At 46.3% G+C, this 144,179-nt stretch overlaps 1 protein-coding gene across 1 annotated transcript; it reads left to right on the top strand.

Moving 5' to 3' along the window:
- The first annotated feature begins 46,600 nt into the window (after positions 1-46,600).
- On the top strand, positions 46,601-90,581 carry LOC144608631 (POU domain class 2-associating factor 2-like). The gene is made up of 6 exons (XM_078426604.1): positions 46,601-46,683; positions 56,257-56,366; positions 59,849-59,961; positions 80,589-80,634; positions 83,366-83,673; positions 90,144-90,581. The coding sequence occupies exons 1-6, from the start codon at positions 46,601-46,603 to the stop codon at positions 90,579-90,581; spliced, it is 1,098 nt and encodes a 365-aa protein (XP_078282730.1).
- Positions 90,582-144,179: the final 53,598 nt, after the last annotated feature.

Below are 144,179 nucleotides of genomic sequence, written 5' to 3'. Positions count from 1 at the left end.
ATTTATGCAGTCTTGCCTTAATTAATCAGTTTGTCTCAGGTGACTTTGAAACTTACATCGCAAGATGTATACAAAAGACATCTCACCACAGAGATAAAACTCAAAGGCCCCTGTCACTGATTCCTTACTTCCTTTATTGAACAAGGGAGTAACATTCACCACCAAGAGAGTACCATTGTCTCTCCCCTCAAAAGATATGAACAAATACAAAGCTACCAAGATACAATGGTCCAGTGTTCCACCTTCTCCACAGCCAACAATGAACCATTGTGGGCTCCACCATTCCTTGATCATCGTTGCTGGCTTTAACTTGTCCTTTTGCAGAACATTCATACATTTGTTCTTTGTACCTTTTCATATCTTCAGTTTTCCTCTCCCCTGACTCTCAGTCTGAAGAAGGGTCTCGACCCGAAACGTCACCGATTCCTTTTCTCCACAGATGCTGCCTGGCCCGCTGGGCTACTCCTTCTATCTTCGGTGTAAACCAGCATCTGTGGAGTAAACCAGATGCGGTGCACATGAGTGCCAGCATCTGACTGACTCGCAGATTCTGTGGAAAGTGAACATATTGTTTCAAATTTTTAATGTACAATTTCCAGCGTCTGAAATTTGTTCTGACTTTCAGGGTCAGCTTGATGTGGGGTCTCTCAGTTGCATGGTATTACCTAATGGGGGGGAACAGTCTGTGCTGCTGGGCCTGCCCAAGTCAGTCGTTGCAAAATTACTTCCACAATATAGTAATTGCCCCTTTCTGTGGAGAAAGACAGATGGTTCTAGAGATGGCTTTGTCGTCTAGTTTAATTTTCCTATATTAATGACTTCTTGGAAAGAATCCCTCAAGTGACCTCATCTAAGTTATTCATTTCTCCGGATCTGGATAGGCCACCCCCAATTCCTCTTGAAGTAGTCACAGAGTGACACAGTGTGGAAACAGGCCCTTTGGCCCAACTTTGGCCCCACACTGACCATCATGTCCCATCTGCACTCGTCCCACCTGCCTGCATTTGGCCCAAATCCCTCAGAGCCTAATGTATCTATGTACCTGTCCAAATGTTTTTTAAACTTTGTGGCAGTACCTGCCTCAACTACCTCCCCAGGCAGCTCATTTGGGGAAATACCTACAACCTTTTGTGTAAAAAAGCTGCCTCTCAGGTTTGTATTAAATCTCCCCCTCTTCGCCTTAAACCTTTGTCCTAAATGAATAACTTTCTTGACCATTGCATATATAAAAAACATTATTGGTGAATGTGGTGTCATGTATAGTCCAGACTGGGTAAGGTTGGCTGATTTGCTACCTTGAAAGATGATGTTGGTATTGTTACTTAGGAAAATAACTGCAGATGCTGGTACAAATGGAAGATATCACAAAATGCTGGAGTAACTCAGCGGGTCAGGCAGCATCTAGGAGAGAAGGAATGGGTGACGTTTCGGGTTGAGACCTTTACTTTATTATTATCACGTGTACCAAAGGTTCAGTGGAAAAGCTATCCAGACAAGTTATATTATACATGAGTGCAATCAAACCATGCACACATCCAACAGGGAATGCAAATGAAAACAGAAACAAAGTGCAGAATATAGATACAGTAATGTGGTAAATTGGGAGATTGCGACTAGAGTCATAGATTCATTCAATGTGAAAACAGACTCTTCAGCCCAACTTGCCCACACCGACCAAAATGCTCCATCTATGGTAGTCCCATCTGCCTGAGTTTGGTCCATATCACACATTATTCACATTATTCTCTTTATCATGTGTCTGCACACTGTCGATGGCTCGATTGGAATCATGTTCCTTCTTACACATTTGGTGTAATCATGTATCGTCTTTCCGCTGACTGGTTAGCACGCAACAAAAGCTGTTCACTGTACCTCGGTGCGAGTGACAATAAACCTAACTAACTAACTAACGAAACTCCAAACGTTTTTTTAGATGTTGTAATATTGCCTGCATCTCAGGAAGATCAATGCGAGGAAGGCGGCTGGTCCGGACGCCATGAGCTCCAGGCTTCTCAAGTCCTGTGCAGACCAGCTGTGCGGGATAGTGGAGCACGTCTTCAATCTGAGCCTGAAACTGGGGAGAGTTCCACAGCTGTGGGAAACATCCTGCGTGGTACCGGTACCAAAGACGCCACACCCGAAGGAACTCAACAGCTACAGGCCGGTGGCACTGACATCACACCTGATGAAGACACTGGAGCGTCTGGTCCTCGCCCATCTCCGCCCCCTGGTGAGACCATCAATGGATCCGCTACAGCTCGCCTACCAGACTCACATTGGGGCGGAGGACGCCATCGTCTACCTGCAGAACAGAGCTCTCTCACACCTGGAGAGGCCGGATAGCACTGTGAGGATCATGCTCTTTGATTTCTCCAGTGCGTTCAACACCACCCAGCCGGGGCTTCTGGGGGGCAAGCTGGAGCGCACAGGAGTGGATCACAACCTCACATCCTGGATTCTGGACTACCTCACCAACCGCCCACAGTACGTGAGGACAAAGGACCTGGTCTCGGACAGGGTGGTCTGCAGCACTGGGGTTCCACAGGGAACAGTGCTAGCTCCATTCTTGTTCACCCTGTACACTGCGGACTTCAGGCTCAGCTCTGCAGACTCCTATCTACAGAGGTTCTCTGACGACTCTGCCATCGTCGGCCTCATCACGGGCGACGAGGACAGGGCATACAGAGAACTGATCAAGGAGTTTGTGGACTGGTGCCAGCGGAACTGCCTCCGGATCAACGCGGCGAAAACCAGGGAGATGGTGGTAGATTTCCGCAGGTGCAGCCAGGTCCCCCCGACACCGGTGAACATCCAGGGAATGGACATCGAGAGGGTGGATTCTTATAAGTACCTGGGTGTTTACCTCAACAATTAACTGGACTGGACTGAAAACACCGATGCGTTATACAGAAAGGCCCAGAGCAGACTCTATCTGCTAAGGAGACTCAGGTCCTTTGGAATGCAGGGGGCTCTCCTAAGGACCTTCTACAACATGGTGGTTGCATCGGCCATCTTTTATGGAGTGGTCTGCTGGAGCAGCAGCATCTCAGCGGTGGAAGGGAAGAGACTCGACAAGCTGGTCAGGAAGGCCGGCTCTGTCCTGGGTTGCCCCCTCGACTCAGTGCAGGAGGTGGGAGAGAGGAGGATGATGGCAAAGCTAACATCGCTGCTGGGACAACGACTCCCACCCCATGCAGGACACTGTCACTGCACTGAGTAGCTCCTTCAGTGACAGACTCCTTCATCCCAAGTGCGTGAAGGAGAGATGTAGGAGGTCCTTCCTTCCCGCTGCTGTGAGACTGCACAACCAGCACTGCTCCCAGCAGACGAGTCAACAATAACAGCTAAGAACACACAGAAAACTGATGACAATTTATGTATCTTTTATTTATAATGAATGATCTCGTGCTCTCTTGCTATCCACTTTGCTGCTGTAACACTGTAAATTTCCCCGGTGTGGGACGAATAAAGGAATAGATTATCTTGCATTCAGTGGTCTGAAAGCTGTGAGGAAGAGGCTGCTCCTGGATCTGATCGTACACGTTTTCAATCTTGACTGCGGGTCGACTTTGGCGAATCAGACAGATATTTTCAACGACGGTATAACCAGCTGTAACTCATTTGTGTCTGATGGATGTAAATGATCCCAGGTTAAAAAAGAGCCAATGTTTTTGGCCTCGGATAACCCGCGATTATCTGTTCATAACTGCACTGCTGTCTGATTTGAGTTGGCTGTGGGCAACTTGTCTCGAATGTTCTCTGCGTTATAAGGCTGACGGCACGTCAAACAACATTAATTAGTTGCACAGCGCATTTGTCCACCCATAGAATCTAAAGCCTTTTATTTATGTTACTTCTTTGATGTATCTTAAAATGATATTACTGATGGCAGGCGGCAATTGATCTTTCTCCATTGTTACTTTTGGATTTTCATACATATAAGATGTCCTGTGCAATTGCCCAAAAGCTGCAAACTGTAAACCTTAACTGTAAAAACTGTGACTGTAAACACATTGAAGAGATATACTGATATTACCAAGAATTAACTGATAAGGCATGTACTTACACTGGTTACTTTGCTTATGTCACCTGAAATATATACTCCCTAAACAGCGAACATTGCAAGAAGCAGAACAGGAGTTAACGTTAGGGCTGAACAGACCAAGCATAACAATTTGGCAATAGATTTTGTCGACACGTTGAATAATGCACAATTTAATTTCAGTTTACATGACTTGACCGAGTTCTATCTTGACATGCATCATCAAATTCTGTGATCCATCCCATTTTTTGCATTGCATATCTTGTCCTTATCACATACTCACTGAATCAGGATTTTGTTTAAAACCACGAAGTTTTAAAAAAAAAGTTCCACCTCATTATTAGGCTTTGCTCCCATCTTTAATCAGTTCAGTCAGTTTAGTTTACTGTCATGTGTACCGAGTTACTGTGAAAGACCTTTGTTGCGTGCTTTCAGCAGAAAGACAATACACGATTACATTCGAGCCATTCACAGTGTACAGGGTCATGATAAGGGAGTGACGTTTAGTGCAAGGTAACACCAGGAGATCTTATCGAAACGTATAAGATTATTAAGGGGTTGGACACGTTAGAGGCAGGAAACATGTTCCCAATGTTGGGGGAGTCCAGAACAAGGGGCCACAGTTTAAGAATAAGGGGTAGGCCATTTAGAACTGAGACGAGGAAAAACTTTTTCAGTCAGAGAGTTGTGAATCTGTGGAATTCTCTGCCTCAGAAGGCAGTGGAGGCCAATTCTCTGAATGCATTCAAGAGAGAGCTAGACAGAGCTCTTAAGGATAGCGGAGTCAGGGGGTATGGGGAGAAGGCAGGAACGGGGTACTGATTGAGAATGATCAGCCATGATCACATTGAATGGCGGTGCTGGCTCGAAGGGCCGAACCGCCTACTCCTGCACCTATTGTCTATTGTCTATTGTCTATAAATTCCAATCAAAGATAGTCTGAGGGTCACCATTGAGGTAGATCGTAGGTCAGGACTGTTCTCTAGTTGCGTAGGATTAATTATTCTCCTATTCGTCCTCTTCACAAATTCTGGCACATGTAGAACCGGGACTTTGATATTGTGGATGAGCTTGAAAATATTACCAGGTGTCACCTGATTCTAGGGAACAACTGAAACATACTCAAACTCATTTCTCAACTCACGTTTATCACCCTGTTCAAATGAAGAAGTCACTTCATCAGCTTCCCGGAGCAGGAGATTCCTGCTCATGATGCCTGCGCCATTTTGTATTTGAAACCATATCTGTGACCACTGAGCGATATGTCCAAGTGTGTAGATCCACTTTAGAAAAAAGGGTCCTATTGTAGTATTTCAAACGCAGATAAGTATAATCCCATTAGTTTTTGATCCTCGCAATACCTAATGAGAAGACCAGATCTTTGACATTTAGACCATTCTTAGTTTATGTTCCATGATCCTAAGGCAGACTTGATTTGTCCTTGAAAATTAAAGGCTTTTGCACATGCCACCCCTGCCTAGATAACTGGTATACTTATCTCAGAGCCAGTGGTCTTTGTTCAAATCTTACTCAAGAGACAGTTTCTTCCCCTCTGAAGTCCTTCAGTGTTCAGAAGGACTCTGAATGGTCTTTCCATAAGCCAGAGTACAGTACAATCACCTTACCCCCACAATGGACATTGGTCTGTGTCTATGGAATGGATACACTACAATGCTGAGAACTCCATTCTGCACCGTGATTCTTCCCCATTGCTCTACTTATTGTACTTGAGCATGCATGGTATATCTGAACTTCTGTGAAAAGGAGGATATATGTGGGGACATAAGCACATATGTGAGGGGGTCCTAAACATAGAGCCACAGCAGTACACAGCATGGACATAGGTCCTTCAACCTAACTCATGCTGATCTAGGAACCTTCCAAATAGGAACCTTACTGTCACATGTATCAAGGTGTTGTGAAAAGCTTTTGTTGCGTGCTAACCTGCCAGTGGAAATTCTATAAATGATCACAATCGAGATACATGATAAAGGGAGTAACGTTTACTGCATGATAAATTCCAATAAAATGTGGGCATTTGGCTCACGTCTCACTGTGCCTGTCCAAGTGCCTGGGGGTAGGGTACTGACATGGATAGAAAATTGGTTGACAGACAGAAAGCAAAGAGTGGGGATAAATGGGTCCCTTTCGGAATGGCAGGCAGTGACCAGTGGGGTACCGCAAGGTTCGGTGCTGGGACCCCAGCTATTTACGATATACATTAATGACTTAGACGAAGGGATTAAAAGTACCATTAGCAAATTTGCAGATGATACTAAGTTGGGGGGTAGTGTGAATTGTGAGGAAGATGCAATAACGCTGCAGGGTGACTTGGACAGGTTGTGTGAGTGGGCGGATACATGGCAGATGCAGTTTAATGTAGGTAAGTGTGAGGTTATTCACTTTGGAAGTAAGAATAGAAAGGCAGATTATTATCTGAATGGTGTCAAGTTAGGAGGAGGGGGAGTTCAACGAGATCTGGGTGTCCTAGTGCATCAGTCAATGAAAGGAAGCATGCAGGTTCAGCAGGCAGTGAAGAAAGCCAATGGAATGTTGGCCTTCGTAACAAGAGGAGTTGAGTATAGGAGCAAAGAGGTCCTTCTACAGTTGTACCGGGCCCTGGTGAGACCGCACCTGGAGTACTGTGTGCAGTTTTGGTCTCCAAATTTGAGGAAGGATATTCTTGCTATGGAGGGCGTGCAGCGTAGGTTCACTAGGTTAATTCCCGGAATGGCGGGACTGTCGTATGTTGAAAGGCTGGAGCGATTGGGCTTGTATACACTGGAATTTAGAAGGATGAGGGGGGATCTTATTGAAACATATAAGATAATTAGGGGATTGGACACATTAGAGGCAGATAACATGTTCCCAATGTTGGGGGAGTCCAGAACAAGGGGCCACAGTTTGAGAATAAGGGGTAGGCCATTTAGAACGGAGATGAGGAAGAACTTTTTCAGTCAGAGGGTGGTGAAGGTGTGGAATTCTCTGCCTCAGAAGGCAGTGGAGGCCAGTTCGTTGGATGCTTTCAAGAGAGAGCTGGATAGAGCTCTTAAGGATAGCGGAGTGAGGGGGTATGGGGAGAAGGCAGGAACGGGGTACTGATTGAGAGTGATCAGCCATGATCGCATTGAATGGCGGTGCTGGCTCGAAGGGCTGAATGGCCTACTCCTGCACCTATTGTCTATTGTCTATTGTCTATTGTCTATTGTTTTAATTGCTGATTGTACCTGCCTCTCCCATGTCCTCTGGCAGCTTCTTCCCTACACCCACCACTTTCTGTGAAAATCTGATACTGGTAACCACTGAGGTATTGCTATGGGGTATTTATTCACAAAATGCTGGAGTAACTCAGCAGGTCAGGCAGCATCTCAGGAGAGAAGGAATGGGTGATGTTTCGGGTCGAGACCCATCTTCTTCAAAGAAGGGTCTCGACCTGAAAAGTCACCCATTCCTTCTCTCCTGAGATGCTGCCTGACCTGCTGAGTTACTCCAGCATTTTGTGAATAAATACCTTCGATTTGTACCAGCATCTGCAGTTATTTTCTTATATTGCTATGGGGTGATCATGATCTTTGCAGTGTGACAAATCCAGCAAAAATGAAGGAAGCAGGAGCATTGGCCATGATACGTGGTCTTCTTTATCCTCACTGAAGCTTTTGCCTCCAACAGTCAGGAAGGACTATCATTGTGAAGGACATCACAAACTCAGCTGCCCACAGAAAATAGTCTCCAAGTTATTTTGCTTCACAACGACATGCAGACCATGATATTAACCAACTGGTTAATTTCTCAACCTTTGGAACATAGAGCTGAGAACAGTACAGCACAGGAACGGGCCCTTCGACCCACTCTGTTTGTGCTGACCCATCCAGCCGTTCCCTCCACTCATTGTACAGAAGCCTGAAGTCCCACACCACCCGGTCTACTTTCCTACACTCTTGAACCAACCTGCACAACCCTAATCCCACTGTAGCAACAGAACGTTCCTCACCACCTGTTATAGACAATAGACAATAGGTGCAGGAGTAGGCCATTCGGCCCTTCCAGCCAGCACCGCCATTCACCGTGATCATGGCTGATCATCCACAACCTGTACCCTGTCCCTGCCTCCGCCCCATATCCCTTGACTCCACTATCATTAAGAGCGCTATCTAACTCTCTCTTGAAAGCATCCAGGGAATTGGCCTCCACTGCCTTCTGAGGCAGAAAGTTCCAGCTTCCCAACTCTCTGAGTGAAAAAGCTTTTCCTCATCTCCGTTCTAAATGGCCTACCCCTTATTCTTAAACTGTTGCCCCTAGTTCGGGACTCCCCCAACATCGGGAACATGTTTCCTGCCTCTAGCGTGTCCAATCCCTTAATAAACCTTATATATTTCAATAAGATCCCCTCTCATCCTTCAAAATTCCAGAGTATACAAGCCCAGGCACTCCAGTCTTTCAACATACGACAGGATGCCACCATGGATTATTTTTCTTCTAATTATATTTGATAGGAGAATGGGGTTGAGAGGAAAAGATAGATCAGCCGTGATTGAATGGCGGAGTAGACTTGATTGGTCAATGAATGGCAAAGTAGACTCGATGGGTCAAATGGCCTCATTTTGTTTCTTGAACTTACTAACCTTTTTGGAGTAACTTCTTTGTTTTTGCAGTCTTCTCTTTTACAGAGATACCATCTTTCTTGATTTGTGAAAAAATACATCCAGGCTTTTGTAGACACCAAAGTGAAAAGAAAACAAATGCAATTGGCACTGGTCTGAACGATCTGTGGCAAATGGTGTTGATCTGTGTTGTGCACAATAGGTATCAGGTGTGTTGGTGTTTATCAGCTGGCATGCTGAGGTGTATTGGAGTCAAGCTACTTATAAGTGAAAACAGGTTATTACTGAACCAACTCAAGAGCCAGTTTTGTATCAGTTAGTAATGGCATTCTAAGGAAGAACAAAACTCCTAATGTCTTTATTTGATTTGAGGACAATCTCCGTTTGGAGTCATCCAAACACCCTCACCTACCAACACGTTTTGTGTGGCACAGTGCCACAGATGGTAGAAACCACAGAAACTATTGAGCGCCCTCAATGGATGTGGGAGATGGAAGCTGTGTGGGGTGACTGCTGCTGTGTGGCATGTCTTTCTTGAGTCATTCAAATTATAGGATGAACATCCTCTGAGAATTGGAATGATCAGCGGTAGAGAAGCTGCCTCGCACCGACCGCCAGAGACCCGGGTTTGATCCTAAGTACGGGTGCTTTCTGTGTGGAGTTTGTACTTTTGTCCTGTGACCATGTGGGTTTTTCTGGGTGCTCCGGTTTTCTCCCACACTCCAAAGACGTAGAGGTTTGTCGGATAATTGGCTTTGGTAAAATTGTAAATTGTTCCTCGTGTGTGGGACAGTGCTAGTATACGGCGTGGACCCGGTGAGCCGAAGGGCCTGTTTCCATGCTGTATCTCTGAAGTCTAAAGTCTCAAGAAATCAATTGGATTTTGGAACAACATAAAAGCATCAAGGTTATCATTGATGATATTGGTTATTTATTCCAGATTTAGTTAATTATTTGAATTTAAATCTTTTGTTTTGGTTTTGAGATTTAAACTTTAGTTTAGTTTAATTTTTTAATTTAGAGATACAGCGCAGAAACAGGCCCTTCGGCCCACCGAGTCCACGCCGACCAGCGATCCCCGCACATTAACACTATCCAACACACACTGGGAACAATTTACATTTATACCAAGCCAATTAACCTACACCCCTGTACGCCTTTGGAATGTGGGAGGAAACCAAAGATCTTGGAGAAAACCCACGCAGGTCACGGGGAGAACATATAAACTCCGTACAGACAGCAGCCATACTTGGGATTGAACCCGGGTCTCTGGTGCTGCAAGCGCTGTAAGGCAGCGAATCTAGTGCTGCGCCACCGTGCCACCCTCAACTATTGATGAAGGATTCTGTCTGTTGTCTAGTTGTGATTTGAATTCTTGTCTTCAAATTATGCGCAGGTCTCTGAATGACAAACTGGTAACATAACCCTATGTTACTGCATTAGTTATTGAGCTGAAAATCATGTTTGGCAAATCTGCTAGCAAATAGGACAGATAAAGGGGAATCAATAGACGTAGAGTATTTTTGGAAGTCTTTTGCCTGGGTGCCACACAAGAGGTTATTAAATGTAACTAGTGCACACTTGGTTAAGGGTGATGTAATGCATAGACGGATGCTTGGTTATTTAGATAGATAACAAAGAGTAGAAACTAATGGGTCATTTTCACAAAGACACAAGATACTGCCCATCTTGAATCTTGAGTAAGAAACAACTCAGTGAGGAAGAACTCAGTGAGTCAGGCAGCATCTGTGGAGGGAAATGGACAGATAACGTTTCAGGTTGGGACCTGTCTTCAGAGAATCCCGACCCGAGGCATTGCCTGTACATTTCCCCCCACAGATGCTGCCTGACCCAATGGGTTCCTCCAGCACTGGGTGATTTTCAAGTTGGTAGGCTCTAAGAAGGGTGGCCATTGTTGTAGTGGCTTTGCTTTTCCCAATGTATATCAATGATTCAGATGAGGGGAGCGAAGTAATATATCCAGGTTTGCTGATGATACAATGCTGGATGTCAAGATGGGTATGAGGGAGGATTCAGACAACACTCAGGGGAACGTGGACAGACGGTGAGGTGGATGTAGTAAGGATTCGGGAGGGTGTAGAAAGATTGAATGAAATGGTGAGGAGATGCTGGTTGAAATATAATGTGGGAAAATATGAAGTCATTTATATTTGTAAAATACAGGGTACCTTTCAAACAATGAGAGATGGGAGCGTGTTGGCTTACGATACGATATAATGTGATACGATATAACTTTATTTATCATAGGAGGGAAATTGTGATTTCAGTGATTTCAGATGACTGAGCGATCTGGGCATCCTAGTACACAATCAGTGAAAATAACCTCATAGGTTCAGCTAAACACAAAAGTGCTGGTGGAACTCAGCAGGTCGGGCAGCATCTGTGGAGGGGTGGATAGGTGACATTTTGGGTGGGGACCCTTATTCGGATTCCTTCAAGTACAGCAAGCAAGTTGGAAGGAAAATGGTATGTAGACAATTACTGGAAGATAATTTGTGCATTTATGTACTTATGAACAGATATTTCTGCAATTGAGAAAGAGATTCGTCAGATTGTCTGAAGAAGGCTTGCGAGCCAAAGAATCACCCATTGCTTCTCTCCAGAGATGCTGCCTGACCCGCTGAGTTACTCCAGCATTTTGTGTCTATCTTCCGTGTAAACCAGCATCTGCAGTGCCTATGTGCTCACCAGATTGATTTATGGGTTGGACGAAGAGTAGAGTTAACCTCGTACCAGAGACGAACAAACCGCAGCTGCACTCTCAAGGGTTAAGATGAACGGGAGCTGATCTCCTGGAAGCCTACCACATTTTTCTTACAGGGGTTGGTAGGATAGATGCAAGAGTAATATTTCCCTTGGCCCTGGTCTCTAAAGCCAGGAGTCAACAGTCTATTAATAAGGGGTCAATCATTCGGGAACGAGATGAGAAATGACTTCTTCAGCCAAAGGGCAGTAAATCTTTGGAAGTCGCAACTCAACCTGGCTCAGGGCTACGTCGCTGTGTTTATTCAGCGGGATGATTATGTTTTTACTTGCTGCAGCTTAACAAGTCCATTAATGCAATAAGATTAATAAGTGCAAAAAAAATGCAAAAAAATATACACTCAGAACGTTCATTAAAAAACTACAGTGCAGGAATAGGCCCTGCGGCCCACGACGTCTGTTCCAAATATGTTGCCAAGATAAACTAATTTCATCTGCCTGCACATGATCCATTGTCCTTCATTTCTCTGCATATCCACGTGTATTCTATATTGAATACTCGTGGGTGTATTGAAGAGGCTGAGGGATGTTTAGATTTTCTATAAATCAGAGGAATTCGGTTCGTACAGAAAAAAAAACTGTGGTAAAAATCGAGGATGATATTGAATGGCAGATCAGGTGTGATCAGGGATATAAGGATCTTCTCCCCTCTTTTGTTCTAATGTTCTTATTAAAGCAAATGGTTTCAGTTTACAATGCTGAAACTGGAAAGCAGCTGGGAATTTGGTGATCGGAAAAGTACACTTAACGATTGTTCAATTAATATCCCCTTCATGTTAACCCATTAGACGTCACCTTTAAGTTCACTCTTCGATCTGGATCGCTTGGTGATTGGCGTTTTCAACAGCCAAATATTTACATGGGTTTGGACAGGCTTTCATGAGGCTGCCTTTTCTTTGGCTGAGAAACAAACTCGATAGCATTTGAGGAATGAGATGTGGAGTTATCAGCGACACATCTGTGGATATTTTAGCACAGTCATGAAACCTTTTCACCAGAAAAATAAAGGATCAATTTTCAGATGTGAAAATTAGGGAGAATTTTTGCGATACTGACTTAGACAGCAACGACAAGCAAGCACCATGTCAACTATTCTCTTCCGTCATTCTGAGGATTTGCAACGTGTACTGAGGTAGATGGGAGGCCAGGGTTGTAGAGAATTGATAGGAATGCGTGGAACTAGTTTAACACCCATGGATTCAGTGTCATAAAGTCATATCGCAACGCACAACCTCCAGATTCAGGGACAGTTTTGTCCCGGCTGTTATCAGGCAACTGAATCATCCTACCACAACTAGAGAGCAGTGCTGAACTACTATCTACCTCATTGGTGACTGTTGGACTATCTTTGATCGGACCTTAGTGACTTTATCTTGCACTAAACATTATATCATGTATCTTTACACTGTAAACGGCCTGATTAGTAGCATGTATCGACTTTCCGCTGACTGGTTAACACACAACAAAAGCTTTTCACTGTACCTCGGTACAGGTGACAATAAACTAAACTAAACTGAACCAAACTGAACTGGGGACAGGCCCTTTGGCCTATCAAGCCTGCATCGACTAATCAGCACCCATAAAAAGGAACATAGAACATTGAACAATGTAACGCAGGGACAGGGCCTTTTTCCCACAATGACCTTGCTGAACATGAGGCCAAGTTAACCTAATCTCCTCTGCCTGCACGTGATTGATATCCCTCCATTCCCTGCACATCCGTGTGCCTACCTGAAAGCCTCTTAAATGCCACTATCGTATCTGCCTCCACCACCACCCCTGGCAGTGCGTTCCAGGCACCCACCACCCTCTGTGTAAAAAACCTGCCAGGCACATCTACCTTTAAACTTTGCCACTGTCACCCTAAGGTTGTGCCCTTTAGTCTTTGTCATTTCCAGCAAGGCAAAAGGTTCTGACTGTCTACCCTATCTAAGCCTCTTATATTACCATAAACTTCTCAGATCTCCATAGACAAGCTAATTCCATTATTTATTTTCCACGCATTCTCATCAAATCCATGCAGCCCTGACATCCCATCTACCTCAGTAAACAGTGACAATGATAAACTAAACTAAACTAAATTTGGGCTTCGCCATTCACCAACAAGCTCGGACCTATTTACAGTGGCCAGTTAACGTACCAATCCAAAGTTAGGCACAAAGTGCAGGAGCAACTCAGCGGGTCAGACCGCATCTCTGGAGGAAACAGGATGGGTGATGTTTCGGGTCGGAGCCCTTCTTTAGCTTGAAACTAGAGGGGGTGGGGGGTGGGGGATGGGGGAGGGGACGGGGGGGACGGGGGGACGGGGACGGGGGTACTGGAGGTAGGAAACTGGAAAAGCATCTGCAGTTCCTCCCTACACAGTTTACTAATCCACGTGTGTCTTTGGGATGTGGTAAGAAACTGGAGGAAACACAGACAGTCGCTAAGAGCATGTTCAAACTCTACACACAGACTTGGTGATCAGGACTGATCTTGGATTGTGGAGCAAGGAGTAGCAGCTTTACTCTTTGCGTACAGCTCTCATTGTTGCTCTGAATGAGAGCAACCAAAAGAACACAGATTATGAATACACCTGTGCAGAAACGAACTGTAGATGCTGGTTCCTCGCTTTTCCTACCTCCAGTCCCCCCATCCCCCCCCCCCCCAGCGTCCCCGTCCCCCCGCGGGGCCTTCCATCGCCCGGTTCGGCTGCGAGACGTCTCAGCGCCCGGTGCGACTCGGCCGCGGGGACTTCCATCCCCTTACGGGGACTGTGCGGGTCGGTCGGGGACGAGCTGTCTGTCCGTGGGCGAGGGGAAGAGAGTGGAAGTTTTGTTGCCTCCATCACAGTGAGGGGGTGTTTGGAGTCACTGTGATGGACGTTTGTGTTGGGGTCATGTGTCTTGTGTTCTTTTTTGTGTGTGACTGCTATGTAGTTTCGTTCGGTGCCTTGGTACCGAATGACAAATAAAGCTCCGTTGATCTGTTGAGATGCTAGTGTATACCGCAGATAGACACAAAGTACTGGAGTAACTCAGCAACTCTGGAAAAAAAAAGATGGGTGACATTTCAGGCCGGGACCGTTCTTCAAAGATGGGTCCCAATTTGAAACGTCACCTGTCCTTTTTCTCCAGAGATGCTGCCTGACCCTTTGAATTACTCCAGTACTTTTGTCTATCAGGAATAAACCTTACATTTCTATAGTGCCTTTTACATCCTCAACCCATCCTCGGGCCATTTATACCCATGAGGTACCTGTGAGCTAATATAATGTAGGGCACATGGGCATTTACACACGGCAAAATCCCATTAGCAGCCATAAACAAATTGCTGGAGGTCATAATGCAGTCACAACCCAAAATGTTGTGGCGGCACGGTAGCGCAGCGGTAGAGTTGCTGCTTTACAGCGAATGCAGCGCCGGAGACTCAAGTTCGATCCTGACTATGGGTGCTGCACTGTAAGGAGTTTGTACGTTCTCCCCGTGACCTGCGTGGGTTTTCTCCGAGATCTTCGGTTTCCTCCCACACTCCAAAGACGTACAGGTATGTAGGTTAATTGGCTGGGTAAATGTAAAAATTGTCCCTAGTGGGTGCAGGATGGTGTTAATGTATGGGGATCACTGGGCGGCACAGACTTGGAGGGCCGAAAAAAGGCCTGTTTCCGGCTGTATATATATGATGATAATGCAGTCACAACCCAAAATGTTGATTGTCCCTTTGTACCCACACATGCTGTTGAGTTCCTCACAGAGTTTTTTATTGCTCTAGATTTCAACATCTGCAGTCTCGGTGTCTCCAAAAAAACCCCTGCTATCTCTCAATAATGTATTAAAAAATATATTGCCTAAGGATTCTAATTAGTGAGTACACATAAGCTATCCTAATGCTTCTTTGGAATTGTGGCACAGGGTCCATTATACAGGTAACTGAACCATCCTACCACAACCAGAGAGCAGCGCTGAACTAATATCTACCTCATTGGTGACCCTCGGACTATCCTTGGTAATCCAAAATGCTGGAGTAACTCAGCAGTTCAGGCAGCATCGAGGAGAGAGGGAATGGGTGACGTTTCGGGTTGAGACCCTTCCTCAGTCTGAAGAAGGGTCTCGACCCGAAATGTCACCCATTCCCTCTCTCCTAGATGCTGCCTGACCTGCTGAGTTACTCCAGCATTTTGTGATACCTTCGGTTTGTACCAGCATCTGCAGTTATTTTCCTACTCGGACTATCCTTGATCGGACTTTGCTGGCTTAACCTTGCACTAAACATTATTCCCTTATCAGATAGAGCTCTTAAGGATAGTGGAGTCAGGGGGTATGGGGAGAAGGCAGGAACAGGGTACTGATTGAGAATGATCAGCCATGATCACATTGAATGGCGGTGCTGGCTCAAAGGGCCGAATGGCCTCCTCCTGCACCTATTGTCTATTGTCTATTGCCTATCATGTATCTACACACTGTAATAGGTTGATTGTACTCATGTATTGTCTTTCCACTGACTGGATGGCACGCAACAAAAGCTTTTCACTGCACCTCGGTACACGTGATAATAAACTAAACAAAAAAAAACTTTCGTTGAGAGGGGCTACATTGCCTGACTTCAAATTCAAAATTGGATCAGATATTACAAGTGACTGACAGATACAACTTCACATCTGATTCACATCTGTTGAACAGGAATACTTGTTAACACAGGAAATATTCCTTTATAACCTGGAAGAAAAACAAATATTTTTGAAACTAATGTACAAACTAACTCTCCAAAACAGAAACCAAAGGACTAATTGTGCGTTTGACTACCTTCCAACCATCTATAATGGTAATGCAAATTTCAGAAAATCAACTGATAGCAAGAATATTTGCATTTAAACAAATTGCAGTAGGTCAAACTACTCACTGTATTGTATTGGTTTAAATGGGAAATAAATTTCTGCAGACCCACAGTGCATTTTGCACGCTGCGATGTACTCGAAGTTCTGATAAAGTTGCTGGAAATTTTCACAAGCAGAATTGCTTCTTAAACAAAAGACAAAAAAAGGAGCCAAATATCTTTTTGATCTTGCTTTGCAAGAATCCCAATATTTGGTCAGCACCATGGAAACTAGTAAGTATTATTAAACTTATTTTCGATAACGTGCAATAATGCTTGTTAACTGGAGGCATAAGGAACTGCAGATGCTGGAACCTAGAGCAAAACACAAAGTGCTGGAGGAACTCAGATGCTGCCCGACCTGCTGGGTTCCTCTAGTACTTTGTTTTAGGGTTGCTAAATGTTTGGAAGTGCAGACTTTGCTGGCTAATAACAAAAATGAGTTGCTTTTCCATACCTGCTATGATTAATTCAGAATGTATTTAACTTTAATAGCCCACGCTTTTTGTCATTCACTCTAAAAAAGATAGATTAATCAAGGTACCTGGTGTTTATATATCCTCATTTCCTCTTAGCGAAAATGACCCAGAACGAATCTTTAAAACCCCATCCTGAAAGAAAGGAAGTTATAGGCTATGGTCTTCATCTGAGTTGACTAAATGGTCCAATCTAAACCAATGCTGAAAACGATGACGAAAACCCAACTTGCTTGACTTGTGGCAGCCATTTTGTCTTTACACAACCGTAGATCTTAGCTATGGGCAAAATGGATCTGAAGACCCCAAACATTGCCTGGCCATTCCCTCCAGAGATGCTGCTTGACCTGCTGAGTTACGCCAGTTTTAAGTTTTGTGTTTCACTCAGGATTCCAGCATCTGCTTTATTTGTGTCTCCTTTGGTATAAACTGTTGGGTTGAGTTCTGGAGCTACCTCTCATTTTGCCCAGGTGACCATGTGGGTGATTCAAAGACATCAGTGGGTACTGACTGGTAGGTCGCGGAATGGGTAATCCGTGGAAAATAGGGAGTGGTGGAAAGTTGGGAATGAAACTGAAGCAAGCAAACATAACATAATATTTCATATTCAGTAAATGAAAAACTGTTATGAATTATAACAACAGATATTAAAAACACATGGGCAGGTAAATTATCTCTGTGTACCCAAGGCTAGATTCTCATACATTTATCTTCTGGATCTCGTTGGTGTATGGGTAAAATAACTGTGTTTCAAACTTCTGTAACAGATAGTCTGTTTATTGAAGAAAATTATTTCACTTGCTGTGTTCAAAATTCATCTGCATGATTGATCTCAGGCAATTGTTGTGCTCTAGGATGAGTAGATGGAAAAGTCATGTGCACATGGCAACTAGCTCAAGGTTATTTATTTGGTATAAAATGTGCAATTGTTGAGTGTTGGTCCATAGTCACTCAGTCCATAGTCACTCATAATCCATAGTCCAAAACAGCTGGACAATCTCAGACACCTGTGGTTATATAATGAGAACGTGTATCAGAATTAGTTTACCATTAATCCAAAGCCGTTGAGCTCAGTTTATCTGGTTAATATTTAGCAATGACATTTCTAACCCTTTTGCACTTTTAATGCAATGTTGGTGAATTCGGGTTCTTTTTTTCTGATCTAAATATCTTTGAGTTGGGAGTGCTGCAGTCTTATTCGTTCAGTCGTGGTTAAAAAAATAAAGCAAGAATTAATTGAAGATAGACACAAAGTGATGGAGAAACTCGGCGGGTCAGGCAGCATCTCTGGAGAACATGGATAGGTGACGTTTTGGGTCGGGACTGTTCAGAGTGATTGTAGGAGGAGAGGGGGAAGCAATTGTCTTCCATCAAAATTAAGTGCTTCTTTAGCGCGTTTGGGGAATCCAGGCGCTATTTAGTTTGCTCCAACTATGTATTTGAGAACAGCTCACACTGAATCCCGGGATTTGTTTTCCAATTCGGTTTGCTTATTCTAGCTCTGTGGTCACCGACTATACCAGATTAATACAGAATGACTAAAAGGGCACAAAGTGCAGGAGTAACTCCACGGGCTAGGCAGCATCTCTGGAGAACGTGGATAGGTGAGGTTCAGAAGGGTCGGTACCCTTCTTCAGAAGACTCCCTCCTGACCCGTTTGAAGAAGTCCCGATCCGAATCCATGTTCTCCAGAGATGCTGCCTGGCCCGTTGAGATGCTCCAGCACTTTGGATGTTTTTGTGTATTAACTATCATCTGCAGTCCCTCCCCACCCCCCTCCCCCCCCCCCCCCTACTCTATAGAATGACTAAACCTTTGTGCTAAAGCAGGGGAAACGATTCTCCCCTCAGTTCTCATTCCTTGGTCACTTCATGTCCAAAGGTGGGGTCAATGATAACGCCATAGACTGTGGAGTGAGGTGTCATGATCATATTGAATGGCGGTGCAGGCTCGAAGGGCCGAATGGCACCTATTTTCTATGTTTTCTATGTCAGAGTTGTTGAAAACAATCTTTCCTCCTTGCAATATTATTGGTAATTATAAGTAATTATAAGAAGATACAAATACCACTTCAGACTGAAGAAGAGTCTCGACCTGAAACGTTACATATTCCTTGTCTCCAGAGATGCTGCCTGACCCGCTGAGTTACTCCAGCATTTTGTGTCCATCTTCAGTTTTAAATCAGCATCTGCTGCAGTTCCTTCCTACACGTGTGATGATCTTGTCTGCAGATCAGATTTATTTACCCCGTTGGTAGATGGAAAATATGCAGAAAATCCCGGTTGATTTGGGGACAATTTTACAAGTTTAACACAATTCAAGTAGCGAATTGATACACACAAGCGGTCTGATGTGCTTTATAAACCAATACTCGAGAGATGGACATCTGTGAAAGTAGCATCTAAATGCTGTGCAGTCCATAATGTGCGGCCGGGGTGATTTTGAAAAATAAATCAAAATCGGATTATGTTGAAAAAAAACACTGATTTAGTTTCGAAGCTCCCAAATAAATTCGGAGAAGATGGTTGTTCGGAATTATTTACAACTAATGCGCCAACGAAATTTACGCGGAAACTCCAAACGGAGCTGTTTAAAGGGCAAGAAAAAAATAAAGGATTTTGTTTCAGACTTGAGTATAAATATTGAAGGCATATGTCTCTAAAGGGTAGATATATCCAAATTAGTTATTCAGTCTTGGTATTAACCCAGATTAAAGTAATTTACGGTGCAATAAACTTCTCAAATCCAATTTCTTTATAATTTAATTATATAATGTCTAAAGTTACTCGATTATGTAAAGATGGGGCTTCAGAAAACGCATGGATTTGAGAAGTTTATTGCGCCTAGTAAATGACTTTAATCTGGGTTAACACTTTAGGATGTGTAGAGTTAGACTGCTCAGAAAATGGTCTACTCGTCCTCCTCATCTGAGGTGAAACATTAAGTAAAAAACAAGTTTAACATTTTCACTTGAAATATAAAGTGCAGGTGTATTTCCACGATAAATACGTCGGATTGGATCAGAATAGCTGGAGTGGATAGATACAAAAAGCTGGAGTAACTCGGTGGGACAGGCAGCATCTCTGGAGAGATGGAATGGGTGACGTTTGGGGTCGAGATGCTTCTCCAGACTGAGCTAGAGTAATCAATTTATGATCAAAGGCAGAAAAAACTAAATGAACTCAGCGGGTGGAAGGAATGGATAGACGACGTTTGAGGTGGGGACCCTTCTTCAGACTGAGAGAGGTTAGGCAGATTGGCTCGCTGAGTTACTCCAGCACTTTGGGTGCTTTTTTGTGCTGAAGGGATTCCCGCATCTGCAGTTTCTTGTGCCTTCACGTTTAAGGAAACAACTGGAAAAGGAACAAAGTGGTGGAGGATTAGCAGAAGCAAAGGGAAGGCCATTAAATTGCACAAGAAACTTTCTCCTAAATCTCCCAAAGTTCCTGAATCTTCATAATGATCCAAATGGGCAATAAGTTGCATTTCTTTAATAAATAGACTTTTATTGAAAACAAAAACAGCAAATGGTGCAAACATTTGGCAGGCGAGGCAGCATCTGCGGAAAGAGAAACAGAGTTAATGTTTCAGGTCCATCACTCCTCATCAGAAGTTGGAAAGAGAGAAAAACAAGTTAGTTTTCTTGTTCATAAGTGATAGGAGCAGAATTAGGCCATTCAGCCCATCAGGTCTACTGTGCCATTCAATCATGGCTGATCTATCTTTCCCTCTCAACCCATTCCCCTGCCTTCCCCCCATAACCCTTGACACCCGCACTAATCAGGAATCTGTCAAGTTGCAGTAAACGTGGGGGTGGGGAGTGGATGGGGCACAGGGGACATTTTCTTACGGAGTAAGATCAGGTTGTGGGTAAAGGGGGAAGTTTAAGGGTGATTAAGGAGACAGAAGAAGCTGCAGATACTGGAACCTGGAGCAAAACTCTAAGTGCTGGAGGAACTCAGCGAGTCAGGCAGCATGCAAGGGCCAGTGAGTCTCCAGATAGGGCTAAGCAGTGTGAGATGTTTCCAGATTAATTTTCAGTGGTTCATCATAACGTGGCCACTTAATATAGGCAGCTGCATCTTGACCAGGTTTCCTTGCATCGAGACTTGCTTGTTGCTTGTCTCTGTACTCTACTCTGCCTTTATTTTCCCCTCGAGAAAGACATTCTGAACTTTCTCTTTTCCAGTGCAAAAATAAATATTCTTGATCTAAAACTACAGTACATGTAGAATTTAACACCTGGAGTCATAAAGTCATAGAGCGTGGAATCAGGCCTTTGGCCCAACTTGCCCACACCGATCACTGCGTTTGTCCCATATTCCCCTAATCCTCTCCTATCCATATACCTGTCCAAATGTTTCTTAACACCTGGAGTCTATTCCTCTCGTGATTTTGTACACATCTCTAAGATCAGCCCTCATTCTCCTGTGCTCCAACATCTTTTTTCATCCTTTGGATGTGACTTTTATTTGTGACATTGCATTCTTATCCATCCAGTCATAGCCAGAGAATAAACAGAGTACTCTTCCTTTTCCCCCATCATTGCTCTGGTGGCCCTCGAGTTCTGACCTGTAGAATCTTCTAATTCTCATGTAGCTTTGATTTGTACCCTACAATGTCTAGCTCTATCTCACCACCAACTCACCATCTCTACATATTAAAATTGATTGATGTTCTCCAGATAAATATAGCATTGTTCAGTAAATATTATCCTATTGAGAACGTGGATAAGTGACGTTTTGGGACCCTACTTCGGACTGATTGTGGGGGATGGGAGAAGGTCTTCTCTTCTACCTTTCATCCCCCCCCCCCCCCCTCGCCCCACAATCAGTCTGAAGAAGAGTCCCAAAACGTCTCCTATCAAATGTTCTCCAGGGATGATACTTGACCTGCTGAGTTACTCCAGAACTTTGTGTCTTTTTTTTTTGGTCAACCAGCACCTGTTTCTAAATCTTTGTTTTTACATTTTATTCAGTTCCTGTCTGTAATAGAGTCACAGAGTGATAAAGCATAGAAACAGGCCCTTCGGCCCAACTTTCCCCCACCGGCCTACAAGTCCCATCTACACTTGGCCCATATCCCTCTAAACCTGTGCTAACTCTAAACCTAATGCTGCTCCAAAAGTACAGGATTTTGATTTCCCTCTCCCTTATATCTTAATCTCACTGTCCGTGCTGGCTGCCGTCTGAGGTTGAAGCAGACTGTTTGCAACCATCTTCGTGTAGCTGGGCACAATAGCCTCCGATCACCCTATCTCCAACACTTCCTATTTTCATCTCCTCTCTACATTTAGTGGTGCATTTAGTAGAGTGGCTGCCTCACGGCTTCAGTGATCTGGGTTCAATGCTGACCTCCAGTGCGGTCTGTGTGGAATTTGCATGTTCTCTCTGCCCGTGTGGTTCTCCTCCAGGTGCACGGTTCCCTCCCACGTCCCAAAGTCCTGCAGACTGGTAGGTTAATTGGCCACTGCAAATTGCACCCCCCCATATTAAGGTGGGTGCTAGAGGGGGACACCAGGGGGGGAGGTGATGGGGATGTGGGGAGAATAAAATAGGATTTGTGTGGAATTAGTGTCAGCAATTGGTGGATGGTTGGTATGGGAACACTATGGATAAAGGTTTGTTTCTGACCTGCATAACTCTCGAACATTGCTCAATCCCACTCTGCCTTTGCACACCTGCCATGAATCCATTGTCTACGTCTTTGTTACTTCTCAATGACTATTGCAAGCGGCCCCATTTATTGCCCTCCCCCCATGCCTGCTGGCCTTCAGTGGTTCACAATGCCCCAGCCATTGCTGGAAGATTCATAACACTGGGTTTCAGAGCATTCCAGTGTCTAGAGCTTCCTTTTCAAAGTGCCGTGAGGAAGAGTATACAATGCCATTCCGACATCTCTCCAGGATCTTTGAAATGCCAAAATTCCTGCCCTGATTTTAAGCTATCCATCATGAAAAGCCCCCAGATTTTCCACCTGAAATGTTATTGTTCTTTCCACCATTAAAAGTCTGATTCACTCAGTATCTCCTTATCGGTAGTGGTGCCTTTTGTCATGTCCTCTGGGATGTTTTATCTTCAAAGTATATTGTTGTTTCTAACATCATTATTTGAAACCACTTTGAAAATACAACGTATCTGAAGAAGAGTCTTGACCCAAAATGTCACCTGTTCTTTTTCTCCAGAGATGCTGTCTAAACTGCTGAGTTATTCCAGCTTTTTGTGTCTCTCCTAGGTATAAACCAGCATTTGCAGTTTCTTCTTATACATATTGAATGAAAGACAGTTTATAGAGTCTTTATAGAGGTCTATAAAGTATAGACTTAAAAGAGTCATAGAGTGATATAGTATGGAAAGAGGCCCTTCAGCCCAACTTGCCCACACCAACCAACATGTTCCATCTACACTAGTCCCACTTGCCTGTGTTTGACCCATATCCTTCTAAACCTAAACCTGTCCTATCAATAATCTTTATTCTGATGAAAGCAATTGCGTATGTAGTATTATTCAGCAGTGCAAACAATATCCGCCCCAATTCCCTCTCCTAGGCAGATAGGATAGAGCCAATTATCCAATTAAAGTAGAAAATACCGGAAATACTCAACAGGTCAGGAAGCATCTGTGGAGCGAAAGAGAGAGAGTGAATGAGAGAGAGTGACACTCAGATCCTGGGGGGACTGGGGGGACAGGGCTTTCTCCATCGCTGCTCCCACCCTCTGGAACTCACTACCCCAAACCGTTAGAGACTCCCCCACACTCACCACATTCAAAACATCGCTGAAGTCTCACCTGTTCAGTACTGCCTTCAACCACTGAAGGTCACCTCACCTTCTGTCTCCTTTCTCTGTTCATTTATTTATTTACTTATTTATCTATTTATTCATTTCCCTATGTTCTCAAAATCTCTGTAAAGCGTCTTTGAGTATATGAAAGGCGCTATATAAATAAAATGTATTATTATTATTATTATTAATGTTTCCATTAGTTGACCTTTCCTCAGAGGTTGGGGAAATTAGAAGTTGAACAAGAGATAAGGTGCAGAGTGGAGGCAATGATGATAATAGGGTCGGTCGGTGATATGTGGTGGTCAGGAGAGATGGAATGAAATGGAACACAGCTGGTCAGGCAGCATCTGACAGCTGTGCATGTGAATTAATCCATAATGTAAAAGCAAAGTGCTTTAAACACAATATTTCTTTCATGCATTTGTAGATGAGGATTTTAATGAAAATGTCAGAGTTTGTGGACATGTTTTGGATCAATAACCCTTCCTCAATTGTGACACTGGATCAATGTGCAATTGCACAACTAGATATGGTTTGAAATAAAGGCTTCAGGATGATGCTAAATTCTTTTCATGACTTTTCAAAGATTTCAGCTGATTAATAGAGTCACGAGGCATTGGTAGTCCGATGTTTTTTTAGTTTAGTTTAGTTTAGTTTACTTTAGAGACACAACGCGGAAACGGGCCATTCAGCCCACCGAGTCTGCGCTGACCAGCGATCCCCACATACTGACACTACCCTACACACATTAGGGGCAATTTACAATGATACCAAGCCAATTTACCTACAAACCTGGCGGTCTTTGGAGTGTACGCTTATTGGGTGCACTTGAGTTAAGTTGGGTGATGCATCCTGGGTGTTGGCTGCTTGCTCCAAACCTCGGCTAGAGCAGCGACGATGTGTGGTTCGGATGCAAGCCTGGGCGATGTCATATGAAGGACAGGCTGTTGCCCATGCAGCACATCCCCCCTTTCCACATCGCTGATCGATCCAAAGAAACAGCAGAGCTGTTACAGTTTGGCACCTGCACCCTCACAGGAGCTGCCAGAACGAGGTTGAGGACAACGACGAACTGCCTTAGGGACTCCGACTCCAGAAGTTTCCTCCTGGAGCCTTTTCCATGACTGAACATGGCCACGAAGTGTACGCTTATTGGGTGCACTTGAATACATTCCCTGTCATTTACTCTTTGGCTTTTGATTCTTTACGTCCCTCATATCTCACACCATCCAGCCCAATCCTCTCCCTGTCCACCTTCTATTTTTACTTTGCATTTCTGTGCTTCGTATGGACTGTAGAAGGATTGCACTTATGAATGGAACCAGGAACACAAAAGGCGCTGCTCTGATAAGATGTGATGCTGAGTTCAATCAGTTAGGTAACCCTTCATGAGATAAAATACCCACAATATATCACCAAATTGTTCTAAAAATCACAGTTAGCTCAGCTATGCCTTTCAGATAAATGACACCAGATTCAGGAGCTGCTTCTTCTCCGCTGTTATCAGATATTTGAATGAACCTCTCATAAACTAAGAATGTATTCCCAATCTCCCAATCTACCCTGTTGCGGCCTTTGCACTTTAAAAAATTTGCATTTTTATAAGTTCATATGTCAAGTCAAGTCAAGTTTATTTGTCACATACACATACACGATGTGCAGTGAAATGAAAGTGGCAATGCCTGCGGATTGTGCACCAAAAGAATTACAGTTACAGCATATAAATAAAGTTAATAAGTTACTATAGTGTAGACAAAAATTTAGTCTCTGGAGTTATAAAAGTTGACAGTCCTGATGGCCTGTGGGAAGAAGCTCTGTCTCATCCTCTCCGTTTTCACAGCGTGACAGCGGAGGCGTTTGCCTGATCGTAGCATCTGGAACAGTCCGTTGCTGGGGTGGCAGGGGTCCCTCATGATCTTGCTTGCTCTGGATCTGCACCTCCTGATGTATAGGTCCTGCAGGGGGATGAGTGTAGTTCCCATGGTGCGTTCTGCCGAACGCACTACTCTCTGCAGGGCCATCCTGTCCTGGGCAGAGCTGTTCCTAAACCAGACAGTAATGTTGCCGGACAGGATGCTCTCTACAGCCCCAGAGTAGAAGCAAAGAAGGATCCTCAGAGACACTCTGAATTTCCTCAGTTGTCTAAGGTGGTAAAGGCGCTGCTTTGCCTTACCCACCAGTGCGGCAATGTGCGTTGCCCATGTCCGATCCTCTGCGATGCGGACTCCCAAGTATTTAAAACTGCTCACCCTATCCACAGTAGACCCATTTATCTCCAGTGGCGTGTACGTCCTTGGATGTTTAGCCCTTCTGAAGTCCACAATCAGCTCCTTCGTTTTAGTGACATTCAAGAGGAGGCTATTGTCCTGACACCAGAGTGCCAGATCAGCCACCTAGCATAGGAGCAGAAGTAGGTCAGTTGGCACATCGAATGTACTCCGCCATTCAGTTATAGCTGATCTATCTCTCCCTCCCTCTCAACCCCATTTTCCTGCCTTCTACCCATAACCCCTGACACCCTTGCCAATCAAGTAGCTGTCAATCTCCGCCTAAAAAAATACCCTTTCTCTTTAGATAGACACAAAATGATGGAGTAACTTAGCAGGACAGACAGCATCTCTGGAGAGAAGGAATGGGTGACGTTTCGGGTCGAGACCCTTCTTTAGACCCAGAGTCTGAAGAAGGGTCTCAACCCGAAACGTCACCCATTCCTTCACTCCAGAGATGCTGCCTGACCCGCTGAGTTACTCCAGCATTTTGTGAATATCTTCGGTGTAAACCAAAATCTACAGTCTCTTCCTACACCCTTTTTCTTTAGCTGTAACACTCCATTCTGCACTTTGTTTCCTTCCTCTTCCCACGTGAGTTGTTGTACTAAAGTATGGTCTGATTGAAATTGTGTTTTGATAATTTACCTGGATAGTACGCAAAACCAAGTGTTTCACTGTAGCTTAATGCACAATAAACCAACAACTACCAATCCAATTAACATGTAGCAGGTTAAAAGGCCAATACTAAATGTGCTCAGACCATTTAATTTTGTCAAGGTGGCCATAATACAGAAACAAACAGCTTCTGGTTTTCTCTTATAAAACATACTCCAGACTTAACCATGGTAAATTAAAAGAGATTATATATTTTACACAGACAGTGTAAATCCAATAGATACTTGTGTTGCAACTCAAGAGAGAGCTGGATAGAGCTCTTAAGGATAGCGGAGTCAGGGGGTATGGGGAGAAGGCAGGAACGGGGTACTGATTGAGAATGATCAGCCATGATCACATTGAATGGCGGTGCTGGCTTGAAGGGCCGAATGGCCTCCTCCTGCACCTATTGCCTATTGTCTATTGTCATAAGATGAAAATATCTCAGAAGCCATACATTTCAAACGGAGACAGACGGGGTTTGCTCGGCAGGTGTGGAGGGGGAAACAGATCAACGTTTCGGATCACGAACCCTTCATCGATTGCACCACTGTGGTTCAATGGTCAGTGGAACAGCCAGGTCCGAAGTTGAATCAAATACATCAGGGTGGTGCCAAACTCTTTCCTGGACTTTTTGAATGATTTCAGCTGATTAATGGACCTAGTCAAGTCAAGTCAAGTCAATTTTAATGGTATAGCACATTTAAAAACAACCCACGTTGACCAAAGTGCTGCACATCTGATTAGGTACTAAGGGGGAAAAAAAAGAAACATACAGTGGCAGGCAGCCAAACACAACGGCGTGGCCATCTTGAACAAAATGTGGCAATAAGACAGGAGAACAGAAGTCGCTCACTGAAGTCTTACAATCTGCATTGCATGGGCCTGAAGGATAGAGTTCCAACCAACTTTTAGCAGGGAGATAGATGTATATTTGATGTCAAAGTCATCCCTGGACCATGGTGAGAGATTACTTTGACATCTTTGACGGTGGAACATTCAGCGATGGCAGCCTCGCTAACTGTCTGTCTGGCTTTTTGTCTTTTTTGAAATTTTTAGAAGTATGTGTTAATGTTCTCTGGTTTGTTTTATGTGGGTGGTGGGGGAGGGTGTCAGCAGAAACTTTTTTTCAATCTCTTACCTCGCTGGAGATGCGATTGTTTTCCGGATCGTATATCTCCGGTCGCTCTGCGGCCTAACATCGTGGAGCTGGCGGCCTTGCTCGAGACTGTCTTTGAGCCCCACCGCGGGGACATGGGCTTACCATCGGAGCCTGCGATCCCTTGCCTGGGATCTAGGCCCCAACCGCAGCCTGCGGATTTTAACATCCAGGAGCTTGTAGTCTCGGGTAGAGACTGATTTCAGGAAGCTCCAAGTCGCAGAAGGTTCGACTAGCCCCGACCGCTGAGATCCCCCCTGATGAGGGAGCTTGATCCCCCCTATGCGGAGAGCCTGACTGCCGACTACGGGAGCCAAGGTCGTCCCGTCAACAGAAGGTTCGAGGCCCCCGACGACAAAGAAGGGAAGAGATTTCACTTTTTTTTCGCCTTCCATCACAGTGGAGGAGTCACTGTGCTGGATGTTTATGTTAAAATGTATTTTGTGTGTCTTGTTGCTTTTTATTGGTATGACTGAACGGCAAATCAAATTCCTCGTTTGCTGCAAAACATACTTGGCTAATAAAGTATGATTATGTTTGGGATTATGGTAACGATCTTTTCCAACGAGCCAATATAGACAGGTACAGCCAAATAGGCTCCTATTCAATTGATAATTACACCTTTCTAAATCCAGTGTAAATTAGTGACAGGAGCAGAATGAGGAGGAACCCACGAGGCTTTTGCTCCTTGCTATGGTTTGGTGGCAGCTAATGGGAAGTAGGAATGCTTGGTGGAAGGCCAGTCTTTCTGGGACTTTACCAAGGTCACGTTTGGCTTTCAGTGGCTGTGTTCACACATAAAGAACATTTCAATCTGATTCATTGATTAACCTTGGGAGCCTATTTTTACAAAACAGGTACTATCGCAATGTTTAAGTAACAAAGCTTTTCACTGTTCCTCTGTACACGTGACATTAAACTAAAGTGAGCTGAACATTTTGACAGGTACATGGATAAGATAGGTTTAGAGGGATATGGGCCAAAAGTAGGTAGGTGGGACTAGTGTAGATGGGGCGTGTTAGTCGATGTGGGTGGGTTGGGCCGAAGGGCCTGCTTACACACTGTATGACTCTATGAGTTTAAGCAGCTGATTGCATATCTCACAAAAGCCGGAAGCTGTTCCAGCCAGTAATAAATTTATTTACTGGAACATGGACGCTTCTGCTACGAGGCCATGGATAGGAGTGGGCAATATGTATCAATGTTTTAGAAGGTTTGGAAGTCAATTAAATTTGTAGTCAGAGTTATGGCATAATGTAGCACAAAAACAGGTCCTTCAGCCCAACTTGCTCATGCCAACCAAGATAGACAATAGACAATAGACAATAGACAATAGGTGCAGGAGTAGGCCATTCGGCCCTTCGAGCCAGCACTGCCATTCAATGTGATCATGGCTGATCATTCTCAATCAGTACCCCGTTCCTGCATTCTCCCCATACCCCCTGACTCCGCTATCCTTAAGAGCTCTATCTAGCTCTCTCTTGAATGCATTCAGAGAATTGGCCTCTACTGCCTTCTGAGGAAGAGAATTCCACAGATTCACAACTCTCTGACTGAAAAAGTTTTTCCTCGGTGACGCAGCGGTAGAGTTGCTGCCTTACAGCGAATGCAGCGCCGGAGACTCAGGTTCGATCCTGACTACGGGTGCTGTACTGTAAGGAGTTTATACGTTCTCCCCGTGACCTGCGTGGGTTTTCTCCGAGATCTTCGGTTTCCTCCCACACTCCAAAGACGTACAGGTATGTAGGTTAATTGACTGGGTAAATGTAAAAAAATTGTTCCTAGTGTGTGTAGGATACTGTCAATGTGCGGGGATCACTGGGCGGTGCGGACTTGGTGGGCCGAAAAGGCCTGTTTCCGCGCTGTATATGAAATATGAAAATAAAATAAAATATAAATAGCCTACCCCTTATTCTTAAACTGTGGCCCCTTGTTCTGGACTCCCCCAACATTGGGAACATGTTTCCTGCCTCTAACGTGTCCAACCCCTTAATAATCTTATACGTTTCGATAAGATCCCCTCTCATCCTTCTAAATTCCAGTGTATACAAGCCTAGTCGCTCCAGTCTTTCAACATATGACAGTCCCGCCATTCCGAGAATTAGCCTAGTAAACCTACGCTGCACGCCCTCAATAGCAAGAATACCCTTCCTCAAATTTGGAGACCAAAACTGCACACAGTACTCCAGGTGCGGTCTCACTAGGGCCCTGTACAACTGCAGAAGGACCTCTTTGCTCCGATACTCAAATCCTCTTCATATCATATCATATATATACAGCCGGAAACAGGCCTTTTCGGCCCTCCAAGTCCGTGCCGCCCAGTGATCCCCGTACATTAACATTACCCTACACCCACTAGGGACAATTTTTACATTTACCCAGCCAATTAACCTACATACCTGTACGTCTTTGGAGTGTGGGAGGAAACCGAAGATCTCGGAGAAAACCCACGCAGGTCACGGGGAGAACGTACAAACTCCTTACAGTGCAGCACCCGTAGTCAGGATCGAACCTGAGTCTCCGGCGCTGCATTCGCTGTAAAGCAGCAACTCTACCGCTGCGCTACCGTGCCAACATTCCATTGGCTTTCTTCACTGCCTGCTGTACTTGCATGCTTCCTTTCAGTGACTGATGCACTACGACACCCAGATCTCTTTGTACGTCCCCTTTTCCTAACTTGACACCATTCAGATAATACTCTGCCTTCCTATTCTTACCACCAAAGTGGATAAACTCACACTTATCTACATTAAACTGCATCTGCCATGCATCCGCCCACTCACACAACCTGTCCAAGTCACCCTGCAACCTCATAGCATCTTCCTCACAGTTCACACTACCACCCAGCTTTGTATCATCTGCAAATTTGCTAATGGTACTTTTAATCCCTTCATCCAAGTCATTAATGTATATTGTAAATAGCTGCGGTCCCAGCACCGAGCCTTGCGGTACCCCACTAGTTACTGCCTGCCATTCTGAAAGGGACCCATTTATCCCCACTCTTTGCTTTCTGTCTGTCAACCAATTTTCTATCCATGTCAGTACCCTACCTCCAATACCATGTGCTCTAATTTTGCCCACTAATCTCCTATGTGAAACCTTGTCGAAGGCTTTCTGAAAGTCAAGGTACACCACATCCACCGGCTCTCCCCTGTCAATTTTCCTAGTTACATCCTCAAAGAATTCCAGAAGATTAGTCAAGCATGATTTCCCCTTCGTAAATCCATGCTGACTCGGAACGATCCTGTTACTACTATCCAAATGCTCCGCAATTTAGTCTTTTTTGACTCCAGCATCTTCCACACCACTGATGTAAGACTAACTGGTCTATAATTTCCCATTTTCTCTCTCCCTCCTTTCTTAAAAAGTGGGACAACATTAGCTACCCTCCAATCCACAGGAACAGATCCTGAATCTATAGAACATTGGAAAATGATCACCAATGCGTCCACAATTTCTAGCGCCACCTCCTTAAGTACCCTGGGATGCAGGCCATCAGGCCCTGGGGATTTATCAGCCTTCAGTCCCATCAGTCTACCCAACACCATTTCCTGCCTAATGTGGATTTCCTTCAGTTCCTCCGTTATCCTAGGATCTCTTGCCACAAGAACATCTGGGAGATTGCTTGTATCTTCCTTAGTGAAGACAGATCCAAAGTACCGGTTCAACTCGTCTGCCATTTCCTTGTTCAATACAATAGACAATAGACAATAGACAATAGGTGCAGGAGTAGGCCATTCAGCCCTTCGAGCCAGCACCGCCATTCAATGCGATCATGGCTGATCACTCTCAATCAGTACCCCGTTCCTGCCTTCTCCCCATACCCCCTCACTCCGCTATCCTTAAGAGCTCTATCCAGCTCTCTCTTGAAAGCATCCAACGAACTGGCCTCCACTGCCTTCTGAGGCAGAGAATTCCACACCTTCACCACTCTCTGACTGAAAAAGTTCTTCCTCATCTCCGTTCTAAATGGCCTACCCCTTATTCTTAAACTGTGGCCCCTTGTTCTGGACTCCCCCAACATTGGGAACATGTTTCCTGCCTCTAATGTGTCCAATCCCCTAATTCCCCATAATAAATTCCCCCGCTTCTGTCTTCAAGGGAGCCATATTTGCCTTGACTATTTTTTTTCTTTTTACATACCTAAAAAAGCTTTTACTATTCTCCTTTATATTATTGGCTAGTTTACCCTCGTACCTCATCTTTTCTCCCCATATGATGCCCATCTACGCGAGTCTCACCTGCCCGCGTTTGGCTCATATCCCTCTAAACCTGTCTAAATGTCTTTTAAATGTCATTATAGTACCTATGTCAACACCCACCACCTTCCATGTGGAAAGAAAATGGCAATCAAAACTGTAGGTGTTAGAAATGTGAAATAAGAATAGATAATTCACACCGAGGGTGGTGGGTGTATGGAACAAGCTGCCAGAAGAGGTAGTTGAGGCTGTTTAAGAAACAGTTGGACAGGTACAAGGATAGGTCAGGTTTGGAGGGTTATGGACCAAGTGCAGGCAAGTGGGACAAGGGTAGCTGGGACATTGTTGGCCGGTGTGGGCGAGTTGGGCCGAAGGGCCTGTTTCCACACTGTATCAATCTATGACTCTATGATGCTATAATGTAAGAAATACTGAGCGGGTCAGGCAGCGTCCGTGTAGAGAACAATAGAATTATGTTGCAGCTTAGTTCTAATAAAGAGTCTTTGACGAAACGTCAATTCTGTTTCTCTTTCCACTGATGCTGCCTGACCTGCTGTGTGTTTCCAGCATTTTTATTTTGTATCAATAGTGATACTGAACAGATGAATTACCTGCAGCAGAGATGATTAATATCGAAGACACATGGAACTGCAGATGGTAGTTTACAAAAAGTAAAGTCAGTGGATCAGGCAGAATCTGTGGAGGACATGGATAGGTGACGTTTCAGGACAGGTTAAAAGTTTGGTGGTAAACCTGGTTTACAATCAGATGTGTAAATATTCAGAACTATTGGAAAAGATGACTTAAATTGCAGGTAAATATTATACTTGCTTGACATGCAGTGCTGTGTGTGTACAGGTGTAAAATGTAGAATAGTACAACACAGGAACAGGCTCTTTGGCCCACGATGTTATGGGGAGAAAGCAGGAGAATGGGATTGAGAGGGAAAGGAAGATCAACCATGATTGAATGGCGGAGTCGACTTGATGGGCCGAATGGCTTGATTCGGCTCCTATAATTTATGAACTTATGAACCTATGAAAGCGTTGCCCACCCATTCCCACCACAGATGCTGCCCGACCTGCTGAGTTACTCCAGCACATTGTGCTTTGCAGACTTTGCTTGTTGTCTACTGAAATGAATCATTGTCAGGCTGGTATCTGAGGGACTGACTGGCAGCGCAGTGCATTTACTAGGTTTGGAGTAATATTATATCCTCTTCCATGTAATATAATATCCACTTCCATGTCCATAAGAAGAATAGTGACTCAGGAATAAGGCATACACACCGACTGAATGAAAACAAAGAAGCATTATGTCCAAATTTGCAAGATAAAGCCGCCCCGCGCAGATTTTACATTGTATTAGTTGTTTAGTTTGCTCTTCTCAGCATAATAAGCGCACTTATTCTCAGTAAATCCATTTCCCCAGAAAAATACTTCCTTTTGTTTCTCTAATGTGTTCTGCAACAAGTACCTTAACAAGACCGCCTGATATTTGAATAAAGTCCTTAACAAACAATCTCCAGCTGCGGGCGGTGACCAACTGCAATAGCTCAGTGTGCTCTGACTTTAGAGGATGTTTTGTACCTCTGCCACCCTTCACAACTTGCTGAGGCCAACTTCACAGAACAAAGGTTCCCAACAACGTGTTTTTCCTGATCTATTTCCCCCTTTGACTCGTGAGAGATCACTATCGGCCTGAAGAAGGGTCTCGACCCCAAACGTCACCCATTCCTTCTCTCCAGAGATGCTGCCTGTCCCGCTGAGTTACTCCAGCATTTTGTGTCCCCCTTTGACTACATCTGTTGTTGCCATATGAAACATCTATTTTGCAGGGTGACAATAGACAATAGACAATAGGTGCTGGAGGAGGCCATTCGGCCCTTCGAGCCAGCACCGCCATCCAATGTGATCATGGCTGATCATTCTCAATCAGTACCCCGTTCCTGCCTTCTCCCCATACCCCCTGACTCCGCTATCCTTTAGAGCTCTATCTAGCTCTCTCTTGAATGCATTCAGAGAATTGGCCTCCACTGCCTTCTGAGGCAGAGAATTCCACAGATTCACAACTCTCTGACTGAAAAAGTTTTTCCTCATCTCAGTTCTAAATGGCCCTTATTCTTAAACTGTGGCCCCTTGTTCTGGACTCCCCCAACATTGGGAACATGTTTCCTGCCTCCAACGTGTCCAACCCCTTAATAATCTTATACGTTTCGATAAGATCTCCTCTCATCCTTCTAAATTCCAGTGTATACAAGCCTAGTCGCTCCAGTCTTTCAACATATGACAGTCCCGCCATTCCGGGAATTAACCTAGTAAACCTACGCTGCACGCCCTCAATAGCAAGAATATCCTTCCTCAAATTTGGAGTGCTCCCGGAAAGAGTGATTACTGCATTAGCTGCTAAAATAAATTACCAGCTATAGTTTGCATATGATTCATTGATGATTCCCACAATATTGTGGCATTTGTTTGTACTTTGGTTTCAGTATTGAATGACTGATCAGAAATTTAATACAATTAAATATTAGGCAGCCCTCTCATCTCTGGTTCCTACTGTAAACCATTCCAAAGCTATCCATTCCAATCTTTCAGCTGGTCTCTTAACTAGTTTAGTTTAGTTTTGTTTATTGTCACGACTACCGAGTGCAAAGCTTTTGTTGCGTGCTAACCAGTCAGTGGAGAGACAATACACGATTACAATCGAGCCTTTTTAGTGTATAGATACATGATAAGGGAATAACGTTTAGTGCAAGGTAAAGCCGGTAAAGTCCGATCAAAGATCGTCCGAGGGTCACCAATGAGGTAGACAGTAATTCCGCACTGCTCTCTGGTTATGTAACTTGCTCACAAACTCATCATCCCATCTGGTCCTGAGCTCAGCTTCTTTGCCCCAGCACGGTGGTGCAGCGGTAGAGTTGCCACCTCGCAGCGCCAGAGACCCGATTCATAAGGTCATAAGATCATGTGAAAGAAGTAGAATTTGGCCATTCGGCCCATCAAATCTTCGCCATTCAATCAGTCACTGAGAGGAAGCATGCAGGTACAGCAGGCAGTGAAGAAAGCCAATGGAATGTTGGCCTTCATAACAAGAGGAGTTGAGTATAGGAGCAAAGAGGTCCTTCTGCAGTTGTACAGGGCCCTAGTGAGACCGCACCTGGAGTACTGTGTGCAGTTTTGGTCTCCAAATTTGAGGAAGGATATTCTTGCTTTTGAGGGCGTGCAGCGTAGGTTTACTAGGTTAATTCCCGGAATGGCGGGACTGTCATATGTTGAAAGACTGGAGCGACTAGGCTTATATACACTGGAATTTAGAAGGATGAGAGGAGATCTTATCGAAACGTATAAGATTATTAAGGGGTTGGACACGTTAGAGGCAGGAAACATGTTCCCAATGTTGGGGGAGTCCAGAACAAGAGGCCACAGTTTAAGAATAAGGGGTAGGCCATTTAGAACTGAGATGAGGAAAAACTTTTTCAGTCAGAGAGTTGTGAATCTGTGGAATTCTCTGCCTCAGAAGGCAGTGGAGGCCAATTCTCTGAATGCATTCAAGAGAGAGCTAGATAGAGCTCTTAAGGATAGCAGAGTCAGGGGGTATGGGGAGAAGGTAGGAACAGGGTACTGATTGAGAATGATCAGCCATGATCACATTGAATGGTGGTGCTGGCTCAAAGGGCCGAATGGCCTCCTCCTGCACCTATTGTCAATTGTCTATGGCTGATGTATCTCTCCCTCCTAACCCCATTCTCCTGCCTCCTCCCCATAACCTCTGATACCCGCACTAATCAAGAATTTATCTATCTCTGCCTTAAATATATCCATTGACGGCCTCCACAACATTCTGTGGCAAAGAATTCCATAGATTCACCACCCTCCATTCCATCCCGACTACAGGTGCTGTCTGTACGGTGTTTGTACGTTCTCCCTGTGACTGCGTGGGTTTTCTCCGGGATCTCCAGTTTCCTACCACACTCCAAAGATGTACAGGTTTGTAGGTTAATTGGCTTGGTATCATTGTAAATTGTCCCTAGTGTGTGTAGGATAGCGTAGGTGTGCGGTGATCCCTTGTCAGCGCGGACTCGGTGGGCCGATGGGGCCATTGCCGCGCTGTAATGTGGCTACGATATTCGGCTATGGGAAGGGATCTGCTGGCTCCGGCTGGGCCGGAGTTCCAGAACCCCGGCCACAGGCGGCAAATTCGACCCACCGATCGGCGAGGAAGTCCCGATGAGGTCAAGATCGCCCGCCTCACCCTGCCGAGGCACCACATTTTCGGGGTGACGTCCGGGGGAGATTTCAAGTGCGCTGTCGTAAATGTTGTCCAGATTAAAGGAGGTGCCGGACAATTGGTGGTGGGCCGACACCATTGTAACGGAAGGGTTAAAACGGGCTTCTCAGCTAAAGTATGCTAATCTTACTCACCGAGCAAGAAGGCCCATTTGGAAAAACAATAACGTGCGCAGGAAAATAATTTTGCTCACTTGAAAGAGCTTGTAAATCATGAGGCGGATCACGCAGCCTCAAGGACCTAAAGTGGTGAGACAAGATAAACTCGTCTTCCCACAGACATCCGAGATTTAGCTCAACGTCAGGGCGGCACAGTGGCTCGGCAGTAGAGCTGCTGCCTTACAGCGCCAGGGACCTGGGTTCGACCCTGATTATGGGCGCTGTCTGTACGGAGTTTGTACGTTCTCCCCGTGACCGCGTGAGGTTTCTCCGGGTGCTTCCAGTTTCCACACAGCCTCCAAAGACGTGTGGGTTAGGAGGTTAATTGGCTTTGGCAAATTGTAAAATATGGTCCCTCCTGTGCATGGGTTAGTGTGCTGGTCGGCACAGACTCTCTGGGTCGAAGGGCCTGTTTCCGCACTGTAATTCTAAAGTCTAAAGTAAAGTAAAGTCTAAATAGTCTCTGTTTCAATACCTAGTTTCAGAAAACAAAATTGCCTGTTGTTTGTAGATTAGGGAAGAAGTTGGTTGAGATTACAAGAGATTGAAAGTTAGATAGAGCTCTTAATGATAGCTGAGTCAGTGGATATGGGGAGAAGGCAGGAACTGGGTACTGATTGTGTATGATCAGCCGTGATCACGGTGAATGGCGGTGCTGGCTCAAAGGGCCGGATGGCCTACTCCTGCACCTATTGTCTATTGTCTATAAGTGTGAGTGAGTTCACTGGACCTAGTCTCAGAGTGGGATCTGGAGCAAGGCCACTGTTAAAGGAGCCCCCAACATAGAGTGTAAAGGTGTGAGGCCCTAGTGAGACCGCACCTGGAGTACTGTGTGCAGTTTTGGTCTCCAAATTTGAGGAAGGATATTCTTGCTATTGAGGGCGTGCAGCGTAGGTTTACTAGGTTAATTCCCGGAATGGCGGGACTGTCATATGTTGAAAGACTGGAGCGACTAGGCTTGTATACACTGGAATTTAGAAGGATGAGAGGAGATCTTATCGAAACGTATAAGATTATTAAGGGGTTGGACACGTTAGAGGCAGGAAACATGTTCCCAATGTTGGGGGAGTCCAGAACAAGAGGCCACAGTTTAAGAATAAGGGGTAGGCCATTTAGAACTGAGATGAGGAAAAACTTTTTCAGTCAGAGAGTTGTGAATCTGTGGAATTCTCTGCCTCAGAAGGCAGTGGAGGCCAATTCTCTGAATGCATTCAAGAGAGAGCTAGATAGAGCTCTTAAGGATAGCAGAGTCAGGGGGTATGGGGAGAAGGTAGGAACAGGGTACTGATTGAGAATGATCAGCCATGATCACATTGAATGGCGGTGCTGGCTCGAAGGGCCGAATGGCCTCCTCCTGCACCTATTGTCAATTGTCTATGGCTGATGTATCTCTCCCTCCTAACCCCATTCTCCTGCCTCCTCCCCATAACCTCTGATACCCGCACTAATCAAGAATTTATCTATCTCTGCCTTAAATATATCCATTGACGGCCTCCACAACATTCTGTGGCAAAGAATTCCATAGATTCACCACCCTCCATTCCATCCCGACTACAGGTGCTGTCTGTACGGTGTTTGTACGTTCTCCCTGTGACTGCGTGGGTTTTCTCCGGGATCTCCAGTTTCCTACCACACTCCAAAGATGTACAGGTTTGTAGGTTAATTGGCTTGGTATCATTGTAAATTGTCCCTAGTGTGTGTAGGATAGCGTAGGTGTGCGGTGATCCCTTGTCAGCGCGGACTCGGTGGGCCGATGGGGCCGTTGCCGCGCTGTAATGTGGCTACGATATTCGGCTATGGGAAGGGATCTGCTGGCTCCGGCTGGGCCGGAGTTCCAGAACCCCGGCCACAGGCGGCAAATTCGACCCACCGATCGGCGAGGAAGTCCCGATGAGGTCAAGATCGCCCGCCTCACCCTGCCGAGGCACCACATTTTCGGGGTGACGTCCGGGGGAGATTTCAAGTGCGCTGTCGTAAATTTTGTCCAGATTAAAGGAGGTGCCGGACAATTGGTGGTGGGCCGACACCATTGTAACGGAAGGGTTAAAACGGGCTTCTCAGCTAAAGTATGCTAATCTTACTCACCGAGCAAGAAGGCCCATTTGGAAAAACAATAACGTGCGCAGGAAAATAATTTTGCTCACTTGAAAGAGCTTGTAAATCATGAGGCGGATCACGCAGCCTCAAGGACCTAAAGTGGTGAGACAAGATAAACTCGTCTTCCCACAGACATCCGAGATTTAGCTCAACGTCAGGGCGGCACAGTGGCTCGGCAGTAGAGCTGCTGCCTTACAGCGCCAGGGACCTGGGTTCGACCCTGATTATGGGCGCTGTCTGTACGGAGTTTGTACGTTCTCCCCGTGACCGCGTGAGGTTTCTCCGGGTGCTTCCAGTTTCCACACAGCCTCCAAAGACGTGTGGGTTAGGAGGTTAATTGGCTTTGGCAAATTGTAAAATATGGTCCCTCCTGTGCATGGGTTAGTGTGCTGGTCGGCACAGACTCTCTGGGTCGAAGGGCCTGTTTCCGCACTGTAATTCTAAAGTCTAAAGTAAAGTAAAGTCTAAATAGTCTCTGTTTCAATACCTAGTTTCAGAAAACAAAATTGCCTGTTGTTTGTAGATTAGGGAAGAAGTTGGTTGAGATTACAAGAGATTGAAAGTTAGATAGAGCTCTTAATGATAGCTGAGTCAGTGGATATGGGGAGAAGGCAGGAACTGGGTACTGATTGTGTATGATCAGCCGTGATCACGGTGAATGGCGGTGCTGGCTCAAAGGGCCGGATGGCCTACTCCTGCACCTATTGTCTATTGTCTATAAGTGTGAGTGAGTTCACTGGACCTAGTCTCAGAGTGGGATCTGGAGCAAGGCCACTGTTAAAGGAGCCCCCAACATAGAGTGTAAAGGTGTGAGGCCCTAGTGAGACCGCACCTGGAGTACTGTGTGCAGTTTTGGTCTCCAAATTTGAGGAAGGATATTCTTGCTATTGAGGGCGTGCAGCGTAGGTTTACTAGGTTAATTCCCGGAATGGCGGGACTGTCATATGTTGAAAGACTGGAGCGACTAGGCTTGTATACACTGGAATTTAGAAGGATGAGAGGAGATCTTATCGAAACGTATAAGATTATTAAGGGGTTGGACACGTTAGAGGCAGGAAACATGTTCCCAATGTTGGGGGAGTCCAGAACAAGAGGCCACAGTTTAAGAATAAGGGGTAGGCCATTTAGAACTGAGATGAGGAAAAACTTTTTCAGTCAGAGAGTTGTGAATCTGTGGAATTCTCTGCCTCAGAAGGCAGTGGAGGCCAATTCTCTGAATGCATTCAAGAGAGAGCTAGATAGAGCTCTTAAGGATAGCAGAGTGAGGGGGTATGGGGAGAAGGTAGGAACAGGGTACTGATTGAGAATGATCAGCCATGATCACATTGAATGGCGGTGCTGGCTCGAAGGGCCGAATGGCCTCCTCCTGCACCTATTGTCAATTGTCTATGGCTGATGTATCTCTCCCTCCTAACCCCATTCTCCTGCCTCCTCCCCATAACCTCTGATACCCGCACTAATCAAGAATTTATCTATCTCTGCCTTAAATATATCCATTGACGGCCTCCACAACATTCTGTGGCAAAGAATTCCATAGATTCACCACCCTCCATTCCATCCCGACTACAGGTGCTGTCTGTACGGTGTTTGTACGTTCTCCCTGTGACTGCGTGGGTTTTCTCCGGGATCTCCAGTTTCCTACCACACTCCAAAGATGTACAGGTTTGTAGGTTAATTGGCTTGGTATCATTGTAAATTGTCCCTAGTGTGTGTAGGATAGCGTAGGTGTGCGGTGAACCCTTGTCAGCGCGGACTCGGTGGGCCGATGGGGCCGTTGCCGCGCTGTAATGTGGCTACGATATTCGGCTATGGGAAGGGATCTGCTGGCTCCGGCTGGGCCGGAGTTCCAGAACCCCGGCCACAGGCGGCAAATTCGACCCACCGATCGGCGAGGAAGTCCCGATGAGGTCAAGATCGCCCGCCTCACCCTGCCGAGGCACCACATTTTCAGGGTGACGTCCGGGGGAGATTTCAAGTGCGCTGTCGTAAATGTTGTCCAGATTAAAGGAGGTGCCGGACAATTGGTGGTGGGCCGACACCATTGTAACGGAAGGGTTAAAACGGGCTTCTCAGCTAAAGTATGCTAATCTTACTCACCGAGCAAGAAGGCCCATTTGGAAAAACAATAACGTGCGCAGGAAAATAATTTTGCTCACTTGAAAGAGCTTGTAAATCATGAGGCGGATCACGCAGCCTCAAGGACCTAAAGTGGTGAGACAAGATAAACTCGTCTTCCCACAGACATCCGAGATTTAGCTCAACGTCAGGGCGGCACAGTGGCTCGGCAGTAGAGCTGCTGCCTTACAGCGCCAGGGACCTGGGTTCGACCCTGATTATGGGCGCTGTCTGTACGGAGTTTGTACGTTCTCCCCGTGACCGCGTGAGGTTTCTCCGGGTGCTTCCAGTTTCCACACAGCCTCCAAAGACGTGTGGGTTAGGAGGTTAATTGGCTTTGGCAAATTGTAAAATATGGTCCCTCCTGTGCGTGGGTTAGTGTGCTGGTCGGCACAGACTCTCTGGGCCGAAGGGCCTGTTTCCGCGCTGTAATTCTAAAGTCTAAAGTAAAGTAAAGTCTAAATAGTCTCTGTTTCAATACCTAGTTTCAGAAAACAAAATTGCCTGTTGTTTGTAGATTAGGGAAGAAGTTGGTTGAGATTACAAGAGATTGAGAGTTATATAGAGCTCTTAATGATAGCTGAGTCAGTGGATATGGGGAGAAGGCAGGAACTGGGTACTGATTGTGTATGATCAGCCGTGATCACGGTGAATGGCGGTGCTGGCTCAAAGGGCCGGATTGCCTACTCCTGCACCTATTGTCTATTGTCTATAAGTGTGAGTGAGTTCACTGGACCTAGTCTCAGAGTGGGATCTGGAGCAAGGCCACTGTTAAAGGAGCCCCCAACATAGAGTGTAAAGGTGTGAGGCTCACTGTTAGGCTGCTTTGTTGCTTTCATAAATGATTCATATATAAATTTATATGGTTGAAGTGTGTTCTTTCTGTGTCATTGATTCAAATTAGTTTTAATTTTAGTTTTAGAGACACAGCATGGAAACAGGCCCTTCGGCCCATTGAGTGCACACTGATCAGTGATCACCCCGTACACAAGATTATGTTAGTTTAGAGATACAGTGTGGAAAGAGGCCCTTCGGCCCACCAAGTCCGCTCTGACCAGCGATCCCCGCACATCAACACTACCCTACACACGCTAGGGACAATTTTACATTTATACCAAGCCAATTAACCTGCAAACCTGTACATCTTTGGAGTGTGGGAGGAGACTGAAGGTCCCATGCGGTCACAGGGAGAACGTACAAACTCCGTACAGGCACCCCCCTATAGGCAGGATTGAACCCAGGTCTCTGGTGCCGTAAGGAAGCAATTCTACAGCTGCGCCACCGTGCCGCCCATCTCTGCCGCCATCTTATTTTCTTGACCTCCACTTCTCCAGTTAGAAATGATTCCGATTTCTTCAACAATGCTTTGTCCTCTTGGGCCAAATGTCCACGTCCTCACAACTCGTGCCACTACTGCTGTTCTGAGCCTTGTTGCTGTCACCATCTGGTGAAGTAGAGCGCTCCATTTCGACGTCAGCTAATGGATTCTGAAGCCCTGCCACAATCCCCCCCATCTCCTTTTGACTGCTTGCCACCAATCAAAGGCCTTTTTATTCAAAGACATGTAAAAACAATGACCACACTTAAGAGAATAGTAAATGGTCGGCACGGTGGCGCAGCGGTAGAGTTGCTGCCTTACAGTGCCAGACGGTCATGTTGAATCCTGACCACGGGGCTGTCTGTACGGAGTTTGTACATTTCCCCTGTGAGCGGGTGGGTTTTCTCCGGGTGCTCCGGTTTCCTCCCACACTCCAAAGACATAGAGGTTTGTAGGTTAATTGGCTTTGGTAAAATTGTCCCTGGTGTGGAGGATAGTGCTAGTGTACGGGATGGTTGCTGGTCGGTGTGGACTCGATGGGCTGAAGGACCTGCTTCCACGCTGTATCTCTAAAGTCTAAAATCTAAAACCTCATGGCAACACTGTTGTAGCAGGGAAAGACACAAAATGCTGGAGTAACTTAGCGGGTCATAGAACAGCTTTGAGAGTCATAGAGTCATTTAGAGTCATAGATTCATTTAGAGTCATAGAGTTGTAGGGTTGTAGAGTTATACATCATGAAACCTGCAGCCCAACTTGCCCACTCCCATCTACATGTCCCATCTACACTAATCCCACCTGCCTGCCTTTGGCCCATATTCCTCTAACCCTATCCTGTCCATTTGTCTGTCTAAATGTTTCTTAAATGATGTGAGAGTACCTGCCTCAACTAGCACCTCTGGCAGCTCGTTCCATACTCCCACCATCCCTCTGTGTGAAAACTTTGCCCCCTCGGGTTCCGCTTAAATCTTTCCTCCCTCACCTTAATCCTATGGTTCTTGATTCCCCTACTGTGGGTAAAAGGCTCCACGCATTTACCCGATTTATTCCTCGCTCATGATCCTGTACACCTCCATAAGATCACCCCTCATCCTCATGCGCTCCAAGGAATAAAGTCCTCGCCTGCTCAACCTCTCCCTGTAGCTCAGGCAACATCCTCGTAAATCTTTTCTGCGCCCTTTCCAGCTTAATTTGTAAGCAGAGATTGTGTGACGGGTGGTCTAATGTCCCCCAACTGACCAACGGAAGCACAAACAGAACCTGTTGGAAACACTCAAGAGTTTAGTGGCGTCTGTGTGATTCAGCGCCAATGTTTTAGGAAGGCTCTTCGACCTGAAAAATTAGTTCTGTTCCTCATCCCACCAGTGTAGCCTGACCTGCTGAGTGCTTCAAGCATTTTCCGTTTTTAGTTCAGATTTCTGGCATTTTTCTTTGGTTTTAACCAATGCAAGCCCCCGATGTCAGCCACCAGTAGCCACTGTCACGTTCTTGACCACTCTGTCAGGTAGCCCCAGGACTGGTTTGATGGGAGTGATTGGGAGGTTAAGGGGCTAATTATTTTGCGAATGCAATGTGGTCTTGGATTGGAAATTTAATTTGCCACCTCAAGGGAAATTAAATAATCCTGAAGGGTAGGCTGAGACCCAACAGAAGCATACATAATCCTAAGAAAGGGCGTCACGATGGCACAGCGGTAGAGTTGCTGCCTTACAGTGCCAGATACCCGGGTTCAATCCTGACTATGGGTGCTGTCTGTATGGAGTTTGTACTGTACCTTCGTGGGTTTTCTCCGGGTGCTCCGGTTTCCTCCCACACTCCAAAGACGTACAGGTTTGCAGGCCAATTAGCTTTGGTAAAAATGTAGATTGTCCCGAGTGTGTGTAGGATACTGTTGGTGTATGGGGATTGCTGGTCGACCCGGACTCGGAGGGGCCGAAGGGCCTGTTTCTGGGCTGTGTCTCTAAACTAAACGAAAGAGTGGAAAGAGCGCAGGCAGGCAGGCATTTCACTGAGAGACTCAGCATCATACGTTCTTCAGAAATGTCGAGAGCACTTACAGACCAAATGTGCAAAGAGCCATCACATTGAAAGCTAAGACTGAGCAGCACTTATCAACGGTCTGGATAAGGTGGAGAGGGCGATTCCACTCGTGGGAGAATCCAGGACCAGAGGCCACAACCTCAGAATAGAAGAACGTTCCTTTAGGAAGGAGATGAGCAGGAATTTCTTTAGTCAGAGGGTAGTGAATCTGTGGAATTCATTGTCGAAGAAGGCCGTCAATGGATATTTTTAAGGCAGAGATTGATATATTCTTGATTAGGATGGGTGTCAGGGGTTATGGGGCGAAGGCAGGAGAATGGGGTTGAGAGGGAAAGATTGATCAGCCATGATTGAATGGCGGAGTAGACTTGATGGGCTGAATGGCCTAATTGTGCTATCACTTATGAACTTATGAGCTTATCAGTGACAGAGATGTGGTCAGCACCTGCGAGAAGGAACACTTTTGAACAACCGACATTCTCATGAACTTTGGAACCAATGGTTTGGGCAGATGAAGTAATTAAAAATGATTGCATTATTTCAAAGCATGGCAAATATATTTAGCTTAATAATTTACAGTGCTAATAAGAAATAACATTTCCATTGGCACAAATATAACAAAGCCCATTGTTTGGAGGAGGAAATAGTTTCAAAGATAATTCTACCTATTGATACCTTTCATCTCCAGCTCGATGCCCCAGTTAGCTGCATGTGCAGGTGTTAGGATTTAACACAAAGTTCTGGAGTAACTCAGCAAGTCAGGCAGCATCTGTGAACAGGTGAAGTTCCGGTTCGGGACCTGAAGAAGAAGAGTCTCGATCCAAAACCTTGCCTGACCATTCCCTCCACAGATGCTGCCTGGCCCGCTGAGTTACTCTAGCGCTTTATGTTTTGCTCATGATTCCAGCATCTGCAGTTCCTTCTTCTCTTCTTGTAATACTATGTTGTGTAACAGAACCAGCCCATTGAGGTTAAATAGTGTTAATGGAAAACATGCCTGAGCCCACACTTACAATAGCAAAACTCCGATAATCTGGCACGTTTCGTTTGGCATGTTGGTTTAGTTTAATTTAGTTTAATTTAGAGATGCGGCGCAGAAACAGACCCTTCGGCCCTCTGAGTCCATGCCGTCCCAGTGATCCCTGTACACTGGCACTATCCTACACATTTGAGACAATTTCCCAAAGCCAGTTAACCTGCAAACCTGCACGTCTTTGGAGTGTGGGAGGAAACCGGAGCACCCGGAGAAAACCCACACGGTCACGGGGAGAAGGTACAATACAAGCTCCGTACAGACAACACCCGTAGTCGGGATTGAACCCGGGTCTCTGGCGCTGTGAGGCAGCGACTCGACCACTGCGCCACCATGCCACTCGATGTTAATTAGATGGTGATGCCTGTGGAAGATTTACATGGCTACCAGATGCTAATTTCTATTAATACCAACATTAACCTTTAATTCACTTGTTTTAGAGGTAACACAACATTGTAATAGGTTTTCCAGGGGACTTGGTAAGAAAGAGACCACTGGAATTAGGGTCCCAGTAAGTTGGGAGGGAAAACAAGAAGTATTTGCACATTATCCCCACAGCTGATGCCAAACCATTAGGATTTCAGAGTAGCCAAATAACAGTTATCAGGCTTGGATAGAGTGGATGTGGAAAGGATATTTCCACTAGTGGGAGAGTCTGGGACCAGAGGCCATAGCCTCAGAATTAAAGGACTTTTCTTTAGGAAGATGAGGAGGAATTTCTTTAGTCAGAGGGTGGTAAATTTGTGGAATTCATTGCCACAGAAGGCTGTGGAGGCCAATTCAATGGATATTTTTAAGGCAGAGATAGATAGATTCTTGATCAGTACAGGTGTCAGGGGTTGTGGGGAGAAGGCAGGAGAATGGGGTTAAGAGGGAAAGATAGATCAGCCATGATTGAGTGGTGGAGTAGACTTGATGGGCTGAATGGCCTAATTCTGTTCCTGTCACTTATGAACTTTTGAACTTGTATTAGTTTTACAGTCTCCATTGTCTCCAATTCCCTCTGTTCACTTTCTTGAGGCACCTACTCCCTTTAAAGATAGAAATATAATTTATTTCAACCAGTTGATGTTCCATAATATTCTTTACTTTCCATGTTGAGAAAACTACTCGAAGTTCTATGTTTAGTAAAGTTGGTTTGGCCAAGCCTAGAGTTAGCAAATGCTGTAGATACATAAAGGCGATGAATTGTAACATAAACCCACAATTACCCTGGGTGACATGCTGTGATACGGCAATGTTGCAAAGTCTCTGATCCTCCACTTTATCAGGTGAACCGGTGGCTTTGAGATGAGACGAATAACTGGCAGCTTGCAAAACCGTGGTCTGTCGGCTTGTCACTCACCAGAAAGCACAACAGTCGCATTGTCCACAATGCTAGAAAACCCAAACAGAACATGCAAAGCCTGCCAAAAAATAGCAACAGCCACATTCTGCACCCTGCTCCTTGTCGCTGTATGCTCCATTGTAACATACCTGACAACATATGGCAAGCTCTTGCGTTGTAAGTTCTGACTTGCTAAGTTACAGTTTTGCCCTCCATCTAATGGGTCAACTGTGGCCTCCATTATGGCTCCATTATGAAACCGGACTTACGAGTGAGTGACTGCAAAAAAGGCCCTTGTGTGTCCAAACTCAAGACCCTCAAGATCGTGGCTTCAGGGGGAGCCCACCGAGCCGGCCCCTGCTCGTCCCCCGGAGTCCAGAGACCGGGATGAGGGAGCCGACGATGTCGACGGATGCAACGGGCAAGGAGCGAGGCCGGTGGGAGAGGAGAGGGAACCGGGGGGTCTGGCCCACCGCGTCCTCAAGGTCGGCTACAGGAGGCCCCCACCCCCCTGGGACCAAAGGTGGACGGGCGAGGAGAGGAGACGTGGCCTCCAAGGAAGGCGATGGCTGGAGGCCCAGCAACAGCCTGGGACTTGCCTGGAACATAGCCTGGAACATAGGAACTAGAGCGTGGACTTTGAAAATGGCACCAAAACATGGCGCCTCTTGCATGCGGGATCAGTGGACTCTTTCTCAACACTTGCTAATCGAGGATCGAGGGTATGGCAATACTCTACTGAACTATTTGTAAGAAAAATAATTTCACTGTTGGCACTTTGCACATTTGACAATAAAAGCAACATTGAACCATTGAAATAAGTACAGAGGAGTCTAGGTGTCTGTGCATGAATCACAGAAAGGTTAGCAGACATGCAGCAAGTAGTGCAGATGACAAATGGTTTATTGGCTGTTATTGTAAAGAAGATCTTTGCAATAAAACTTTCCATCACCACTCCCACTATGATGGAAAGCAGTGATGGGGAAGCCTTGTTGTAATTGTACAGAGAATTGTGGAGGCCACACCTGGAGCTTAGCGCAAGGTTTTGGTCCCCTTATATAAGCAAGGATGCAATAACATTGGAGGCAGTCCAATGGAGATTCTTGGGATGAGAGGATCGTCAAGTGAGCTGAAAGAGGTTGGGTCTGTATTTCTTGTTTAGTTTGTGTTTGTGTTGAGTTTGGTTTATTGTCGCATGTACATTGTTACAGTGAAAAACTTTTGTTGTGTGCAAACCAGTCAGTGGAAAGACAATACATGATTACAATTGAGCCGTCCACAGTGTGCAGATACATTATAAAGGGAATAAAGTCAATAACGTTTAGTGCAAGATAATGTCCAGTAAAGCCCGATCAAAGATTGTCCGAGGGTCTCCAATGAGGTGGATAGTAGTTTAGAACTGCGCTCTGGTTGTGGTATTTATTCACAAAATGCTGGAGTAACTCAGCAGGTTAGGCAGCATCTCGGGAGAGAAGGAATGGGTGACGTTTTGGGTCGAGACCCTTCTTCAGACTAAAGGAGCATGTCAGGGTGGATGTGAGTGGAGCTGTCATGCAACCCATGTTCAATCCTGACCTTGGATTCTGACTGTGTGGAGTTTGCACATTCTCCCTGTGACCACTTGGATTTCTCTGATTATTCCAGTTCCCTCCCAAAGATTTGTGGGTTGATTGGTTACTCAGACATTGTAGATAGTGGATAGGTGTGTGGTAGAAACTGAGCAGAGTGTGGGGAGAATAAAAAGCAATGGGATTAATGTAGGGTTAGTGTATATGGGTGGTTGATCATTGGCAAGGACTTAATGGGCTGAATGGCCTGTAACTGTGCTGTATCCCTCTGTGGCTCACTAAACATATTTCATGGAGATATAAACCAGATATCAAAACCAAAAACACCTCTGTGCAATGGTGCTTGAGATTGTAAAATGTGAAATGCTCAGTATTAGTGTTGTAAACACAAGTTGCTATTTATTGTAAAGGGAACAGAAAAAAAAGAGTGTCATGTTTCTTAAAATGTATCCAAGCACTTCATTGCCAATTAAGCAGATTTGAAGTTTTGGGATTGGAATATTATAGCAACGGTTGGCACGGTGGCGCAGCGGTAGAATTGCTGCCTTACAGCGCTAACAGCGCCGGAGACCCGGGTTTGATCCCGACTACGGGTGCTGTCAATAGTCAATAGTCAATAGTCAATAGTCGTTTATTTGTTACATACACATAAATGTGTAGTAAAATGAAACATTACCCGCAGTTAAACAATAAGACCAATAAGATTAATCAATAAAAATGCAATAACACATACAATCACAACTAACACCAAACAAAAATAAACATCCATCACAGTGAGTCTCCTCCAGTCCCTCCTCACTGTGATGGAAGGCCAGAATGTCTTTTTCTCTTCCCTGCCGTCTTGTCCCGCGGTCAGGCTGTTGGAGTTGCCACGTCGGGGCGGTCGGGGCTCCCGATATTGAAGCCCCCGCTGGGCGGTGAAAGGTCAACGGCCTATTTCAGGCCGCGCCGGGTGGTGAAAGGTCCGCGGCAGGCAGACCCAAGCCCCGCGATTCGGGGCGGGCGAACACGCTGTCTCTGCCGCTGCCGGAGCTCCCGATGTCGGCCCCCATCCAGGGGTCTGCGGGCTTCCGACGTCCACGCGGCCCGCGCCGGAGCCTCCGGAGACGAATTGCAGCCGCTCCCGCAGCATTCGCAGGCAGCCAGCGCCGCAGGTGGTGAGTCCGGACCGCGGGCTCTGCGAACCAGAGCCCCAGGTGGTCCCAGGTGAATGGCCGGTGGTAGGCCGCAACGGGAACGGAGATACGACACAGAACAAAGGTCACGTCTCCGTTCGGGAGAGAGAATTTTACAGTTCCCATTCCCTCCCACCCCCCAAAACCCCCAAACATAACATACAAACACTACACCATATTAAAACCACAATTCATACAAAAACAACAAAAAACACAAAAGACAGACGGACTGCAGGCAAGCCGCAGCTGCGACGGCAGCGCTGGCTCCTCCTGTACGGAGTTTGTATGTTCTTCTCGTGACTGCGTGACTGCGTGAATGCGGCCACAGTTTAAGAATAAGGGGCAGGTCATTTAGAACGGAGATGAGGAAAAACGTTTTCAGTCAGAGAGTTGTAAATCTGTGGAATTCACTGCCTCAGAAGGCAGTGGAGGCCAATTCTCTGACTGCATTCAAGAGAGAGCTAGATAGAGCTCTTAAGGATAGTGGAGTCAGGGGGTATGGGGAGAAGGCAGGAACGGGGTACTGATTGAGAATGATCAGCCATGATCACATTGAATGGTGGTGCTGGCTCGAAGGGTCGAATGGCCTACTCCTGCACCTATTGTCTATTGTCTATTGTCTATTGCGTGGGTTTTCTCCGAGATCTTCGGTTTCCTCCTGCATTCCAAAGACATACGGGTTTGTAGGTTAATTGGCTTGGTCAATGTAAAAAAACATTGTCCCGAGTGTGTGTAGGATTGTGTTAATATGCGGGGATCGCTGGTCGATGCAGACTCGGTGGGGCGTAGGGCCTGTTTCCACGCTGTATCTCTAAACTAAACTAATGTAAACTAAGCACAATGAACAAATCTGGAATCCACTCTTTTCCTTACCTAGTTTTACCAAATGGGTGATTTTCTGCCACATCGAAGAACCTCACATTGAATTAGACACAAAATGCTGGAGTAACTCAGCGGGATCGGCAACATCTGAAACGTCACCAATTCTGTCTCTCCAGAGATGCTGCCTGTCCCGCTGAGTTACTCCAGCATTTTGTGTCTATCTTCAGTTTAAACCAGCATTTGCAGTTTCTTCCAAAACATTGGATTAATTACTTTCAATTGCAATGCAGTTAATAAGTCATTTATTTTTCTTTGGAGTTGACACCTCTGCTGAGAACACAATCATTTAATAATTTAGAAAAAAAAACGCGCATGAGTTTGTTTTATTTTATCCCACAACAGATTCAGGAGACGGGCTTCATTGTGTGAATAGATTTTATTGAGAAATAGGTCTAAAGTTTATGGAGCAAGGAAGGTCTTTAAATTACATGAATTATTTGAACACACCTTTCTTTGAACAATAAACAGCACACAATAACAAAAGAGATGGCATGAATGCTCAGAGTTCTGTAAAAGGCTGGTGAAGATATCACACCGCACAACATGAGGTTATCAGTCTGAAGAAGGGTCTCGACTTGAAACGTCACCCATTCCTTCTCTCCTGAGATGCTGCCTGACCTGCTGAGTTACTCCAGCATTTTGTGAAATAAATAGCTTCGATTTGTACCAGCATCTGCAGTTATTTTCTTACATGGGGTTATGGTGCTTCCAGTAATGGGAGAGTCTAGAACCAGAGGACACAGCCTCAGAATGAAAGGACATACCTTTAGAATGGAGAAGAGGAGGAATTTCTTTAGCCAGAGGCAGGTGAGTCTGTGGAATTTATTGCCACAGACGGCTGTGGAGGCCAAGTGATTGGGTATTTTTAAAACGGAGATTGAACACATACTGAACTTTTAATTCTCGTTTCTTATATTGTTTACAGTGTACCATGTTTACATATTCTGTTGTGCTGCTGCAAGTAGGAATTTCATCGGATAGGAAAAATAAACTGCAGATGCTGGTTAAAATCGAAGGTGGACACAAAATGCTGGAGTAACTCAGCAGGTCAGACAGCATCTCGGGAGAGAAGGAATGGGTGACGTTTCGGGTCGAGACCCTTCTTCAGACTGAAGAAGAATTTCATTGTTCTGTCTGGGACATATGACAATAAAACATTCTTGACTCTTTTGCCTCTTGATAGGTTCTTGATTAGAAAAGGTATCAAAGGTTACAGGGAGCATTCAGGAGAATGGAGTTGAGAGGGGGAAATAGATCAGCTGTGATTAAATGGTGAAGTAGATTTGCTGAATGGGCTAATTCTATTCCTATGTCTTATGGTCTTAAGGTCGTATGTAGTTCAGTTCAGGATACTTTAGTGGATTACTCCTGAGATGAGCTGATAGCTAAGCAGACGTCAGTGGCTCTTTTACTGAACGATGTCTGGCGCTGAAGTTAAAGCTGATTAAAGTTTGTCAGAAGTGGTTCTGACCCATCAAAATCAGTGCCGGAATCGTTTGGAACTTGTGCGGTCGTCTTGGTTGAGCCTGCAGCGTGGATAATGTGACCTCCTTTGGCTGAGTGACGTGCAAGGACAATATGTGAACACGATGACGTTTGATTACATCGCTATTTAAAGGGGATTAGACGAAAAAACACACTGAGATAAACCAGCAGTCAAAACCCCACACGTAGGTCCCTAATACATATTTATTCAACCATATCCATTCACTCAACAATACAAAAGAACAACCTCAGTTGGGGATGCATTAACTCATCCTGTGATATATCACATTAGGCAAATGATTGTGTGGTAGGGCAGCTGCATTTACAACAAAGCCAACTTTAAATGGTCTATCATGCAGAATTATTTGTTCCTTTGGGCGCTGGAGCCGTGAACACTCTAGTGAAACTATGTGGCACTAATGAAACTCCAGACCAGGCAAGAGAATCGAACTTATATACAACTTATACCACTAAGAGGTTGAGTGAGGTAAGTTACAATTAAAGCACCTAGTACTTGTGCTATAACTCCAGGATAAGCGTTCAACTAAGAAAACCAAGCCCAAAGCCAAACTATCTAACTGAATATACAAACTCATACTAAGGACAATAAAGTATGAGAAAATAACTGCAGATGCTGGTACAAATCGAAGGTATTTATTCACAAAATGCTGGAGTAACTCAGCAGGTCAGGCAGCATCTCAGGAGAGAAGGAATGGGTGACGTTTCGGGTCGAGACCCTTCTTCAGACTGATGATCAGTCTGAAGAAGGGTCTCGACCTGAAACGTCACCCATTCCTTCTCTCCTGAGATGCTGCCTGACCTGCTGAGTTACTCCAGCATTTTGTGACTAAGGACAATAAATATCTCCGTATGCAAAAAACCAGCTACCTTCATGTTAACTAGCCCTTAAAAACCCAATGATATAGATGCAAGTATTAGGGGACTGCTGGGAACAGGAGTGGAAAGGGAAAGGAGGTTAATGTCTAGGGAGGAACTGCAGATGCTGGTTTAAACTGGAGAAAGGCACAAAATGCTGGAATAACTCAGCGGGTCAGACAGCATCTCTGGAGAAAAGGAATAGGTGATATTTTGGGTCGAGACCCTTCTTCAGACGATGGGTTAGGATGAAGAAGCATCAATACCTTCGATTTGTACCAGCATCTGCAGTTATTTTCCCACTCAATACCTGCAATGTTCTTTGTGTCAAACTGTCTGCTTTTCAGTGGTGCATTCTGTGGAATTGTTTGTGATCAGTGTTATTTTTCTCGCAATACATTGTCATCCCTGCTCTGCTTATCACTGTGTGGTCAATAGAACTTCACAACTGAACACCAGTACTTTATAAATATAGACAAAGAAAGCCAATGATAAAAAAAATAACTTACAGAAGGCCCCTCACAATGAATGCCCAGCTGGCTCCTTCGTAACTGAAGACATTCCTTTGCTGACACAAAGAACTGCAGACGGCCGTAAATGCAAAAAGTGCTGGAGTAACTCAACGGGTCAGCCAGCATCTCGAGAGAACGGGACGCTTCTTCAGAAACTGACCCAAGTTCAAATTTCACCAGTGTGCAGCTGAATCCCGTGTCCTACTCCGATTGTTTTTCTTCAAGCACTGGATTTATCTCTTTAAATGTCTTAGTTTCTTACACATTTAATTTCCTCCCTGCCTCATGTTGCCATGAGGTGCCCAGCATCCATCATCTTCATGAATGCTACTCTTCGACTCATCCCTAAGATCAAATAAGTCACTGTGATTAATATAACCAGAAATATATTACACCTAATGTAATTGTCACGCTTCTGACAGACTTTAAAAATTGCAAAACCTTAATATTTTCGCACCTGGATCCTTCAAGAATTCTATCTCATTGGTTGCAGTCGTGGACACGGTCTAATTAGTATAATCTTCTCACAGTTTGCTGAAACTTGAATTGCCCGTAGCAATTTTTTCTTACGTGTTGGACTGTATAATCTATCACAACCAATTCCCTTTACAAACTAATTAACACGCAAAGATAATGTGTCTGCCTTCATGCTCAAAGAGGTGGGAAAAGGCCATTCAATCCATCCAGGCTGGCCTGCCATTCAAGGAGATTGTGCCTGATCTGTGCCCTGACTCCATTTACCTGACCTCTGCCAGGAATGCCAAATGCCTTGGGTTAACCAACATTTACAAAGTTCAGGTAGAAATGTGACAATTACTGTCTGGGGATACTGCACTCACTTTCAACTCAAATAATTTGGAAATAATAATTACTATGACATTCTTTTCAATTGAATCCGTCTGTATTATCCAGAACACCAGAACATCGGCGAAACCAAACGCAGGCTCGGCGATTGCTTCGCTCAACACCTTCACTCAGTCCGCCTTCACCAACCTGATCTCCCGGTGGCCGAGCACTTCAACTCCCCCTCCCACTCCCAGTCTGACCTTTCTGTCATGGGCCTCCTCCAGTGCCTTAGTGAGGCCCACCGGAAATTGGAGGAACAGCACCTCATATTTCGCCTGGGCAGCTTGCAGCCCAGCGGTATGAACATTGACTTCTCCAACTTTAGATAGTTCCTCTGTCCCTCTCTTCCCCTCCCCCTTCCCAGATCTCCCTCTATCTTCCTGTCTCCACCTGTATCCTTCCTTTGTCCCGCCCCCCTGACATCAGTCTGAAGAAGGGTCTCGACCCGAAACGTCACCCATTCCTTCTCTCCTGAGATGCTGCCTGACCCGCTGAGTTACTCCAGCATTTTGTGAATAAATCAATCCATACGTGCTCATCAACTGTAATGTTATCCTTATATTCAATTCACAATCTCCAAACCTAATATTTAACAAATGACCTGCGTTAGTTTAGTTTAGAGATACTGTGTAGACCAGCACTGGGTCCATGCTAACCAGTGATCCCTGTACACCATCCTGCACACTAGGGGGCCATTTACAATCTTAGCCAAGGCCAATTATCCTACAATCCTGCATTTCTTTGGAGTGTGGGAGGAAACCGGAGATCCCGGAGAAAACCCATGCAGGTCAAAAGGAGAACGTACAAACTCCATACTGATGTCACCTGCAGTCACGGTCGAACCCGGGCCTCTGGTGCTGTAAGGCAGCAGCTCTACTTCTGCGCCACCGTGCCGTCCTATGAAGCTTCCAAATATTGGAAGCCACCTGTGGAACGTTTCATCCCCAACTCTGCCAAAGACGAGTGGGCACAGCTTTAAAGTCAGAGGGGGAAAGTTTAAAGGAGATGTGCTGGATAAGCTTTTTACACAGAGGATTCTGGGAGCCTGGAACGCACTTGCCAGTGGTGGTGGTGGAAGCAGATAAAACAGTAGCATTTTAGTAGGCTTTTAGATAGGCTCATGGATATGCAGGAAATGGAGGGATATGCATCATGTGCAGGCAGAACGGATTAATCTGGCTTCACATTTGGCACAGGCATTGTGGCCAAAAGGCTTGCTCCTCTGCTCTTCTATATTCTATGTTATTTTGATAGTATTGGAACCTGAAGGGCAACTTTTTTCACACAGAGGTTGGTGGGTACATGGAATGAGCTGCCAGAGGAGGTAGTTGAGGCAGGTGCAATAACGACAATTAAAGGACATTTGGACAGGTGCATGGATTGGAAAGAGGGATACAGGCCAAAAGCAGGTATTGGGGACTAGTGTAGATGGGCCATCTAGGTTGGCATGGGCAAGTTGGGCTGAAGGGCCTGTTTCCATGTTATATGATTATATGACCGTGAAAAACATAGTGAGTGATGCTATAAAAAGGTCACAAAAACATGATGAGTGATGCTTTGAAAATGCCACAGAGTGCTTGAGTAACTCAGCAGGTCAGGCAACATCTCTGGAGAACAAGGCTGGGTGCTGTTTTCGGGCCGAGACCCCTCGTCAGTCTGATGTCCTGTGTCGTATATTAACCAGATCTGCAGTTCCTTGTTTCTACTTGAAATTAAAAAAAATCTTAGCTCTTATGATCTTTTTGGGAGCCACGTGACTGTTTGGAATTGGATATAAACCTTCTTGGGATATGGCACATTGGTAATTTTAGCATAGCGCTAATCAGTGTACCATAGGTATCACAAAAAGCTGAAGTAACTCAGCGGGTCAGACTGAAGGGTCTCGACCCGAAAGTCACCCATTCCTTCTCTCCTGAGATGCTGCCTGACCCGCTGAGTTACTCCAGCTTTTTGTGATACTTTCGATTTGTACCAGCATCTGCAGTCATTTTCCTACACAACAGTGTACCATGGGTGTGAGGTTTAATAGGTATACCAATTAAAGGGAAATAATTTGTTGATGTGTACATTTTACAAGCTAATCATCAGCAAATAACATGGGAATCTTTCATTTCCAAGTTTTATTTTATGTTGTTTTGCCTTTGGAAAGATATCGTTAAAGTAATAATGGCTTGAGAAAATGGTTTCACAATCTCTATGTCTGCCGGGAGTGTTTCATCTGCTGGCTGTGACACCTGGATGAGTTTTATCAAATGTTGTTAGATTAAACGTGTTCTGCAACTGTGGCACCTCCTGCTTGTTAGCACAATAAACAATTAGAACGGCCTCTCTTTATCTGGCATCAAAACAAAAGCCGCAAATGCAGGAAACCTACAAAAAAAACAGAATCAGACAGGTACTCGAAATTTCAAAACACTAGCCAAACAGTTGAACAGACATGTATTCATTGATATAACTTATTAATGGCACACATCACTTTGCTCATTACATTTACCTGGATGTTTAAATAAATAATCTATTTTTGGTAATGATTGCTTTAAAAAAATATATATACACATCTCAGTGTAATTCATCCGCCTATCCACTTTGTTACTGTGTACGTTGTCATTCACTGCACACAAAGGTGTTTTGAGCAGTATGGGTTGCAGCCAAACGCATGCAATTGTACCAAAGCCTCGAGCTCCCAGTCCAACAGTTAACATTTCATTATCTAGGGTCCTTACGAGTTTTGCCTGCAGCAGTCACATAACAGAGGGCTCTGTAATCTGTGGGCTGTTCACCGGGAAGCTGCAACTGCTGCTGCAAATAATTCATTCGGTGAAATGTGAACGTTCTCTACTTTCTTCGCTGCTGAAAGAAATTCGGCATGTCACCGAATATTAGTCGGCACGGTGGTGCAGTTGCTGCCTTGCAGCGCCAGAGACCCAGGTTCAACCCTGACTACAGGTGCTGCCTGTATGGAGTTTGTACGTTCTCCCCGTGACCGTGCGTGGGTTTTCTCCGGGAAGCTCCCGGTTTCCTCCCACCCTCCAAAGATGTACAGGTTTGTAGGTCAATTGGCTTGGGAGGAATGTACATTGTCCCCAGTGTGTGTAGGATAGCGTTGGTGTGCAGGGATCGTTGGTCGGCGCGAATTCAGTGGGCCGAAAGGCATGTTTCCGTGCTGTATCTCTAAACTAAACTAAACTACCCTAACAAACTTCCACAGATGCACTGTAGAGAGTATTCTGGCTGGTTACACCATGGCCTAGTACGGCACTTCTATTAGATAGGAATTCAACAAACTGAAGAGAGTGCCCGGTCCATCACGAGCACAGATCTGCCCACCAACTAAAGTATCTACATGAGGCGCTGCCTTAAGAAGGTGGCATTTATCATCAAGGATCCTCACCATCCGGCCCTCTCCTCACTGCTACCATCAGGCAAGAGGCACAGAAGTCTGAAGTCCCACACCATCAGTTCCTACAACTATCAGGATCTTGATCTGACTTGCACACCTCTGATCCGACTGAGACAACTGAACACCACAGACTACCTCTTGCACTTCCATGAATTTCCTAATTATATATATTTGCAATAATAGCTCGGGATTTTTTTTTTTGCATAGTCTTTTTCTTCTCACTGTCTTCTAGAATTTATGTGTAATTTATGTATAATTCATGTGTTTAGTGTGTTGCCTGGATTTATGTGCCTGTGTTGCTGCTGCAAGCAAGATTTTCCTTGCACTTGTACCTCATCGTACGTTTAGAGTTGAGAGTGTTTCATTGTCATGTGTACTGGAAATGGATCAATGAAATTCTTAATTGTCACAGCACAACTGGTCTGTAAACGCAATATCCATAGATAAAACAAAATACACAAAAAACCCCAATAAATGAATAACCAGTGCATAAAAACCCTAACGTTTTAGTTTAGAGATACAGCGGGGAAACAGCCCACCGGGTCCGCGCCGACCAGCAATCCCCACACATTAACACTATCCTAAACCTACTAGGGACATTTTTTTTACATTTACCAATCCAATTAACCTACAAACCTGTACATCTTTGGAGTCCCTAGTGCAACCAAAAAAAGTTCACAGTTCATAGTTGATGTTGGGCGGCATGGTGGCACAGCGGTAGAGTTGCTGCCTTACAGCGCCAGAGACACGGGTTCGACTCTGATTACGGGTGCTGTCTGCATGGAGTTTGTACGTTCTCCCTGTGACCGCGTGGGTTTTCTCCAGGTGCTCCTTCCAACATTCCAAAGACGTACAGGTTTGCAGGTTAATTGACTTGCAGGTAAATTGTAAATTGGCCCTAGTGTGTAGGATAGTGCTAGTGTACGGAGTAATCACTGGTTGGGTTGTAGGTTAATTGAGTTCTATAAGTAATCCCTAGTGTGTAGGATGGAACTAGTGTACTGGTAATCTTTGATTGTCGTGAACTCAGTTGGCTGAAAGGCCTCTTTCCACGCTGTATCTTTAAACTAAGCTAAACTAAACTAAACTAAATTAAATGAATTATAAGAAAATAACTGCAGATGCTGGTACAAATCGATTTATTCACAAAATGCTGGAGTAACTCAGCAGGTCAGGCAGCATCTCGGGAGAGAAGGAATGGGTGACGTTTCAGGTCGAGACTCTTCTTCAGATTGATGTTGCCTGCCCCTGCAGAGTTACTCCAGCATTTTGTGTCTACCTTCGATTTAAACCAGCATCTGCAGTTCTTTCCTACACATCAAGCCTTTGGGTATTTTGAAAGTGGAGATTGACAGGTTCTTGATTAGTACGGGTGTCAAAGGTTATGGGGAGAAGGCAGGAGAATGTGTTGAGAGGGAAAGATAGATCAGCCATAACTGAATGGTAGAGTCGATGGGCCGAATGGCCTAATTCTTCTCCTGTGACTTATGAGTGTGAATTGGCTTGTAAGTCTCAATACCTCTGCTCAGAAGGGCGATGGATCTGACTATAAGACATTCAATAGGGCCTTTGGCAACAAAGGGCAGGCCCTCGGGACGAATAGACAATAGGTGCAGGAGTAGGCCATTCGGCCCCTCGAGCCAGCACCTAGGGTCTGCTTGCAAGGTAAACTATGCATGACACTCTCAGCTGCAGCTCCTCCAACCTACAGGTCTTTGGAGTGTGGGAGGAAACTGGAGCACCTGGGGAAAAGCCATGTGGTCATAGGGAGACCATGCAAACCCCGTACAGATGGCACTCGTAGTCAGGATAGAACCCTGGTCTCTGGCGCGTAAGGCAGCAACTCTACCGCTGCGCCATCGTGCCGCCACCTCATTACCCTTTAATAGGAACCTGTGGGTAACCTTTTCACACAGAGGTAGTTGAGGCAGGTACTATCGCAACGTTTAGAAGCCATTTGGACAAGAACACGGATAGGAAAGGTTTAGAGGGATATGTGGCATACACAGGCAGGTGGGACTAGTTTAGATGTGGCATCTTGGTCAGCACAGGCAAGTTGGGCCAAAGGGCCTGTTTCCGTGCTGTACGACTCTATGACTCTATGATACTAAGGCACTTCCCCAAATTCACACAGTTGTCTTGGCATTAATGCAAGACAGAAACAAGTAATTTTCATCAAGTTATTGGAACAGACAGAGTTTGTACGTTCTCCCCATGACCGCGTGGGTTTTCTCCAAGATCTTCGGTTTCCTCCCACACTCCAAAGACGTACAGGTTTATGTTAATTGGCTTGGTATAAATGTAAATCATCACTAGTGTGTGTAGGATGGTGTTAATGTGCGGGGATCGCTGGTTGGCGCGGACTCGGTGGGTCAAAGGGCCTGTTTTCGTGCTGCATCTCAAAACTGAACTAAGCTAACACCTTCTTCCACCTACCTCTCTCTCTTGATATCACTCTCTGCCCACAAACAGGTGACTGTGTGAAAGGTGCAGAACAGGTACACATCAACATGTAAATAAATGTGAGCACCTGGCCAGGACCTGGAGTTTCAACGCAACACTTGCCCCAGTGCTCTTGGCTTCGGTTCCCTGGCTCAGCAAGAAATAAACCTTCCACCGATTCCTCTCCTGCTTGGTTTCTTAATCCCCTTTTACTGAAAAATAAGAATAAAGTTAATCTGAGTTGCGCTGATCACAACGATATTGTCTCTTCCCAAAATAATTTGCTCCTATATTTGTATGTGTGCATTACATTTGCTTAGATCTTTGTTAATGTTTAAATGCTCAATGCCATTCACAGCCAGTGCCATTCAGAGACGGATTCAAGAGGGACAGGGCTCTCGATCATCAAGGCGTTTAGCCATGTCAGATTTCTACTTTTCTATTTTATTTTTACTATTTAACAGTTCCATCGGACCATTCGAAACGCATTTATCAGGGAGTTCGTGTTAAGCATACCGTTAAAGATCTGCTGGCGGAGAAAAGGTCACGGCAGACTAATGTGCCCTTCAAGTACAACGTAAGTATGAGAATGGATACACTTTGTTTCTTTGTTCAGTAATGTTTGGGTGAAGGCTTTCCGCAAATCTCCTGCTTTAGCTGCCTGGGTCTTTCATTTCAATCTCATATCTGGGTGCGTCTAGATATTAAAACTGGAAGAACAGAAAAAGTTAAAGCCATCGTTTTAATTTATGAATCCTTAAACCTGAAAACTTTTGGAGTAACTCGGCGGGACAGGCAGCATCCCTGGAGAGAAGGAATGGGTGACGTCTCAGGTCAAGACCCTTCTTCAGACCTCCAGAGATGCTGCATGTCCCGCTGAGTTACTGCAGCATTTTGTGTCTACCTTCAGTGTAAACCAATTCCTTCCTACACCTGAAATCTATTGTTCTCTTTGCTTTATTTCATTTCTGAAGAGCTGAATTTGAGTTTAAAGTCCTGAAGGTGTAAGCCTGAATGTGTTTCAGTGTTTGTCAGTGTTTCATGTGAGCAGTTAACTCATTAGGAGAGTTGTAGAATTGTTCTGGAGAGAACAGAGATCGTTCAGCTAATCGAGTCCATGCTGAATCTGGTTTGTCAGCTCCAATATCCCACTGTTTCTCCCTTGTGACCCTTTATCTCTCAAATACCCGTCCGATACCCTTTCTAAAGGTGCGGTTGATTCTGTTTCCACTACTTCATACAGTCATTTTCACATCTTGACTTTTTTCAACATTAAAAACAAGAATCCTCACACCTCCTCATCTATTTTGCATCAAATGATAAATCTATTAAATATTAAAAAGTTATACATCCAAAAATAAGAAGCAAAAGAATGACTTTCAACGAATTTACAAAATACACATTAAATTATAATTCGTATTAAATGTGTGCTAAAATATGGTTTAAGTCATAAGATGATAGGAAAAAGGAGTAGAATTAGGCCATTCAGCCCATCAGGCCTACTCCGCCATTCACTCATGGCTGATCTATCTCTCGTTCCTAACCCCACTCTCCTGCCTTCTCCCTGTACCCCCCGACACCTGTCATATCATAGATAAACTGAAAATTTTAATTGATAATTAATAATATAATTGGATCGGAAAGTGAGAATAATTATTTTATTTGACCTGCGCAATAGTGGGTTAGAGATGATTGGATAGCTCATAACCAAAGAGTTGAATTAACTTGAGACGAAAGTCTCTTCAAAAAATGCCTCACCGTCAGAGCATTTAAGCAGTTGGAAGGTTTTATCTAGCTTCATCTTCTGAGTTCAAGCTTTTGATGAATTAATTTTCATATTTGTCACCGTGAGCCTGTGATGCATGCAGTCCTCGTACCAGGAAGACGAGCTTCTCGCAAATGACATTCAAATTTCTTCGTGAAATTTGTTTGTCCCCTCCCAAAGGCTAGTTCACTGGATCCAGATACGGGGTCTGATATGCAAACTTCACGATGATTACACAGGCAAGGTCAAAATGTTGCCCCTAGGAAATTGTATCTCGGGGTGTCTTGCCAAGGTTTTATTTTCAAGAGCATGTGGAACTACAGGTTGTTCTTGGCACAGGTGAACGGCTTCCAACTGTTCGAACTACCATTCCTTGTGGTACAGCAGGATGGTGATACTGTATTCATTCAACCCAGGGTGGTGGGTGGATGGAACGAGCTTCCACAGGAGGCAGGTCCTATCACAACGTTCAAAAGGCATTTGTATAGGTACATAGATAGGAAAGATTTCGAGGTATACTCAACCAAGTGGACCCGTTGGGCCCAAACCTCTCCTGCATTGGTGCAGCACTCTCCCCTTCCCCCTCCCTCCTCCCCTCCCCCTCCCCTCTCCCGCCCCTCCCCCCTCCCCTCTTGTCCCCCCCCTTTCCCCTCCCCACTCCCCCTTCCCCTCTCCTCCCCTCTCGCTCCCCCCTCCTCCCCCTCCCCTCACCTCCCCCCTCCCCCCTCCCCTGCCCTCCCCCTCCCCTTCCTCCCCTCCCTTCTCCCCCTCCCTCCTCCCCTCCCCCCTCTCCTCTCCTCCCCTCCCCCTCCCCTCCCCCCTTCCCCTCCCCCCCACCATCCCCAACCTCCCTTATCCTCCCCCCCCTCCCTCCCCCTCCCTCCCTAGGAGATAGATTTAAACTTTAAGATGTGAATAACTTAAAAAATATAACACCGATTTCAATAAAACTTCTCCATTAGCACCAAAGGGATGACGGTGAATAAGGTGGGCCTAAAATTGTTGCGCTATCGTGCACCGTTTTGGCTGTAGTTCGGGAACAAACAAACAAACAAACGAGAGTTTTAGTATATAGATGTGCCAAACGCAGGCGGGTGGGACTAATGTAAATGTGGCATCGGTGAGCATGGGCAAGTTGGGCCGAAGGGCCTGTTTCCATGCTGTATTACTCTATCATTGTAAGGCACTTCCCCAAATTCACACAGCAGTCTTGCCATTAATGCAATATAGAAACAAGTCATTTTCATCAAGTTATTGAAACATTTAGACAGGTACATGGATAGGACAGGTTTAGAGGGATGCGGGCCAAACGCAGGCACCTGGGACTAGTGTAGACGGGACATGTTGCCTGGTGTGGGCAAATTGGGCCGAAGGGCCTGTTTCTACGCCATGAGACTCATAACTCTGTGATGGTCATTTAGCTGAACAAACAGCAGAGAAAAACTTCCGTTTAAATCATGACTTTAGGATGTTTCAGAGTGCATTACAACCATGAAAAGACCTATTCATGATAGTCCCTTTATCATCTATCTGTACAGGTGGATGGTTGTATTGTAATCATGTATTGTCTTTCCGCTGATTGGTTAGCACGCAACAAAAGCTTTTCACTGTAACGTGGCAATAAGCCAACTCAACTAAACTAAACTAAACTAAACTAAAGTAAACTTACAACTGAGTTGGTGGGTGCCTCTAAACTTCGAAAGGGGCGGAAAGCTGAATCACTTTGAAAGAAAGAAAGTTTTAGATTTCTGTAGCTACATTTAGGCCATCCCAAAATGCTTTACAACCAATAAATAATTTATGGAGAATGATCACTGGTGTAGAGTATGTTGCTATGCCAGATGACTTGTTGCCCCTAGGAAATTGTATCTCGGGGTCTCTTGCCAAGGTTTTATTTTCAAGAGCATGTGGAACTACAGGTTGTTCTTGGCACAGGTGAACGGCTTCCAACTGTTCGAACTACCATTCCTTGCGGTACAGCAAAATGGTGCTTCTGTATTCCTAAATGATCAGCCATGATCACATTGAATGGTGGTGCTGGCTCGAAGGGCCGAATGGCCTACTCCTGCACCTATTGTCTATTGTCTATTGTGGAGCCAATCAATGTACATTATATGGCAACCGGTTTGCACACAAACAACTGTCACAAACCTACAAATCCACACATTTTTGGGGGCTGTGGGAGGAACCCGCAGCAAAGACGTAAGGGTTAATTGGCCTCTGTAAGCTGCCTCCAACATGCTGGGAGTGTTTGAACAAGTGGGCTAACAGAGAATAACATGGGTTTATGTTGGGTGCAGGTTTGTTGGTCAATGGGCCTCTGCAAACAGCCCTGAGTGTGTAGGGAGTGAATGACAAAGTGGGACAATATAGAACTAGCGCGAATGGGTGATCGATGGCTGACGTGGACTCGGAGGGTCGAAGGTCCTGTTTTAATAATAATAATAATAATCCATTTATTTTATATAGCGCCTTATCACATGCTCAAAGCGCTTTACAAAAACAATTAACATAGAAACAAACAGACAAACTATCCTGACGGAAAAGCGGCGAATACACAACGCCAGCGTCCTCTCACGTCAGGGTCCGGCAGTAGACATTAAAATGCACAAGACACACAGATATAATTTTTTACACAAAACAGCCATCACAGTGATTGCTCTAGGCATACCCTCACTGTGATGGAAGGCAAAGTCTTATCTCCTCCTCATTCTTCTCCCGTGGTGCCACGAGGTGATCGAGGCTCCCAACTTTTTGAAGCCCCCACCGGGCGATGGAAAGTCCCAGGGCCGAGCCGAGCAGGCCGATGAAAGTCCCGAGCCCCCACCGGGCGATGGAAAGTCCCAGGGCCGAGCCGAGCAGGCCGATGAAAGTCCTGAGCCCCCACCGGGCGATGGAAAGTGCTGCGGCCGAGCCACGCAGGGCGATGAAAGTCCTGAGCCCCCACCGGGCGATGTAAAGTGCTGCGGCCGGGCCACGCAGGGCGATGAAGGGCCTGCGGGCGGGTTGATCGTACCTCGCGCTTCGGGGCGGTCGAAGCTGCTACGGCTGGAGCTCCCAAAAGCCGGTCGCCAGCCAGGGACCAGCGAGCTCCCGATGTTGCGGTCTGCAGGGCCCACGGCCGAAGCCTCCGAGATGGTAAGTCCAGGCCCTGCGACCGGAGTCTTTGAGGTCGATCCCAGCTGGAGGCCGCCGACTCCACGATGTTAGGCCGTAGCGCGAACGGAGATACGACACGGTAAAGGTCGCATCTCCGTTGAGGAGGAGATTTGAAAAAAAGGTTTCCCCCAACCCCCCCACCACCCCCCTACATACACAGAATTAAAAATAAAACAAAACGTACATTTAACAACGACAATGACAAAAAAAACAGAAAAAAAAACGGAGAGACTGCCGGTGAGCCACAGCTGCAGAACACAGCCACGCCCCCAATTTCATGCTGTATCTCTAAACAAAACTAAACTAAGCTTCCTACTTGATCGATCGATTGTTAATGAGGTCAAACCTGCTTTACTGCATTGGGTGAATGCAAACAGGACCATGGCAAGGGTGGTCAACTGGTTAAATGTTGAGCAGTGACCAACGTTCATCTCATTGAAACAGCATTGCAAAAACAAAATGGTAACATTGCTGTTAATGACAGTTTTTGTGTAAATTATTTGGTACTTTGATTGAGATAGCAAGAGTTGAAATGGTAATGGAGAGAGGCCGAGGAGATTGTATGTTGGTTGTGTCCACATGGTGTGTCCAAGGATGTGCGTGTGCATGTGCACGTGGTGGACACACATGTACACGTGTGCATTAAGTTTGGTCTCCAATTTTCTTGGACGTCCATGCCATAGTTTTTACGACCTGACTCTGTCAAGACCATGCGATTGCTTGTACACAATCATCGTTGTGAGTGGTGGGTATATGGAACGAGCTGCCAAAGGAGGCAGTTGAGGCAGGTACTGTAACAGCATCGAAAAGATGCTTTGGACAGGTATATGGAAGCAGAAAGGATCAGAGGCATGTGGGCCAAAAGCGTGCAAATCGGACCAGCTTAGATGGAAGATGTGCACACAAAACTGGAGTAGCTCAGCGGGTCAGTCAGCATCGCTGGAGACAAGGAAGAGGTGAGGTTTTGGGTTGAGATCCTTCTTAGATGAGCATCTTTGTCGGGATGGCCAAGTTGGGCCGAAGGGCCTGTTTACATGGCATATGACTCAATGACAATCAGTCCATGTTAAAATGATTCATATACAGGTATCTTCCACTGCCTAATATACTGGAGAGGAAACAACTTATCCTCAAACCTTGAGGGTCTGGACAAGGAGACAGGGTATAAGTTGAGGACGACAATCCTGACAATATTTGTAAGGGGACCTCACATCTGATCACACAGAAGTTTACCAGAATACCGGCTCGAAGGGCCGAATGGCCTCCTCCTGCACCTATTTTCTAATACAGCCTGGATTAGAGGGCATTAGCTACAAGAAGACTTTGTCAATTTGGATTGTTCTTTCCTGGAACATCGCAGATTCAGGGGGGACCTGATAGAGGTATAAAAAATTCCTCCCACCCTCCAAAGACGTACAGGTTTGTCGGTTAATTGGCTTCAGTAAAAATTGTAAATTGTCCCTAGTGTGTGTAGGATTGTGTTAGTGTGCAGGGATTGCTGGTCGGCACGGACTCGGTGGGCCGAAGGGCCTGTTTCCACGCTCTATCTCTAAATTAAACTAAACTAAAACTGCAAACAATTCTCAAATGATTATCTTCGTCATAAAGATCAACAGCTTCATATAGTAAATTCAGAAATGCACTGTGTTTATCTTGTGTTTTGCATATCCACCACTATTCTGAGAGCTGCCTTTTCCCATGTAAATCTAGTTACCATGTTGTCTTGTTTTTTAAATTAATTTTTAACTTAATTTTTTAACCAACCTTTGGGTGACCTTCCCTGCTATCTCCTCGTTACACTCCTGTTAATTCTCCCAGGGGTTTACCTTGTTAAGAATGTCAGACAAGTACGTTGTTGTTTGTGTCGGGGCAGTGAAGGAGGAAATGCAAGAGATTTTCCAATTTGCTGTTCGTCTCCAGGCGGCAGTGTTCTGAACCTAAGTCAAGTCTTGGCGATTTCTGTGAAATGTTTGGATAATCAAAACTCATCAGGGCAGATTAGAACATAGAACAGTGCAGCACAATGTTTAAACCGAACATGATGCCAAGTTAAATTGATCTCATCTGCCTGTGTCTGATCCATATCTCTCTATTCCCTGCTTTTCCATGTGCTTATCTAAAAGCCTCTTAACGCACCACTAACTCAACCACCACCCTTGGCAATGCGTTCCACGCCCCCATTACATTCTGTGGAAGAAAACTTGCTCTGCACACATCTCCATTAAACTTTCCGCATCTCACCTTGTAGCTCCAAAGTTGGTCATTTCCACCCTGGAAAAAAAGTTTCTGATTCGTTTCCCTATCTATGACTCTCATCATTTTTTATTTAGACCTACCAGACTTATATCCGTGTAGGAAAATAACTGCAGATGCTGGTACAAAACGAAGGTATCACAAAATGCTGGAGTAACTCAGCAGGTCAGGCAGCATCTAGGAGAAAAGGAATGGGTGACGTTTCGGGTCGAGACCCTTCGGAAGAAGGGTCTCGACCCGAAACGTCACCCATTCCTTCCCTCCTAGATGCTGCCTGACCTGCTGAGTTGCTCCAACATTTTGTGAGACTCTTATATTCAATGCCTCTCGCAATGAAGAGAAGCATATCATACACCTCCTTTACCACCTGTCTAATACCTCAATGTAGCTGTGAATTGACCAGTTTATTTAATTCATCCTTGTGTATCTTTTATTTATAATGGATGATTGCGTGCTCTCTTGCTATCCACTTTGCTGCTACTGTAACACTGTAAATTTCCCCGGTGTGGGATGAATAAAGGAATATATTATTATATTATTATTGTATTTACCAATGTAAAATACCCCCAAGAAACTTCACACGGGCTTACCAAAGAAAACATCACGCACAAGAAAATATTAGGACAGGTGATCAAAAACTTGGTCAAATATTGGGGGGGTATGGTGTTTGGGGGGGGGGGTGGGGGGGTGGGGGGGGGGGGGTGGGGTTGGGGGTGGGGTTTGGGGGGGACGGACTTCAATGACTTGATATGATACCATATTGATCACAGCAGATTGTCCACACAAAGTTTTTGTAACACACTAAACATTGCCCTTCAGGTGTAGGGAAAAGCTGCAGATGCTGGTTTATACCAAAGATGGTGGGTCTTATAGATTGTGGGGTTATATTAGTGGGTCAGGCAGCATCTCTGGAGAAAAGGAATAGGTGACGTTTCGTTTGGAACGTTTCCCGTCTGAACAAGGGTTCCGATCCGGAACGCCACCTCATGCCCGTCCGGTGTTGGCGAGGGAAGATTCAGGTGGGCCATGGTCACTATTGAGCTCATGTCCATGTTCAATGCATGTGATGTTTAATATTGAGTTCTCATTGTATTCTGGCCGATACGAGCCGCCATTCTCGTCTGTCCCACGATGTTGAGAGCAAAGGGTCTGAGCACAACCCACCTCTCTCATCAGCATCCAACAGCTTAGGTGCCAGCCAGCATGGATTCCTTGCAAGGGCTTCAGAAGCCCTTGGGAAGTACCAGCAAGATGGCAGCAAGGCGTGTCACCTCTTTGCGTGCTCTTCCCAGAGTAGGATCCATCATCCAACACAATCACCCCACTCTTTCAAATCTCTTTTCTACCTGTAAATCCAGCACCATTTCCATGTTCCAATTATATTCTCACTCTGTAGCTTCCCCTTACACTCTACCTATTGCACCTGAGTTTGACTTGATTGTATGTATGTGTAGTATCATCTGATCTGATTGATAGCATGCAAAATAAAGTATTTCACTGTACCTCTGTACATGTGATAATAACAAACCTAAACCTAAATACTGCTCAAAGTATTTTTTGCACCCATCAAACTGATCAGATAACTATGTTATTTTGTCAATATCAATAGTCAATAGTCAATAGTCGTTTATTTGTTACATACACATAAATGTGTAGTGAAATGAAACATTACCCACAGTTGAACAATAAGACCAATAAGATTAATCAATAAAAATGCAATAACACATACAATCACAACTAACACCAAACAAAAAGAAACATCCATCACAGTGAGTCTCCTCCAGTCCCTCCTCACTGTGATGGAAGGCCAGAATGTCTTTTTCTCTTCCCTGCCGTCTTGTCCCGTGGTCAGGCTGTTGGAGTTGCCACGTCGGGGCGGTTGGGGCTCCCGATATTGAAGCCCCCGCTGGGCGGTGAAAAATCCTGCGGCCTATTTCAGGCCGCGCCGGACGGTGAAAGGTCCGTGGCAGGCAGACCCAAGCCCCGCGATTCGGGGCGGGCGAACACGCTACCTCTGCCGCTGCCGGAGCTCCCGATGTCGGCCCCCATCCAGGGGCCTGCGGGCTTCCGACGTCTACACGGCCCGCGCCGGAGCCTCCGGAGACGAGTCGCAGCCGTTCCCGCAGCATCCGCAGGCAGCCAGCGCCGCAGGTGGTGAGTCCGGGCCGTGGGCTCTGCGAACCAGAGCCCCAGGTGGTCCCAGGTGCATGGCCGATGGTAGGCCGCAACGGGAACGGAGACACGACACAGAACAAAGGTCGCGTCTCCGTTCGGGAGAGAGAATGTTACAGTTCCCGTTCCCTCCCACCCCCCCCCCCCCCCAAAAAAACATAACATACAACACTACATATTAAAACTACAATTCAGACAAAAACAGCAACAAACACAAAAGACAGACGGACTGCAGGCAAGCCGCAGCTGCGACGGCAGCGCTGGCTCCTCCCCCATAGTTCATGTCTGTTCATTGTTGTGGCCTATGCTGTTGGGTTGCCTGGTTATTTCTATCTTCCTCGACCATTCCTTTTCTATTTGGTTCTTAGCCAAGTCTTCAAACCAAATAATCAATCATTTTAATCTTAATCTTTTCAATTCCATGCTTTTCCATTGTCCTTCCTATTTTCCAATTAACAAACTCATCAGGAAGTGCTGGCTCTGTCCTGGGGGTGGAGTTGGATTCACGGGAGGTGGTCTTGGAGGGGGGGGATGCTCCTCAAACTGCGGAGCATCCTGGACAATACAGCCCACCCCCTCCATGACACACTGGTCAACCTGAGGAGCACCTTCAGCAACAGACTGGTTCCAGCACAGAACACCACAGGAGATCCTTCTTCCCTGTGGCTATCAAACTGTACAACTCCTCCCTCTTATGTCATGGGGTAGACTGAGACTGACTCCCCTCCCCTCCTCCCCCCCCCCCCTCTAATCTTTGCACATCCCCAATCCTTTCCACTCATCACTTTCATTTTACGATTCATGTATTTTGTGTTTTCATGACTGTTGGCAGATCAATTTCCCTCCTGGGATAAATAAAGTTCTATCGTATCGTATTGTTTCCATGTTATAATTCCTACCTTACGCAGTCTGAAGAAGGGTTCCGATCCGAAATGTCACCCATTTTTTTTCTCCAGAGATCTGCCCGACCCACTGAGTTACTCTTGCATTTTATGTCTGTGCTATCTTACATATATATACATTTTAAGTATGAGCGATGCTCAAATTTAATTCACTGATACAACCCTGTTGCCACCCAGCACAAAAATGTAGAGATTGGAAGTATTTGCAAGCAGGAACATGAAGAGAAACATTTTGCATTTATATAGCACCTTTATCAAAGTAAAGGTCAGCACGGTGGCGCAGCGGTGTAGTTACTGCCTTACAGCGCCAGAGATTTGCGTTCAATCCTGACTAAGGGTGCCGTCTGGAGTCACATACATACGCAGTTTGTACGTTCTCCCCGTGATCTGTGTGGGTTTTTTCGGTTTCCTCCCCCGCTCCAAAGACGTACTGGTTTGTAGGTTAAGTGGCTTGGTATAAATGTCAAATTGTCCCTAGTGTGTGTAGGGCAGTGTTAACGTGTGGGGATCGCTGGTCGGTGTGGACTTGGTGGGACGAAAGGCCTGTTTCCGCGCTGTATCTCCAAACTAAACTAAACTAAACTACACTAAACTAAAGTGCCCCAAGAAACTTCTCTCTGGGTTATCAAACAAAACTTCACACTTACGAAAGTACCAGGACAGGCGATCAAAAACTTTGTCAAAGTGCAATTACTGTACACACCATCCTCATGAGAGGTATCGAGTCTTGTGGGAATTGGATGAGGTTTCACATAAACAATGGCCATATGGCCTAAAATATGCTTTTTAAAACAATTTTATGATTGGGTTGCAATGTTTGTTTTCAGAGAACATATGGTGTGAAGAATAAAACTTGGCCTCAACGCAGTTAAATCATTTTGTTTAAACCAAGATTAGCCTGACCATTCTTGGCGAGGTTCCTGTTTGCTAAACTAATGCAAGCAACTATGGAGCATACTTTGACCCATACATTGAACATAGGACCTTTCGCACAGGAACAGGCCATTCAACCCACAATATCTGCACTGAACATGATGCCAAGACCATCTCTTATCTGGCTGCAGATAATCCATATCCATTCCCTCCATACCCATGGGCCTATCCAAAAGCCTCTTGAATAATACTCTCATTTCTTGCCTGTAAGAACGCACTTTCTGCAGTAACAACATGAAGCAAATCTCTTGCAAATGTATTTCATGCGTTTATGCCAACTGTACTCTATTGCTATATTCCTGGGATGGCAGGACTTTCATATGAAGAAAGACTGGATAGACTCGGCTTGTACTCACTGGAATTTAGAAGATTGAGGGGGGATCTTATAGAAACTTACAAAATTCATAAGGGGTTGGACAGGCTAGATGCAGGAAGATTGTTCCCGATGTTGGGGAGGTCCAGAACAAGGGGTCACAGTTTAAAGTTAAGGGGGAAGTCTTTTAGGACCGAGATGAGAATGTTTTTTTTCACACAGAGAGTGGTGAATCTGTGGAATTCTCTGCCACAGAAGGTAGTTGAGGCCAGTTCATTGGCTATATTTAAGAGGGAGTTAGATGTGGCCCTTGTGGCTAAAGGGACCAGGGGGTATGGAGAGAAGGCAGGTACGGGATACTGAGTTGGATGATCAGCCATGATCATATTGAATGGCGGTGCAGGCTCGAAGGGCCGAATGGCCTACTCCTGCACCTATTTTCTATGTTTCTATGTTTCTATGTTTCTATAATGTATTCTATTCTGTATTCAATTTAGACATATAGTCTTACAGCAGGGAACAGAGCCTTTGGCCCAATTTATCCACACTGACCAAGATGCCACATTTATGCTGTCGGACGGAACTGCAGATACTGATAGATGCTGATAAACCAGATAGACACAATGTGCTGGAGTAACTCAGCGGGACAGGCAGCATCTCTGGAGAGAAGGAATGGGTGACGTTTCGGGTCAAGACCCTTCTAAGGTCTCGATCTGAAACGTCACCCATTCCTTTTCTTCAGAGATGCTGCCTGTCCCGCTGAGTGACTCCAGCTTTTTGTGTCTGTCTTCAGCCACACTTATGCTAGTCCCATTTAGTTGTGTTTGGCCCAGATCCCTCAAAAGCTTTGCACATTCAAATTAGTTCCATTTTAGTTTTCGAGATACAGAGCGGAAACAGGTCCTTCAGCCCACCGAGCCTGCGCCGACCAGCGATCCCCACACATTAACACTACACTACACACACCTGGGGCAATTCTACATTTATACCAAGCCAATTAACCTACAAACCTGTACGTCTTTGGGGTGTGGGAGGAAACTGAAGATCTCGGAGAAAACCCACACAGGTCGCAGGGAGAACGTACAAACTCCTTTCAGACAAGCACCCGTAGTCAGGTTCGAACCCGGGTCTCTGACACTGTGAGCCAGCAACTCTACCGCTGCTCCAACAGGTCTTTTGTGCCTTTATTGAGCCTGCTTCCTCTGACAGCTCATTCCTTACACCCACCACCCTTTGTGTGAACCATCACCTCCTGGGCTGTGGCATCAACTCTGAAGATGTCCACACTGAGAGGTTCTAACTTTTACATTGCTGGCGTTAGCTCAGTGACTACATTGTGGAAGTGCTTCATTTGCAGTAAAGGGCTTTGGGGCGTACTCACAGGAACATGAGAGGTGCTATCGAAATGCAAATTTTTATTTGTTTTGTTACAAGATTAAAAGCTTAGATACTTTAAGTTGAATGGTGTTCCAGTGAAGGGATGGTATCATCAGTCTGTCCCTCCCTTTTGGAGACCAACATTGCAACCTGCTGTCTTTTTTGGCTTGGTGGCAATTTGCAATTTGCATTTCTTTTATTTTTGCAGCAGCACTTACTGTATAAGCACTAAATGGACTGCACACGTCAGGGTGTGTTTTCCCCTGCAAGACTGGAACACTTGCAATGTGACCAGAGCAAATTCAAAGCTCATCCAGGTCAGGCTTAGCAGAAATCCCCACTCCAATGCATCAGCTCCAGCTAAGCAACCCTTCCTATCAGTCTGGCTCACCTGAATGCCCACTAACGGAGATTTACACTGGCTGCCCAGTTCCATCTTCCTCATGTTGCGTGGATCCTCCACTACTTAGATATAAGGTCATAAGATCATAAGTAACAGGAGTAGAATTAGGCCATTCAGCCCATCAAGTCTACTCCACCATATATATATAAACACACGCATATATATACACACACACACATATATATACACACACACATATATATACACACACACACATATATATACACACACACATATATATACACACACACACATATATATACACACACACATATATATACACACACACACACACATATATGCACACACTCACACACATATATATATATAAACACACATACACACACTCACACACACTCACATATATATAAACACAAACACACATACCGTATATACACACACATATATATACATACACACACACATATATATATATATACACATACACACACACACACACACACACACACACATATATATACACACACATATATATATACACAGATATTTATTCCTAAGAACTTGAAGCTTTCAACCATCTCTACTTTGGCACCCTCAATGTATATCAGAGTGTGTGTGCCACTTCGCTTCCTGAAGTCAATCACAATATCTTTTGTCTTGCTGACATTACAGAAGAGGTTGTTATCTTGGCACTAGGTTACGAGGTTCTCAATCTCCTTGTACTGAAATGTTGTGAGGACCAAATAATGTTTGATCTTGCAAAGATGATTGCCAAGGTATTGTAGATAGAAGTTGTGAATGAGGACCATGTACTGTAATCAGAAGCCTTTACTGGATGCTGTTTCCCTGTTGTTACAACAGGTGAACTGAGGACATCGAGTAAGTTGCCATTTAAAATAGCACCTAACGCACAGGAATGATGCAATGATTAAATTGCTGTTCTAGTAACCCAGAGAGTTGGACTAACAATTGAATGGCCTAAGTTCAAGTTCCACCACCACATGCAGAAGTTTATCACAGTGAATTTGAGGGGAACAGAAAAACTGATCTTAATAATCTTGACCATAATAACTACCAGGTGGTAGTAAAATGAATCTGATTCTCCGGCATTCTTCAGGAGAGGAAATCCATCGGCACTAGTCAGTCTTGACCTTGTTTGCCTCCAGTCCCATCCTGCGTACTTGGCCCTTAACGTGCCCACTGAATTGACCCCCACAATCATTCATTTGTAAGAGGGCAATCACTACCTGCTAAATAAAAGAAAGAGCATGCTGTGTTTTTTAGTTGAGATTAGTACAACATGGTAGCGCAGCGGTAGAGTTGCTGCTTTACAGCGAATGCAGCGCCGGAGACTCAGGTTCGATCCTGACTACGGGTGCTGTACTGTAAGGAGTTTGTACGTTCTCCCCGTGACCTGCGTGGGTTTTCTCCGAGATCTTCGGTTTCCTCCCACACTCCAAAGACGTACAGGTATGTAGGTTAATTGGCTGGGTAAATGTAAAAATTGTCCCTAGTGGGTGTAGGATAGTGTTAATGTGCGGGGATCGCTGGGCGGCATGGACTTGGTGGGCCGAAAAGGCCTGTTTCCGGCTGTATATATATGATATGATATGAAACAGGCCCATTAGCCTGTCATCAGCCCATCAATCATCCATTCTCACTAATTGTACGTTATCCCACTTTCTCATCCACTCCCTACACACAAGGGACAATTTATAGTCACCAATTACCCTACAAACCCACACGTCTTTGTGTTGTGGGGGGGGGGGGGGGGGGGGGGGGGAACCGGAGCTCCCAGATGAAGCCTACGCTGTCACAGGGAGAGTGTGCAAACTCCACACTAACCTGTTGTGCCACTGCACTGCCCTATTTTTGATGGTATCTCCATGAGCCATTTCATATCTTTGCAAGTATGGTGTGAATTAGGATGTGTGCACGTTCAGACTGAACAGAAGAGTTTCAGCCCCATCGGTGAGTGGGCTCCTGTGCGTGGAACTGCTGGGCAGGATGGGAATTGCATTTATGGAAATCCTGTTTTGCCTTCAGGATGGGCCAGAAGCCGATGTGGTCAATAAGTTACCTCTCCAGTGTGCAGTCACTTTCAAGGTGTTGGCAAATGCAGCCGCAATTCAACCTAAATCCCAGAGGCAGGAAATTATACAAAGCCATGCTTCCATTGTCATTGATTAATGTTCGAATATCGCCCAGTCTTGTATTGTTTTCTCTGGGATGTCGGAGGTTGCGGGGAAACCTGCTAGAAATGTCTACAATCGTGAGAGGCATAGATAGTGTAGTGAGTCAGAACTTTTTTCCCAGGATGGAAAAAGCAAATACTAAAATCTAAAACTAGAGGGCATAGGTTTAAAGTGAGGGAATCATTTAAAAAGGATCTGAGAGGTATGTTTTTCATACGATGGGTGGTGGATATACGGAAGGAGCTGCCAGAGGAGGTGGTAGAGGTGGGAATAATTATGCTCAATAGGCTTGTATACACTGGAATTTAGAAGGATAAGAGGAGATCTTATCGAAACGTATAAGATTATTAAGGGGTTGGACACGTTAGAGGCAGGAAACATGTTCCCAATGTTGGGGGAGTCCAGAACAAGGGGCCACAGTTTAAGAATAAGGGGTAGGCCATTTAGAACGGAGATGAGGAAAAACCTTTTCAGTCAGAGTTGTGAATCTGTGGAATTCTCTGCCTCAGAAGGCAGTGGAGGCCAATTCTCTGAATGCATTCAAGAGAGAGCTAGATAGAGCTCTTAAGGATAGCGGAGTCAGGGGGTATGGGGATAAGGCAGGAACGGGGTACTGATTGAGAATGATCAGCCATGATCACATTGAATGGCGGTGCTGGCTCAAAGGGCCGAATGGCCTCCTCCTGCACCTATTGTCTATTGTCTATAGTCATTTCAACATGTACATGGATGGGAACGATTTAGAGGGATAAGGGTGATATATAGGCAAATGGGTTTAATGCAGATAGGTAACTTGGTCAGCATGGACGAATTTGGCCGAAGTACTTGTTTCCGTGCTACGTAACTATAAATCTATAAACAAGACAGCATAGTGGCTCAACGTTACTGCTGCTGCCTCAGTTCCAGTGAATTGGGTTCAATCCTGACCTTGAGTGTTGTCCATGTGGAGTTTGCATGTCCTCCCACTGACTCTGCTGGCTGCTCCCGTTTTCACCCCACATCCCAAAGAAGTGCTAGTGGGTTAATTATTCCATAGTGACAAACGTTGATGGTCATTTGAGACATGTGGAGCCATAAAGTCGTACAGCATGGAAACAGGCCCTTCGGCCCATCTGGCCCATGGCGACCAACATGAGACAGAATGAACTGTAGGACAACAGGGATATAAGACGGGGGAATGATGGGGGCTGGCATGGACCACAAGGGCTGAATGGCCTTTATCTGTGTAATAGTTATTCAACGTAACAACAATTTGCATTTGTAAAGTACTTTTATCATAGTACCACTGGAGTTGACGGCAAAGATACTAGAGGAACAAGATGGACCACTCCGTTGAAATCGCTTATACTGAAGTGTAGTACGCAAAGGAGCGTAACATCCGCCATTTTAGTAGGCGAAACCCGTCATTCGCTATGCCTTTCGTAGTGTAATCAGTGTTTTGGGGGAACAGTATGTGTGATGATACCAATAAAATGCAGAATTTATCTCATCTATTAATTCACAGATTTTTGTTATTTTTCTTTTTAAATGTTTCTGCAAGTTTCTGCCTACTAAAATGGCGCCTTGGCGTACTACGGTTTTTAGGGTCGAGTGGTCTATCTTGCTCCTCTGGTATCTTTGGTTGACGGTGTTCATTTGGAACACTATATCACCGATGTTCTTGGATGGATGTAGAAAATCCCTCGGCAATATGTAATGGAATGAATACATGGCTGCTGGCAATGAGATGCCCTGCCAGAGTGATGTGTTGGTCTGAGGAGCGGGCAGGGTGTGATTTTGATGCCATGTTTCGGCACCACGACTGTGACTACTCCTCGAAACTCGCTCACCGTTGCATGAGGACCATCCTAACGTTGTGAACAGCAACTGTATCAACGCAGATCTCTCTCTTTCTTTCAAAACAGGGGCGACATGACGCCGACCCTCATAAGGAGATATTAGAACAAATGACCAAAAGCTTTATCAAAGAGGTAGGTTTTGAAGTGCGTCTTAGAGGAGGTGAGAAGCGACTTGGTCTTAAATGATCCGAATTCCAGATCCTTAGAGTCATAGAGTCATGCAGCATGGAAACAGGCCCTGCTGCCCAACCTGCCCACACCAACCAACATGCCTCATCTATTCACAAAATGCTGGAGTAACTCAGCAGGTCAGGCAGCATCTCAGGAGAGAAGGAATGGACGACGTTTCGGGTCCGGGTCAGCTCATCTACATTAGTCCCATTTGCCCATATCCCACTAAACTTATCCTATCCATATACCCGTCCAAATGTTTCTTAAACGTTTCTTCAACCTGCCTCAACTACCTCCTCTAGCAGTTTGTTCCATACAAACACCATCCTTTGTATAAAACGGTTGCCCCTCAGGTTCCTTTTATATCTTTCCCCCTCACCCTAAACTTGTGTTCGCTGGTTCTTGATTTGCCTACTTTGGGTTAAAGACTCTGTGCATTTACTCTATCTGTTGGTCTCATGATTTTATACACTTCTATAGGATTATCCCTCATCCTCAGCAACCTTTGCACTGTACCTCGGTACGGGTGACAATAATAAACTACACTAAACTACTTTAAATTGAACAGACCTATCACATTTCTCCCTGAGATCCTAACCCCATAACATTTCCTTCACTTCCAACAACGACAACTTTTATTTATATAGCTCCTTTAACATCACAAAAATGGTCTGTTGCACTTCAGAAAAATATTGTCAAACCTTAATTATTGTACTTATTATCTTCCAAAATCAATCTTTCATGTGACCCAATACATAAAGTTTAGTTTAATTTAGTTTAAATATACAACGCGGAAACAGGCCCTTCGGTCAACTGAGTCCGCGCCAACCAGTGATTCCGCTTTCTAACACTGTCCTGTACGCACTGGGGACAATTTACAATTATACCAAGCCAATTAACCTACAAACCTGTATGTCTTTGCAGTGTGAGAGGAAACCAGTGATCCTGGAGAAAACCCATGCAGGTCACATGGAGAACGTACAAACCCTGTACATACATACAGCACTCGTAGTCAGGATCGAACCTGGGTCTCTGGTGCTAAAGCAGTATCTCTACTGCTGCGCCACTGTGCCGCCCATGGTTGGCGTTTATTTTGTTAATATTTCTAACCGTGTCCTCAATCTATTCTCCCCTAAATGCATTTGGAGATAAAAATGGGAGATTGAAGCATTCACACTAATCCATGAGGAGGAGGTTCAGGGGTGGAGGGCCTGATCTTGAAGGAATCTACCAACGATCCTGTGACTGCTTCACCCTGTGGCTCGTGTTGACACTTGGTGGACGGCCCCTCCCCTAGCCCCCGCCCATAGTCCATGACACTCTCCTGGTGATTCCAACATGAGCTGGGCTCAAGCTTAATTTAGTTCAGGAGAGCAGAACACGAAACAAATAGCTTGCCAGCCCTCCCTGTTGCAGCATGCAAATTCTGAAGTATGTTTGCATAAGAATTATTCTGGAGGAGGAAGGGGTAGAGTTCGCCTTGTAGGGAGTAAGATGTAATTGAGGCCAACTCCTTCTGCATTTCATCTCTTGTTTCTCATTTTGTGGAAAGGTGTACAAGATCATGAGAGGAATAGATCGGGTAGATGCACAGAGTCTCTTGCCCAGAGTGGGGGAATCAAGGACCAGAGGACATAGGGTCAAGGTGAAGGGAAATAGATTTAATAGGAATCTGAGGGGTAACTTTTTCACACAAAGGGTGGTTGGTGTATGCAACAAGCTGCCAGAGGAGGTAGTTGAGGCTGGGACTATGCCAACATTTAAGAAACAGTTAGACAGGTGCATGGATAGGACAAGTTTGGAGAGGATATGGATCAAACACAGGCAGGTGGGACTAGTGTCTCTGGGACGTGTGACCGATGTGGGCCTGTTTCCACGCTGCGTCACTCTATGACTCTATGACTCTAAGAGCGATCATCTAGAGGAGAGTGTGTAGTAAACAGCAGGACCTTTAACAAAGATTTTAGGGTGCAAATCCGTAACTCCTTGAAAGTTGCAACACAAGAGGAAAGAGTGGTAAAAGACATACACCAAACATAGACATAAAGTGCTGGAGGAACTCAGCGGGTCAGGCAGCATCTCTGGAGAAAAAGAACGGGTGACCTTTCGGGTCGGAACCCTTCTTCAGATATTGCACGCTTGATTGCAGCAGTGTGGGCATGGGTATAAAAATGGCTAATCATATTGATTTGTGTAAAACTTTGACAAGACCACTTTTGGAGTATTATGTGCATTTCTGGTCACCCTGTTACGGGAGGGATGTGGAAGCTTTGGAAAAAGTGCAGAAGAGATTCACAAGGAGTCAAGTCAAGTCAAGTCAAATTTATTTGTCACATACACATACTCGATGTGCAGTGAAATGAAAGTGGCAATGCCTGCGGGTTGTGCACAAAAAGAATTACAGTTACAGCATATAAATAAAGTTAATAAGTTACTAAACATAGCACAAAAAGTGTCGACAAAAATTTAGTCTCTGGGGTTATCAAAGTTGACAGTCCTGATGGCCTGTGGGAAGAAGCTCCGTCTCATCCTCTCCGTTTTCACAGCGTGACAGCGGAGGCGTTTGCCTGACCGTAGCATCTGGAACAGTCCGTTACTGGGGTGGCAGGGGTCCCTCATGATCTTGCTTGCTCTGGATCTGCACCTCCTGATGTATAGGTCCTGCAGGGGGACGAGTGTAGTTCCCATGGTGCGTTCTGCCGAACGCACTACTCTCTGCAGGGCCATCCTGTCCTGGGCAGAGCTGTTCCCAAACCAGACAGTAATGTTGCCGGACAGGATGCTCTCTACAGCCCCAGAGTAGAAGCAATGAAGGATCTAGGTTGCCTAGATTGGAGTCTACTAGTTATAAGGAGATATTGGACAAACGTAGATTGTTTGATTTAGAGTGTCAGGGGCTGAGGAGAGACTTGATGGATGTATATCAGAGTAAGAGTTTAAGGCACGGATAGTGTCGGTGTTTGTTTCCCAGGGTGCAAATGTCAAATACCAGAGCAAAGAATTTCACTGTGACTTGCCACAAGTGACAATCAAGTATTCATTCATTCAGAGGTCATTGGTTTAAGGTGAGAGAGGGAACATTTAAAGGAGACAAGTGGGGCAAATTTTTACACAGAGAATGTGCTGTCAGGGTAACTGTTGGAAGTGGATCCGATGACAATGTTTAAAAATGATGTGAACTGACACAGGAACAGGCAGGGAATGGGGGGATGTGAACCATGTGCAGGTAGATGGGATGACTTCAGATTGGCACCATGATCAGTACAGACATAGTGGGCCTAAGGGCCTGTTTCTGTGCAGTAACGCTCTATGTTCTTTCACCTGGAGCAAATCCCTGGCCTTTTATCGCGTTTGCTTCCCTTTGCTTTTTGCAGAATGTCCATCTTTGGTCACGTTTACTCAAATGAGAACTGTCTCGTCTAAAAAAAAAGGATGAGGAGTTCAGATGTGTTGATGAGCTGTAAGTTGAGGCAGTGCAAGACTCTGCCAGTTTGATGCCTTGCTCTACGTTTTATTGATCAATTAGTTGAGGCAGGTACAGTAATAACATTTAAAAGACACTTGGTCTGGTACATGGATAGGGAAGGTTTGGAGGGATATGGGTCAAATGCGGGCAAATGGGACTAGCTTAGTTGGGCCAAAGGGCTTGTTTCCAAGCTAAATGACTCTATGTCTCAATTAGCTGCACTGAATATGTCATTGATTGCATTATAATGTCGCATTATGTTTGCATAATAAACTTTTCATCTCCTTCTTCTTTAGACAGGAACCAACTCTTACCAACCATCACCTTACGTCCAAATGCCTGGTAGGTTGAATTTTCTGCCAAATATTTGCAAAGTACTAAAAGAATGTAAGGATTTTTAGAATATGGTGAGAGATCTTTCTTCTTGCTTCCCTCATGAGGGTGCCTAAATGCGTCTAACACATGTGGCTCATGAGGAAGCACAAACTAATAGTGACCATTAGCACAAACTAATAGTAACTATTCACAAAGTACAAGGCAGTGTTTAGTTTTGTTTTTAGTTTAGAGATACAGCATGGAAACAGGCCCTTCGGCCCACCAAATCTGCACTGACCAGTGATCCCCACACATTAACACTACCCTACGCACACGAGGAACAATTTTATATTTACACCAAGCCAATTAACCTAGAAACCTGTACATTTTTGGAGTGTGGGAGGAAACCAAAGATCTCGGAGAAAACCCATGTAGGTCACGGGGAGAACGTACAAACTCCGTACAGACAAGTACCTGTAGTCAGGATCAGTAGGCAATAGCTCTACCACTGTGCCACTGTGCCGCCCAAAGATACTAGAGGGACAAGATGAACCACTCCGTTGAAATCGCCTATCCTGAAGTGTAGTACGCAAAGGAGCCATTTTAGTAAGCAAAACCCACTGTTCGCTATGCCTCTCGTGTTTTGGGGGAAGAGTATGCGGAAATATATTATGCATTAAAATGCAGAATATATCTCATCAATTCACAGATTTTTGTTATTTTTCTTTTTAAATGTTTCTGCAAGTTTCTGCCTACTAAAATGGCGCCATGACACATTACGTTTTTTAGGGTCGTGTGGTCTATCTTGCTCCTCTAGTACCTTTGATGTCGCCCAATGTGTCTTGGCCCAAACTGGCTTGCATTCACTCCCTCCTTTTTTGAATACTGGCGCACATTTGGCACATTTCACTGAGCTGCAGTAAAATGGAAGACCGAGTGTAGAGAACACTTGCCAATGTCTCTGCTCACCTGCGTCTGTGGACAACATTACCTGCACGGAGTGGAGGGGTATGGAGCACATGCAGCCTGAGGAGATCAATTTAACGGTATCATGTTTGGCACGATACTGTGGGCTCTAGGCTCTCATAGAGTCATAGAGTGACACAGCGTGGAAACAGGCCCTTTGGCACAACTTGCCCACACCGGCCGACATGTCCCAGCTTCACTAGTCCCACCTGCCTGCGTTTGACCCATATCCCTCCAAACCTGTCCTATCCATATACCTGTCTAAATGTTTCTTAAATGTTGGGATAGTCCCAGCCTCAACTACCTCCTCTGGCAGCTTGTTCCATACACTCATCACCCTTTGTGTGAAAAAGGTACCCCTCAGATTCCTATTAAATCTTTTCCTCCTTCACCTTAATCCTATGTCCTCTTGTCCTCGATTTGCCTACTCTGAACAAGCAGCTCTGTACATCTAAAGAGACTGTGCATCTTTGGGCCTGTTCCTGTGTTGTACTGTTCTATTGGAGGAAGGAACTGCAAATGCTGGTTTAAACTGAAGATAGACACAAAATGCTGGAGTAACTCTGCGGGTCAGGCAGCATCTGTGGATAGAAGGAATGGCTGACGTTTCGGGTCGAGGCCCTTCTTCAGACTGAAATGTCACCCATTCCTTCTATCCAGAGTTGTACTCTTCTAGGTTCTGCGTAGTCTCACAGCTAGAGAGATGTTCTTTGTTGGAGAATTTCATTGAAAGACACTAATATCTGGCCTCAAATGATGGCTGCAATATGTAGTGCAGATTCCTCCCAGCTTAGCTTAGTTTAGCTTAGCTTAGTTTAGCTTAGCTTAGCTTAGTTTATTGTCAGACATACCAAAGTACAGTGGAAAGCTTTTGAAGCGTGCTAACAAGTCAGCAGAAAGGCTATACATGATTACAATCGAGCCTTCCACAGTGTACAGATACATGACAAAGGGAATCACATGAATACCTATCTTCCTGTCTCCACCTATATCCTTCCTTTGTCCCGCCCCCCTGACATCAGTCTGAAGAAGGGTCTCGACCCGAAACATCACCCATTCCTTCTCTCCCAAGATGCTGCCTGACCTGCTGAGTTACTCCAGCATTTTGTGAATAAATCGATTTGTACCAGCATCTGCAGTTATTTTCTTATACTCACATGAATACTGTTTAGTACAAGATAAAGTCCAATCAAAGATAGTCCGAGGGTCTCCAATGAGGTAGATACAAGCTCAGGACTGCTCACAATTGTGGTAGGATAGTTCAGTTACCTGTAACAGCTTCAGTAACTTGGTCTCATCCTGACCCCCAGTGTGTCTGTGTGGAGTTTGCACGCTCTTCCTGTGACCATATGGGATTTCTTTCGGTCCCCCAGATTCCACCCACATTCCAAAGTTGTGCACGTTGGGAGGTTAATTGACTTTTGTAAATTGCCCCTAGCGTGTAGAATGGAAAAGTTGGATAACATAGAACTAGTGTGAACGGGTGATTGATGGTCGGTGTGGACTCGGTGGGCCGAAGGGCCTGTTTCCATGCTGTATCTCTAAACTAAACTAAAACAGAATCGGGAATTCTCTACAATGCCTCAAACTAAATGGAGGAAAACAATGATAGTTGGAAATGGATTGAGTCCTTTGGTTCAATGAAATAATGGTTTCTAAGGCCAATGATTGATTTCTATGACCAGCGATGGTCCCGTAAACTGCAATGTGGAGCATTGTGTGATGGTAATTAAGGATGAGTTTCATTGCTGATTGCAGTGAGTGCTAACACATTTCATATCTATTTGCATAGGTAGTCATGTTATACCCAGCTACTATGGTGCAAGAAGACAGCATCTATCAGATTCCGACCTGCCTCATTGCCACTCATCGAAACAGTACTCAGCGGATGTGTACTCAACTTCAATGGGCAGCAAGTCCTTTGGATGTGACCCACCGGCAGTATCTGGTTATCAACACCTCTTCGACCCTTACATTACGGAAACGTTTGGAGATTACCGCCCACCGACGTTCCCATCCGGAGCAAGTTCCATTTTCACGCCTCAGCCTCTGACACCCCTCATTCCTCCTTACCCCAATGAGGCATCCCATTTCCTGTTGGTACGTAATTACCCACCTTGCCTCTTGTTTGCGGCTAAATGTGTAGGAAGGAACTGCAGACGCTGGCTTACACCGAAGGTAGACACAAAATGCCTAAGTAACTCAGAGGGACAGGCAGCATCTCTGGAGAAAAGCAATAGGTGACGTTTTGGGTCGAGACCCTTTTTCAGACTGAGTTAATCCAGCATTTTGTGTCTATCTTCGGTCATAGTAAGCCACCTACTTTGACCAAAGGCTTTGGAATTTGTGCTTGAACTGAGTGAAATCTTGTAGAAGAATGCAAACTCGGGACTGCTGCCGCACGCTGTACGTTTTAATATCACCTGGGCCTGTGGAGCTCGGCTTTGGTAGACTTCCCTACCAGATATTAGCCATGATTGAATGGCAGAGTAGACTTGATGGGCCGAATGGCCTAATCCTGATCCCATGACACGCGAGCATATTAGATGTCCTAGAATTATAGTGACATACAGAAGCAGATTTTCGATGCTCAATGCCTCAATCTCTAGGGCAAGTTGACACAGCTGATAACACTTGTGATGGCAGCTGCAGTTGTTTGGGAGATGATAACAAAGAGTCATAGAGAGATACAAGAAAGAAACAGGCCCTTCGGCCCACTGAGCCTGTGCTGGCAATCCACCACCCATTTACACTAATCTCACCACCTCCCCCAGATTTGGCCACCCAACTATAATAGGAGCAATTTACAGAGGCCAAGCAACTTACCAACCAACATGTGGGGGGATGCAGGAGCACCCAAACAAAACCAATATGGTCACAAAGGGAACATGCAAACTCCACATAGACAGAAACCGAGGTCAGGATTGAACCTGGGTCTCTGTGCTCAGAGGCAGTGGCTAAACTAGCTGTGCCAGTGTGCCAACCTGTCGACAAATAACCTGTTTCTGTGCTGTATCTCCAAAGTAGAGTAAAGTAATAAATGTAAGATAGACACAAAAAGCTGGAGTGACTCAGTGGGACAGGCAGCATCTCTGGAGAGAAGGAATGGGTGATAAACAACATGAGACAATAAACTAAAGTAAGCTGAGCTGTGAGGAAGCTGCATTGCGAGTTGCAGCCTTCATCCAAGGCCAGATATTGTTGTCTTTCAATTAAATTCTCCAACAGAGAACACCTCTCTAGCTGTGAGACATTGCAGAACATAGAACAGTACAATCTCTCCAGATTCCTTCTATCCAGAAATGCTGCCTGTCCCGCTGAGTTACTCTGGCATTTTGCGCCTGCCATAGAACAGTGCAACTCTGGATAGAAGTATCAGTCTGAAGAAGGGTCTCGACTCGAAATGTCACCCACTCCTTCTCTCCAGAGATGCTGCCTGTCCCGTTGAGTTACTCCAGCTTTTTGTGTCTAACTTCGGTTTAAACCAGCGTCTGCAGTTCCTTCCTACACAAAGTAATGAATGTGATTAGTGATCAATGCAAGGTTAGTAACTAGTTACTGCATTTTGTATAAATACTAGCCCAAATGGAAACGTTGGGCCCAAACCTCTCCTGCATTGGTGCAGGACCCTCTCCTCCCCCCCTCCCCCCCTCCCCCTCCCCCTCCCCTCTCCATCCCCCTCCCCTCCTACCCCTCCCCTCGTCCCTCTTCCCTCCCCCCTCCCCCCTTACCCCCTTCCCCCTCCCCCTCCCCTCCCCCTCCCCTCCCCACTCCCTTCCCCCTCCCCGTCCTCCTGTCCCCCTCCCCCTCCTCTCCCCTTCCCCCTCCTCTCCCCCCTTCCCCTTCCCCTTCCTCTCCCCCTCCCTCCACCCCCCTCCTCTCCCCCTTCCCCTTCCCCTCCCCTTCCCCTCCCCCTTTCCCCCCCACTCCATCCCCCTCAACCCTCCTTATCCTGCCTCCTCCCCCCTCCCTCCTTGCCTCCCTCCACCCCTCCCTCCCCCTCCCTCCCTAGGAGATAGATTTAAACTTCAAAATGTGAATAACTTTTAAAATATAATACCGATTTCAATGAAACTCCTTCCATTAGCACCGAAGGGACGACGGTGAGTAAAGTGGGCCTAAAATTGTCGTGCTATCGTGTACCGTTTTGGCTGTAGTTCAGGAACAAACAAACAAACAAACAAGAGTTTTAGTAAATAAACAGCTGGCATTGAAGCAACAAACAAAAAAATCAGTGTTACTGAAATCTGAAATCTGAAGGTTTTGCTGCCTTCCAAACAGAAATAATCCCACTGGAGAAAATTACTCTAACCTGTAACTGAATAGCAGCCAGAAACTCAAAGCCATTAGTTAATCTGGTTTAATAGGATTAACCCTGAGGGAGGTGTACGATGAAAATACTGTCGAGAAACATGATGGTGATCTATATACGCCAAGCAGAAACATAATGCAGAAGCCATAATTATTTTTTTGAGAATGCAGGGGCTGTAAATCTGCAAATTTCTGCTCTAATGTCTTGTTGAATATAAATTCTGCAATAGAATTTGTTCCGTGCCAACAGTAATTGAAGTGCCGAAGAAACGTTAATGGCCCCAGGCAATATCATGAAGTGTTTTTAGATATACAGCACATCCTTCAATATATTTTAGATACTTAGAAGCATTAAAATATTTGGCAGGTGCATGTGTTCTGATGATATTGGTAAATACAGTTTATGGCATTACATTGTACCTGTGTGTCCAAGTCACTTGTAGAGAGCTACACACCTGTTTAATGTAGTGCAGTGGCTGGGTTATTCAAATACCTACCTATAAAATATTATTAATTGTCATGATAATCCTGCACATCCTGCCCTAAGTCATCAGGTGGCCAATTATAAGAGTTCCCTCATTGCCGACTTAGAAACCACATCAAGGGAATAATTGAGCCTCAGTTGAAGACATTAAAGTTTTATAGTTACATCGAATTTACAGGACAAAAACATCCCATTTATCTGCCTGTGGATAAAGCTCCCCTCACTGAACTCCATTACTCAAAGACACAGGGACTCGTTGAGTAGGCTGTGACTGTATTCCATGGAGCGCAGGAGGATGAGGGGCGATCTTATAGAGGTGTACAAAATCATGAGAGGAATAGATCGGGTAGATGCTCAGAGTCTCTTGACAAGAGTAGGTGAATCGAGGACCAGAGGACATAGGTTTAAGGTGAAGGGAAAATATTTAATAGGAATTTGAGGGGTAACTATTCCACACAACGGCTGGTGAATGTATGGAACTAACTGCCAGAGTAGTTAGTAGAGGTTGGGACTACCCCAACATTCAAGAAACAGTTAGACAGGTACATGGAGAGGACAGGTTTGGAGGGATATGGTCCAAATGCGGGCAGGTGGGACATGTTGGCCGGTGTGGGCAAGTTTCCACGCTGTATCACTCTGTGACTCTATGACTCTATGACACACGGAACTGCAGATGTTGGAATCTGGCGTGGAACACACAGTGCTGGAATAACTCAACACGGCAGGCAGCATCTCTGGAGAACATGGATAGGTGACATTTTGGCCACAAACACCACACTGGCATCTGTGTGGTACAGTGGTAGAGTTGCTGCCTTACAGCGCCAGAGACCCAGGTTCGATCCTGACTACGTGCAGAGTTTGTCTTTGACGACATGGGTTTTCTCCGGATGCTCCGGTTTCCCCCAACATTCCAAAGACTGGAAGTGCAGGTTTGTAGTAACCTACCAACCATTGGCTTGGGTAAATTGCCCCGAGCGTATTGTATAGCACTAGTGTGTGGGTGGTCGGTCGGCCTGGGCTCAGTGGGCCAAAGGCCTGTTTCCCTAAAAACCAAACCTTAAACTAAAAACTAAAAAGCATTAAATTGTTATCATTCTCACTATTGAGTCAGAGATTGTGGGTTCAAACCCCACTCTGAAACATAAGCACTGTATCACTGGCAGTGCTGTCTTCTAGATGAAACATTGTACAATGGTAGTCACAAACTGCTGGAGTAACTCAGCGTGTCAGGCAGCATCTCGGGAGAGAAGGAATGTGTGACGTTTCGGGTCGAGACCCTTCTTCAGACTGATGTCTGGGGAGGGGGTGGGACTTTGTTAAATCAGCCCTGTTTTCCTTAAATAATCTCATTGGGCCCTGGCCTTCATTTTATACATCGCCCATTCCTTCTCTCCCGAGGTGCTGCCTGACCCACTGAGTTACTCCAGCTTTTTGTGTCTACCTTCGATTTAAACCAGCATCTGCAGTTTATTCCCTACACATTGTACAATGGATCTGTCTACTGTTTCCCACAGACAGCAATGTGTGGTGCAGATCAAGTAGATTCCTTGCCACTATTAGTATCCTGGCCACCATTTTGCATTCTAATCAGTGTTATTAAACTAGATCTTGATCGTATCGCTGTTTGTAGGAGATGCTGTTCATGAATCAGTGTCCAATACACAGTCAAAGCCCTTTTTCCCAACTTGTCCTCGACAACCAAATTGCCTCAGTGACCATGTACCACTTGCCTGCATCTGGGCCATATCCCTATTAACCTTTCCTATCCAAGCACCTGCCCAAATGTGTTTTAAATGCTGTATCTGCCTCTACTGCTGCCTCTGGCAGCTGAGGGCGGCACGGTGGCGCAGCGGTAGAGTTGCTGCCTTACAGCGAATGCAGCGCCGGAGGCCCGGGTTCGATCCCGACTACGGGTGCTGTCTGTACGGAGTTTGTACGTTCTCCCCGTGACCTGCGTGGGTTTCCTCCGAGATCTTCGGTTTCCTCCCACACTCCAAAGACTTACAGGTATGTGATGTGAAAGATACATCTTCTGGATGCGCTGGGACGCATGTGGCCTGGGGTCATCGGGTGTTTCGGATCTCACACCCTCACCCAGGCGACCCAGCCGGGGTTGATCAGGCCCCGACGTGCGTCCCAGCAGCAACCGCCCACGGATCAGCCCTCTTAATCCAACGCCACCACCTAGTGGCTTTCTCTGCGGCTTCGCTTGTGGATTGAATGGCCCTCTTCTTTAATTGGCTTGGTAAATGTAAAAACTGTCCCCAGTGGGTGGAGGATAGTGTTAGTGTGCGGGGATCGCTGGTCGGCGCGGACCCGGTGGGCCGAAAGGGCCTGATGCCGCGCTGTATCTCTAAACTAAACTAAACTAAGCTGGTTCCCTGTACAAACCACCCTCTGTGTGTAAAAGTTGCCCCACCCTCGTGCCCGTTTAAAATCGTTCCCCTCTCACCTTAAACTGAAGCCCTTCGGTTTTAGATTCCCCTGCCCCTGGGGGAAGACTGTGACTACTCACCTCATCTCACGCCCTTCATGATTTCATAAATCATAAAGTCACCCCTCAGCCTCCTACGCTCCAGGGAATAAAGACTCAGCGTATCCGTCCTCTCATAATTCAAACGCTTCATCCCCGGTAACCTCATTGTAAATCTTTTCCTGCACCCTTTCCGGTTGAAAGACATAACTGGCTGTCACCTTGTCGCAGAAGTGAGAACACATCAAAGGTTTTCATTGACTGGAAAGAATGTTGAGTGAAATGTGAAAGATGCTTCCCAAATCCAATCGTAGCCTATTTAGAGTTAGCCGTGAGGCGTTTTGCACTGTTTTTGTTGTCATGGAGTCATAGAGTCATACAACAGGGCCTTTTGGTCACCTTGTGCAAGGCTAACCATTAAAGTACACATCGATACTAATCCCATCAAAAAAAGACACAAGGTGCTGGAGTAACTCAGCAGGTCCTGCAGCATCTCTGGAGAACATAGATCAGGATGACACGGTGGCGCAGCGGTAGAGTTGCTGACTCACAGCGCCAGAGACCCAGGGTTTGATCCTGACTATGGGTGCTGTCTGTACGGAGTTTGCACATTCTCCCCGTGATTGTGTAGGTTTTCTCCGGGTGCTCCGGTTTCCTCCCACATTCCAAAGACGTGCAGGTTTGCCGGTTAATTGCCCCTAGAGTGTACTATGCGAAAGTGGGATAACATAGAAGTTGTGTATGAGTGATCCATGATTGGTATGGGCCTGGTGGGCTGAAGGGCCTGTTTCTACGCTGTGTCTCTAAATAAATGTACTTTATTTTTATAAAGCTATGTTTCAGGTCAGGACCTTTCATTAGAGAAGAGTCTCTATCCATGTTCTTCAGGGTTGCTGCCTGATCTGCTGAGTTACTCCAGCACTTTGTGCCTTTTACTTGTAAATTAGCATCTGCAGTCCCTTGTGTCTAACCCATACTAATCTAGTTTACCAGCAGTGGTTCCTACTCCTTGGTGATTCAAACGCTCTTGCAGATGCACCTTAAATAATGTGATGTTGAAACGTTTCGTAATGCCACAGAAGGCTGTGGAGGCCAAGACAATGGATATTTTGAAGGCAGATAGCTAGATTCTTGATGAGTACAGGGGTCAGGGGTTATGGGGAGAAGGCAGGAGAATGGGGTTGGGAGGGAAAGAAAGATCAGCCATGATTGGATGGCGGAGTAGACTTGATGGGCCGAATGGACTAATTCTGCTCCTATCGCTTATGAACCTTTTGAATGTATTCTTGATTTGTTCTACAGAGGGATTCATGGGAAGGTGTGCAAGAAAATGGCAGCCAGAGTGAGGCAATCTGCGACACGCTCCAGCAGATGCAGACGTCACCGACTGACTGTCCATCGCAACACCACGGCAACCACTCCCTGCCTGACACTGCCTCTGCCTCTCCGGCCCAGTACAAGAGCTCTGCCCGGAACGGCAGCAGGCCCGGCTCCAGTTCCCAACCCTACTCTCTGTACCCGCTGGACGAGATGCACTTCGGCCCTGGTTACCCATCCACCTCGGCCTATGGATGCGCCCCGTTCATGACTGTAGCCTCCGAGCTGGCGGCCAAGTCCCTCCATCTCACGTCCGAAGATTCGGCCGACAACGCGGCCCAATCCATGCTTGATCTGTCGCCCTGGGCTAAAGAAGAAGCCGGCACCAGCTGGCCTTTGTATGAAGTCAGGCGGACCTACTGAGAAGTCTTGGTTGCCCGCTCAATTGTAAAGCTAGTTAGATGAAGGGCTGGAGATGTCTACGTCAAGTTGTAGTGGGCTTTCTGTCAGGGAGAAATAATTAAAAAACCAATACACTTTTAATCTTGCATTAGGAAAGGACGTGTGGTTGTTGGACAATAGTGCTGCACAAATCTGGTGCAGTCATAGAATGTGAAGTAAATAGTTTAATCAAACCAGAAGAATGGTGGCGTAAACATTCATTTCAATGTTCTGGGCCTTTCATGGAGCACAGGTAAGTGAGCCTGGCTTGGGACAATATTATACACAGGGACATTAGACCCTACCCAGAGCCTGAGAAGATGGTGCCCCTCATGGAGGGAAGGGGAGCATAGAACCGGGGCTTTGGGGGTATAATCTCAGGTTAAGGGGCCACTCATTATGGAGAGGAGTGAGAAGGCATTTTTTCTCGCAACAGGATCATGAATCTTTGGAATTGTTAATGCAAGTGAGATGGGGAGACTCTCTGGGGTCGATACATATTGAATATATTCCCTCCAGTAGATGTGTTCAAGGCTGAGATAGAGTGAAATGTAAATCGAGGCTTATGGGGCAAAGGCAGGATGGAGTTGAGGCCAAGTTCAGGTGAGCCATAATCTTACTAGCCTGTGGAGAAATGGCGTAGGCCGTAGAGCTAACTTCTACCCCTATTTCCTGGGTATTTAGTTTAGTTTAGAGAATCAGGCCCTTCGGCCCATCGAGTCTGCACCAACCAGCGATCCCTGCACATTAACACTATCCTACCCACACTTGGGACAACTTACATCTATGCCAAGCCAATTAACCTACAAACCTGTACACCTTTGGAGTTTGGGAGGAAAACTAAGATCTCAGAGAAAACCCTCGCAGGTCACGGGGAGAACGTACAAACTCCGTACAGACAAGCACCTGTAGTTGGGATCGAACCCACGTCTCTGGTGCTGCAAGGCAGCAACTCTACTGCTGCGCCACTGTGCCGCCCCTAAACCAACATTTTGTTAATGCTGTGGTACATACTGCCGACACTCGGCCGGTAGACAGCTCAGTGTCATCAACATCTTATGCTTACCCACGAAGTATGAAGAGAAAGCAATGCATTGAACATTTCCATGCTCACTAACATCACTTTTCCCAATGGAATCAGAATCTTCCCACCCACCTGCTATCTGACAAGATTTTAGATTTAGAGATACATCGCGGAAACAGGCCCTTCGGCCCACTGGGTCCGCACCGCCCAGCGATCCCCGCACATTAACACTATCCTACACACACTAGGGACAATGTTTTTAATTTTTTTTTACATTTGCCCAGCCAATTAACCTACATACCTGTACGTCTTTGGAGAGTGGGAGGAAACCGAAGATCTCGGAGAAAACCCACGCAGGTCACGGGGAGAACGTACAAACTCCGTACAGACGGCGCCCGTAGTCAGGATCGAACATGAGTCTCCGGCGCTGCATTCGCTGTAAGGCAGCAACTCTATCGCTGCGCCACCGTGCTGCCCAATAATCTTTCTTTATTAATTTCCTGCATTTGGGCATTATTGGCAAGGGTAACATTTCTTATCGATCCCTAATTAGCCTTGAGAAGGATGTTGATGAGCCTACACTTACTTGCTAAACCCATACATACCTTCTGCACCTCCCAAGGGTAGGACACCCTTACAGAAGCTGTACAGGTAGAGCCATTGTCTAGATGTGAAGTCTCTCATGTGGTTGAAATAGTAATCTTCAGAAATATTAATGCATTGGTTAGCTTCGAAAGTTGGCTAAGCTGGTGGTGCGACTGAAATAAAAATCATAAAAATTCTTTTAAAAGTGTTTTACTTTCAATGATTTGATATCTACGCTCATGTTATTGGTCACTATTCTCCTGAGAGTAGTCAAAGCCAATTCCCACAATCAACAGTTCAAAATCAACTTACCACCCAGAACCAAAAAAACAAATTCATAGACAATAGACAATAGACAATATGTGCAGGAGTAGGCCATTTGGCCCCTTCGAGCCAGCACCGCCATTCAATGTGATCGTGGCTGATCATTCTCAATCAGTACCCCGTTCCTGCCTTCTCCCCATACCCCCTGACTCCGCTATCTTTAACTCTATCTAGCTCTCTCTTGAAAGCATCCAGAGAATTGGCCTCCACTGCCTTCTGAGGCAGAGAATTCCACAGATTTACAACTCTCTGACTGAAAAAGTTTTTCCTCATCTCCGACTAAATGGCCTACCCCTTATTCTTATAGACTCCACCTTGCCTAGCAACTACAGATCCATTTCCAAACTGCCATTCCTGTCAAAAGTCCTTGAAAAGGCAATTCTAAATCAATTACTGCCTTACCTACACCAAAATACCATCCTGGAACGTTTCCAGTCAGGTTTCAGGGCCCACCACACCACAGAGTCTGCCTTGTTGAAGGTGCACAACGACCTGCTTCTCGCCATCGACACCGGCGACTGTGCAATCCTGCTCCTTCTCGACCTCAGCGCAGCGTTCGATACAGTGGACCACACCATCCTTATTGACCGTCTCCGGTACAGGGGTTGGCGTTGATGGCACTGCCCTGAGCTGGTTCATTTCCTACCTCAAAAATAGGAGTTTCTCCATCAACATAGGCAATTGTTCCTCTTCCCCAGCTAGCCTCTCCTGCGGAGTTCCACAAGGCTCCATCCTAGGCCCCATTCTCTTCTCTCTATACATGCTCCCCTTTGGCCAAATCATTCAAAGGCACGGCATTTCTTCCCACTGCTATGCAGATGACACACAACTTTATCTCCCCCTGAAACCCAACAACTGATCAAATTTAATCAGCCTCTTGCACTGCCTTGAGGACTTAAAATGTTGGATGGCACAGAACGTCCTCCAATTAAATGAGAGCAAGTCTGAGGTCATCCTATTCGACCCCCCCCCCCCCCCCCCGACTCCATCAAATCGATAACAGGCAGCCTTGGAAGCCTATCCTCCCTGGTCAAACCGCATGTCAAAAACCTGGGCGTGATATTTGACTCTGCATTAAAGTTTGACAAGCAAGTCAATGCTGTGGTAAAAGCCAGCTTCTTCCAGCTTCGTACCATAGCTAAAATCAAACCATTCCTCCAATTTGACGACATTGAAAAAATCATTCACGCATTCATTTCCTCCCGCCTAGACTACTGCAACTCCCTATACACTGGGATCAGCAAATCATCCCTGTCCCTGCAATTGGTCCAAAACGCCGCAGCGAGACTCCTGACGGGTACCCGTAAAAGGGACCACATCACCCCGATTCTGGCCTCTCTCCACTGGCTCCCAGTACAGTACAGAATCAACTTCAAGCTCCTCCTATTCACATACAAAGCCCTAAACGGGCTCCTCCCCCCCCCCCCCCCCCCCCACCCCAATATCAAAAATCTTCCAACCCACCACTCTATCTCCAGGTCCCTCAGGTCGGACGATTTGGGGCTACACTATCCCGTGGTCTAGGCTTAAGCTCAGGGGTGACTGCGCTTTTGCGGTTGCAGCTCCGAGACTGCGGAACAGCATCGCTCTCCCCATCAGAACTGCCCCCTCCAATGACTCCTTTAAGTCCAGGCTCAAAACCTACTTCTACTCCCTAGCGTTTGAGGCCCTCTGAGGGGGCGCTGTGAACTGTTTATGTATGTGCTGTTATGTTTGTGTGTCGTTGTATGTTCGTTTCTTAGTACCTGAACTGATGTACAGCACTTTGGTCAACGTGGGTTGTTTTTAAATGTGCCACACAAATAAAATTGACTTGTCTTGACTTAAACAGTGGCCCCTGGTTCTGGACTCCCCCAACATTAGGAACATGTTTCCTGCCTCTAATGTGTCCAATCCCTTAATAATCTTACACGTTTCAATAAGATCCCCTCTCATCCTTCATAAACTAAGCGATCTCTTCAGTGGCGGTTGCCTTCTATTCCAGAGGTGGTGGGTGTATGTACTGAGAGGAACTCCCTTCCCAACCATCTCAGTCAGAATGGTTGTGTTCAGAGAGCACCTCCTGCTTTGATGCCCAATTTGATACTGCAAATTCTTAAAATTCATTACAATTGTTTATTGTAGATCTATGATGAAAAGTGGTGATAAATCTATGACTTAGATCTTCTGTAAATAAGTTTCAAGCAGATGTGTAGTAATTGAAGGAGAATAAAAATGTTTATCAAAGGAAGTTGTTGAAGTGGCTCAAATGGAACATCACACCACCGATTTAGTTTTCAGTTCTAAGATAGGCACAATCTGCTGGAGCAACTCAGCGGGACAGGCAGCATCTCCGGAGAAGGAATGGGTGACGTTTCATGTAGAGACCCTTCTTCAGAAGGTCCTCTCCCCCCGCCTATCACAGACTTTTCCCGTAAAGCCAATTCTCTTAACTGCTTGAGTGAATGAGGCAATAACGTGGGTCCTGGTATTTTTTAGTGCATTTCAACCAGATTTGCAGACCTTGCACTCAAGAAAATACCTTTCAGTCCTGGGCCTCCGCCACTGTCAGAGTGAGGCCCAACACAAATTGGAGGAACAGCACCTCATATTTCGCTTGGGCAGCTTACACCCCAGCGGTATGAACATTGACTTCTCTAACTTCAAGTAACCCTTCCTTCCCCTCTCTCTCCGTCCCTCCCCATCCTAGTTGTCCGACCAGTCTGACTGTCCCCCCTGATTAAATTTCACATTGTATGCCTCGTTGTCACCTTCCACTAGCTAACAATGATCTGTTTGACATTTTCCTTGAGCTTTATCCCCTTTGATCCCTCGTTTTCACACCTTACCCTTCCATATCTCTCGTTTCCCACTCCCCCGACTCTCAGTCTGAAGAAGGTTCTCAACCCAAACGTCACCCAATCCTTCTATCCAGAGATGCAGCCTGTTCCGCTGAATTGCTCCAGCAGTTTATGTCCATCTTTGGTGTAAAGCAGCATTCTGCAGTTCCTTTCTACACAAGACATACTGTATAGAGCCTTAGTTAAATAAGATAGAATGTGTTTGTTCTGTCTCCACCTAGTGCTGTTACCATTCTCTATTTTGTATGGTGCTCCATCTGGTGGCAAAACTCAGAACTACTACAAATTGAACTAAAAGGGGTAATTGAATTGAGATTTGAAGTCAGATTTGAAACCAATTGGTCAATCAACACATATTTTTCTCATCCACCTCTAATTTGTCGGTATCGTTCTTTCTCATGAACAATGTCATTCAGACTTAAATGTGATTTAATTTTCCCAGAAATGTATTTTAATTCACTTATTGTACATTTGCAATAACATGACTGTCTTGGTTATGGGAAAGAAACTAACACTCAAAACAAATTGTTTGATTGTCAAGAAGATATCCTTCAGTCTTTCCTTCTCTCCAGATAGTTATACGTTGACAGGTGGAATGAAATGCAGTAATGCACTGCAATAAGATCTCATTTACTGGTCAAAGTGCAGCAGGTGATTTTAGCAAGCTGCAAAGATGTGGCATGAAGGGGAGCATTTTATCTACTTATTCCGAATAACGAAATACATTCCTTTGACTCACAAATTTAATTTTGATTAGACTGTAAATAATAATAATAATACTAATAAACATTTATTTTTTATAGCGCTTTTCCAAATGCTCAAAGACGCTTTACAAAAACAGTCAAACAAAAACAAAAACAAACAAACGAACTGTCCTGACGGAGAAGCGGCGAACAAATATCACCAGCATCCTCTCACGTCAGGGCCTGGCAGTGGACAATAAAGAACACAAGACACACAATTACAATTTTAACACAAACAGCCATCACAGTGATTGCTCCAGGCACACCCTCACTGTGATGGAAGGCAAAGAAAAGTCTTATCTCCTCCTCATTCTTCTCCCGTGGTGCCACGAGGCACCAAATAAAAGATACTTCCTCACAAGAGCTGAAAATAAGGTGTGACTATTCCAATAACATTAACATTTAAAATATAGTCAGATTGAAGCTCTGTTTCTCTTTCTCTTTTTGAGCACAATTTACTCTTAATGCTGTTGTAAACCATGCTGTTGAGATTAAATCCACAGATACTTAAATCCGTGTTCATCGGCAGATAGTAAAGTGTTATTGGCTTTTTTTAGTTTAACTTAGAGGTACAGCACGAAAGCAGGCCCTTCGGCCCACCAAGTCCACGCCCACCAGCGATCACTATCCTACGCACTAGGGACAATTTATGATTTTACCAAATTCAATTAACCTACAATGCGGGAGGAAACGGGAGGACCCGGAGAAAACCAACGCGGTCACGGGGAGAACGTACAAACTCCGTACAGACAGCACCCGTAGTCAGGATCGAACCCGGGTCTCTGGCGCTGTGAGGCAGCATCTCTACCGCTCTGCCACTGTGCCGTTCTCTGAGTGTTTTATTAGCATTATTAATAATATAACATCATCACATAATGTAACATGCATTATCAATATTTGTCATATAATTATTTATGCTGTTGATTTAATCAGAATTAATTGGGAAATTATAAATAAATCAGTGAGTTGTTTGTGTTTTAAAACACTAATGGAATTACCGATACTTTTGATTAATATAAAAGGAAAACATATTTGCTCTAAGAGATGGGGAAGTGGAGGAGTGGAGATAAAAAGGAAGGAATGGGGAGGAGAGTTGTGAATCTGTGGAATTCTCTGCCTCAGAAGGCAGTGGAGGCCAATTCTCTGAATGCATTCAAGAGAGAGCTGGATAGAGCTCTTAAGGATAGCGAAGTCAGGGGGTATGGGGAGAAGGCAGGAACGGGGTACTGATTAAGAATGATCAGCCATGATCACATTGAATGGCGGTGCTGGCTCGAAGGGCCGAATGGCCTCCTCCTGCACCTATTGTCTATTGTCTATTGTCTATTGTCTAAGTGTGGAAGGTAGGGAGAGGGGCAGTGCAAGGGTTAAAGATTGTGGTCTTACTTCCATGAGGGTGGATGTTCTAAGCTGAGGGAACAAGGATGTAGAAGTGGTTTGTGTGGAGATTAAATAATAAAGGCCAGAGGATACTTGAGGAAGTGACTGATCCCTTAACAGTAGCTATACAGTAGGACAACGTGTACAATGGTTACAAAGAGAGGTAGAATGGTAATCATGGGGGATCTGAATTCAGGTATAGCTTGAAAAATCAAATGGGCAAAAACCAGTTTAATTTAGTTTATGGTCATGTGTACCGAGCGAGGTATAGTGAAAATGCTTTGTTGCCTGCTATCTAGTCAGCGGAAGGACAATACAAGATTACCATCGAACCATTTACAGTGTATAGATGCATGATAAGGGAATAACGTTTAATGCAAGGTAAAGCCAAAAAAAGTCTGAACAAGGATAGTCCACGGGAAATAGCTATGATGTGGGCGGCACGGTAGCGCAGCGGTAGAGTTGCTGCTTTACAGCGAATGCAGCGCCGGAGACTCAGGTTCGATCCTGACTACGGGTGCTGTACTGTAAGGAGTTTGTACGTTCTCCCCGTGACCTGCGTGGGTTTTCTCCGAGATCTTCAGTTTCCTCCCACACTCCAAAGACGTACAGGTATGTAGGTTAATTGGCTGGGTAAATGTAAAAATTGTCCCTAGTGGGTGTAGGATAGTGTTAATGTACGGGGATCGCTGGGCGGCACGGACTTGGAGGGCCGAAAAGGCCTGTTTCCAGCTGTATATATATGATATGATATGATATGATGAGTTCACAGATTGTTTTTATGATGTTTTGTTAGAAAAGCACATCTCAGAGGCATAGTAGAATTAGTGTTGTCAAAAGAACAAGCTTTGATTAATGATTTCATTGTGAAGGCACTCCTAATTTTACTTTTAGATAAGGAAGAAACTTTATCTAGGGTAATTAGCAGGAATAATAAAAATGAACAAAGTAGGTTAATGGATTAGAGATGCAAAAAGCTGGAGTGACTCAGTGGGACAGGCAGAAATCTTGGAGAGACGAAATGGGTGACGTTTCGGGTTAAGACCCTTCTTCAGATTAATGGACTGGTCAATCAAGATGCAGTGACAGCTATTTAGTGGGATCCTTCACAATGTACAGAATGGATACATTCCAATGATAAAGAAGTACTCCATGTTACAAGTTACAAAGAAAACATTCAATTGTAGCTCTTTCTTCCTGTCTCCACCTATATCCTTCCTTTGTCCCGCCCCCCTGACATCAGTCTGAAGAAGGGTCTCGACCCGAAACGTCACCCATTCCTTCTCTCCCGAGATGCTGCCTGACCTGCTGAGTTACTCCAGCATTTTGTGAATAAATCCAATTGTATACAAAGACTGGTGGGAGCTCAGAAGACGGGACAGAATATAAAAGGGCAAAGAATGGCTTACAAAATAATACGATTCGTTTAGTTTATTATTGCCATGCGCGCCGAGGTACAGTGAAAAGCTTCTGTTTGCTTGCTGTCCAGTCGAAGAAAAGATTATATAGGAATATAATCAAGCTGTCCACAGTGCATAGATTTTTAGATTTAGAGATACAGCGCGGAAACAGGCCCTTCGGCCCACCAGGTTCGCGCCGCCCAGCGATCCCCGCACATTAACACTATCCTACACACACGAGGGACAATTTTTTTTTAACATTTGCCTAGCCAATTAACCTACATACCTGTACGTCTTTGGAGTGTGGGAGGAAACCGAAGATCTCGGAGCAAACCCACGCAGGTCACGGGGAGAACGTACAAACTCCGTACAGACGGCGCCCGTAGTCAGGATCGAACCTGAGTCTCCGTCGCTGCATTCGCTGTAAGGCAGCAACTCTACCGCTGCGCCACACGCAGATAAAGGATAAAGGGTACAACACGATATAACATTGAAGTCCGATAAAGTCCAATTAAAGATACTTCAAGGATCTCCAATGAGGTAGATGGGAGACTTCTGAATAAGGGTCTCGACCCGAAACGTCACCCATTCCTTCTCTCCAGAGATGCTGCCTGTCCCGCTGAGTTAGTCCAGCATTTTGTGCCTTCCTTTGATTTAAACCAACATTCTTTCCTACACATCCTGACTCTTACACTCATTGCCCAAATCAATGAAGGCAAGCATACCATATGTCTTCTTTACCACCTTCTTCTTCTACCAGTGTTGCCACTTTCAGGGACACCAAAACCCCTTGTTTTTAATTTTCCTAATATTCATTAGATTGGAAAATAGCACATTTAACTCATTTATTCAAAACGGGAAGGAGAGAATGCAGATGACTACAGATTGTCTGGCTTAACATCTGTCGTTTGAAATGGTCTAACAAGACACCATGCAAATTTCAAAATAAATCATATTTGATTAAATAATGAGAATTCTTCAAAAGAGTAATATGTGCTGTGGATACAATCCAGGGGGCATTTTCTACTTCAAAGTTTATTGGACCATAAATCATTGGACCAGAGTTAGGCCATTCAGCCCTTCGAGTCTGCTCCGCCATTCGATTCGATTCATGGAGACGGGCATTGATGAGAAATCCCAGTGACGTTCCTAGTCTCAGTTTTAGTTTTAGCTTAGAGATACAGCAAGGAAACAGACCATTCGGCCCATCGGGTCCATGCCGACCAGCGATCCCCGTACACTAGTTCTATCCGAGACACCAGGAACAATTTACAGAAGACGACTAACCTACAAACCTCTACGTCTTTGGATTGTGGGAGGAAACCGGAGCACCCGGAGAAAACCCACACGGTCACAGGGATAACTGAGGAGAAGTGATTTGGGGTTGGCATGGTGGCGCAGCGGTAGAGTTGCTGCCTGACAGTGCCAAAGACCCAGGTTCAATCTTCACTACGGGTGCTTGCTGTCTGTATGGAATTTATACGTTCTCCCCGTGACCGCGTGGGTTTTCCCCAGGTGCTTCGGTTTCCTCCCACACTCCAAAGACGTACAGGTTTGTCGGTTAATTGGCTTTGTTAAAGATTGTAATTTATCCCTAGTGTATGTAGGATAGTGCTTGTGAACGGGAATTGCTGTCTGGCACGCACTCCATGGACTGAAGGGCCTGTTTCCATGCTGTATCTCTAAACTAAACTAAACTAAACATGCAAACTCCACACTGACAGCACCCGTGGTCAGGGTCAAACCCAGGTCTCTCTCGCTGTGAGGCAGCAACTCAACCACTGTGCCACCATGCTGTGTAAAATTCCTTGTGGGGAAATCTAGAACAAATCTGGTGGCGCATATCTTAGGCAGACGTGAGGAGGATTTCCTTCTCTGCACGGTTGCAAATTTTCGGAATGCTCCAAAGCTAAGGCATTGACTACGTTGTAGGCTGAGAGAGACAAATTGTTGATCTTTGGGGAACAAGTTGGACTGTGGAGTTGAAGCCAAAATCAGATTAGCCATGAATCGGTCGAGCAAGCCTGAGAAGATGTAAGCCTCCTATTTGCTCTATTTTTGCTCGTGTAAAATAACCAAACACATTAAGGTGTGAATAAAGGCTCTTAACAGCAGAAGGGTAACTTAATCTCTTGTGCATTCCCCTTAATATAAAACTGACTGCCATTAACACTGAATGTTTTTGTCACCTAGTTTTTATTAATCTGTTTTCTTCGTCTTCAAACCTCTTTGCTCCACGACATTTGCCAAATTCTCACTATTTATTGCACATACCTGGCACACGGTCCATTATTATGGCATCGATGAGACAAGCTAATTTTTTACGTCTTACTAATTAAAACCACAGGCTCAAACTGCTCATTTTGACTGATTCAGCCAACTGTAATTGCAATAAAATGGAGGCACCTTTCCCATTTCTAACTCAGAGAAAACTAGTTCACTTTGATATGTTCACGATGATACAAAGCTGGGTGGTAGTGTGAACTGTGAGGAAGATGCGATGAGGTTGCAGGGTGATTTGGACAGGTTGTGTGAGTGGGCGGATGCATGGCAGATGCTGTTTAATGTGGACAAGTGTGAGGTTATCCACTTTGGTGGTAAGAATAGGAAGGCAGATTATTATCTGAATGATGTCAAGTTAGGAAAAGGGGACGTACAACGAGATCTGGGTGTCCTAGTGCATCAGTCACTGAAAGGAAGCATGCAGGTACAGCAGGCAGTGAAGAAAGCCAATGGAATGTTGGTCTTCATGACAAGAGGAGTTGAGTACAGGAGCAAAGAGGTCCTTCTGCAGTTGTACAGGGCCCTAGTGAGACCGCACCTGGAGTACTGTGTGCAGTTTTGGTCTCCAAATTTGAGGAAGGATATTCTTGCTATTGAGGGCGTGCAGCGTAGGTTTACTAGGTTAATTCCCGGAATGATGGGACTGTCATATGTTGAAAGACTGGAGCGACTAGGCTTGTATACACTGGAATTTAGAAGGATGAGAGGGGATCTTATCCAAACATATAAGATTATTAAGAGGTTGGACACTTTAGAGGCAGGAAACATGTTCCCAATGGTGGGGGAGTCCAGAACCAGGGGCCACAGTTTAAGAATAAGAGGTAGGCCATTTAGAATGGAGATGAGGAAAAACTTTTTCAGTCAAAGAGTTGTAAATCTGTGGAATTCTCTGCCTCAGAAGGCAGTGGAGGCCAATTCTCTGGATGCATTCAAGAGAGAGCTAGATAGAGCTCTTAAGGATAGCGGAGTCAGGGGGTATGGGGAGAAGGAAGGAACGGGGTACTGATTGAGAATGATCAGCCATGATCACATTGAATGGTGGTGCTGGCTCAAATGGTCGAATGGCCTACTCCTGCACGTATTGTCTATTGTCTATTGTCTTTCACCCACATACCCATCCGTTGAATCCATGTTCAACAATGGTGGCATGGTGGCGCAGCGGTAGAGTTGCTGCCTCACAGCGCCAGAGACCCGGGTTCGATCCCGACTATGGGTGCTGTCTGTACGGAGTTTGTACGTTCTCCCTGTGACCGCGTGACTTTCTTCTGGTGCTCCCGTTTCCTCCCACACTCCAAAGACGTGCAGGTTTGTAGGTTAATTGGCTTTGGTATAAATTGTAAATTGTCCCGAGTGTGTCGGATAGTGTTGGTGAACTGGGTTTGCTGGTTGACACGGACTCGATGGGCTGAAGGGCCTGTTTCTGTGCTGTATCTCTAAACTAAACTAAACTAAACTCAGTCACTAGGCAGGGCAGGCTCTCTTTCTGAGCTAAAAATGTAACACGAAGTGCTGGAGTAACGCAGGGGTTTGGACAGCACCTTTGGAGAAAAAGGATGGGTGACATTTTGGGTTGGAAACCTTTTCCAGACTGAAGTCATCCTTTGATATTTTGATACTTTGATATTTTAATATTCATCTTTTTTCTCCAGAGATGCTGCCTGACCCCCTGAGTTACTCCTGTAGGAAAATAACTGCAGATGCTGGTACAAATCGAAGGTATTGTAGCGACCATAGAGAGTGGTCCTAGTCGTCGAACACTCAGATTGGCCAGCAAGGTCACGTGTGGGCGCGACCGTAGGGATTGGTCCAGAGAGCGACATCGCTGATTGGACAAGGTTGTCATGTGCGCTTTTGGCGCCCGAAAAAGAGTTAGTTAGGAGACGTCTTCGAAGAAGACAGTGAGTTTTAATGGTTGTCCGTTATCTTGTTAAAGAAACTTTGTAATCGAATATTGCTGTCGCAATAAACTTCTTCAACAAAGAACAAGTTTCCGGACTCGCCATAGTATCATAAAATGCTGGAGTAACTCAGCGGGACAGGCAGCATCTCTGGATAGAAGGTATGGGTGACGTTTTGAGCCGAGACCTTTTCCTACACTCTCTTTCACAGCTGCCTGGTTCAAAATCACCTATTCCTTTGTATTCTCTCAGGCAACAGATCTTGGCAGGTGGACAATTGGCACACATACAAAACCATTTATTCTATGAATAGGGGAAATATTTTTAGCAGGAATCAACTTGCATGAATATGAAACATGATTCACAAACTCGACTTTCTAGTTCTTCGCGGTTTGATCAGACTGATTCTATTATTCCACTATGCATAACTGCCAAAACGAGAGAGGATTTGGGAAAAATAGCTGTATTAAACGCGAAACCTCCATCTTAAGGATATCCCAGTCACCTTACCTCTTTTTAGTTGATGCATTTTTTGTTTGTCAGGGTAAGATGGTAGATTGCAGTCCAATGTTCTGTGCTGTTTGTGAGTCATAATCAAACTCTGTGTTCCACACCCCACTACCCTTCTTCCCAAAAAGGCTGTGCCTTACAAATCTGCCAAGCTTGTAGAATCATGCCTGCTTCTTAGAAAAGGAATGCTGCAGAGAGCTTATCTCCTGAACAAATATGGCCACTAGTGAAACCATAACCAGTATCGATGAAAGAGGGAATTGTTTCAGAAACAATGAGTCCCAAAGAACATACTTCATTTCACTGCTTTAATGATGGGGTTCCTGTGTGGATAGGTGCTTACCAGCATCACCTGGTGCGGCACGGTGGCGCAGCAGTAGAGTTGCAACCATGCAGCGCCAGAGACCTGGGTTCGATCCTGACCACGGGTGCTGTCTATACAGAGCTTGTCATTCTCCTCGTGACCGCATGGGCTTTCCCTGGGTGCTGTTGTTTCCTCCCGCACTGCGAAGATATACAGGTTTGTAGATTAATTGAATTTGGTTATTGTAAATTGTCCCTAGTGTGTAAAATATTGATAATGTATGTGGTGATCGTGCGTCGACGTCGACTCGGTGGGTCTAAGGGCCTGTTTCCGTGCTGTATCACTAAACTCAACTAAACTAAACGAAACTAAACTAAACATTATGCTTGGTACAGTTGGGATGCCCGTTTGATAAGTGCATGGAAACAATTTGTAAAGCATAGAGCTAGTGGACCCCATTCCCTAAAGAGTCTGAAGAAGGGCTCTGACCTGAAATCTCACCTATCTACCGTCTCCAGGGATGCTGCCTGACCTGCTGAGTTACTCCAGCTTTTTGTGTCTATCTTTGGTATAAACCAGGAATCTGCAATCCCTTTTTATTCTTTTTTTCTGAACAGGTTCAGGAAGTGAAAAGAATGAATGAATAAGAAACTAGCTTCTATTAAAGAGTATATATGGTAAAATAATACTTTAATGCATCATTTCGGAAAAATGTGGACTGACTAAGTGAATGTAAGTCAAGCCAAGAATTTACTAACAAATCAAAACATGTCATGATCCTTAATACAATACAATACAATACAATACAATACAATATATCTTTATTGTCATTGTACCCAGGGGTACAACGAGATTGGGAATGCGCCTCCCATACGATGCACTAATTTAGGTAATTTAGACAGCAGCAACCCAACGAAGCGAACAGTTGTAACAGTTTTGGACAGGGTAAAGTGCAAGTTGATCTATGCGTTGTGGCCATCCGGCTCAGCAGGACCGGTTCATAGCAGCTATGGCCCTGGGGATGAAGCTGTTCCTGAGTCTGGAGGTGCGGGCATAGAAGGCCTTGTATCGTCTGCCCGATGGAAGGAGTTCGAACAGACTGTTGCAGGGGTGTGAAGAGTCTTTGTGGATGCTGGTGGCTTTTCTGAGGCATCGTGTGTTGTAGATGCCCTCCAAGTCTGGTAGCTGTGTTCCGATGGCCCTCTGAGCTCTATGGACTACCCGCTGTAGAGCTTTCCTTTCTGCCTCCGTGCAGCTGAGGTACCACACAGGGATTCCATGCGTTAGGATGCTCTCTATGGTGCAGCGGTAGAAGGTCTTCAGCAGCTGTTGGGGTAGACCAGACTTTTTCAGTGTTCTTAAGTAGAACAGTCTTTGTTGTGCCTAAATGACACTATCGCACTTAAACATTACTATCACAATGTTTAAAAAACATTTAGACAGGTACATGGATAGGCCAGGTTTAGAGGGATATGGGTCACGTGCAAGCAGGTGGGGCATGTTTGTTCAGTTTGGGCAAGTTGGGCCGAAGGGCCTGTTTCCACGCTATATGACTCGAGGACTCTACACACAATCAGATGGCATTCTTTATTATGCAAAAAAACACTGATTTTAAAGTATCTGGTCAATGTTTAGAAAAATGTTGCTTGATGCTTTAACACATTAATTCCCCTTCTGACCTTTGCATTCTGCCAGGAGGTCCAGAGTTTAATGTGGGGATTTAATGTGCCACTTAAGGCCGCACTGCCAAGTCAATGGATATTTTTAAGGCAGAGATTGATAGATTTTTGATTAGTGCGGGTGTCAGGAGTTATGGGGAGAAGGCAGGAGAGTGGGGTTGAGAAGGAGAGATAGATCAGCCATGATTGAATGGCGGAGTAGACTTGATGGGCCGAATGGCCTGATATCACTTGTGAAATGATTTGATGGCAGTCGATCACATGCTCTGTGAATGTGTCCAATGTCATTTGGGTGAACGAATCAGACATATAAGTGGTGAGTGACTGGCTCTGTTCCTTTAATCAAATGCTTTGGGTTTTGTGAGTGATCTGACCCCTCTGAGGCCGGTGAACAGAGTCAGATGGAGTGGTGACATGGCCGCTATTGGAATTAGACACAAATTGGTGGAGTAACTCAGCGGGTCAGGCAGCATCTCTGGAGAAAAGGAATAGGTGACGTTTTGGGTGGAGACCCTTCTTCAGACTGCGAGTCAGGGGGGAGGGAGACTCCAGGTGTGAAAGGGTTCAGAACGGATCAGAACCGACACCGATGACAAAAGAAAGGTGGAGCTCACAATGGTCCATTTTTGGCCGGGGAAGAGGTGATAACGAAGAGACACAGGGATGCAAACAGTGGAACTAGCAAGGCAACGGTTCCATCCACAGAGAGTGGGAATGCAAGGGGTTACTTGAAATTAGAGAAATCAAGAGTCACACTGCTGGGTTGAAAACTGCCCAAGCGAAATATAAAGTGCTGTTCCTCTATTGGTGTGGCTGACAGGGATAGATTCCAAGCTTATCTTCGGCACGCTTTGAAAATCTACAGCATTCAGCTCAGTTCAATGCCTCTGAATGCCAATCATATTAATAATCCCTGCCCTTGCAAAATACAATTGCCCTTGGCCCCTTCTACTGTAACCCACTCATTCAATACTACGAAGGAAGCTTAGTGACACATGATATGGCCCCAAAATAGTAGTGCCACTGCCAGCAGTTCCCCACTTCAGCTGTTTAGTTTATTGTCACGTGTACCGGGGAACGGTGAAAAGCTTTTGTTGAGTGCTATCCAGTCAGCAGAAAGACAATACATGATTACAATCGATCCATTTACAGTGTATAGATACATGATAATGGAATAACGTTTAGTGCAATGTAAATCTAGCAAAGTCTGATCAAGGATAGTGCGAGGGTCACCAAAGAGGTGGATAGTAGTTCAGGACTGCTCTCTGGTTGTGGTTGGATCATTCGCTTGCTAGCTTGTTTACGTTGAGGGAGTCTCCAAAAGACATGCTCCTAAATGCATTGGAAATTACTTGGATTTAAATATGGTTATTATTGCAGAAGGCAATTTCAAAGCCAGAACCTTGTAGCCCAACTGGAACTGTTCTCCCAAAGCAAACATAGAGTCATAGAATCATACAATGTGGAAACAGGCCCTTAGGCTCAGCTTGCCCATACCGACCAACATGTCCCATCTACACTAGTCCCACCTATCTGCATTTGGCCCATATCCCTCTAAACATATCCTGCCAATGTGCCTGTCTAAATGTTGCTTAAACATTGTGATAGTACCTCTTCCAGCAGCTCGTTCCATACACCCATCACCCTTTGTGTAAAAACGTTGTCCCTCAGGTTCCTATTAAATCTTTCCGCCCCCTCATCTTAAACCTATGTCCTCCAGTTCTTGAACCCCTACTCTGGGCAAGAGACTCTGTGCATTTGCTGTGTACTCGTTGCAACATACTTGTCTGAAGAAGGGTCTCGACCCGAAACGTCACCCATTCCTTCTCTCCCGAGATGCTGCCTGACCTGCTGAGTTACTCCAGCATTTTGTGAATAAATCTATTTGTACCAGCATCTGCAGTTATTTTCTTATAATACTTGTTGCTTGGTTGTTACTTCATTGAAACAATTTACTTCAGCTATAAAGTGAAGTCAGTACATTTTAGTGGGAGGTAAGCATGCATTCCTGTGCATGCCAAATGTGACATTAGTACGGACGGCAGATGCGAAAGACTTTTGGAATTTGTTTATTTATTTATTTATTTTAAAAAATATTTTTATTAAGAAATATGACACATAAAAATGAAAAACAATGTCAGTTCAATGATGAGAATCACAGTCAAAGGATAGAAACAAAAATGGCAATACTACAATCAAAGTACTGTGCATCTCAATAGATTGAAATAAATTATTTCAATACATTTGGAATTTAGAGGTATTTGTCCTTTTCGTATTTTAATTCAAATGTTGCTGCTTCGGCAGCAAAGCAGCAGAGTTGGTCGATCAGGCAGAATCCATCCATTGCGCAAGAGCTCATGTCAAGTCCTAAGGATTGACTGCAATCTTACAAAGACAAGGGTGTTTTGAAACTGTCAAATCAGCTCATTTTCAACAAGTTCAAATCTGTAGATATTTTTAATGTCTCTACACTTTTGTTTTTGATGGTTCTCCTTGATCCCAAGCCAAGTCAGAAGGATCCAATTCTAGACCACTTCCAAAAGCAAGCATATGTGAAATGTTTGCCAAAGCCTCTCAGGAGTTGAGAAATTCATGAGAGAGTGCACTGCAGAAGTTAGTCTTGAGCGTAGGCTATTTCTTTTAAAGTCACCGCTTTCAAAATGATTCCAATCTTGTCACTGTAACATTCACAGGTGGCAGGGGACATTAGATAACATGGCATTGTGGATTGTGGTGGAGAAGACCTGATGGGCTGAATGGCTTAATTCTGCTCCTGTAACTTACAAACTTATGATCTTGGACTCTACTCACCTTTGCGATTGGCCTTCCATATGTACAGGAGACCATCCCTGACTGTGATTCATGATCTACACCCCAAACAAACGTTCTACCTTTTACAATATCAAGAATGCAAAATGCTTTTACAAAACTATTCTTTTAAAGCTTTTTCCATGTGATGATATTATGATTTATAGAAACATAGAAACATAGAAAATAGGTGCAGGAGTAGGCCATTCGGCCCTTCGAGCCAGCACCACCATTCATTGCTGATCAACCACAATCAATAACCCGTGCCTGCCTTCTCCCCATATCCCTTGATTTCACTAGCCCCTAGAGCTCTATCTAACTCTCACTTAAATCCATCCAGTGGTTTGGCCTCCAATGCCCTCTGTGGCAGAGAATTCCACAAATTCACAACTGTCTGGGTGAAAACGTTCCTTCTCACCTCAGTTTTAAATGGCCTCCCCTTTATTCTAAGACTGTGGCCCCCTAGTGCTGGACTTGCCCAACATTGGGAACATTTTTCCTGCATCTAGCTTGTCCATTTATCTAATGTTGTGTTCGATAAATCACCGGATACAGACAACAGAGTTTGATTCATTAATAATTTATTACACTTTAACCTGTTAATCTGGGTCTGCAGCTCCATGGTATCTAGAGCGTTGACCACAGATGTCCCGGTGTTAAAGCCCGTAAATACATATCATATCATATCATATATATACAGCCGGAAACAGGCCTTTTCGGCCCACCAAGTCCGTGCCGCCCAGCGATCCCTGTACATTAACACTATCCTACACCCACTAGGGACAATTTTTACATTTACCCAGCCAATTAACCTACATACCTGTACGTCTTTGGAGTGTGGGAGGAAACCGAAGATCTCGGAGAAAACCCACGCAGGTCACGGGGAGAACGTACAAACTCCTTACAGTGCAGCACCCGTAGTCAGGATCGAACCTGAGTCTCCAGGCGCTGCATTCGCTGTAAAGCAACAACTCTACCGCTGCGCTACCGCTACACCCCTACTATGCCTCCCCGTCTGACCCCAGTCCTCCGGCTCTTGGCTATACAAGCTCTCCTTGTCCACACTGGCAAGGTCGAACTCGTACAATTGCCGGAACATGTTGGTCAGTAGCACCTGGTACAGTCTTTCAGTTTCCCTGGGGCACCACCCCGGCAACCGCACCTCGGTGAGGTTTAAGATCACCGAGGCTACCGCGTAGTGCACCCCCTGGTACAATACCTGGTCAGTCGGTATCAGTACCAGGCCATTCCCGGGCCCCTTAGTGGTTTTTGGGCACTCACCCTCCTGTGCTACTGCCAGCGGAACTGTGGGAGGTGTTATGCGTGGCCGTGTGATGAGTTCAGTGGCGTTTACCGGGATCGGGGAAAGGGGGACCCCACAAGCCCGCGAGCTAACATCCCACCTCATCCCCTTACCGTCATCCTGCCACTGTCTCTGGAAAAATATGCTGTTGCCCGTGGGGCAGCGATACCTCGAACCCCACATACACATATAAATCCCCTCATCCGGTTCCCACCATTTGTCCCAACACACACTCAACTGTTCTTTAGTCCCAGAAATAGTTCTGTGAGTGTTGTTGTTAAGTCTCTCCCACTCAACAGTGGAGTTGGCCATTGTCCTGCTCGTTTTCCTCAGCCACCACCGCCTGCTCGTGGGGACCTTCCCCGTGCATACCAGGCAGATCCTTTTTCCAACGGTGGCGCTTACCCTTTGGGCGATGATCTTGACTCTCGGGCACAATAACGAAGTGTCCCGATAAGCAAAGCCTGAGGCACTGGAATACTCTGAAGAGTTCGATCCCAGCCACCCTGGCCACCGGCCTTCATGGAAGTGAACTGCGGTCTCCTCCGCTTCTCTCCTTCCAGTCCCATCGGTCGCGATGGGGGCCGTGTCCCCGGAGCAGCCGTAGACGATGATGTCCTTGGTGCGGCCCCGATAGGCCCACCCACATCTGATTGTCGTGGCAACGATCCACCATACGATTGCCTCCTTCCACTCCAGAAAAACAGATAAAGAAATATGGTATAGCCAGCCTCTTAGGGAGTGCTTGGCTTTGTTAATGCCCCTGCGGGCGGGACTCTTGACCCCCAGCCTGCACCCCACACCCACACATCCTGGACGCATCAACTTTATTTACAACTATTCCCACAAAACTTATCTATATTACCTAATCCTTATCTATATTACCTAATCCTTATCTTTCTAAAATATAATACAGCGCCGCCTTCCCAACAGCGTTTGATTCATTAATAATTTATTACACTACTAAATAAGGCACATACACTCACGTATACCAGAGAACCATCTGCAGTTCCATTCTAGACAGTAAGTGAATGTTCATTTTAAAAATACCTTTTAACCATCTATCTTAAGGGGGCAAAGGAAGGAGGAGGGAAAGATAGATTAGCCATGATTGAATGGCGGATTAGACTTGATGGGCTGAATGGCCCAATTCTGCTCCTAGAACCTATGAATTTATCTAGTTCTCTAATATTGACCAAAACACTAGAAAACTGGTTTCCCAATCCTTATATTTTTTTATCCAATAGTTTTTAGAGTCTCACACTTGCAGCCAAGTAAATGACATACTAACTATATGATTATCCATCACAAAAAGTTAGCAGGCAGGTTCTACAAAAGATTAGTTAGGCAAATGGCAGTGGAAGAAGTTGATGATTAGATAGAGGACGTGTTGTTGTAATTGCAGGTTACTGGTGAGGTTATACATGATGAACTGTATACGATTTGCATCTTCTAATTTAAGAAAGGACCCGCCAGCATTGGAGGCAGTCCAAAAGGGACTGCTTATGCTGATTTCAGAGTAGCCCAGTTTCTGAAGGATGATGACTTAGCATACACCTTGATGAACTAGTTCTATAATGTGCAGCTCAAATCAGGAAGTCATGATGCAGCTTTACAGGACTTTGGTTAGGACCAATGTCCAAATTTACAAGCATGCAAAAATTATTAAGAATCAATTCAACATTCCTAGTGTCAAAATCCTGAAAACCTTTTCAAAGGTATTGCATGCAGTTCCAGTCCCGCTTTGCAGGAAGGATGTGGGGGTTTTGGAAAGAGTGCAGAGGAGGTTTACCAGGAGGATGCCTGCATTAGCCTGTATTAGCTACAGGGAGAGATCGGGTGGACTGTTTTATGTTCTATCTTCTAAGTGCAAGTAGAATGTCAGAGAGACTCAAGACTCCAGGAATATCAGGCAGTTTCTCATGGTTTCTCAGCCCCATGTAATTCTGAAGCAGCCAGCTGAATGATGGGTAGTGACGCTGCCTCACAGTCCCAGGTAGCTGGGTTCAATCCTGGCCTCGGGTGTAGTCAGTGTGCAGTTGTATATTCTCCCTCTGACAGGGAACACCATGTGAGGTTTACTCAGGCATGCTTCTTGTGTCGTTTTTGTAACCCACTTCATTAACTCTTGGCAGGCACAAGGCGTTTCACACCTCGGCTATATTCCAGACCCACTCCTGAATGTACAAACGCGAGTCACACAGAAACAAAGTCAGTGAAAGCAGGCAAAATGAGTAGAAAATCACAGAACTGCTCAAAATACCAATGTCCAAATTTACAAGCAGGCAAAAATTATTAAGAATCAATTCAACATTCCTAGTGTCAAAATCCTGAAAACCTTTTCAAACAATTACAAATATTAAAGCAACGCAATTAATTTTGTTTTAAATGCAGATTATTTTATACTTCCTCTCCATTCAAATGAATGGGCTCATAACTAGTCCAACACCTACAAATGTCCTGGACCAGCACATCAATGCAATTGCAAAGAAAGCACATGTACACCTTCACGTCCTTAGATAAAGGACCTTTGGGATGTCACCAAATGCTCTTTCGAACTTCTGCAGGTGTATGGTAGAAAGCAGACTGTCTGGTTGCATCACAGCCTGATGTGACAACTCGGACACAAAGGAACAAAGATGGCTATGGAGAGAATGAGTTGCTGCCTGGTCCAGCACAGGTACTGACCTCCCCACCATCAGAGAGATCTACAGCAGGCATTGGCTCAAAAAGGCAACCGATATCGTCAAAGATCCACAGTTCTCACAGGGTGCTGGCTACATGGAATGACCTGCCTGAGGAGGTAGTTAAGGTGGGACTAGAACAATATTTTAAAGACACTTGGACAGGTAGATTTAGATTTTTTTTAGATTTAGAGATACAGCGCGGAAACAGGCCCTTCGGCCCACCGAGTCCGCGCCGCCCAGCGATCTCCACACATTAACACTATCCTACACACACTAGGGATAATTTTTACATTTACCCATTGAATTGTACGTCTTTGGAGTGTGGGAGGAAACCGAAGATCTCGGAGAAAACCCACGCAGGTCACGGTGAGAACGTACAAACTCTGTACAGATGGCGCCTATAGTCAGGATCGAACCTGAGTCTCCGGCGCTGCATTCGCTGTAAGGCAGCAACTTTAACGCTGCGCCACCATGCCGCCAACAAAATAATTGTAAAATGGATAGGAAAGGCTTTGAAGGATATGGGCCAAATGTGGGCAAATGGGACTGGTTTAGATAGGGGATTTTGGTCACATGGACAGGTTGGGCTATTGAGATAATTTTTTTAAATTTCAAAATATACTTTATTCCAGAAATAAATATATACAAAACATGTTCTTTACAAAAATCCATCTGACATTCTCAGAGGCTATACACACATTCAATACACCGATTACATAAAATTACCCCCCACCCTTGCCACTCGTGCGGCCCACTGGCGTGGAATCACTTCCCTTATTTTGAGGGGCGTCTCTCTCCACACCCTGCCCCCCATGTCCAGCAGCAGAAGGCCCCTAGACTGTGGTCCTCCCCCACAGAGCCTTGGCGTTGGCTGCACCGAGCTTCAGTGCGTACTCCTGCAGTCTGCAGCGGGCCAGTTGGCAACAATCCCCGACGGACAGCTCGCTCCGCTGGGAGGTCAACAAAGCTCGGGCAGACCAAAGAGCGTCATTCACCAAATTGGCTATTGAGGTAATTAAAATATATATATATATCTATACAAAAAAATGTTCCTTCCAAAACTCCATCTGACATTCTCGGAGGCTATACATACATTCAACACAGATATTCAATACACCAATTACACAAAATTACCCCCCACCCTTGCCACACATGTGCCTCACTGGCGTGGAATCCCTTCCCTTATTTTGAGGGGTGTCTCCACCACATCATGCCCCCCCATGTTGCTAATGCTGCTGTCGAACCCTTTGATGGTGGGGAGGTCAGTACCTGTTCTGGATTGGGCAATGTCTACCATCCTCTTTAGTCACCTTTGTTCCATGGTGTTTCCGTGCTGGTTGACTCTAAAACTATGACCCGCACCACTCTCATTGCGCTGCTACCACCGGGGTGAAGGTATAGGAGCCTGAAAACCATGAGCATCAGGTTAAAAAATTTTAAAGAAGTAAATGAACATTTTAAAATACAGGTTACAGTTACAGTTCAGTTTATTGTCATGTGTACCGAAGTGCAATGAAAAGTTTTTGTTGCGTGCTGACCAGTCAGCGGAAAGACAATACAGGATTACATAGAAACATAGAAACATAGAAAATAGGTGCAGGAGTAGGCCATTCGGCCCTTCGAGCCTGCACCGCCATTCAATATGATCATGGCTGATCATCCAACCCAGTCTGAAGAAGGGTCTCGACCCGAAACGTCACCCATTCCTTCTCTCCCGAGATGCTGCCTGACCTGCTGAGTTACTCCAGCATTTTGTGAATAAATCGATTTGTACTAGCATCTGCAGTTATTTTCTTATACATCCAACTCGGTATCCCGTACCTGCCTTCTCTCCATACCCCCTGATCCCTTTAACCACAAGGGCCACATCTAACTCCCTCTTAAATATAGCCAATGAACTGGCCTCAACTACCTTCTGTGGCAGAGAATTCCACAGATTCACCACTCTCTGTGTGAAAAAAAAACGTTCTCATCTCGGTCCTGTAGGGGGTTTCTGCGCCGAGCTTTCGCCCGACCTAAGGTCCCCGTGCCTTGCTCTGATCCCTTGACCAGGCCGCGCACACTGGTTCCCCGTGAGTGGTTCGACCCACTCACCCCCTACGGTTCTAGACACTGGTCTTAGATGCAGGAGCGTTGATAGTGCAGAAAAACTCAACCAGACCAGATTTGAAGACCAGGGTTTAAATGGAAAAGGCTTTTATTGAGCACTTGGGACTATTGTCCATGAATACTTATACACAGTTCTATTAGACATATGCATAACTACACGAATACTTATACACAGTTCTACTAGACGTATGCACACTTACACGAACACTTTTGACGCAGTTCTAAAAGACATATGCATAACTACACGAATACTTAGACACAGTTCTATTAGACATATTCTTGACTGTAAGATGGGGAACGTACGACATATCGCAAAATTGACCAACACATATTCATTTACACACCCACGTTTATTCAAACCACCCTCCCCTCTACACTAAACTATGTCCAGGATGTGCAGGATCGGGGTACATGCTCACCATGGGGCTATTACTGGCGTTACTGGCTGTTCGTGCTGCTTCTCTGCTGCTTTCTGTGAGGGTCGTGCTTGTCCCCTGAGTTTCTTCCTTCCATTTCTTGCGTTCCTGGCCAGTCGTTGCGAGCGTTGCTGTCCCTGCTGCGAGCGTGTATTTCTTGCCTGTCTTTTCGTCTTCCTCCTGGCTTGCGTTCCTTGCAGGTTTTCTTGCAGTATTTCTTCTTGAGTTGCGTGCCGCTTCCTCTCTCTTGCACTTCGCTTCTTCTTGCCTGTCTTTTCTTCCTCCTGCATCCGTTTGACTTGAGTTTAAAACCCAAAAGTCGTGGCCAGTTATACTATTCTGACCCGTCCTATCTCCCTCCAGATCTTGGGGTCTCTTTGTTTAAAAGATATGTATGAGTTTTCTCTATGATCTGCGCTTATGTCCGGGGGTACCGGGGATGGCCAGACGGTGTTAATTGGTATTTCGTTGCAAGGTGATGGGTTTAACTGGTTTCCCATCACCTACCAGGTAGTTTTCTATGGGCTATTGTGCCCCCTTAACGAGATTAACTGTGTAGGTCGGCTTGGGGCATTGTGAGTATGCTGATGTCAGCACCCCAGTGTCTGGACTTCGACCTGGTTTCGCAGGTTTCTGCATGGCCAATACCCATCCATTGTTCTGGCCGTGGCTTTGCAGAAACCTAAAGACTGGGCTGTAAGGTTTTTGTTTTTGTGGCTGGTCACGAGGTCCTGCGGCCATTTTCGGACCCACAGCCTTTCTCCGCTATCAGCCCCAGTCTCCCGTTTAAAATGTCCAAACTGCAGCTCTTTGGTTTGGTGTTGATTGCAGAATGAGGGAAAACTTCTCAAATCTTACAGTCCCTCCTGTTGATTTGCATAACCCCAGCTTATCGAATCAATTAAATAATGTGGTTGAGCAATGTTTTCCCGATTCTCCACATCCAGACCCCTGAGGCCGCGGGACGTTTCAGTGCCCGGTGTGGCTCGGCCGTTGGACTTAACATCGCCCGGTGTGGCCGCGGGACGTTTCGGTGCCCGGGGCGGCTCGGCCGGGGGGCCTTCCATCCCCTTGCGGGGGCTGTGCGTGTCGTTTGCCTCGGTAGGGGTCGAGCTGCCTGTCCGTGGGTGCGGGGGGAAGAGAGGGGAAGTTTTGTTGCCTCCATCACAGTGAGGGGGTGTTTGGAGTCACTGTGATGGATGTTTGTGTTGGGGTCGGGTGTCCTGTGTTCTTTTCTTTTTGCTGTATTTTGTGTGACTGCTGAAATTTCGCTCGGTGTTGTGCCGAGTGACAATAAAGTGTTGTTATGTTATGTTATGTTATGTTATGTTTTAACTAAACTAGTGTTCCATTGCAAACGTACAGTCCCCATCTTTTAGGCTGACCTTTACTGCCCGTGTCCTGGGCAAAACTGTATTACAAGTATGTACATTTTCATGTCAGACATATACACCTACACCTTGTCCCAGGCCGATGCCTCCGCCATCCTCCTACTGGTGTCAGCTTTAATGTAGGACATGAAAACAACACAACAGCAAAACGATACATTTTTTTACATTCCTTCAACTCAATCATTCTTTATATAATTTTCAAAAAGGACAACACAGTTTACTCGGTGCGGAGGGGCCCGTCCTTCTAGCAGCTTGCGGCTGGGTCCTGCTCGCCCACCCGCACGTAACGGTCTCTCCATTCCCCTTGATATACTCGGTTATTGAGGTGCTGCCCTCTTTTACATTTTACACATAATAAATATAAGACTATCCCTGCTTGTACCACAACTAATGCGTGTGACGCTATCCTAACCCAAGACGGGACCTCGATATTGGTGAACAGGTCCCACCATGGTGGAATCACAATGTCCAATATTTCGGACCCTATCTCTACTGTCTTTTGCTCCAGGGTGTAAAAGTGCCTTTGTGACACGGCGACTGCCTTTAACAGGGTTGTGAGATGTTCGGGGAGAGGGGGAATGGCGTACCCGAAATGCGCTACAAATCGCTGCAGGTCGGTGAAGTTTTCCTGTACAGTTAGGTGAACCGTGGAGGGTTCAGGAATGGGGACGATTCGCTGCTGTGCCACTTGAACCTCTGCCCTGGGTTTAAAACAGAAGCTGCTGCCTCTTACCGGACACGAACCGTGCTGTCCGTGTCGATAGTACTGCGCTGCAGTGGTAACACAATAGGTACCACCCCCTATGTATGTCACCTGTGGGGGCACATGGCTCTGTGCCATTGCCTCCATGGTACAATTCATAGGCTTCGCGCCAGCAGTCCTGAACCCGCATTGCTGTTCTGAAAAGGCATTCAAGTGCTGAGGACACAATATGATATGTGCTCCCCGGCTCCGACACCCCGAGAGGTCAGTACCCGTCATCGACTGCTCCCAGCGGATGACGTGCGATGGGACCGCTGCGTAGCGAATATGGGCTCCCCCCTGAATGACTCCAATGTTCTCCACCCTGTACACTGGTGCGGGCCTTGTCGTCTTGCCCAACACTGGCATCCGCACCACTATTCCCATGACTGTGTGGTTTGACTGGCCACAATCTACGGGAACAGGGTATGCCTCCGATGCTAACCTGAGCTGGCACGGGGTGAGCGCGTTCTGAAAGGGTAGCAGCGCCTGTAGGTGTTTGTTACTGATCCAGGTCGGGACCAATCCTTCTTTTAGGTCCTCGAGGTTGCTGCGGCCCTCGCCCAGCAACCATGCCCCGTACAGTACGCACACCTCATTTTGCGCTGCCTGATCGGACGCGTTCCGATCTTCCCTAATCAGTGCGTTCACCGTGCCGGCATGCCTTTCCAGCTCAGTGATTATCTCGCGCAGGTGTAGTGTCATCGCCTGGTCCTCATGCAGCTCGGACCCGACGACCTTGTTCTCATCCGTGAGGATGCCTTTTAACTGCGACTTTAACCTGTTAATCTGGGTCTGCAGCTCCATGGTATCTAGAGCGTTGACCACAGATGTCCCGGTGTTAAAGCCCGTAAATACATATCATATCATATCATATATATACAGCCGGAAACAGGCCTTTTCGGCCCACCAAGTCCGTGCCGCCCAGCGATCCCTGTACATTAACACTATCCTATACCCACTAGGGACAATTTTTACATTTACCCAGCCAATTAACCTACATACCTGTACGTCTTTGGAGTGTGGGAGGAAACCGAAGATCTCGGAGAAAACCCACGCAGGTCACGGGGAGAACGTACAAACTCCTTACAGTGCAGCACCCGTAGTCAGGATCGAACCTGAGTCTCCAGGCGCTGCATTCGCTGTAAAGCAACAACTCTACCGCTGCGCTACCGCTACACCCCTCCTATGCCTCCCCGTCTGACCCCAGTCCTCCGGCTCTTGGCTATACAAGCTGTCCTTGTCCACACTGGCAAGGTCGAACTCGTACAATTGCCGGAACATGTTGGTCAGTAGCACCTGGTACAGTCTTTCAGTTTCCCTGGGGCACCACCCCGGCAACCGCACCTCGGTGAGGTTTAAGATCACCGAGGCTACCGCGTAGTGCACCCCCTGGTACAATACCTGGTCAGTCGGTATCAGTACCAGGCCATTCCCGGGCCCCTTAGTGGTTTTTGGGCACTCACCCTCCTGTGCTACTGCCAGCGGAACTGTGGGAGGTGTTATGCGTGGCCGTGTGATGAGTTCAGTGGCGTTTACCGGGATCGGGGAAAGGGGGACCCCACAAGCCCGCGAGCTAACATCCCACCTCATCCCCTTACCGTCATCCTGCCACTGTCTCTGGAAAAATATGCTGTTGCCCGTGGGGCAACGATACCTTGAACCCCACATACACATATAAATCCCCTCATCCGGTTCCCACCATTTGTCCCAACACACACTCAACTGTTCTTTAGTCCCAGAAATAGTTCTGTGAGTGTTGTTGTTAAGTCTCTCCCACTCAACAGTGGAGTTGGCCATTGTCCTGCTCGTTTTCCTCAGCCACCACCGCCTGCTCGTGGGGACCTTCCCCGTGCATACCAGGCAGATCCTTTTTCCAACGGTGGCGCTTACCCTTTGGGCGATGATCTTGACTCTCGGGCACAATAACGAAGTGTCCCGATAAGCAAAGCCTGAGGCACTGGAATACTCTGAAGAGTTCGATCCCAGCCACCCTGGCCACCGGCCTTCATGGAAGTGAACTGCGGTCTCCTCCGCTTCTCTCCTTCCAGTCCCATCGGTCGCGATGGGGGCCGTGTCCCCGGAGCAGCCGTAGACGATGATGTCCTTGGTGCGGCCCCGATAGGCCCACCCACATCTGATCGTCGTGGCAACGATCCACCATACGATTGCCTCCTTCCACTCCAGAAAAACAGATAAAGAAATATGGTATAGCCAGCCTCTTGGGGAGTGCTTGGCTTTGTTAATGCCCCTGCGGGCGGGACTCTTGACCCCCAGCCTGCACCCCACACCCACACATCCTGGACGCATCAACTTTATTTACAACTATTCCCACAAAACTTATCTATATTACCTAATCCTTATCTATATTACCTAATCCTTATCTTTCTAAAATATAATACAGCGCCGCCTTCCCCGGGCGGCTCAACTAATCCCTGTCAGGGCTGCAGCGGTTCATCTCCTGCGGCTGCACCGCGCTGTCTCCCAACTTTGATCCTCCGCAGCCTGTCGCTGCCTGGCGGGGGCTAAACCTCCTCTGAAACGTTAGCTCCCTCCTCCTCACTTGGCTCCCGTACCTCGGGGCGTGATTGACCTCTGGCCAAAACTTTCTAGGTTGGGGTCCCCTGCTAGACCTACGGAGAGTCACCTTAGGCACTGCCCCCTGGACAGCCTGGCTGAGGACCGGTTCCTGCCATGCCGCAGCTCGGGTACCCCCCGCAGCTGCCGACCCTGGCCCCTCCTCATCCAGCTCTGCCCCCTTGGTGCTGGGTATACCCGCGGCATCCGACCTCACCCTGCCTGTACCTACAGGTGGTGAGCCTTCGCTCGCTACCCCCGCCTTCCTGGTGCTTGAGTCGGGGACGTTACTGTCGTCCCCCTCCGACTCCTCCTCCTCCGTAATGGGATCCAGCCCCTGGTCGAGCTGATCAGGCTCTTCCTCGTCTGAATCCCACCCAAAACGCAAGACTCTCCATTCCTGGAGAATGTCCTCCCCCCTCACGCAGGCAACCTTGCCTGTCTGCGTGACCTGCCTCATCATTGGCTGTGAGTCCCCACTCACAGGGCTGGCCCCTGTGGTTGACCCCTGTGCTCCAGGCTTGTAACTACCTACCCTACCACAATCGTGTTTGTGGGTCGCAAAGGCGTTCAGGTTGTTCCCCACACACTCTTGCAGTTCGGCCGGGACCTCCGCCACCATGCGCTCGAAGTCGTAACCCTCGGGCGGCTTCATGGTGCACAGAGTCCCTTTCCCCTCTTTTCCCCTAATCCCCTTCCCACCCCCTTCTGTCCACTTCATCAGGATACACTCCCATGTGGTGCGGAGTGCTCCCAAATGAATGGACAGCGGGATGTTCCTGTTCCTTACCTGTGAACCCCGCCAGTGCGAAAGGGACCCCTGTGGACAGGGGAGAGTCAAAGGGTTCCTCTGTGTGGACCACGGTGCATGAAGCCCCCGTGTCCAACAGATAATTGCCCCTTTGCCTCTCCACTACCATCTCCACAAGCGGCCTCTTCCACGCATCGTAGCGGAGAGGACACAGATAGGCGGGCTGCGCGGGCTGATGTCATTGGGGAATGTCCAGTGCCCCCCCCCCCCCGCACCCGGGGAGCCGGTAGCATCTGCCACCTTCCCCTGCGCGGCCATGAGGGACCGCATCACCTCGAACATCGATTTGATAATCTCGGGCTTAACTGGGACATCGGCGCGCTGGGTGGTGCCAACCCTATCTTCCTTGGTGTGGGCCCTGCAATCCTTCCGCCAGTGCCCCACCTTACCGCACCTAAAACACTTGGACTGTGCGGTAGGGTTACCCTCCTGCCGCCACTCCTTTTGGGCCAGTGCAGTAGCCTCCGTTACGTGCACCTTCCCTTTTACGAGTCGGGTAGACGTACTCCGGGTGTTTCTATATCCTACCGTGAGACGGTCCAAAACCGTCTCCTCCGTGCTATTTGTGGGATCAAACCAGGCTTTCGCCTGCTCCATGACGGCCGCCAGGCTGTTTGACACCAAACATCGGAGCCACTGGGCTCTCCCATTCCCGACCAGGTCATCCCGCGCGGGGACGTGCGGGCATCTGCCCTGATACACTGTCCACAGTCGCGCCGCAAAAACCTTTGGGGGTTCTCCCTCCATCTGGAGGGTCCTCCCCAATCGGGCAAATGGACCCTCATCGCCCATCCCCAAAACTTCCAGGACCTCGTCCCGTAGGAGATCGTAGGTCCTGGTCCCTCTTTTACTCTCATCTGAGAGGCATTGGAGGATCGAGCTGTCCAGGGAGAACAGCAACATTTTTGCCCGTTCTCCCTCGTCGCAACCGTTGATTGCTGCGGTTTGCTCGACCTCCCTAAAATGCAGCGAAGGGTCCCCTGATTCGGACAATTTCATTACATGCCCGATCATAGCTCTTAACTGCTGGGAGCTGTGGGGCACCACGATCTCGCTCTGAATGGGTCCGGCGTCCCCATTCAGCGCGGTGGGTCCCCGTCTGGTTTCCAGGACCGGGCACATGGGCGCCGGTGCCGAGTATTCTACCGGGAGCTCCCCTCTCTCTCTCTCCCCTACACTACCCCTTTCCCAGGATGCCTCGTAGCTAGGGGGATCGCGGAGTCTGGGGGCCGAAGCCACCATGGTCTTTCTGGGGACCGAAACCGGGACCTTCGCAACCGCCAGCGAATGGCTCGCTGGGGGGTTCATTAGATAGACCAGCCCACTTGCTTTATTTAAAGCACTCCGCAGACCCTCTATCTCCTGCAGGCAGGCCCCGTGGTCGGCCCCTTCCGACCTGTCCTCCAAAACCATTTTGTAGGCTGCCCTAACCCCCTTGAGGTTCTCTTCCTGGGTCTGTAGCTGGGGGCTCAGGGAAGCGCACTGCTCCCTGAGCTTGCCCTTACTGCGCATGGCCTCAGTGATCTGGCACTCCATGAGTTCTACCTAGCCTCGTGGCGGTTGGTCACGACCCGGCGCTCCTTGTTTAAAGAGTCCAGAGCCTCAATCAATTGGTTCCCACCCGCAGCCTTCTCCTCTACCTCCTCCTGAAGGTTCCTGATCTGGGCTGCCTGTGCCACAACCACGCGGTCCAAAAGATGGACCTGCTTTTTTAGCAGGTCAGCCAGACCGCCTTTTCTATAGATTTCTTGTGGGCTTTACTGGCCGTCCACCGGATCGCTGCATCCAGTGGGCGCTTGTCCTCTAACAAACCACACATCCATTGTTTGGTGATATTCACCTTGCTAAAAACATAGTCCGCAATGCGCTCGTCCATTACATCCCTAGTTCTAAAATCCTTTTCTGGTACACTATCATCCTGCTGCCAGTGTCCCTTCGTGGTCACCATTATCTGTAGGGGGTTTCTGCGCCAAGCTTTCGCCCGACCTAAGGTCCCCGTGCCTTGCTCTGATCCCTTGACCAGGCCGCGCACACTGGTTCCCCGTGAGTGGTTCGACCCACTCACCCCCTACGGTTCTAGACACTGGACTTAGATGCAGGAGCGTTGATAGTGCAGAAAAACTCAACCAGACCAGATTTGAAGACCAGGGTTTAAATGGAAAAGGCTTTTATTGAGCACTTGGGACTATTGTCCATGAATACTTATACACAGTTCTATTAGACATATGCATAACTACACGAATACTTATACACAGTTCTACCAGACGTATGCACACTTACACGAACACTTTTGACGCAGTTGAGTATAGGAGCAAAGAGGTCCTTCTACAGTTGTACCGGGCCCTGGTGAGACCGCACCTGGAGTACTGTGTGCAGTTTTGGTCTCCAAATTTGAGGAAGGATATTCTTGCTATGGAGGGCGTGCAGCGTAGGTTCACTAGATTAATTCCCGGAATGGCGGGACTGTCGTATGTTGAAAGGCTGGAGCGATTGGGCTTGTATACACTGGAATTTAGAAGGATGAGGGGGGATCTTATTGAAACATATAAGATAATTAGGGGATTGGACACATTAGAGGCAGATAACATGTTCCCAATGTTGGGGGAGTCCAGAACAAGGGGCCACAGTTTGAGAATAAGGGGTAGGCCATTTAGAACGGAGATGAGGAAGAACTTTTTCAGTCAGAGGGTGGTGAAGGTGTGGAATTCTCTGCCTCAGAAGGCAGTGGAGGCCAGTTCGTTGGATGCTTTCAAGAGAGAGCTGGATAGAGCTCTTAAGGATAGCGGAGTGAGGGGGTATGGGGAGAAGGCAGGAACGGGGTACTGATTGATAGTGATCAGCCATGATCGCATTGAATGGCGGTGCTGGCTCGAAGGGCTGAATGGCCTACTCCTGCACCTATTGTCTATTGTCTATTGTCTATTGACATATGCATAACTACACGAATACTTAGACACAGTTCTATTAGACATATTCTTGACTGTAAGATGGGGAACGTACGACATATCGCAAAATTGACCAACACATATTCATTTACACACCCACGTTTATTCAAACCACCCTCCCCTCTACACTAAACTATGTCCAGGATGTGCAGGATCGGGGTACATGCTCACCATGGGGCTATTACTGGCGTTACTGGCTGTTCGTGCTGCTTCTCTGCTGCTTTCCGTGAGGGTCGTGCTTGTCCCCTGAGTTTCTTCCTTCCATTTCTTGCGTTCCTGGCCAGTCGTTGCGAGCGTTACTGTCCCTGCTGCGAGCGTGTATTTCTTGCCTGTCTTTTCGTCTTCCTCCTGGCTTGCGTTCCTTGCAGGTTTTCTTGCAGTATTTCTTCTTGAGTTGCGTGCCGCTTCCTCTCTCTTGCACTTCGCTTCTTCTTGCCTGTCTTTTCTTCCTCCTGCATCCGTTTGACTTGAGTTTAAAACTCAAAAGTCGTGGCCAGTTATACTATTCTGACCCGTCCTATCTCCCTCCAGATCTTGGGGTCTCTTTGTTTAAAAGATATGTATGAGTTTTCTCTCTGATCTGCGCTTATGTCCGGGGGTACCGGGGATGGCCAGACGGTGTTAATTGGTATTTCGTTGCAAGGTGATGGGTTTAACTGGTTTCCCATCACCTACCAGGTAGTTTTCTATGGGCTATTGTGCCCCCTTAACGAGATTAACTGTGTAGGTCGGCTTGGGGCATTGTGAGTATGCTGATGTCAGCACCCCAGTGTCTGGACTTCGACCTGGTTTCGCAGGTTTCTGCATGGCCAATACCCATCCATTGTTCTGGCCGTGGCTTTGCAGAAACCTAAAGACTGGGCTGTAAGGTTTTTGCTTTTGTGGCTGGTCACGAGGTCCTGCGGCCATTTTCGGACCCACAGCCTTTCTCCGCTATCAGCCCCAGTCTCCCGTTTAAAATGTCCAAACTGCAGCTCTTTGGTTTGGTGTTGATTGCAGAATGAGGGAAAACTTCTCAAATCTTACAGTCCCTCCTGTTGATTTGCATAACCCCAGCTTATCGAATCAATTAAATAATGTGGTTGAGCAATGTTTTCCCGATTCTCCACATCCAGACCACTGAGGTTTTAACTAAACTAGTGTTCCATTGCAAACGTACAGTCCCCATCTTTTAGGCTGACCTTTACTGCCCGTGTCCTGGGCAAAACTGTATTACAAGTATGTACATTTTCATGTCAGACATATACACCTACACCTTGTCCCAGGCCGATGCCTCCGCCATCCTCCTACTGGTGTCAGCTTTAATGTAGGACATGAAAACAACACAACAGCAAAACGATACATTTTTTTACATTCCTTCAACTCAATCATTCTTTATATAATTTTCAAAAAGGACAACACAGTTTACTCGGTGCGGAGGGGCCCGTCCTTCTAGCAGCTTGCGGCTGGGTCCTGCTCGCCCACCCGCACGTAACGGTCTCTCCATTCCCCTTGATATACTCGGTTATTGAGGTGCTGCCCTCTTTTACATTTTACACATAATAAATATAAGACTATCCCTGCTTGTACCACAACTAATGCGTGTGACGCTATCCTAACCCAAGACGGGACCTCGATATTGGTGAACAGGTCCCACCATGGTGGAATCACAATGTCCAATATTTCGGACCCTATCTCTACTGTCTTTTGCTCCAGGGTGTAAAAGTGCCTTTGTGACACGGCGACTGCCTTTAACAGGGTTGTGAGATGTTCGGGGAGAGGGGGAATGGCGTACCCGAAATGCGCTACAAATCGCTGCAGGTCGGTGAAGTTTTCCTGTACAGTTAGGTGAACCGTGGAGGGTTCAGGAATGGGGACGATTCGCTGCTGTGCCACTTGAACCTCTGCCCTGGGTTTAAAACAGAAGCTGCTGCCTCTTACCGGACACGAACCGTGCTGTCCGTGTCGATAGTACTGCGCTGCAGTGGTAACACAATAGGTACCACCCCCTATCTATGTCACCTGTGGGGGCACATGGCTCTGTGCCATTGCCTCCATGGTACAATTCATAGGCTTCGCGCCAGCAGTCCTGAACCCGCATTGCTGTTCTGAAAAGGCATTCAAGTGCTGAGGACACAATATGATATGTGCTCCCCGGCTCCGACACCCCGAGAGGTCAGTACCCGTCATCGACTGCTCCCAGCGGATGACGTGCGATGGGACCGCTGCGTAGCGAATATGGGCTCCCCCCTGAATGACTCCAATGTTCTCCACCCTGTACACTGGTGCGGGCCTTGTCGTCTTGCCCAACACTGGCATCCGCACCACTATTCCCATGACTGTGTGGTTTGACTGGCCACAATCTACGGGAACAGGGTATGCCTCCGATGCTAACCTGAGCTGGCACGGGGTGAGCGCGTTCTGAAAGGGTAGCAGCGCCTGTAGGTGTTTGTTACTGATCCAGGTCGGGACCAATCCTTCTTTTAGGTCCTCGAGGTTGCTGCGGCCCTCGCCCAGCAACCATGCCCCGTACAGTACGCACACCTCATTTTGCGCTGCCTGATCGGACGCGTTCCGATCTTCCCTAATCAGTGCGTTCACCGTGCCGGCATGCCTTTCCAGCTCAGTGATTATCTCGCGCAGGTGTAGTGTCATCGCCTGGTCCTCATGCAGCTCGGACCCGACGACCTTGTTCTCATCCGTGAGGATGCCTTTTAACTGCGACTTTAACCTGTTAATCTGGGTCTGCAGCTCCATGGTATCTAGAGCGTTGACCACAGATGTCCCGGTGTTAAAGCCCGTAAATACATATCATATCATATCATATATATACAGCCGGAAACAGGCCTTTTCGGCCCACCAAGTCCGTGCCGCCCAGCGATCCCTGTACATTAACACTATCCTATACCCACTAGGGACAATTTTTACATTTACCCAGCCAATTAACCTACATACCTGTACGTCTTTGGAGTGTGGGAGGAAACCGAAGATCTCGGAGAAAACCCACGCAGGTCACGGGGAGAACGTACAAACTCCTTACAGTGCAGCACCCGTAGTCAGGATCGAACCTGAGTCTCCAGGCGCTGCATTCGCTGTAAAGCAACAACTCTACCGCTGCGCTACCGCTACACCCCTCCTATGCCTCCCCGTCTGACCCCAGTCCTCCGGCTCTTGGCTATACAAGCTGTCCTTGTCCACACTGGCAAGGTCGAACTCGTACAATTGCCGGAACATGTTGGTCAGTAGCACCTGGTACAGTCTTTCAGTTTCCCTGGGGCACCACCCCGGCAACCGCACCTCGGTGAGGTTTAAGATCACCGAGGCTACCGCGTAGTGCACCCCCTGGTACAATACCTGGTCAGTCGGTATCAGTACCAGGCCATTCCCGGGCCCCTTAGTGGTTTTTGGGCACTCACCCTCCTGTGCTACTGCCAGCGGAACTGTGGGAGGTGTTATGCGTGGCCGTGTGATGAGTTCAGTGGCGTTTACCGGGATCGGGGAAAGGGGGACCCCACAAGCCCGCGAGCTAACATCCCACCTCATCCCCTTACCGTCATCCTGCCACTGTCTCTGGAAAAATATGCTGTTGCCCGTGGGGCAACGATACCTTGAACCCCACATACACATATAAATCCCCTCATCCGGTTCCCACCATTTGTCCCAACACACACTCAACTGTTCTTTAGTCCCAGAAATAGTTCTGTGAGTGTTGTTGTTAAGTCTCTCCCACTCAACAGTGGAGTTGGCCATTGTCCTGCTCGTTTTCCTCAGCCACCACCGCCTGCTCGTGGGGACCTTCCCCGTGCATACCAGGCAGATCCTTTTTCCAACGGTGGCGCTTACCCTTTGGGCGATGATCTTGACTCTCGGGCACAATAACGAAGTGTCCCGATAAGCAAAGCCTGAGGCACTGGAATACTCTGAAGAGTTCGATCCCAGCCACCCTGGCCACCGGCCTTCATGGAAGTGAACTGCGGTCTCCTCCGCTTCTCTCCTTCCAGTCCCATCGGTCGCGATGGGGGCCGTGTCCCCGGAGCAGCCGTAGACGATGATGTCCTTGGTGCGGCCCCGATAGGCCCACCCACATCTGATCGTCGTGGCAACGATCCACCATACGATTGCCTCCTTCCACTCCAGAAAAACAGATAAAGAAATATGGTATAGCCAGCCTCTTGGGGAGTGCTTGGCTTTGTTAATGCCCCTGCGGGCGGGACTCTTGACCCCCAGCCTGCACCCCACACCCACACATCCTGGACGCATCAACTTTATTTACAACTATTCCCACAAAACTTATCTATATTACCTAATCCTTATCTATATTACCTAATCCTTATCTTTCTAAAATATAATACAGCGCCGCCTTCCCCGGGCGGCTCAACTAATCCCTGTCAGGGCTGCAGCGGTTCATCTCCTGCGGCTGCACCGCGCTGTCTCCCAACTTTGATCCTCCGCAGCCTGTCGCTGCCTGGCGGGGGCTAAACCTCCTCTGAAACGTTAGCTCCCTCCTCCTCACTTGGCTCCCGTACCTCGGGGCGTGATTGACCTCTGGCCAAAACTTTCTAGGTTGGGGTCCCCTGCTAGACCTACGGAGAGTCACCTTAGGCACTGCCCCCTGGACAGCCTGGCTGAGGACCGGTTCCTGCCATGCCGCAGCTCGGGTACCCCCCGCAGCTGCCGACCCTGGCCCCTCCTCATCCAGCTCTGCCCCCTTGGTGCTGGGTATACCCGCGGCATCCGACCTCACCCTGCCTGTACCTACAGGTGGTGAGCCTTCGCTCGCTACCCCCGCCTTCCTGGTGCTTGAGTCGGGGACGTTACTGTCGTCCCCCTCCGACTCCTCCTCCTCCGTAATGGGATCCAGCCCCTGGTCGAGCTGATCAGGCTCTTCCTCGTCTGAATCCCACCCAAAACGCAAGACTCTCCATTCCTGGAGAATGTCCTCCCCCCTCACGCAGGCAACCTTGCCTGTCTGCGTGACCTGCCTCATCATTGGCTGTGAGTCCCCACTCCCGGGGCTGGCCCCTGTGCTTGACCCCTGTGCTCCAGGCTTATAACTACCTACCCTACCACAATCGTGTTTGTGGGTCACAAACGCGTTCAGGTTGTTCCCCACACACTCTTGCAGTTCGGCCGGGACCTCCGCCACCATGCGCTCGAAGTCGTAACCCTCGGGCGGCTTCATGGTGCACAGAGTCCCTTTCCCCTCTTTTCCCCTAATCCCCTTCCCACCCCCTTCTGTCCACTTCATCAGGATACACTCCCATGTGGTGCGGAGTGCTCCCAAATGAATGGACAGCGGGATGTTCCTGTTCCTTACCTGTGAACCCCGCCAGTGCGAAAGGGACCCCTGTGGACAGGGGAGAGTCAAAGGGTTCCTCTGTGTGGACCACGGTGCATGAAGCCCCCGTGTCCAACAGATAACTGCCCCTTTGCCTCTCCACTACCATCTCCACAAGCGGCCTCTTCCACGCATCGTAGCGGAGAGGACACAGATAGGCGGGCTGCGCGGGCTGATGTCATTGGGGAATGTCCAGTGCCCCCCTCGCACCCGGGGAGCCGGTAGCGACTGCCACCTTCCCCTGTGTGGCCATGAGGGACCGCATCACCTCGAACATCGATTCGATAATCTCGGGCTTAACTGGGACATCGGCGCGCAGGGTGGTGCCAACCCTATCTTCCTTGGTGTGGGCCGTGCAATCCTTCCGCCAGTGCCCCACCTTACCGCACCTGAAACACTTGGACTGTGCGGTAGGGTTACCCTCCTGCCGCCACTCCTTTTGGGCCAGTGCAGTAGCCTCCGCTACGTGCACCTTCCCTTTTTACCAGTCGGGTAGACGTGCTCCAGGTGTTTCTATACCCTACCGTGAGACGGTCCAAAACCGTCTCCTCCGTGCTATTTGTGGGATCAAACCAGGCTTTCGCCTGCTCCATGACGGCCGCCAGGCTGTTTGACACCAAACATCGGAGCCACTGGGCTCTCCCATTCCCGACCAGGTCATCCCGCGCGGGGACGTGCGGGCAGCTGCCCTGATACACTGTCCACAGTCGCGCCGCAAAAACCTTTGGGGGTTCTCCCTCCATCTGGAGGGTCCTCCCCAATCGGGCAAATGGACCCTCATCGCCCATCCCCAAAACTTCCAGGACCTCGTCCCGTAGGAGATCGTAGGTCCTGGTCCCTCTTTTACTCTCATCTGAGAGGCATTGGAGGATCGAGCTGTCCAGGGAGAACAGCAACATTTTTGCCCGTTCTCCCTCGTCGCAACCGTTGATTGCGGCGGTTTGCTCGACCTCCCTAAAATGCAGCGAAGGGTCCCCTGATTCGGACAATTTCATTACATGCCCGATCATGCTGGGAGCTGTGGGGCACCACGATCTCGCTCTGAATGGGTCCGGCGTCCCCATTCAGCGCGGTGGGTCCCCGTCTGGTTTCCAGGACCGGGCACATGGGCGCCGGTGCCGAGTATTCTACCGGGAGCTCCCCTCTCTCTCTCTCCCCTACACTACCCCTTTCCCAGGATGCCTCGTAGCTAGGGGGATCGCGGAGTCTGGGGGCCGAAGCCACCATGGTCTTTCTGGGGACCGGAACCGGGACCTTCGCAACCGCCAGCGACTGGCTCGCTGGGGGGTTCATTAGATAAACCAGCCCACTTGCTTTATTTAAAGCACTCCGCAGACCCTCTATCTCCTGCAGGCAGGCCCCGTGGTCGGCCCCTTCCGACCTGTCCTCCAAAACCATTTTGTAGGCTGCCCTAACCCCCTTGAGGTTCTCTTCCTGGGTCTGTAGCTGGGGGCTCAGGGAAGCGCACTGCTCCCTGAGCTTGCCCTTACTGCGCATGGCCTCAGTGATCTGGCACTCCATGAGTTCTACCCTAGCCTCGTGGCGGTTGGTCACGACCCGGCGCTCCTTGTTTAAAGAATCCAGAGCCTCAATCAATTGGTTCCCACCCGCAGCCTTCTCCTCTACCTCCTCCTGAAGGTTCCTGATCTGGGCTGCCTGTGCCACAACCACGCGGTCCAAAAGATGGACCTGCTTTTTTAGCAGGTCAGCCAGACCGCCTTTTCTATAGATTTCTTGTGGGCTTTACTGGCCGTCCACCGGATCGCTGCATCCAGTGGGCGCTTGTCCTCTAACAAACCACACATCCATTGTTTGGTGATATTCACCTTGCTAAAAACATAGTCCGCAATGCGCTCGTCCATTACATCCCTAGTTCTAAAATCCTTTTCTGGTACACTATCGTCCTGCTGCCAGTGTCCCTTCGTGGTCGCCATTATCTGTAGGGGGTTTCTGCGCCAAGCTTTCGCCCGACCTAAGGTCCCCTTGCCTTGCTCTGATCCCTTGACCAGGCCGCGCACACTGGTTCCCCGTGAGTGGTTCGACCCACTCACCCCCTACGGTTCTAGACACTGGACTTTGATGCAGGAGCGTTGATAGTGCAGAAAAACTCAACCAGACCAGATTTGAAGACCAGGGTTTAAATGGAAAAGGCTTTTATTGAGCACTTGGGACTATTGTCCATGAATACTTATACACAGTTCTATTAGACATATGCATAACTACACGAATACTTATACACAGTTCTACTAGACGTATGCACACTTACACGAACACTTTTGACGCAGTTCTAAAAGACATATGCATAACTACACGAATACTTAGACACAGTTCTATTAGACATATTCTTGACTGTAAGATGGGGAACGTACGACATATCGCAAAATTGACCAACACATATTCATTTACACACCCACGTTTATTCAAACCACCCTCCCCTCTACACTAAACTTTCATATGAAAGTCCTGCCATCCCAGGAATTACAATCGAGCCATTTACAGTGGATAGATACATGATAAGGGAATAACGTTTAGTGCAAGGTAAAGCCAGCAAAGTCCGATCAAGGATAGTCCGAGGGTCTCCAATGAGGTAGATAGTAGTTCAGTGCTGCTCTTTAGTTGTGGTTGGATGATTCAGTTGCCTGATTACAGCTTATGGTATTGTTTCACGATGTCTTGTGGTATTGATTATTCATCTCTCCCACAGAACCTGGCGGACTGGTGCTCGGATAACAACCTGTCCCTAAATACCACCAAGACCAAGGAGCTGATCATCAACTTCCGCAGGTCACATAACGGGGAATATGCCCCGATCTCTATCAACGGGGACAGTGTGGAGAGAGTGTCCAGCTTCAAGTTTCTGGGCACTCACATTTCGGAGGACCTTACATGGTCCAATAACACTGCTGCGCTGATCAAGAAGGCACAACAAAGGCTGTTCTACTTAAGAACACTGAAAAAGTCTGGTCTACCCCAACAGCTGCTGACGACCTTCTACCGCTGCACCATAGAGAGCATCCTAACGCATGGCATCCCTGTGTGGTACCTCAGCTGCACGGTGGCAGAAAGGAAAGCTCTACAGCGGGTAGTCCATAGAGCTCAGAGGGCCATCGGAACACAGCTACCAGACTTGGAGGGCATCTACAACACACGATGCCTCAGGAAAGATACCAGCATCCACAAAGACTCTTCACACCCCTGCAACAGTCTGTTCGAACTCCTTCCATCGGGCAGATGATACAAGGCCTTCTACGCCCGCACCTCCAGTCTCAGGAACAGCTTCATCCCCAGGGCCATAGCTGCTATGAACCGGTCCTGCTGAGCCGGATGGCCACAACGCATAGATCAACTTGCACTTTACCCTGTCAAAAACTGTTACAATTGTTTCATTTCGTTGGGTTGCTGTTGTCTAAATTACTTAAATTATTGCATCGTATGGGAGGCGCATTCCCAATCTCGTTGTACCCCTGGGTACAATGACAATAAAGATATATTGTATTGTATTGTATTGTATTGTATTTATTAAAGGAATGAAAGATCATTAGGGGAAAATGTGGCTGAGGTAACTGACCTGTGATGATCATAATGGACGGTGGAGGCAGACACAAGGGACTAACTAGCTTGTTCCTGCTCCTGCTGCTAACGTTCTTTCTCTTAACAAGAAAAAAAACATTCTGACATGATTAAGCAGTGCATAAGTTGTGTAGGAAAATAACTGCAGATGCTGGTACAAATGGAAGGTATCACAAAATGCTGGAGTAACTCAGCAGGTCAGGCAGCATCTTGGATAGAAGGAATTCCCCCTTTCCAAGATGCTGCCTGACCTGCTGAGTTACTCCAGCATTTTGTGATACCTTCAAGCATAAGCATTGTTTGGAGCATTTACCAGGATTAACTGTCATGACGCCCTGTTGCCAATAGAGGATGCCAAACTCTTATCAGAAACAGCTTCAGTTCAGCACATATTCCCCAGCTAATAATGGGCCATTATGGACTCCGCACTTCCCGAGGTCATCCGTTGCCAGCCCTGGTCTGTTCTTCCCTTCTCCATCCCTTCAGTCTCAAGAAGGGTTCCGACCCGCAAAGTCACCCAATCTTTTTTTTTCTTCCAGAGATGCTGCCTGTCCCGCTGAGTTACTCCAGCATTTTGTGTCTTAACTTCAGTCTAGGTTTTGTTTTGTTCAGAGATACAGCGTGGAAACCAAAGCCAACTGTTGCACTGATCCCGGGGAGAGTCAGTAAGATTTACTGAATCTGCCTCATCAGAGAGAACCTCCGACTATCTTTAATCGGACTTTACCTTGCACTAAACGTTATTCCATTTATTTGTACACTGTCGATGGCCCGATTGAAATCATAGAACCATAGAAAAAAAGGAGTATGCCATTCCCTACTACATTGGGTGAAAGCTCCCGCTCCCTAAAAAAAACCCCCACTCAAGGCACAACTCCGAGTAAATTGACACAGAATGCGTCTGAAGAAAGATCTCGACCCGAAATGTTACCCATTCCTTCTCTCCAGAGATGCTGCCTGCCCCGCTGAGTTACTCCAGCATTTTGCGCCTATCTTCGGTTTAAACCAGCATCTGTAGTTCCTTCCTACACAACTCCAAGAAGGGGTTAATGTGGTTTCACCCGACTTCGTTTATTAGATTATTCCGGTCATCTTTTGCCATAAATGGCACAATTTAATGTCAAGCGCCACTATTGTATGATAATCCAGGTGGACCGTTCAGCTTTACGTATCCATGTAAGGAAATAACTTTCACTTTCACGCACGGTGTGTTTCTCGATTTGAGAGAGAGTGCGAATATAAGGCTCCCTCCTATACACCAACGTAAACTGCGAAAGACTATATAATGCAGCACACGTTGTCCCGATAAAGCTGTCCGCCGCTGTCCAATAACTAGGAACACCGCCAAGATTTAAGTCCTCGGGTGCTGTCTGTGTGGAGTTTGCAAGTTCTCCCTGTGACCGTGTGGGTTTCCTCCGAGTTCTCCCGTTTCTTCCCACATTCTCAAAAGACATGCAGGGTAGTAGGTTAATTGGTTATGCCAAAAATGCCTCAAATTTGTAGGGAGTGGGTGCGAAAATTGGATGACGTAGAACTAGTGTGAACGGGTGTTCTATGGTCGTCATGGACTCGGTGGGCCGAAGGGCCCGTTTCCAAGCTGTATCCATCCGTCCATCCGCCCACCCCACCTATCCACCCACCAAACCCGACCCACCCCAACCCACCCACCAACCACGCCCCACCCCACCCACCCACCCACCCACCCACCCACCAATCCCACCCCACCCCACCAACTCCACCCAACCCAAGCCATCCACCCATCCATTCATCCATTTTTCGTCTCAATACGCAGGTGGAGCTAAAGAGCAAAGTAAATTGCTCTCACACATGGCTGCTTATACCTAATATAAATTATTCCAACGCATCCTCGGTGTAGGAAGGAACTTTAGATGCTGGTTTACACAGAAGATAGACTCCAGTGCTGGAGACTCCAGTGCTGGAGTAATTCAGCAGGCCAGGGAGCATCTCTGGTGAAAAGGAATAGGTATGTCTGTCATACATACGTACATACATACATACATACATACATGCATACATACATACATACATACACACATACATACATACACACACATGTATGTACATGTACATGCATGTACATACACATACATACATACACATACACATACACATACATACATACATACATACATACATACATACATACATACATACATACATACATACATACATACATACATACATACATACATACATACATACATACATACATACATACATACATACATACATACATACATACAACGTTTTGTTCTATTTTTAACTCTGTGTATGTGGGGGGGTGGTGGGGGGGGGGGGGGGTTGGGGGAAACCTTTTTTCTAATCTCTTCCTCAACGGAGATGCGACCTTTACCGTGTCGTATCTCCGTTCGCGCTACGGCCTAACATCGTGGAGTCGGCGGCCTCCAGCTGGGATCGACCTTGAAGACTCCGGTCGCAGGGCCTGGACTTACCATCTCGGAGGCTTCGGCCGTGGGCCCTGCAGACCGCAACATCGGGAGTTCGCAGGTCCCTGGCTGGCGACCGGTTTTTGGGAGCTCCAGCCATAGCAGCTTCGACCGCCCCGAAGCGCGAGGTTTGATCGACCCGCTCGCAGGCCCTTCATCGCCCTGCGTGGCCCGGCCGCAGCACTTTCCATCGCCCGGTGGGGGCTCAGGACTTTCATCGGCCTGCTCGGCTCGGCTCGGCCCTGGGACTTTCCATCGCCCGGTGGGGGCTTTAAAAAGTTGGGAGCCTCGATCACCTCGTGGCACCACGGGAGAAGAATGAGGAGGAGATAAGACTTTTCTTTGCCTTCCATCACAGTGAGGGTATGCCTGGAGCAATCACTGTGATGGCTGTTTGTGTAAAAATTGTATCTGTGTGTCCTGTGCTTTTTGTTGTCTACTGCCGGACCCTGACGTGAGAGGACGCTGGCGTTGTTTATTCGCCGCTTTTCCGTTAGGATAGTTTGTCTGTTTGTTTTTATGTTGATTGTTTTTGTAAAGCGCTTTGAGCTCCCGATAAGGCGCTATATAAAATAAATGCTTATTATTATTATTATTATTATTATTATACATACATAGTGCAAGAAAATAACTGCAGATGCTGGTACAAATCGAAGGTATTTATTTCACAAAATGCTGGAGTAACTCAGCAGGTCAGGCAGCATCTCAGGACATACATACATACATACATACATACATACATACATACATACATACATACATACATACATACATACATACATACATACATACATACATACATACATACATGCATGCATGCATACATTACATACATACATACATACATACATACATACATACATACATACATACATACATACATACATACATACATACATACATACATACATACATACATACATACATACATACATACATACTCTCCAGAGATGCTGTCTATCCCGCTGAGTTACTCCAGCATTTTGTGTCTATACTCGAGTATATGTTGTCTGCACTCGAGTATATTTTGGTGGTACAAGGTGTTGCAATATAATGTTACAATATATACCGTTAGAAAGTGTTACAATGGGTGTGAACAGAGAGAGGGGTAACGTGCCTCATTACACTACCCACCACCACCCAGCCAATTATTCTAATCCTATCTTTATCCCATTATAATTCTGCCTCGTTCTTCTCGACTCTCTCCACATTGCACGCATTGCCTACACTCCAGGTGCGATTCACTATCACCCAGACGAGCTTAAGTTACCGCAGATGCAAAACACAAAGAGCTGGAGGAACTCAGCGGCTCGGGCAGCATCTGTGGATGAAATGGGCAGACGACGTTTCGGGTCGACAACCCCAGAACTTTGATCTTTCGTTTTTAGTTTAGAGATACAGCGCGGAAACAGGCCCTTCGGCCCACCGAGTCCACGCCGACTAGCACACCCCACTAGCACACACTACTACACCGGGGACAATTTACAATATTTACCGAAGCCAATCAACCTACAAACCTGCACGTCTTTGGAGTGTGGGAGAAAACCAGAAAACCGCGGTCACTGGAAGAACATGCAAACTCCATACACACAGACAGCGCCCGAGATCAGGACTGAACACTGGTCTCTGGTGCTGAGTGTGGCAGCGGCCACTGTCTGTCCCGTCCCATTTGTGTTGCCAGTTTTAAAACAAACTCATCGCAAGTAGTGCGAGAATTTATAATTACTGGGGACAGATGTATAATTAGAATATGTTGGGAAAATACTAATAAGTGTAGATCTAAATGGGAACGTTTATATTACGCAGGCAAGCAAGGGCATTAAAAGTACCCGTAGATTTTGGTGTGCTTTGAGATCATTTATATTAGAATTCGCGAGGGTTACAGACTCATAGAAAGTAAAAATACTGCACAAAATGTTGAAATCGTCATAATGCGTCTGTTCGTTTGTGATTCGGATTCGCGCCATCGGGCTCAGAATAAAGCGCCGCTTTCGCTTCTGACACGATTCTACACACACACACACAGACACACACACAGACACACACACACAGCCACACACACACACACACACACACACACACACAGCCACACACACACACACACACACAGACACACACACAGCCACACACACACACACACACACACACACACACAGCCACACACACACACAGCCACACACACACACAGCCACACACACACACAGCCACACACACACACAGACACACACACACACACACACAGACATACTCAGACACACACACAGACACACACACACACAGACACACACAGGGACACACACACACACACACACAACCACACACACACACAACACACACACACAGAGACACACACAGAGACACACACACAGCCACACACAGCCACACACACACAGCCACGCACAGAGACACACACTCACAGACACACACACACACACACACAGAAACACACACAGACACACACACACACAGACACACACACACACACAGATCCCTTCGCTTCGCTTAAATAAAATGTAAGTATAATTGCTCTGGAATTATAGCAAGCAAACGCGATCGGATTACGTACATCCTTGCTTTTTAAAAAAAAAAGAAAATACATTAATATTCCTTACAGTTCGACAGGAAGGAGGGGGGAATAAACCAGGCCCCTCCCTCCGGTAACGCGAACACTGCCTTCAAAAACGGCTGGAATACGCCGTGCCCCTCGCTTCTCGCAATGCCCTTTCCGAAGCTCCCTGGCCGAGAATCACTCCGACTAACAAAAAACATGTCCACCCTTCTAAGGACTAACTCGTTCTAATAACATGCAATGATTTAGAAAAGCGCCACTGGAATTTAAAACAAGGGGGTCTAATTTATTTTAAGGCATTTGATTCTTCCACGCCAAAATGTAAAATTGTCAGAAGAAAGAGGGAAGAAGCTGACTAATCTAACCTCCCTATACCGTGGAGAACCATCTGAGCAGTGTATTGAATTTTACAGCTAGCTCCAACATATTCAGTTAGGACGTGATACAAAAAAAAAGTCTGCGCATTACATCTATCACATTCACAATAACCCGCCCATGGTTCCATTAATGTATTAGTCGTGAAATGAACGAGCGTATCGTTATAGGGACTCGGATCATTGTTTGGAAAGGGAACCATCAACCAGAAATTACAGAATTAAGAATAGCTTTTATTGTCATTCGTTTTACCGAACGAAATTAGTGGTCGATTAGTGGTCGATTTAACAGTAGATTTTCTATGCAATACTTGAACAAAGTTGCATTCAAATAAGGTATAAATATATATATATATATATATATATAACATTATATATGTTTATAATTATAACATTATAATTATATATATGTATAATTATACTTTATATATTTGTACATTATATATATATATAATTATATGTGTATATTATATATATTATTAAAATTATAATTACATAATTATAATTATGTATAAATATAATTTATATATATATTATTTATATAAAAGCACACATAATCATAATTATATATTTATAATATAGCATTTTTTGGTGTAACAGTCGGATATGAACGTGGTTTTATTAAAAAATGGCGATCATCGTCAGAATATTTTTATTAGTTATACATCATAATAAAATTAAAACCCGGTGAACATTGACACAATGGGTTTAAAACACAGCATCTGTGAGCTGGGATTTTGTCCAAAGTCTCTCACTTGCTCCAATGGACCTATGTCTACTTTGTCAAGCAATAAATCTGCGTTAAAATGAGAAAGGGGACGCAGGTTCAGCGCTAGACGGCTGCTCTGCGGTCTAAGGGCCTTCACTGACACCCTGGCCTGGAATTAGCGGTTTAAGGAGACATGTGTTGATCAATAGAGATTGTGCGCAGCTGATGGGAGCCCACGTGTGGGTCAGCTCTCGCTCTTTCATGAACAACTGTGTAATGGAATGAAGTCAGGAGGAAGCCACGCCCCCAATCTGCCATGTTAGACACTAAAATGTGAATGAATAGGTCATTTTATAGTAAATCGGCGAGGTAAAGCTTGTCCAGAGGTTCAGGGGGTCCCTTGCAATCATGCTGGTGGTGTTGGCTGTGGTTTGAGGTTGAAAAGGCCTCGCAGCTGGAGAATTATGGACATGTCTGGCACTCTCAAAGCTCTCTGAGCAAAGATTGCTAAAATCACCAAAATGTACCAAATTCTGTATAAAGTTCCACACTTTAACATTGTATTTTATTCCATTGAAGGCTTTAGTACATGGAAATGCACAGTGTATTAGAAAGAGAGCAGTCTTTTTGTCTAGGCTTTGAATATTCAAATTGAAAGTATCGCGCAATCATTCGTTGTCAAATCATTGGATTGTAGGGGTTTTAAAAAGGTCGGCAAGTGTGCTCCAAAACTCTAAGTTATATTCTAAGCTATAGTGCAATAATTTTGTTTGTGACTAATCCAAAGTTCGGCACTGCAGGGGAGAAATTGGCTTAATTTTAAAATTATTGCACTCTTGTGAACAAATCTGAAGACGAAGGTTCACAACTTTGGGCCGAATAAGCATTTGTCCTGTAGTTTACAGCAAAATAATCTTATAATGTCTGGTAAGAATTTTTTTTTTCTCTTGTGGATTTTTTTTGCACTTGGTTTTCTTGTCTTGTCTCGCTTTGTTTTCAGCTGTAAGAAAAGAAAGAGAGGAATCAAGTAGACTCTGGGTTATCACATAATGCTGAAATCCGTTATGTGTCTTTATAAGTTCAGCACAAGACCCACAGGGTTAAATATCGCAATTGTTACCTCAAAATTGTGGGCGCACTTAATCCCGGGTGATTTTAAGTAATCATTAATGTTTTCGACGTGTTTTTTTTTTCCTTTTGTACATTTATCTTTTTTAAAAATCATGCTTTTTGGCAAAGTCAGGAACTAAATATTGCGTGGCAGAACTTCTCCGTTTACCTGTACACTGCTGGGACTTTTAAAACATCACCCGTTCACTTTTTTTCTGATGAACTATGGAATTTAAAAAATAAAATATCCCCTAGTTTCCCCTTACGAAGCCCCCATCGGGATTTTTTAAAAAAGGGCACGTGTTCCATAAAGGAGAGAGTTGAGGAGCGATATGGGGGGATTTTTTTTGGGGAGGGGCTAGGCGGGGGTCTGTTGTAATTGTACATTAATCTGAACGATGGAACTAATCGGGTCACTTTCTGGGCAGAGATAGTGTAAACGTTAATAATCGGTGGGTTATTTTTAAAGTTGTTACTTTTTTTATCCGGTCAGCCGCAAGGTGGAAAGGACCTAGTTCCTTTGTTCGTTTTAAAAAAATATATATATATATATATTCATTTTGCATTTAATTTCGACATTTTTGAAGTTGTGGGATTTTGAGAGATGCGGGTTTCGGGGGTCTTTATGTGTGCGCAACGCCACGGTTTCAGAGACGAAGAAAGGTGTTTTGTGTTCAGGTCTGTGCGGTTGCAGGTTTGTCCCAGAGGGTGGCGCGTCTCGACAGGTGGATGTCTAGTCAACTAGCCACATCTGTCCGGAGGGACGACACACATTGGCAGCAACTCTCTTACGATGGTATTTATTCACAAAATGCTGGAGTAACTCAGCAGGTCAGGCAGCATCTCGGGAGAGAAGGAATGGGTGACGTTTCGGGTCGAGACCCTTCTTCTTCACCCTTCGAAGAAGAAGGGTCTCGACCCGAAACGTCGCCCATTCCTTCTCTCCTGAGATGCTGCCTGACCTGCTGAGTTACTCCAGCATTATGTGAATAAATTTCCTTCGATTTGTACCTGCATCTGCAGTTATTTTCTTATGCGCCTTGCGCTGGTATCTGCAGCACAGCAAGGAAGAGGGAGGGAGGGGGGGGGGGGGGGGAGAGGAGAGGGGCGGAGATGAATTGCCCTCAGGATTGTGACTCTTCTCGGGGTAAAAGACGGGATTGAAACCATAAACAGCGACCGAATCGCTGCCATTGAAACTCGCTGCCTTAAAGCGAGGGGAGAATTCACCCACCCCCTTCCCCAATCTATCGGCTAAATTAAAGTTTTACATAGTTGAAGACCTTGTCCTACTTTTCCCCCCAAAGAAACCCCCCCCCTCCCCCAAAAGACCCCACCCCCCACCCCTCCTCCAAATAAACTCATTACCATCGTTTGTGTCCAGTGAACGCAGCCTTGAGGCGTTTCCGTAAACTGATACTAAACAAAAGGTCCATTGCCTCCCCTCACTAACTTTTTTAAATGAAGCATTAGCGGTTGTATCTGGTACAGAGTTCCCCTGGATTCCCGGCCAACGCGTCTTCACCAAGAGCACTTTCACAGAAGGGTCCCTCCCGCCCGGGACGTCGCTCGTTCTTCCTTCTCTCCGGAGATGCTGCCTCGCCTGTCCCGCTGAGTTACTCCAGCTTCTTGTGTGTCTGTGGTCACCCGCTTCGCCCAAATTAGCTGTGAAACCAACCTCCCCCCTTGCACTGACCTGACGCTCTGCGATCTCCGCGCATCAACCCACTCACTCACTCACTCACTCACTCGCCCGCCCGCCGGTTACTTTCCGCGCTTAAGGCAGTTTGGGATCGGGAACTCTGCACATTTGTTCCCCTCCAAACGCGGGAGATGTCTCTGCCGTAAAATACGTGGCGGCGTTTACGGCTCAATGGGCAGGAGGGGAGCGGTGAACAGGCTGTGGGGAAGGCGGTGGACGAGGGCTCGGCACCCGGGAGGTTTATCCCCGGCTAAGCCTGAGGTTTATTCCATCAAAAGGAAAGTTTGGAGCCGGCCGGTCGCTGTTTCTGAAGCTAAACTCACGCCTTGCGTTATTTAACCCGTTCAGCCCCGTGTACTCGATTACCACGCGGTCAGCGTAGGTTTACTAGGTTAATTCCCGGAATGGCGGGACTGTCATATGTTGAAAGACTGGAGCGACTAGGCTTGTATACACTGGAATTTAGAAGGATGAGAGGGGATCTCATCGAAACGTATAAGATTATTAAGGGGTTTGGACAGGTTAGAGGCAGGAAACATGTTCCCAATGTTGGGGGAGTCCAGAACAAGTGGCCACAGTTTAAGAATAAGGGGTCGGCCATTTAGAACGGAGATGAGGAAAAACTTTTTCAGTCAGAGAGTTGTGAATCTGTGGAATTCTCTGCCTCAGAAGGCAGTGGAGGCCAATTCTCTGAATGCATTCAAGAGAGAGCTGGATAAAGCTCTTAAGGATAGCGGAGTCAGGGGGTATGGGGAGAAGGCAGGAACGGGGTACTGATTGAGAACGATCAGCCATGATCACATTGAATGGCGGTGCTGGCTCGAAGGGCCGAATGGCCTCCTCCTGCACCTATTGTCTATTGTCTATTGATCCCTCGCCACACAATAACAGTCAGAGAGACCCCCTGTCCCGAGGTGAGAATGGCCTGGTCGTCTGATGGGTGACACTTTACAGAGGGAAAGGTCGCAAAAGTCACCAGGGCGCAGAGAAGACAGCGAGTGTGTGTGTGTGTGATTCCCACCAGACGTATCCGTACAAATGCTGACATTCTTTCATATCCCACTGTGTGACTGTAGGAGAAATGGCATCTCATCTTGGATAAACACCTTCTCTCAGCGTTGCCCGCCAGCCTTGGCCCGGACATCCCTTAAACTGTAGATAGACACAAAGTGCTGGAGTAACTCAGCGGGTCAGGCAGCATCTCTGGAGAAAAAAAATAATGGGTGACTTTTCTGGTCGGGACACCCTTCTTCAGACTCGAAACGTCACCCATTCCTTCTCTCCAGAGATGCTGCCTGACCCGCGAAGTTACTCCAGCACTTTCAAGTCAAGCCAAGTCAATTTTATTTGTATAGCACATTTAAAAACAACCCACGTTGACCAAAGTGCTGTACTAAGAAAAAACGAACATACAATGGCACACAAACATAACAGCACATACATAAACAGTTCACAGCGCCCCCTCAGAGGGCCTCAAACGCTAAGGAGTAGAAATAGGTTTTGAGCCTGGACTTAAAGGGGTCGATGGAGGGGGCAGTTCTGATGGGGAGAGGGATGCTGTTCCAGTCTTGGAGCTGCAACCGCAAAAGCGCGGTCACCCCTGAGCTTAAGCCTAGACCGCGGGATAGTGAGTAGCCCCAAGTCGGCCGACCTGAGGGACCTGGAGATAGAGTGGTGGGATAGAAGATTGTTGATATTGGGTGGAGGGGGGGGGGGGGGGGGGCAAGCCCGTGTAGGGCTTTGTGTCTTTGTGTCTACCTTCGGTATAAACCAGCATCCGCAGCTCCCTTCTGTCCACGTTTTTGAAACTACACTTGGATTTGGTTTTAAGAGTTAAGAGTGTTTAATTGTCCTTTGTACCGGGGACGGGATGGACGGCTGCAGCTTTCGGGCCACATTCACATAACAACACATCGAATAAATCTATAAAGCACCATGAATTGACAGTCAGCAATAAAGGGTGACACGGGGTAGGAACAAGGGGAACTGCAGATGCTGGTTTAAACAAGAAGACACCAGGTGCTGGAGTCACTCGGCGGGTCAGGCAGCATCTCTGGAGAAAAAGGATGGGCGACTGAAGAAGGGTTCCGACACGAAACGTCACCCATTCCTTCTCTCCCGAGATGCTGCCTGACCTGCTGAGTTACTCCAGCATTTTGTGAATAAATCGATTTGTACCAGCATCTGCAGTTATTGTCTTATACTACATTTTCCTTGATCCACGTCCCCTTTGTCTCCTTTTCACACCTCGCGCTTCCTTATCTCTATATCTCCCGCTCCCCTGACTCAATCTGAAGAAGGGTCTCGACCCGAAACGTCACCCAGTCCTTCTATCCAGAGATGTTGCCTGTCCCGCGGAGTTACTGCGGGATTTTGTGTCTGTCCATAATGGATCACAGTTGCTGAGGTGGGGCGGTGGGGGAAGTTGTTCCAATGTGGGTCCACAGCCCGATGGTTAACATACAGGCGTCACTGACGATAGACACAGCGTGCTGGAGTAACTCAGCGGGTCAGGCAGCATCTCTGGAGAAAGGGCTCCGACCCGAAACGTCAGCCATCCATGTTCTCCAGAAATGCTGCCCGACCCGCTGAGTTACTCCAGCACTCTGTGCCTGTCTCTGGTATGAAACAGATTCTGTAGTTTTTTGTTTCTACATACCCCCACTGATATCGATTTGCTTTATACATGCACGCGTATATATCTATCAGGAAACAAACGTACAATGGCCTCGGGAAGTGGAGTTAGCCGATGGGGTAGACATTCCAAGGGGAGAGAGAGAGGGGGGGGGGGGGGAGGGAGAGAGAGGGGAAGAGGGAGAGAGGGGGGAGAGAGAGGGAGAAGGGGAGGGAGAGAGGGGGAGAGAGGAAGGGGGAGAGAGGAAGGGGAGAGAGGGAGGGAGAGAGGAAGAGGGAGAGAGAGGAAGTGGGAGAGAGGGGGAGAGAGAGGGAAAGGGGGAGAGAGAGGGAGAAGGGGAGAGAGAGGGGAGAGAGAGGGGAGAGAG

Source organism: Rhinoraja longicauda, chromosome 32 (genome assembly GCF_053455715.1).
Source record: "Rhinoraja longicauda isolate Sanriku21f chromosome 32, sRhiLon1.1, whole genome shotgun sequence".
In the NCBI taxonomy this organism is placed as follows: Eukaryota; Metazoa; Chordata; class Chondrichthyes; order Rajiformes; family Arhynchobatidae; genus Rhinoraja; species Rhinoraja longicauda.
This window is presented reverse-complemented; position numbering and strand designations above follow the sequence as displayed.

Coding starts and splice junctions, on each gene's coding strand:
- LOC144608631 (XM_078426604.1), top strand. CDS start 46,601: ATGTCGACGGATGCAACGGGCAAGGAGCGAGGCCGGTGGGAGAGGAGA. Junction 59,962..80,588: donor ATGTGCCCTTCAAGTACAAC/GTAAGTATGAGA, acceptor CTTCTTCTTTAG/ACAGGAACCAACTCTTACCA. Junction 80,635..83,365: donor ACCTTACGTCCAAATGCCTG/GTAGGTTGAATT, acceptor CTATTTGCATAG/GTAGTCATGTTATACCCAGC.